General features: G+C 43.5%; 2 protein-coding genes across 2 annotated transcripts; both read left to right on the plus strand.

Annotated features, from left to right (window-relative positions):
• Window positions 1-9,832: 9,832 nt before the first annotated feature.
• ABCG7 (ABC-2 type transporter family protein) lies at window positions 9,833-81,010 on the plus strand. The gene is made up of 11 exons (XM_086523156.1): window positions 9,833-10,142; window positions 58,977-59,167; window positions 59,275-59,425; window positions 59,537-59,669; window positions 59,777-59,978; window positions 79,189-79,471; window positions 79,572-79,703; window positions 79,790-80,010; window positions 80,103-80,315; window positions 80,407-80,491; window positions 80,578-81,010. The coding sequence occupies exons 1-11, from the start codon at window positions 9,918-9,920 to the stop codon at window positions 80,761-80,763; spliced, it is 2,022 nt and encodes a 673-aa protein (XP_086379282.1). The 5' UTR covers window positions 9,833-9,917; the 3' UTR covers window positions 80,764-81,010.
• Window positions 81,011-133,055: 52,045 nt separating this feature from the next.
• Window positions 133,056-134,267, plus strand: LOC147465992 (uncharacterized). Its single transcript, XM_086513237.1, has one exon. It carries the CDS (start codon window positions 133,158-133,160, stop codon window positions 133,977-133,979), a length of 822 nt encoding a protein of 273 aa, XP_086369363.1. The 5' UTR covers window positions 133,056-133,157; the 3' UTR covers window positions 133,980-134,267.
• Window positions 134,268-144,179: the final 9,912 nt, after the last annotated feature.

The following is a 144,179-nucleotide window of genomic DNA, read 5'->3' on the forward strand; positions in this document are numbered from 1 at the left end:
CACTTAACTAGGGGTGTTCCCACAAGCATCTCAAGCAAGCATGTCAAAGCACCTCAAGCAACTTAATCAAGTAGCAAGTCAAGCACCTCAAGCATGTAGCAGGTCAAGCACCTTAATCAAGCACCTCAAGCATGACAAGCACGACAAGCACCTCAAGCAAGACAAGCACCTCGAGCTTGGGCCGGGTTCCCGCCTCAAGCTCAGCCCTAGCTTACCTAAGGTCAAAGGACTTTTACACACATTATTGGAGGTCTTCAATGAAACTAACCCTAAGGTCTTATGCTCCATTGGTTAGCCTTGCTCTTTGATAGACCATCTCTCATTTGGGCCCCTTTACCATTGGCCCCGTGTTGAGATAGATCTATAAGCCCATATCTATTTCTTAACACTTGTTCCCGTTTATTCTCCCACATTAAGTGATCAATTTAATATAAGAAAATCCCTTGAAAGCTGTGTCAGCCGTTACAATATGTCCCATTTCAAAAGCTTGAATGCCCAACTTGGTGGCCAACTCCGTTGATATGAAATTGTGAGTAAAGCCAGGGTCAAACAAGATGAAGGCATCATGCTCCCTTACCTTTCCCCAAGCATAGGAGAGAGATGATCCTGAGCATCCTCATTTGGAGCTTCGATGGTGGAAGCCCTAGGAATTGCGAGCATTTTTCTTAGGGCAAGAACGATAGCCATGTCCTTGCTCCCCACACTTAAAACACTTATGGTCCTTGCAAAAAGCTTCAAGCTCTTCATGAGAGAGTTTTTTTTTACCTTTGTAAACTCCCTTCTCCTTGGACCTATTGTTGTTGTTGTTGTAATGGCCTTGGGAAGAATTTTGGGCATTAATTTTTCCCTTGCATCACTTTTCTCTTTATTTTCCATGGGCTTGACATTCCGTCTAGCCCCGTGTTGGAAATTGATGTGCGAAGCAACCATGGTATGGTGGGTTACTTTGCTGATAGAACTAGGCCATTGCGAGTTGACATACTCGGCCATCTCTTCAGGCAATCTCGCACAGAATTGTTGCTTTTGCTATGCAAAGTCTATCTTTTGAAAGATAGTAGCCTTGAGATGTAAATCCCAAAACTTATCCACATATTTGTGGATAGACTCATGAGAGAGAAGCCTCAAACTCTGCCATTTGGTGAGCACTTTGTCCTTTGCTTCGCTTGCAAGGAATTGCTTCATGATGGAAACTCGTAAAGTTTTCCATGTATTTGGGGCTTCGCCATTGCCACGAAGGCTAGCCCACCATTGACGAGCCGACTTTTGGAAGCGCATAACTACATGGCGTAGCTTGGAGGACTCCGTGAAGTCCTCGTCTCCAAAGGCCGCATCAAATTGTTGGATGAAGGCCAATACTTTGTCGGTAGCACCAAAGGTGAGAAAAGAGATACTCTTTCCTCTCTCTTTGAACTTATTTAGCTTTTGTGACCTTCGCGATGCAGGGTAAGATTTGCGATGTCCTCCCCTCTTGTATTCTCTAGGAGAATAGCCATAGCTTTCATCGGTAGAGGAGGAAGGTGAAGAAGAAGGAGAAGAGGGTGACCTCTTTCTTGCCCTTTTCTTCCTTTGTTTCCCCTCTTCCCTTTTGGAGTGACGAGGAGAAGGACTATGGGTTAACCGTTTCATCTTGGGAGGAGTTGGCGATCGTTTAGTCCGCCTTCTTTGTGGTGCCACATCTGTGGAGGAACTTAGGGATTCATTACTTTTTTGATCTTTGGATTCCTCCTCTCGTATGGGAGAGAGTCTTCTTTTGGGGGTCTCATCAAGAGGCCTCCTAAGCTCTCTCTCCTCTTGGAGAGGAAAGGAAATTTCATAAGCACGAAGTTGTTAACTTCGGCTTGCAAAGCGGGGTTGCCCATAGCTTGTTGCAACCTAGTAACAAGATAATTAACAAACATGGGGGCATCATCATTAGCACCTTCATGTGTAAAATCAAAGTTATCAATGTTCATTCTACTCTCTTGGTTATTGTCAGCCATGTTAATTAAACTTATGTGTTTACTTAGTGTATGCTTTGGCAATTCAAAACCTTAGTTGCTACTTTCTTAGCCTTTGAAAATAGGCACTTAAGTATCTACAGCCATGGCTCGAATTGGTTAATTATAAAGAGTAGTGGAGTGGGTCTAACATAGCGAAGTTGTCGAGGGATAGCTCCTTTCGGACTTCTTATGGCTCAATAATGATAAAGTTGTGGGCAAGTCTAAGACGACTCCATTATTAAGACCAAGCTCCCGAGGTGTGCACCATATCCCACATAGTGAGCTCAACAAACCCGATAATAGATCCCAGTCCCAGTTACCCTAATATATATATTAACAAAATCAACCATTAATAGGCTACTTAAGGACCACTCTTCTTAAGCAAGAAAAGAGAAACCAAATGCTATGTTACTAATGTAATGGGAATGGCCTAGGAACTTTGACAATTGCATAATTAAGAGAATTAGAGTGAGCATTTTTGTGAGATTACTTTGAGAACTTGGAGGGTGAACTTAATTGATGGTAGCAACATAAACATAGTACTTAATTAACTTGGAATGACCAATACTTTTGCAAGAGAGGGAATATTAGAGAACAAGAAAATAGATGAGGACCGGATTTACTTGGAGTCGGTCCCCCCTCCAAAAGGCGTTTGTATTATAGATTCTCCCATCAAGAGAGACTTTGTTACAATACAATCTTTGTGTTCCTTGTGACCTTGGTGATGCTATGTAGATGGAAATCTTCATGCATCACGAGCTTAACATAAACTTTGCAAAAAGCATTAACTATCCCAAGCCTCAGTTCCAAGGGCTCAAACACCTTCCAAGGTGGAGAGAGCTAGCGGGGAATGAGGGTAGGAAAGAGGAAGAAGAAACATTCCATAAGAGAAAGAAATAGTTCCTCACTTATGATCACTCTTCTTGCTTAGCATAGCATATTAACATAGTAATGAAGATGAAGAAGATGGCAAGCTTAAGCATTGAATGACGGCTCTTGGTTGGATTTGCATTCCATAGCCAAGACTGTTGGTGTAGGCTCTCCACTTCTCAACAAACTTGGAGAAGAAGATGGAGCTCTTGTATTTTGCACTTCACACGATGAGAGAATGTGTGTATGTGCGTGGGAGAGTATACCCCCCCTCTCATGCTTGATCCACACCTCTCTCTCTCTCTCTCTCTCTCTCTCTCTCTCTCTCTCTCTCTCTCTCTCTCTCTCTCGTATTATTTTACTATTTCATTTGGACATGTGTCCTCTTTTTTCTCTTTGAGAGAAATAACTTAATTTTTTATTTTTATGTATCTAAATTCTCATTGGACCCCTTTAAAACCTAACCAATAGCATTCAAACACATCATGAGGGCCACATGTGGAAGCATCATTTGAGCATGTGTCTTTTGTGCTTATTAAGTCATTTGGTTGAATGGAATACTTCAAGGATTTAATCAATTAAGCATGGCACGTTCATGTGTTCATGTCTCTTGAAAGTTATCTTTGAATTGAATACTTCAAGAACTTTAAACATTTAAGCATGTGAGAAACACCTCAAGCTTTTGGATAAAATTCCCACTAAAAACTAGCAAGCCAACAAGCACCTCATGCTTGGGTAGGATTTCCATCTCAAGGTAAACCCTAGCTTGCCTAGGTCAAAGGACTTTTGAACACTAACTTTTGGAGGTCTTTAATGAAGCTAACCCTATGATCTTTAAGCTCCATTAGGGAGCACTGCTCTTTGACAGACCATCTCTCATTTGGACCCCTTTACCATTGGCCCCGTGTTGGGATAGATCCGTAAGCACATGTCTATCTTCTAACCCTTGTTCCGATTTATTATCCCACATTAAATGATCATTTTAATATGAGAAAATCATTTGGGTTGGTTAGATACTAGATTTTATGACACGGTAGATGTTCAAGCTGTTAAAAGTTCGTGTTTGCAAATTTCTTTTGATGTTATGAGCTTTCTCTCATTTTGGCCTCCTTAGTGTGAACATTGGGGATTGCCAAGTATTTCAACTTGCGAGGCATATATAGTGCCTTGCAAGTTGAAATACTTCGAAAGCTTTTAGACATCAAGGATTGCCAAGTATTTCAACTTGCAAGGCATACATATTGCAGTCTAAAGGCTAGGTCAGGGTTTCATGTCTAATATTTAGTGTCAATGCCTAGTACATGCCGTCAGAAAATAGGACTAGTGCCTACTTTGATGGCAAGAGTTGCAGAGGCTTAAGGGCCCTCCTCCATAGACCCATAAAAGGGTTGCCTAGTTGACGGGCTACTTATACCGACTGAATAAATTTTGACTGTTGCGCGTTGAGTTCTACCGACACTTGTTGCTCGACGGACTCGCCATATAGTATGGGTACTAATTGCATTCAATAGTGCGGGGGGTAGATGATGCACCCCCAACCAAAAAGGAAGGGTCTAGCTAGTTCAATTGCATGTGTAATTCAGCATTGTTGAGGTTGAAGCTATTGTGCGCTTGCTCTCCACTAATTGAAGGGTCCCTTAACTGCCCTTTTAGCTAGAGTATGGCTAGGGATCAATCTAAGGCAATGGTCACACGAGGCTCAACTATCAATTATTTGGACGGATAATTGAGCCTGCGTTGTGGTCACGCGCATGTAATTGTGCCGGCTCAATTGTACTATTCTTAGAAATTTGCTACTATGCCTATTTCGGCACAGTTACATTTGGTGAGGCTCAATTACAAGTTACGAATAACTGAGCCTCGCATGACCACACCATAAGCTCACAAGGTGATGGTGGCTTGGAGTGAGCGAGCCAACTAGAAAGTACACTAGCTAATTGGACCTAATAGGCAATTGGAAAAAGAGCCGTTTCTTGTTACGAGTAATTTTAGCCCCTAGGCAGATTTGATCACACAAACTAACTACTTTCTTTTGTTAAGTCCACAATGTGACATAAACATTCATAGACGGCTTGTAGCTTGCTCCCTTGCGACCAATAATATCAAGGTAGGCCTTGTGATTTTATCACTTGTTTATATTATTTGGAGAGTGAGGGAATATTTCTCCGTATCCATAGGTTGAGCATGAAGGGTGAAGGGACAACTCACGTTCTCTGCTGTGGGGAGTGAAGAATGATGATGCGCTGTAAATTCGAAGGAATGTTTACCCATTCTGAATGGAGTAATATGCATAACCCAATAGGTTAGGTCTCCGTCGAGGTCCAGGGTTGTGGGGCAAGGGATCGTGGCCATTCATCTAGTGTCCATTATGGATAGTAATTTTTGCCCATCATCATCAGATGTGAGAGAAACCAGCGCACGTAATGTGCATGACAATGATTGGCAATCATTGTGCGACACCTCAGCATGCAAAAAATCGTTGTCTGTACTTGCGTTGCAAGGCTGCACTGTGTCGTGAACAGAGACCAGTGCTTGGCCCCACTCCCGTGGACCTTGACGGTCGGGAAAGGTCATTCAGTGACCTTTCCACTGTAAAACTGCTCCCGGCTCTCTGTCGGTCGCCATGGGGTCGCAAGTTTTACTGGGAAAGGTCACTGAATGACTTTTCCCTACCCCATAATCTCAAAAAAAGATGCTACCTTCGACAACCACTAAACTGCAAAAGTAAAGGGTAATCAAATTAATACTTTGAACAAGGGTGAAAACTCGCATGGACATTATGCATGATAACTCGCATGACCCGTTAGGGTAGGTCTCCATAAGTTTGAGAAAATAAAAAAACCTTTAGCAACATTTAAAATGCAAAAGTGAAGGGGGAAATTATAGAAATATGAAAAGCATCACTAAAGTGGAAAGTTAAAAGACTGGTTATTTTTTTATATATAAAAGGCTTGTCTAAGGTGTGTGCACAGTGCAATGTGAGCATTCTACTTTTCTTTATCTTTAGCTTAGGCGTTTGTGCTCCTTAAAGTTCAAATGGATTGGCATATGTTTTCTATTAGTTTTTGTAGATTGGAAATGACAAGCGACGAAATTACAAGCTTGGAAACATAATAAACCTTGAAAATGGAAAGTCAAAAGATTAGACACTCTTTTTGTATAAGGGTTTAGCTAAGGCGCGTGCATCTATATAAACATAATATGGCCGAAGGAGGAGCACTTTCCGCGTGGCTCGAGCTGTGAGTAGAAGGCTAAAATCCAAGGCTAACTTAACAAAGTGTAAAAGCGGTTTGAGATTTTAAGCTCCAGCTTAGTGTACAACAACAACTCCAGTCCCGACTCCAACCTTGTTCATGCTGCTTTGTGTGTGTGTGTGTGTGTGTGTGTGTTTGAGACGTTGGCCTGCCTGATTCGAATGCTCGCTTGAGTCATCCACCCTTCATGCTAACCTATCTACGCCCGTACTTGCCAGCCTATCCTACGCTATCTTCGCCACTGTGCAAAGCCCACAACTTGCACCAGACCACCTCGCCACTCTGCTCTTCTCCTCACGAGACTCCACCTGCTAGGCTCACAACTTACCCGCCAACCTTGCTAAACTGCGCCTGGCTGCAGTAACATGGATAGCTCTCAGCTTATATTGCCTTGCTCACCAACCGGCCTTGTCGAAAAACCTGCTGCAAGCTGGACGATGGTTGCTTTTGACGATGGACACCATGTGCATGCCATCCCCATATCATTGTGCCTTTGCCTTTGCGCCATGGTGTTCATCTCCTTCATCACCCATTGGAAGCCTCAGGTAAAAGCACCCTCGCTAGCCGACACTATCGCCCTTGATGCCATCATATCCCTTTGGAGAGAGAGAGAGAGAGAGAGAGAGAGTTGAGATATGTTTTATGGTTGCACGTAAACCACGAAGCGAGTTCAAGAAGAAATATTTGAATGCCATAGGAACATTTTCAAGAGACCTGAGAGAGATAGAAAGAGAGAGATCATTGTGCCCGGACACTACAGAGAAGGGGGGAGTTTGAGGGGTAGGGGTAGGGGAGGTAGGATTGTTTACCTCTCAAACATCTTTTACTAATTGCATATGCATTGTATAACCAATTTTTCGTGAGGTTTCATTAAACAATTTTTGTCCTTTTTTTTTTGGAGAAAAAGATTCTTCCAGTAGTTAATAAAGCTGCCCATAGGGATACAAACCACTTCTATTAAAGAGGGCTACATAAAAAACATGGGGAGACTCTCCCAGTGAGTAAACAAAGTATGTACACTGAGGGCTAAATAACAAGATGGAAGGAGGAAAAAGCCACACTGGAGGCTGGTGCACCCTGGACCAAGGTCAAGAAGGGCCCCGGGAGCAAGAGTCACAAAAAAGCCTCTCTGCGCTCCCTCATGCAGTCGGAGTTGCCTTGTAGTCTCTCAAATTGCCCCCTGAGAGTGTGAATCAGCTCAAACCAAAAGTCACAAACAGTCTCTATCAGTGGGACCGGGCGAGCCTCAAAGATGCGAAAGCAACGGGCCCGCCAGATGAACCAGAGTGTCAGGCTACAAACGAGCTCCCAACACACCTCTCTCTCATTGCACCACTCCTGGGGGGTAAGCTTTGTCACAAGCTAGAGTGTAGGTCGATTCCCGTGGATCACTATCATCTTGCTGGTGGAAACCAACTCAAAAATGGAGTGCAAGGCCAACTCAAAAGTGGAGTGCAAGGCCCATGAGAGTGGACTAGGCTACAACATGCCAAGTGTATTGTCGAGCTGTGGGAAGAGCTGGCATTAGCCAAAGAACTGGAAACCAAACCTACTGTGACATGGGGTAGTCCCACAGATAGTGACGCTAACTCTCCAAAGGATGTCCAAAAGTTGCATAGTCTGTCGAGAAGCCAATTGTGTACTAGCTAACTCCCAACTGTGTATTAACCAAATTGGTTAATAGGATCAAGTTTTCCAAGTTAGTTCAACTTCAATAGCCTGAGGTGCGCAGAAAAGGGTTGAACAAAGAGAGATTTGGGGGGTGAACTGATTCAAGTTTTTCATGCTAAAGAAAAGTATGCAACTAACATGGCCTCACTATTGATTGAAATCTTGCAATAACTGTACGATATATAAGTATGGAGTCCTTTACCTTGGTAAAATGGTTGGGAGAGAGAAACAGAAAAGGGGGGGGGGGGGGGTGGTCCCTCATTCATTTGTAGGAATTGATATAATCCCGAGAGATATGAGAGAGAAGAAGAGAAGAAAGGAGAAGTTTGAATGTCGTAGGAACATTCCCTAGAGACCTCATCAATCTATTTGATGGTTACCCACACACACACACACACTTGCACAATGTGTGTGTGTGTGTGTGTGTGTGTGAGAGAGAGAGAGAGAGAGAGAGAGAGAGAGAGAGAGAGAGAGAGAGAGAGAGTGGTGCACTCTGTTCCGTTAAAGGGTATGTGATGGTTGACTACTTTGTTGGTCATGTAAAGTGAGAGAAAGATGACGACAGATAGGGTGGACACATGTAGGGCTAGCATTTGGCGAGGGAAGGAAATGATCAATGCAAATTAAGTAGTCGTACACATGCAAGAAGGTTGGATCTACCATTCCATCTCACTAGCGTAATTGCAGGTACAAAATGTTGGCATGGTAGCACCCATTATCCATTGAGGAGGCCTCCTGCACCCATGAATGATATGGTCAAACACCATGAGTTGTGGAGACAAAATAGGGAGGGCTAGTTGCCCTCTTTATATGCTGGACGCCTTGCTGAATAGGTGCATGCGCAAAGCCAGAGAGAGAGAGAGAGAGAGAGAGAGAGAGAGAGAGAGAGAGAGAAGTTGAGTTATTTCATTAGACTAGGATATGTAATAGTCTAATACACAATTGGTCATGAGCACATGAAGTTGTTTGGTTGATGTTATTGGTCTTTATACTAAGTCACTTTAAATTTTGTAAGTTTTCTCACATATAAAATTAAAGTTTAGAGAAAAAATTCAAATTTGTAGGTGGGATTACATTAAACCTAGTTTTTTTTTTCAAGCACTACCATGTTTGCCACAACGAGACTTGAACCATCTTCATCCACAATAAACCTAGGCTTTTTATGAAGCACTGCCAGGTTTGCCACAACGAGACTTGAACCACCTTGACCCCTCACTTATCGTTAGTATTGTGCTGACACACAATGGGTTTTGTGCGAAGAATAATGATTGAGTATGGCCTGTAGATGTTCCAATTTTACACGAGACACATTTCCAATTGTGTATCAACAGTACACCTCAAGCATTTGAGGTACTTATGAAGGTCTCCTATTGATAACACTATGCTAATGGCAATGATTTTTCTTTTGCATGTTGATTTACACATTTTTCTAGCTTCATCCATCAAAGAAAGTGGTAGGGTTAGATAGAGCACTTTGTAAGTTTGCCAGAAACTAAAAAATTACATCCATGTCAATATTATTTTCTTAGCGAAGCATGAGTTAACCTCTCCCTAAGTGAATACTCTCCCTTTCTTAATCCCAAGGGACCTCAAGATCTATCTAAAGAGAAAATGACAACTTGTATCAAATGTTTGGAGGCATAAGTGAAAACTGCAATTTAATTATATATATTCGACACAAATGAATAATAACAAAAGAGGAAGATGTATATACATTTATCTTCTCTATATATCCCCCCCCCCCCCCCCCCCCCCCCCCCCCCCCCCCCCCCCCCTCTCTCTCTCTCGCACCGAAGACAATGTGGGACAATCAAGCATTTGAGCATGGATAACCAAGTGTCCATTGTATATGTGTCATGGGAAGATGTACACACACACACACCCACACCCACACCCACCGGTGGTAAGAGCGAGCGAGACCTGGCGAGCGAGACCTGCTGGTAGGCGGGTAGCTTTTTGCATCCTCCTCCTCTTTACTTTATTTGTAGCTTTTAGTCCCCTTAAGGCTTAGAGTTCCCGTATTCCATTCGTTTTTGTAGACTGGAAATTCATTGGATTGCATGCCTGTGACAAGTGGCGAAGTTGCATCTTCCTTATTAGTTCACTAATAAGTCAGAAGGCTGGGATTTTGCACAGGGTGAACATGGGAGGAGGTCTGGGCAACGCCGGGCCAGTTCTGGGAGCATTGACGGCCGCACTGCTCCTGGCGTTGAGCAGGAAGAAGAAAAAAGTCAAAGAAGAAGAGGCAGTGGTTGCAGAGGCAGAAGAGGACTATTATGTCTCAGCAGATACGGTGGGCGCTGTAAAGCCAGTGGACCTTCAATGGAGCAACCTTAGCTGTTCCCTCTTGGAAAAGCACGGGAAACATGTGTGTTCTCTTCTAGCTACGTACACATATTTATTCTAGGTGTAGAGAGAGAGAGAGAGAGAGAGAGAGAGAGAGAGAGAGAGAGAGAGAGAGAGAGAGAGAGAGAGAGAGAGAGAGAGAGAGAGAGAGAGAGCATGCACGCGCGCGCACACACACACACACACACACACACACACACACACACACACACACACAAACACAAACACAAACACAAACACAAACAGACACAGAGGCTTCCCTTGCTTATTATTTTAGCCATGAAATCAATCAGCAGCAGATGGACTTCTGTATTGAAACTACATTTTATTGCAGTGCATCTCTTGGATGTGGGAGGGGCGTGCGTATAGTACGTGTACTACAGCCTAGATGTGGGATGGATCACATATGTAGGCTGTATTACACGCATTTGGTGGAGTGACCATTCAGAAGCACAACCATGAGCGAGCACTTAAGCAGGGGTTGGAGCCCCTCTCCATAGGATGGGACTAATTGACCAACCCTCAATCTAGATGGATCGACAGCCACATTCATTTGAACACGAGGGGATGTTTGTTTCTGTTTATGTGTAATCAAGAGATGAATTTTGAGAGCACACCTCCCCCATGAGAGTAAGGCCTTACCATAGGATATTGTGCAATTCATTACATGTATGTGCAAAAATATGATGGTACGGTAAATTCGAGGGGCAGAGGATTTTACACTTCATTCTCTGTTCTAGGTTCACATCGTGCACACAGTTTCTTGTAGTTCACTTTGAGTTCGCTTGGTAGATGCACATTGGAGTTTAGTTTAGTTTGGGATTAGAGGGTGGACATCAAACTCGAGGCTAGGGGACCATTGATCGCTTTTAACGGAGGAGGTATTATCTAGTCACAAAGGCTTCCTCTATTGTTTGAAAAAGCCAATGTTGTGGGCCTATGCAGTTCGAGGATGGCCCCTTAGGGAACCTCAAAGGGTTCTTCATAATCCACAGTTCTCTAAAACACTCCACTCTAGAGGGTGGTCGACTCAAAAGAATGATAGAATTTTGGAGGGGCATCTCCTGGTTTGCCTCTCTACCAGGTAGCGAGGGCTTCTTTGTGGTTTTTTCCAGCCTTGTAATGTTGTTGTCTCTTGTGATTGTAAAGGGCTTTTGAACTATGTCAGTCTGGTCGGGTTGTTATGTCTACTACTGAAGTAGGGCTGATCTTTGGACAGATGAGTCTCAGTATGGCCCTTGCTTTTTATTTATGGGTCATGTGCTATATGTGTGGGAGTCTGAAAGCCCTGGACTTGCTTATTTTTAGGCGCGGTAGAGGTCACTATACTAGGTTATTAGTTCAACATTGTACGTACTACTTTTGCATAGAGGTTGCCCCTTGCAAGGCTTGGCCCATCTCTCTCTCTCTCTCTCTCTCATTCATTCACGTTTCTATCCCTCTCTGTCAGATGCAATGGAATTGAGCAAAAAGGTAGATTCTAAAATTCACTCTTTCACAATCGTCTGTTTTTTCAAATACTTGTGTGTGTGTGTGTGTGAGAGAGAGAGAGAGAGAGAGAGAGAGAGAGAGAGAGAGAGAGAGAGAGAGAGAGAGAGAGAGAGAGAGAGAGAGAGAGAGAGAGAGAGAGAGAGAGAGAGAGAGAGAGAGAGAGAGAGAAATGAAATGTTATATTAACGTCTTCAAAAGGCCATAGTGACCTATGAGACCCGAAAGTTACAAAGTGGTGGATCTGATACAAAGTCAGAGTAACAAAATAACCTTACAACAGCACAAAACAAAGATATATACTATGGGGTCCTAAGTTGGTCGATGTGAGCCAAGCAAAAAACTAAGCAAAAAATGGGCGGCTTGTTGGGATAGCTGAATCACAAGAGATCTAGCATCGGTCGTTGGCGAATCTCATCAATTTCCTCCATGGTTAGTAGTCTGACCGGGCGTTGTGCATGCGTGGCCAGCGTGCTCTGAATTTTCTGTCGTAGCCTCCGTCGATGCTGTGTAGTTCTTCGCAGTCGCGGGCGCCTGGATTTCCCTAGTTCAATCGCTCGGTCAATCAATGTGCGTCTGGTGTGAGACGAGGGGGAGCTTTGCTGTGGGAGTGGCTCTTGCGGCTGTCCCGTGTTTGCTCTGAAGAAGTCTGCGATCTGTCTTTGAGACTGGCTAGCCTCGCCATTCATCAGGCTATCTCTGTGTCTGCGCAGCTCGAGCAAGAACAAACCCAGACATCTTTGATCTTCGTATCCCATTACTCTTGAGAGTGGTCCAAAACCCTCTGAACAGGCAATGGAAGCGGCCTCGTATCTCGTAGTAGACGGGGCAGCGGCATGTATAGTGTAGCTCTGTCTCAGGTTCCATGTTACACAAGGGGCATGTCCTGTCCTCTGCTGGTACTTCGCTGTATCTCCCAGTCTCAATCCGCTACTGGTGAGAAGATGTGCGTAATTGGCCAATAGCACATCGTATCCCGTGAGACAAGTGGGTATCCATGTATCTGGGTCTCGTCACAAAACCATCTTCCGTAAGCTGGAGAAGGTGGTCTCTGTAGAAAGCCATCTTCGTGCCCAATTCCTGTGCTAGTTGTATCCATGTCCTCCTGGTGTCTAGCTGGGTTAGGTCTTGGCGGATGAGTTTGGTGATCTCTGACTGTGTAAGAGTGAGAGATGGTGCATCCAATGAGTAATGGAATGGTGGCAGCCTGTCTATGCTGAACCCATGTGCCTGAAACCATGATGTCATCTCCCCATACCAGCATGTTGTATCTCCTTGTGGGCTAACTGTCGAGAGGATTCAAGTGCTATGCGAGCATATCTGTCTCTAGGAAGTTCCCATGTGCGGTTTATGAAGGAGACTGATCTGGTGAGCGCCTCCACCACTAGTGGGGGGGCCGCTAGCTCTGCTCGGATAATGGCCCGTGGTACTGATGCCTTGGCTCTAATGAGCCGCGAGATCATAGAGACGAGAGGTTTCTCCATGTTCCCCCATCCGTCTGTGCGACCCGGCCTCTCGTGGTGATCAAGTGAAGGTCCCCATATCTCGGTTCCATAGAGCAATGCTGAAGCCACCAAGGTGTCAAAGAGCCAGAGCTTCGTCCGGGGCTCCTGAAATTGAACCTGCGAACACATCCTCTCTAATCTACCCAATGCTGCGTGGGCTCTAGTAAGTTTGGTCTCAGCTGCTCTTCTGAGTGAGAATGCAGGTCCGCTAAAAACCACTCCAAGGTAAGTGTAAGCGTCTGTGTACTCCACAGTCTCCTGGCCGTATGTGAATGTAGGTGCTGACCTCCTGATCCACTGTGGGGTGGTATGAAACACCGTAACCTTGGTTTTACCGAGTTGACAGACAAACCACTTTTGTGGGCAAACGTATGCAAAGCATCCAATTGACGTTGCATTCCCTCTGGGGATTCGGAGATCAACACTATGTCATCAGCATATAACAAAAGTGGAATCCATGTCCCTGCCAATTGAGCACCTTTATCCCCATCGTTGTCAATGTAGTCAGAAACCTCATCCACATACATACCGAAAAGAGTAGGAGAGAGCGGGCAGCCCTGCTTCACCCCAATAGTGGAGTGAACCGGTGTGGAAAGTCCCTCCGGGGTGCGTACATGCCCTACAACTGATCTGTACAATGCCATGGTCCCCCAAATTCGTTTGTTTTTTCAAATACTTGAGAGAGAGAGAGAGAGAGAGAGAGAGAGAGAGAGAGAGATTGATAGATAGATAGATAGATTGATTTATCGTCCACGGAGGTCAGATATGACCTATGGGACCATCACAAAAGCATTACATCAGCTCATTACTTCTAAGTGAAGCCATCAGATACATATAAGTTAAGGATTGAGGGTCCAATCGTTAGGGTAAAGAGAAGGAACAAAATCTAAGGGGGGTTGAGTAGAGCCTTTTTAGGGGCTCGGGACTCTTGGATGATGGCTTTACCTGAAACCGGCCTGTTAACTTCAAAAAGGGCGGTAGACTTTAGACTTAAAACTTATTTGCTTTCACCCATTTAATTTGTCGCCCACTTTACCTGTACTTTCAAGACACAACAAAGGGGAGAGGGATACAAGTTGCTAGATTGCAACTGTATGAGTAGACCGACACGAGATTGGCCCCTAACTAAGGCGTCCCTTTCGGTATTTCTTTATTGTTTACAAGAGGGAATAAAAGCTGTGGTTCCCTACAAGCTGCCCCGCACAAACTTGGCTGAATTTCAAATGTTCCGGCCTATTTTCGGCAGCATAACTGTACTAGGACCCTTCACAGTCAGTATTCCCAGGCATTGACTGACTTTCTCGACGCATACGGGCACTTTGCAAAACCTGGCGAGAATCTTCAGCACACTGAATTCTCTGTTTTCAGCCCCGAAAATGCGCCAGATCACTTGTACAGCGGTCCCCTCGCGTCCCCGAACCTCTTGGGGGTATTAGGGACCGTTTAGGGCCAAAACCCTAAACCTGCAAAAATACACAGCAGGCTGTAATTTACTGTTTCGGGCTCCGTTTCGCGTGCCGGTCGCATCCGTAGCAAGTCCTCGAGCTCCTGCACATGTAGGGCTACTTGCCCTTTGAATCGGACGAGATTTCTGGCGTGAAACCTCTCCGAATTCACCTGTACCTGCGGGGGGATTAGCCGCTAGCTAATCCAGTTCCTGTGCAAGAGGCTCTTGCCTCGGCAATCGCGCATGAACCCACACAATTGTACATTGGTCAAATGAAAAGCCCACTAGTGGGGCATAACATACTGCCATAGGGGAGAGAGAGGGCAGTGCGTAGCGTGCAGGGCATCACTCATGGCACCGCACTGTACATAGGAGGGAAAGCAAGCACTCCATAGCTCTTAACCTGTGACAAAATCTGAAAATGAGCCCTCCTCCTCCTGAATTCAGCGCCACTTCTTGTTGCATGAGGAAAGTGCACCAGAAGGTGCCACTTGGCACATTTACAAGCATTTTCCCGTTTCGGGGTTGCCGCCTAAAAATCTCCCAACCAGTTGCCCAGTTGACTTCACGGCAGAGTAAGAAAATGTTCCCCTTGTCATTCCGGAGGTAATGACGCAAACACATTTCAGGTCTCAAAATAGCAGTTCCCTAAATTTTAGGAGATGCTTCCATTGTATCTTTCTAGGTCATCTGATCCCCTTTGTACACTACAACCACACCCAGAACTGAAATGTAGCCTCTGTAGCAAAGGATTCCACTTTGGCTAGTCAATGACCCCCTTTGGCTAACCATAGTCCTTGTCCAACCTTAGTGCTCTCTTGCCCTTAGGCCTGGACTCCCTCTGGACAGTTCCACACTAGCTATGCAATGTAGGGCAGTTAGATTTCCCGAGGGGTGTTTCCAAAAAGTAAAAGTAAATAAATACTAAGAAAGAAATAAAAAAAAAGGATAGATAGTAGTCACACGCTGGTGACATACCCCCCTCTTGAAATCTCAAACGTCCTCGTTTGCATCTATGTTGTACATGCTCATAATCAACACTGATGTATTCAACACCTGTCGACACATACATGCTCATTGTCAACCCTGGTGTATTCAACACCTCGTCGACACATGTATTGCCTGCGTGTGAACCCTGTCCCAATGGCATAGTGGTAGCTTCGCACTCTGCCATTGCTTTGAGTCACTAACTTTCCAATGACAAAATGGTAGTTGCACATTTTGCCACTGTCTTATAGTACACGTTGGATCCCGTAACACTTTCGAGCATACCCAAACCGACAGTTTAAGAATGCAGTTACACATGTACTCTTTAATAGAAGCAATTACTGTATCCTTGACAAACTGACAAGAAATACTCACTTCTATAGCACTAAGTACACTTTTGGACATTCCATAAGAGCAATTGCCAAACTGACAATCTGTACAGCTCTAACATTCATGTAACATGTATTTCATTTGAGCTCATTTTAAATACCATGTACATCATTTGTTTCAAAAGCCATTGTCACACTGACAATCCATGTAGCTCTGAAACTCAAGGTGTCAAGGTAGGTTGCAAATCGAAGGCTTCCAGGTAAAGTGATAACACAGTTGGTGACTCTGCAAGTTCACCTTCTTCCATCCACTTAGCATCCATTGGTGGATAGTTTCTGAACTTTACCAAGTAACGCCTAGCAACCTTGCCTTTCACTTTTCTTTCTTTATGTGCCAAAATCTGTTCCTGGACCAAGATCTCGTCAAGTTCCTCGACTTCCGGCTGATCTTCAGCTGGCATATCTTCTGGCACATCACCCACATAGGGTCTGAGAAGACTCACATGAAACGCATTGTGAATCTTCCAACTGTCAGGCAATTTCAGCCTATATGCAACATCACTGATTATGTCGCACACTTGAACAGGCCCATAGTAACGCATGCTGAGCTTTGGAAACAGTCTTTCCTTGCCCTTCATCTTCTTTAACCTTGCCTTTTCAAAGCGTAAAAGCACCCTATCACCAAATGAATATACCACTTCACGACGGTGACGATCGGTTGCTTTCTTTTGCTTTGCCTGAGTCTTCTCTAAGGCCACTTTGACCTTCTTGTACATTTCATCCATGTCCTGAACATACTTATTTGCTTCAAATATCTTGTCCTTTGTATGCAGTATGGGAGGAACTTTCTTGCCACCTTCAACTATCTCAAAAGGTGCCTTGCCAGTTGATGAATGCACTGTATTATTGTATGCATACTCCACCAATGGCAAATACTGCTCCCACTTTCCTTTATGCTTTGACACATAACACTTTAGCAGATCTAGGACAATAGAATTTGCCTCTACTGACTGCCCATCTGTTTGAGGATGAAATGACGAAGAGAATTTGAGCGTGGTGCCTATATTCTCAAACAAGCCTCTCCAGAACAAACTTGTCATGCGTGGATCACGGTCGCTAACAATCGACTGTGGCATGCCATGATACTTGAAAATATTGCTCATAAACAAGCGTGCCATCTGATCTGGTTTTATCTTCTTCCTGACAGGAATAAAATGAGCCTGCTTGCTAAATCTGCAAATAATGGTCCAAATACCATCGTTTCCTGTCTGCGTTCTCGGAAGATCAAAGATAAAATCCATAGCAATACTTTCCCATGGTTTATGTGGAATAGGTAGTGGTTGCAATAACCCTGGTGCCTTTTGCCTGTCAAACTTGACCTTCTGGCAAATTAGGCATTCTTGCACAAAGGCATCCACATCTCTTCTCAATGTAGGCCAATAGAAGAATGTCTCAACCGCTTTAACTGTAGCATCGATACCACGATGCCCTGCATACGGTGGGACATGACTCTCTTCCATAACTTTGCGTCGCAATGGGTTTGTGACATACAATCTGCCATGCATCATCATGAACCCATCTTTGAGAAGATAGGGTTCATGACGTTGTCCATCCATTAGCTGCTCGAAGACCCTTGCAAAATCTTCATCATTTGCATACTGTTCTCTCATATCATCAAGTTCATGATGATAAGGAATTGACACAGCTGAAATTTGTGGCTTCCTCGACAAGGCATCAGCCACAACGTTCTTCTTGCCTTCCACATGCACAATCTGAAAATGGAACATGGACAAGATATTTGCCCATTGCATATTCTTCTCAGATAACTTTGTCCGTGTCAAGAAGTATCGCAAGGTCTGATGGTCCATTTGGACAACGAAATCTGCACCTAGCAGGTAGTGTTTCCAACTTAAGAGCGCATGAATCACAGCCAGTAACTCTTTCTCATAGACCTGCATGGTCATCTTTGGACCTTGCAAAATTCTGCTCTCATAGGCTACTACCCTGCCATCTTGCATTAGCACTGCACCAATGCTACTACCGCAGGCATCTCACTGGACCATAAATGACTTCCTAAGATCTTGCAACACAATGACTGGATGTGAAGTCATCTTTTCCTTTAAGAGATTAAAAGCTGAAATCTCTTTTGGTGTCCATCTAAAGGTGACTGCCTTCTTTTGAAGAGCATGTAAAGGTGAAGCAATCTCAGTGAAATTTTGGATAAACCTTCTGTAATAGGAGCATAGTCCCAAGAAGCTTCGGACATCGTGCACCGTCTTCAAATCTGGCCATGACTTGATTGCTTCAACTTTAGCAGGATCCATTGTGACACCATCCTTTGAGACAATGTGTCCGAGAAAATGAATCTCTTCCAGAAAAAATTCACTTTTCTTTGCATTGATGAGCAACCTATGACTGCGTAGCCCTTTGAAACAATGGCCAAGTGATGCCTATGCTCCTCTTCATTCTTTGACTAGACTATCATGTCATCAAAGAATGTACCAACAAACTGTTGGTGTGGACGGAAAATTCTGTCCATCATCCTATTGAACGTAACAGGAGCATTTGTGAGACCAAAGGGCATCACTAAAAATTCGTGAAGGCCAAACGTTGTTCTAAAAGCAGTCTTGTGCACATCCTCTGATCTAATGCGGATCTGATGGGACCCACTCTTTAGATCTATCCTGCTAAACATAGCCGCTCCTTCTAATTTGTCCATAATATCATCAATTCTAGGTATAGGGAACCTATTCTTGATGGTATTCTTGTTCAGTGCACGGTAGTCGATGCACATACACCATGAGCATCCTTTTTCTGCACCAACAACACTGGAGAACAGAATGGGGATGAACTGGGCTGAATCAGCCCCTTTTCTAACAGCTCCTGTACTTGGCCCATTATCTCTTTCTGCTGAGCCGCACTAACCCTGTACGGAGGCTTATTTGGTGGGCTACTGCCTGGCACCAAATCTATCGCATGGTCCTCGAGTCTCTCTGGCGGTAATTGAGACGGTAATGAATCGGAAAAACAGTCACTATAATGTTGTAAAAACATTGACCTTTCTTTATCTAGCACAGATAAATTTGATTCATCACAATCTGACACTTCACGTGCAAAAACCAAGTACGCAAAAAGATGCTTTTTCATTACAGAAGTAATAGCAGAAGCTGATACAGTGGGAATAGACTCCCCTTTAAGCTTTACATCCAGAATGTGAGTCTTTCCCCTGCTCTGTACAGTGATCTTTTTGTTGTAGGCATCCATGATTCCCTGTACACGAAATAACCAAGGAATACCTAACAACACATCACATCCGTCCAGTGGCATGATGTAAAATTCTTCAGCATCTACATAGGACTGGATATGTAGGCGCAACTTTCCAATGATGGGTGTCACAGCCTCTGTATGGCCAGGACATGCCAAACCTGCCTCTGCTGTATACCCCATCTCTTCAGGTCTGATTCCCAACTTTGAAGCCAATTCTGGGGAAATGAAGTTGGCTTTGGCACCTGGATCAAAGAAGATAAGCACTGTTTGATCCCCGACCTTTCCCCATGCTCTGCAAAGCTCACTTGCATCTGAATTTGGCTTGTCGCCCACCATATCTGGCACTAGACCAGCCATGGGCTTCTTTCCTTTCCTGTCCTCCTTGTCTTCAGAATCAGCTGGCCTTTTCTTTGTAGGACAATTGTAAGCAATGTGGCCAGGCTGCTCACAGATGAAGCATTTGTTCTCTGACCTCAGGACCTTCTTTTGCTCTTCTGACTTGCGAGGAAAACGTCTTTTCCATTTCTTCGCCGGTCCCTTTTCTGATTCAGCCGTAGCTTTGTCTTTCCCTGCGTTGGCTGGCTCCTGAGTCCCTCTCGGAGCCTCCTTGGGAACATACTTCTTCGCTGAATTTTTCTTGGCTGGTCCTTCCTTGACGCCAGTATTGAATTCACAGTCTTCTCCCTTGAGCAAACCATTGCCAGTGTTTGCTACCTCGATGAGCTGCGTCAAAGTAGTGACTTTGGTCTTCGTGCAGTGTTTTCTCAATCCTTTGGGTAGGCCACAACAGTATTTTTCAATCTGTTCTGTCAATGGCACAAACCTATAGGAAGTTACTGGAAGTAGAGCTTTCCAAAACTTCCGATTGTAATCATCCAGATTCTTGCAAGTAGCAGCATTAAGCTGGTGCCATTCTGTCATGACATCTGCTTCAAAGTCATTAGATAACCATGCTGCTGCAAAAATCTGCTTGAAGTAAATCCATGTGGACGGAGCTTGCCCTTGCAGCAATAAAGCTGTCCACCATTGTCCCGCATTCCCTGTGAAGAAAGTGGATGCCTTGCGGACCTTTGAAGCCTCTGTAAAGTTTCCCCCTGCATAGGCCTTGTCAAACTGCTGGAGGAATGAGAGAGCCTTCTTCCTGTCATCAAACCCTGTAAAGGTCGTGAAAGTCACACCTTTGCCACCTTCTTTGTACGGAGTTGGCCTCTCCAGTGGCGTTAAATTGTCATATGGAAGTGACTAAAACATGGGAACACTGTTAGGGTTCATTTGTGTTCCCTGACCGCAATTAAGTTGACCTGGAAATGCCATATTTGGCTGCTGATTTATAATTCCAGCCATACCAAAATTTGCCTGTGGCATCCCAAATTGGCCCTGAGTGCTCTGAAACCCTGGTAGCATGCCCGTGACACCATACATGGGGTTAGGCATCATCGTTTGAGCACCCCCGAACACTGTTCCTGGCGTGTAAAACTGATTTCCAGGTGCATGACCAGCCATGCTCTGGAATACCGATCCACCTCTAAAATAGCCAGGGTGTACTGAAGGTGGTGGGAAGACCTGTTGCATAGCCTGTAGGTTGCTTCCCTGCCCATTAGAACCAGCTATAGGCTGCTGAAAAGTGGCGGGCTGAACTGGTACAGCTTGAAAGACTGGCATCTCAGCCACCTGTTCTTGCATCTTAGGCACAGGTTGTGGAGACTGTATGTTCTCCGTCAAGTGTACAGGTGTTTCCATTGACTGTGTGGTATGAATCACCTGTGCTCGAGCCTTAATAGGCTTTTGAATATGATCCAGTGACCCAACTTGTTGAGGAGGAACAAGAGGTTGCAGAAAGGCTAAAAACCTCGGGTTTTGCATTACTTGTGTGAACATAGCCACAGCAGTAGCCAACTGGGTCCTGAATATATCATCATCCGTCTGTGGTGGTCTTGAAGACTCACCCACTTCATGTGTCTGTTGACCCTGTGAAGAGGAAACCTCTTCAGTCACATCATATGGTCTGTCAGCCATAATTGCAATTCCCTGTGTCTGGTCTATGATCCCCTGTGTCTTCAAGCCCAAATTGACCAAGGCTCACTTCTATGGAAAAAAGCGATTTAATCTCGTCGATGGAACCATGAAACCGGCCTGTTAACTTCAAAAAGGGCGGTAGACTTTAGACTTAAAACTTATTTGCTTTCACCCATTTAATTTGTTGCCCACTTTACCCGTACTTTCAAGACACAACAAAGGGGAGACGGATACAGGCTGCTAGATTGCACCTATATGAGTAGACCGACACCAGATTGGCCCCTAACTTAGGCGCCCCTTTCGGTATTTCTTTATTGTTTACAAGAGGGAATAAACGCTGTGGTTCCCTACAAGCTGCCCCGCACAAACTTGGCTGAATTTCAACTGTTCCGGCCCGATTTTGGCAGCATAACTGTACTAGGACCCTTCACAGTCAGTATTCCCACGCATTGACCGACTTTGCCGACGCATACGGGCACTTTGCAAAACCTGGCGAGAATCTGCAGCACGCTGAATTCTCTGTTTTCAGCCCCGAAAATTCGCGAGATCACCTGTACAGCGGTCCCCTCGTGTCCCCGAACTTCCTGGGGGTATTAGGGACCGTTTAGGGCCAAAACCCTAAACCTGCAAAAATACACAGCAGGCTGTAATTTACTGTTTCGGGCTCCGTTTCGCGTGCTGGTCGCATCCGTAGCAAGTCCTCGAGCTCCCGCACATGTAGGGCTACTTGCCCTTTGAATTGGACGAGATTTCTGGCGTGAAACCTCTCCGAATTCACCTGTACCTGCGGGGGGATTAGCCGCTAGCTAATCCAGTACCTGTGCAAGAGGCTCTTGCCTCGGCAATCGCGCATGAACCCACACAATTGTACATTGGTCAAATGAAAAGCCCACTAGTGGGGCATAACATACTGCCATAGGGGAGAGAGAGGGCAGTGCGTAGCGTGCAGGGCATCACTCATGGCACCGCACTGTACATAGGAGGGAAAGCAAGCACTCCATAGCTCTTAACCTGTGACAAAATCTGAAAATGAGCCCTCCTCCTCTTGAATTCAGCGCCACTTCTTGTTGCATGAGGAAAGTGCACCAGAAGGTGCCACTTGGCACATTTAGAAGCATTTTCCCATTTCGGGGTTGTCGCCTAAAAATCTCCCAACCAGTTGCCTAGTTGACTTCACGGCAGAGTAAGAAAATGTTCCCCTTGTCATTCCGGAGGTAATGACGCAAACACATTTTCAGGTCCCAAAATAGCAGTTCCCTAAATTTTAGGAGATGCTGCCATTGTATCTTTCTAGGTCATCTGACCCCCTTTGTACACTGCAGCCACACCCAGAACTGAAATGTAGCCTCTGTAGCAAAGGATTCCACTTTGGCTAGTCAATGACCCCCTTTGGCTAACCATAGTCCTTGTCCAACCTTAGTGCTCTCTTGCCCTTAGGCCTGGACTCCCTTTGGACAGTTCCACACTAGCTATGCAATGTAGGGCAGTTAGATTTCCCGAGGGGTGTTTTCAAAAAGTAAAAGTAAATAAATAATAAGAAAGAAATCAACAAAAAGGATAGATAGTAGTCACACGTTGGTGACATTACCACCCCGATATACTGCCCATTTACCTTGCTTCCGGGCTTCGTGTACCTTTTTAAGCTCATTCTTTTTTATCTTCGGTTGACTTGTTGTCAGCTCCTCCCTTATCCAAACCTTTGTCCCTTTGAGGAGTCGAGATTGTCGTAGCAGCTGCATCTTATCCTCTTTGTCCTTGAAAGTGAGAAGACAATGCTCGGGTGGCATTTGCCTATGTGTGTCGTTGATCCAAGAAACCGTTTCTGGTTTGATGTTGATTGGTTTAAGGACGTCGTTGAGCTTTGTGATCGCTTCTTCAAGAGTGTCCTCAGTGGTGCACCATGGTGAGGGAAGCCCACCAATGCAAACCTTGAGTTCGTTTTCTTCCTGAAGTCTCTGTTCGCGGAACTCCGCTGTCACACAGGTCTATACTTTGGCAAAGGCGTCCGACTCGGCTTGGAGTGACCTTCGCTTCGACTTCTTTTACTTTGTCGGTGGCGAGATGAACGATGGAGTCAAAGGGTGCCTCAAGCTTGCTAAGGCAGGTCGCGGTTTTCCTCCATAACCCGATCAAGGGCCATTTGAAGCTGTTCAATCTGAGTGAACTTGCTCGGGGCTGCTACGATTGCCGCAAAACTTGGTTGGACCCTTGCGGTGAGCTTCGGGGTATGCTTCCTTGACTTGACAGTGTGACCAGGTTCTTAGGGTTTATTAACCTTTTACTAGCCTAAAAGGTTAATAAAGATTAATAAAGATGCTCTGCAGACAGTAAGTCGATTAAGGCGACGTGGTGGTGCGAGCCCATCTGGGCGTGAGAGAGCTGTGTCGTGCAGAGGGTTGAACACTGACCTCAAAAACACAGATTTGCGACTTTGAAAACACAGCGGATCTGAGATGAATGCGACTGAAAATGATGTGGCAATGAATGAGCAGCAAAGGGGGCTAAATTGCTAGTGCAATGGGGCACTAAGACAAGGGAGACAATGGTTGCAGCTGAGTTGCTAAAGGCCAACAGATGCCAGGGCGGCAGGCAGAGAGAGACGCTAGATGTGAGAGCTCTCAAATAACACCAAGGATGTAGGGGTCTTTTTATAGGGGAGGAAGTGGTCATGAGCGCTGGTGTCAACTGGCATCCAGTAAATGAAGAACCATTTAGTAATGCAATGTGCGCACATAGGGATTTCAGCACTGTTCTTGTGTATCTCACAAACCTGTGATGCATTTGACTTGGGACTTGAACTGATGTGTTCTTGTAGACCTAATCTATATGCCTGTTGTGCCATATGTCCACCAAAGTGTAAACATAGTTTTTTTCCATATGCATATGATTGCCCAATCAAATGTTTGCAAACATGGGAGTATGATTGTATTTTATATTTTAGGATTAACACAATTGGGATTCCCAGATTTTTTTGCCTCAAATGTTATAGAAATTTTGTAATGTGCACATGTGCTCTTAGCCTCTTAAGTTTTAACTTCTAGCTTCTAATGTGTAGTCTTTTTATGTTTCGAAGTCTTATCATTCGAAGATAATGGAAATTCATACATTGTGTCGTATTTCCTTCCTATTTTTTTTATGGCATATAAAATCCGACGTATGGTATTTTCTACGGGTTTGAATCATACTCTTTTAGTACTTTCATACATGCGTGCATATGTATTAGCATCGGCCATAACATGTCTACAAACCGTATATCCAAGAGGGTTTCAAAATTGGAAAAGCTAATCTAATGGACTCATCTAGGCACTGCTATGTATGGGATTGGCTTTGGCAATCGATGTAGCATGTCCACGTGGCACACAAAGCCATGTGCATGTGACATCCTGTCACGAGTCTGTGGCAACTTTATTTGTTGATTTCTTTTTGGGGGAAATTTTATTTGACTTGTTTTAAAGCACCCCTCTGGAAATGCCAATGCCCCAGTTGCATGGTGTGAGGCGGACAATGAGAGTCTAGGCCGGACGGCCAGTGAGCACTGAAGTTGGGCAACCGGTCGGGAGATTTTTAGGCGGCAACCCCGAAACGGGAAATGGCTTGTAAACGCGCCAAGCGGCACATTTCTGTGCACTTTCCTCATGCAAGAAGAAGTGGCGCTGAATTTATAGATGGGAGGCTCATTTGTAAGCTCTCTGTCACAGGTTAAGAGCTATGGAGTGCTTCCTTTCCCTCTTATGTACAGTGCGGTGCCAGGAGTGATGCCCTGCACGCTACGCATTGCTCTCTCTCTCTCTCTCTCTCTCGTACGAGCAGTTATGTTATGCCCCTCAAGTGGGCTTCTCATTTGACCAATGTACAGTTGTGTGGGTTCATGCGCGATTGCCGAGGCAACAGCCTCTTGCACAGGTACTGGATAAGCTAGTGGCTAATCCCCCGTAGGTACAGGTGAATTCGGAGAGGTTTCACGTGAAAAATCTCGTCCGATTCAAAGGGCAAGTAGCCCTACAGGTGCGGGAGCTCGAAGACTTGCTACGGATGGGACCGGCACGCGAAACGGAGCTTGAAACAGGGAATTACAGCCTGCTGCGTATTTTTGCAGGTTTAGGGTTTCGGCCCTAAACGGTCCCTAATACCTCCAGGAGGTTCGGGGACGCGAGGGGACCGCTGTAGAGGTGATCTGGCGCATTTTTGGGGCAGAAAACAGAGAATTCAGCGTGCTGCAGATTCTCTCCAGGTTTTGCAAAGTGTCCGTATGCGCCGGGAAAGTCATCTACTGCGTGGGGATACTGATTGTGAAGTGACCTAGTATAGTTATGCTGCCGAAATCGGGCCAGAACAATGGAATTCAGCCTAGATTGTGCGGGGCAGCTTGTAGGAAATCACAGGTTTTATTCCCTCTGTTAAAGAATAAAGAAATACCGAACGGGGCGCAAACCTTTGGGGCCTACACGTGTCGCTGTCTGCTTGGGAGCATTCTAGTTTCCTGGCCGTGCTTTTGTTTGGAAGTGTAATTCCAGTCTCAGTTACAAGTTCCTTTTAAGTCATTGCTTGGTGTCGTATAGTCAAGTGTTAAAGAATCGGGTGAAAGCTAACATCTACCGCCCTACGGGCCGGTTTCATGGTTCCATTGTCGGGATAAGATCACTTTTTTTCTTAAGAAGTGAGCCTTGGTTGGTTTGCGGCGAAGACACAAAGCACATGAACTTGGAATTACATTATGGCTAACATGCCACGTGACACATCCCAACCCTATGTGTCCGTGGACAAGCTACACCATAGGAGGGTTCAGCCAGTTCAATCAAGTCTAGATTAGCAATGATCTGGCACTTTTGTGAGTCTATTCGTAGACCGTGCATGCCCAGTCACTGAGTGTAGATGCATATCCTCCGGTTGCACACAGCATGATCATCGGAATTCCCATAAGAATCCATTAGTATCAGTTAGGGGAATTTTCCAGTACATTTAGCCTATTTTCCTATTTTTGGTTATTTTCACTTATTATTTTTAAGTGACTTCCCAACAAAAGTAGGTAGGGCAATTTTGCTAAGTTAATATATAAGCAAACCCAAGTTAGCACTTTCTGGCAGAAGAGGCAGCAGGAGCTTCCAGCTCAACATGCAACTTCTCAGCAGTACCCCCCCTCAGCATCGCCACCATCTCCCCATACCTGGCGTTTTTCTCCCACAGCAACAGCATCGCCATCAAGTCCATTGGCCTGGCGTTTTCCCGCGACAACCACACTCAACCTTAGCGTTTTGGGATCGTTAAGCATCTGCATGATCAGCATTTTCTTCAGCAATCAGGCAAACTACTAACAGTAGTATCTGCTGCCCATTGCAGCGTTTTCAGCATGGAATAGACCCCCAAAACCAGCGTTTTTCAGCAGGTACAAAACAGTCTAAAAACGCAGCCTGACAGGTCTGGTCTCTCAGCGTTTTTGCCCTCAGCAGGAACTCGACAAGAACCACTCATTTTCAGCCAAGAATTATCGACAAAACAGTCATTTTCAGCCCCAGAATCAGCCATGAAATTCAGCAGTTAGAAGATCTCAGATTTCAGCCACCAAGTCGTCGTCGTCATCACCGTCGTCGTCATCGGCATAGTCCCATTGCATCAGTCCATTGCATACGCATTGTACACCTTTGTGCAATCAAAGTAGACCACTCTCGCCGACGAGAGTGGGGCCTTCGGAGGAGGGTTTTACAAACTCTCGGGTGTCGTATCTCTTCTCTCTCCTTCTCTCAGTCTCATTCACTTGCACGCACAATATCCACTCACTTTGTTCGTAGCACTCTCCATAAGACGGAAAGCTCTCTCTTTCCCTAAGAACTAAAAGGAACCTTGAGCAAATAAAGATCACTAATCTTGAGAAAATACAACATTCATTCCGCTACACCTTACATTGGTATCAAAGCTTTGGAAGTGTTCTGCATTACTCAAGGAAAGAACCACAAGATTTTTTTTTTCTTTTTTTTTTGCTTGTTGCAATCGCACGAACCCAAGTTTACTTGGGCGTGGCGATTCCTAATCGTGTTTTGTTGAAGAGTGACAGGAATCCCAAGAAAGAAGGGCTTGTCAAGCTTCCCCTTGTGTCTCTTTTCACTCATTGAGAGCGGACCGTGCACTTAGCGGCAGGCCAATCGACGTGAGGTGGGAAAAAGCAACCTTGGTGTGAGCGCAAGGCCGCCAAGGGGTGCGCCCGCAGAAAAGGGTAGAACTCGGGTGAAGAGAAGATCCTTCTCCAACGTGGTTTGCAAGCGAAAGAAAATCTCAAGAACCCCAAGAACCCAAGACCCTTAAGACTCAAGAACCTCAAGAACCCAAGATTCTCACGAATCAAGGACCTTAAGAACCTCAAGACCCTCAAGAACCCAAGTTCCTCGCGAGCTTAAGAACCCAAGATCATAGTGCATGGTCGTCACCCGAAGCGGAATGGATACTTCGCATACAGGTGATGAGCATGAGAGAGGCGACGAAGACTCGTCCCCACCCGGAGATGATTTCTTCAACCCTCCCCCTTCGCCATCTACGCCACCAAGTGCTATGGAGGCACTGGTCAAGCAGATGATGGCCATGATGGATAGACAAGAAGCAAGTCGCCTTGCTCAAGAACGTGAGCGCGATGAAAGAAACGCAAAACTTGCCGCACAACAAGAAGAAAATCGACTTGCTCTCGAATGCGAGCGCGATGAACGAAATGAATGAAAAGCAGAAAAGGACGCCGAGCGTGAAGCTTAAAGGGAGATTCGCAATCAAGAATTTATTTCCCAATTGCTAGCCATGAAGACCGAACCACCCAAAGATCGTGGGAGTTCGACAAGTGGCGCAAGCCATGATGCGGATTCCAACCATCCAGTTACAGCAAAGTTTACTTTCAGTAAGTATGACGGTAAGATGGATGCTACAGTTATTCATTCTTGGTTGCATCAATTTAATGCTTATTTTGCGACAACTAAGAAGACAGGAAATAGCAAAGTTTTGACGGCAGCTATGTACCTTGCCGGTGATGCCATCAATTGGTACCACGCATGGGAAGAGGCACAGCTAGCCGCGCACCTAGAGGCAGCAGACGATTTCACGCCTCTCTTTTAGTTGGGCTGATTTCCAAGACAAGCTCAATGCACGGTTTATGCCACCTCAGTACCTCGCACGATTGAAGGACGATTGGCGCGCTCTCAAGCAAAATGGTATGCCGGTTATGTCTTTTTCTAATCGTGTTTTGCAGCTAGGTACCCAATTACGCATGTCGCATGATGAGCGCAAAGAGGCATTTCTCTTGGGATTGGACGAGTATATCAAGTACGATGTCGAGGTATTCGATCCAATCGATCTCAACAAGGCGGTAGCGATTGCTCTCGCACAGGAGACGAAGCACAACAAGGGAAAGCCTAAGGAGAACAAGACTTCCACAAGTACCTCGCAGACTTCTCAGAACCCTCAGAACGGTAAGAATGGTAAGAATGATAACTCTTCTAACCAATCTTCCAACAGTCTCTCATCAAAGAATTCTTCCAATGAATCTATGGGTAAGGCTAACACAACTGCTAAACCTAATGTTACTCCAGATGAAAAGGTAGCACAAGGAATTGTAGGAGGATACATCACGTCGGAAGAACAAAGCACTTATTCTAAGGAAGGTCGTTGTTTTTCATTGTCACATTAAGGGTCACATAAAAAGAACATGTCCTAAGCTTGAATCGAATGAATCTAAAGAACCCATAGCACCCACTACATCTATCAATGCAATGAATGATAACACGATTGTGCCCAAAGTTTCTCAGGACCCTCCCATTGATGATTCTCTCATTAAATGTTATGGTCGTACCTCGGGGCACCGTTTTGTCATATTGTTTGACCCAGGTAGTATGTATGATGTGATCAGTTCCTCTCTTGTTGAGATAGACCGCCTCGAAGTTAGTCCCATATCTCCTATCGAGGTCTCTGGCTTTTGTCCCGGTATGGACGCTCTCATCACAGAGGAATGCCTTGATGCGTTGTTTGCAATTCAACAGACTGCCTTCACTAGAAGATTTGTTGTTTCTCCTCTCTCAAGATGTGATATGATCTTAGGCATGAAATGGTTTCGTGAACTAAACCCTCTCGTTGATTGGGAGGTTAACACTTTAACTCTCAATGCCAAAAGTGATTCTCCTACTGTCTTTCATGCAGTGGACATTGTTCATTCTCCATCTGTCATTGCTAATACGTAGGACAAGGTTGAAAGGATTCGGGATAAGGAGACTCACTCCGTCTCTTTTTCTCCACAGCATGACACACAGGATTTGCATGATTGTGTGAAGCATGAGGATGATTTGATTGACAATGATTTGCATGATCAAGATGTGATTTCTCCCAAGCATGATGAGTTGCATTAAGAAGATGTGATTGTTCACCAGTATGAGGTATTAGTGAATGCTTTTTCTAGCGAAGCTAACCTCGTTGCAGATTCGATCAATCACGAAGGTTCGATCTTGGCTCTCGAGCCTTGGTCCAAAGAACCCTCACAGGAAGTATTATGTGTTCGCATGATTGATATGCACGCATTGTTCGAGTGTTTCATTCATGACGGTTTCCTGTATTTTAGCCAGCATCGTTATGTGATCCCTTTTCCTAGGCATGACATATTGTATGTTGAGCACGTTTCTCTCATGGATGAGCACGAATGTATGCGGATTTTTCGTGAAAAGCTGAAAAGTTTGTATGTCAGGAAGTCACATTCCATGTCTCTTCCTTGGCATGACACAGTTTCCGAAAGAGCACATGACACTATGAGCAGCAAGCATGGGCATTTCTATTGTGATTTGCCACAGTTGATTGATTTTGATCAAACAGAAAAGATTCGATCTCATTGTTTGCATATGTTTGATGAACGGGTTGTCACTCCGTCTATATGTTCATCTACATTGCATGCACAGTCTTTAGAGCAGACAAGATTTTTTTCCTTCACTTTACATGGAATGGGTATGTTCATGGTTTTGTGTTGGAGATGGTTTCATGAATTTTCAACCATGGGGATTCTTGAAGATGAAAGAAGCACGATTCTAGACGAAGTTGAAGCAAGAAAGGAGATTCAAACGACTTTGTGTCGCTTTCGGCGCGGCCCAGAGAAGCAAGCATTGCAGACCTTTATGAAGTTCAAGTACCGCACGACCCACACATCAGAGTGGGCCGGCGAAGAATCCCTTCCAGGATTCCGGATGCTGTTGGCGATCTCCCTCGACGCCATATAGTTTGGTACCAGTACCTCACTTTGAAAAGTAGGGGATGTCACCTGACACATCCCAACCCTACGTGTCCGTGGACAAGCTACACCACAACAGGGTTCAGTCAATTCAGTCAAGTTTAGATTAGCAGTGATTTGTCACTTTTGTGAATCTATTCGTAGACCGTGCATGCCCAGTCACTGAGTGTAGATGTATATCCTCCGGTTGCACACAGCATGATCATCGGAATTTCCATCAGAATCCATTAGCATCAGTTAGGGGAATTTTCCAGTGCATTTAGCCTATTTTCCTATTTTTGGTTATTTTCACTTATTATTTTTAGGTGACTTTCCAACAAAAGTAGGTAGGGCAATTTTGCTAAGTTAATATATAAGCAAACCCAAGTTAGCACTTTCTGGTAGAAGAGGCAGCAGGAGCTTCCCGCTCAACAGGCAACTTCTCAGTAGTACCTCCCCTGAGCACTCCCAGCAGTCAGCATCGCCACCATCTCCCCATACCTGGCGTTTTTTTCCCACAGCAACAGCATCGCCATCAAGTCCATTGGCCTGGCGTTTTCCCGCGACAACTACACTCAACCTTAGCGTTTTGGGATCGTTAAGCATCTGTATGATCAACGTTTTCTTCAGCAATTCAGCAAACTACTAACGCTAGTATCTGCTGCCCATTGCAGCGTTTTCAACATGGAATAGACCCCCACAACCAGCGTTTTTCAGCAGGTACAAAACAATCTAAAAACGCAGTCTGACAGGTCTAGGCTCTCATCGTTTTTTCCCTCAGCAGGAACCCGACAAGAACCATTTATTTTCAGCCAAGAACCATCGACAAAAACAGTCATTTTCAGCCCCAGAATCAGCCATGAAATTCAGCAGTTTGAAGATCTCAGATTTCAGCCAACAAGTCGTCGTCGTCATCACTGTCGTCGTCATCGGCATAGTCCCATTGCATCAGTCCATTGCATACGCATTGTACACCTTTGTGCAATCAAAGTAGACCACTCTCGCTGACGAGAGTGGGGCCTTCGGAGGAGGGTTTTACAAACTCTCGGGTGTCGTATCTCTTCTCTCTCCTTCTCTCAGTCTCATTCACTTGCACACACAATATCCACTCACTTTGTTCGTAGCACTCTCCATAAGACGGAAAGCTCTCTCTTTCCCTAAGAGCTAAAAGGAACCTTGAGCAAATAAAGATCACTAATCTTGAGAAAATACAACATTCATTCCGCTGCACCATACATGATAGGACAGACAATGCTAGAGAAGAGGGTTCCTCTTCCCAGGGTAGACAGGCTATTCCTTTACAGCATGAAGTTGGTGAGAGTTCACGACCTCCACTGTCTATACCTTTTGTTTGTGTGAATGCACAACGAGAACAGGTTCAAGGGTTCTTGACTGGGCACTTTGAAGAGGATTCGTTCAGGACACAATTAGTTGTTGGCAGTTGCTGTGAATGTCTTCACTCAGTTGGTGCAGAATCCCAGGTTTATGGATTATCTGCAAGCACCATTAAAGTCATAGCAGGGAAGGGAATGCCCTCAGCGTACAGAGCTAGTTGAGTTTCAAGCCCAGGTCCCCCGTGCGACTGAGGAGGATAGGGAGTATTCACATGTTGCAGAGTCACGTAAGGCTCCTAGACAGGTCCCTCATGTCCGTGAACAGGTGGCGAGGATCCCTACTCCACAGGTTTTGCCAGTTTAGCCCGCCACCTTTCAGGGTCAAAATGTTGCATTGAATGGAAAGGGAACCAGTCTCCAGGCAATGCGTCAGGTTTTTCCACCACCCACAGTACATCCTGGGTATTTCGGGGGTGGATCCATGTTCCAAAGTATGGCTGGTTATGCGCCTGGAAACCAACAGTACATGCTGGGAACAGTTGTATGCATGGCATGACGCCAAACCCCATGTATGGTAACATTGGCATGCAGCAAGGCTTTCAGAGCAATCAGGGCCAGTTTGGGGTGCCACAGGTCAATTTTGGCATGGCTGGTTTTTCTGGACAGCAGCCAGATATGGCACCTTTGATGCAGAATCTCAATGACCAAGGGGCACAGATGGTCCCTACTACAGTGCCCATGCTGCAGACGCTTCCCTATGACAATTTGGGGCCAATAGAGAAGCCAAAACCATACAAAGAAGGAGGTGCAACTGTGAAGTTCAGCAGCTTTAGTGGCTTCGAGGATAAAGCAAAGGCTCTTACTTTCCTCCAACAGTATGATACAGCTTATGCAGGAGGGAATTTTACAGAGGCTTCTAAAGTAAGAAAAGCTGCCACTTTCTTAAAAGTTAAAGGACAATGCGCTCACATGGTGGACGACATTGTTAATGCAAGGATAGGCACCCGCCATTTCGGTTTACTTCAAGCAAATGTTTGCATCTGCTTTGCTGTCAGATGAATTTGAAGCCGACGTCATGACAGATTGGCACGAGCTTACTTCGGCTACATGCAAGAGCTTGCTGGAGTACAATAGGAGGTTTTGTAAAGCGTTACTCTCAGTGACCTCCTACACATTTTTGCCATTGACAGAGCAGATAGAGAAGTACTGTTGTGGGTTGCCTAAAGGGCTTTGCGATTACTGTACCAAGAACAGAGTGGCTACCCCACTCAGCTTATGGAAGTTGCTAACATTGGTCTTGCCTTGTTGAAAGGAGAAGACAGTGGGTTTCCGAGCAACGAGAAAGGAGGGCAGCAAAAGAAAAATTCAGCAAAGCAGCCCTTTACGAGAGCGGCTCCTAAAGCGTCCCAGGGGCCAGCTAGGGTCAATAAAGGCAAAGGTTCAGCCGAGACTTCTAGAGCGTAGACAAGGAAGCAGAAAAGGAAGCCTTTTATACGTAAGACGCTTGAGGAAAAGAAGGTCTTGATGGCTGAAAACAAGTGCTTTATATGCGAGCAGACTGGTCATTTTGCAACCAACTGTCCACAAAAGAAAAGGCCAGCTGACTCAGATGACAAAGAGGACAGGAAAGGAAGGAAGCCTATGCCCTCGGCAGGTTTAGTGCCAGACATGTTGGACGACAGGCCTCGTACAAATGCTAGTGAGTTATGGAGAGCGTTGGGTAAAACTAGAGACCAGATGGCACTTATCTTCTTTGATCCAGGCGCCGAAGCGAACTTTATCACACCAGAATTAGCTATGAAGCTGGGCATTAGAGCTGAAGAGATGGGGTATACCGCAGAGGCAGGATTGGCATGTCCTGGCCACTCAGAGTGTGTTACTCCCATCATTGGAAAGCTGCGTTTGCATATTCAGTCGTATGTGGACACATAAGAGTTCTACATCATGCCGCTGGAAGGATGTGATGTTTTGTTGGGGATCCCGTGGATGTTATGAGTGCATGGAGTCTTGGATGCCTACAACAAAAAGATCACTGTACAGCATAGGGGCAAAACTCACATCTTGGATGTAAAGCTAAAAGGAGAGTCGGTCCCTATTGCATCTGCTCTTGCTATCACTTCTGTAATAAAGAATCATCTTTCTGCGTACTTGGTTTTTGCACGTGATGTTTCAGATAGTTGTTAGTCAAATTTATCTGTGTTAGATAAAGACAGGTTAGCATTTTTGCAAAAGTTCAATGGCTGTTTTTTGATTCATTATCGTCTCAACTACCGTCGGAGAGGCCCGAGGATCATGCGATTGATTTGGTGCCAGGTTGTAGCCCACCAAATAGGCCACCGTATAGGGTTAGTGAGGCGCAACGGAAAGAGATTATGAGCCAAGTGGAGGAGCTCTTAGAGAAAGGGCTGATTCAGCCTAGCTCGTCACCCTATTGCTCCCCAGTGCTCTTAGTACAGAAAAAGGATGGCTCGTGGCGCATGTGTATTGACTACCGTGCGTTAAATAAGAATACCATCAAGAATAGGTTTCCTATTCTAAGAATTGATGATATTCTTGACCGCCTAGAGGGTGCGGCGATTTTCAACAGGATCGACCTTAAAAGTGGATACCATTAGATTCGAATTAGGCCTGAGGATGTGCATAAGACTGCATTTAGAACGACATTTGGTCTCTATGAGTTCTTAGTGATGCCATTTGGTCTTACGAATGCTCCTGCTACGTTCAATAGGATGATGGATAGGATCTTCCGTCCATATCAGAACTTTGTTGGCACATTCTTTGATGACATGATAGTCTACTCGAAGAATGAAGAGGAGCATAGGCATCACCTGACCATTGTGTTCGAAGAGTCGCGCAGGAACAGATTGCTCATTTATGGCAAGGAAAGCGAGTTCTTCTTGGAAGAGATCCACATCCTCGGTGAGTTCTTAGTGATGCCATTTGGTCTTACGAATGCTCCTGCTACGTTCAATAGGATGATGGATAGGATCTTCCGTCCATATCAGAACTTTGTTGGCACATTCTTTGATGACATGATAGTCTACTCGAAGAATGAAGAGGAGCATAGGCATCACCTGACCATTGTGTTCGAAGAGTCGCGCAGGAACAGATTGCTCATTTATGGCAAGGAAAGCGAGTTCTTCTTGGAAGAGATCCACATCCTCGGACACATTGTGTCAAAGGATGGTGTCCGAATGGATCTTGCGAAGGTAGAAGCAATCAAGACATGGCCAGCTTTAAGGACTGTGCACGATGTCCGTAGCTTCTTAGGGCTATGTTCTTACTACAGAAGATTCATTCGCAACTTTGCAGAGATTGCTTCACCTTTACATGCTTTGCAAAAGAAAGAGGTCACTTTTAGATGGACCTAGAAAGAGATTTCAGCTTTTAATCTCTTAAAGGAAAAGATGACTTCAGATCCAGTCATTGTTTTGCCAGATCTCAGGAAGTCATTTGTGGTTCAGTGTGACGCTTGTGGTAGTAGCATTGGTGCAGTGTTAATGCAAGATGGTAGGGTAGTAGCCGATGAGAGCAGAATCTTGCAAGGGCCAGAGATGACCATGCAGGTCTACGAAAAAGAGTTACTGGCTGTGATTCATGCGCTCTTAAGTTGGAAACACTATCTGCTAGGTGCTGATTTTGTTGTCCAAATGGATCATCAGACCTTGCGATACTTTCTGACACAGTCAAAGGTATCGGAAAAGCATATGCAATGGGCAAACATTCTCTCCATGTTTCACTTCCAGATTGTGAATGTGGAAGGCAAGAAGAATGTTGTGGCTGATGCATTATCAAGAAAGCCACAAATTTCAGCTGTGTCAATTCTTATCATCATGAGCTTGATGACATGAAGGAACAATATTCAAATGACGAAGATTTTGCAAGGATCTTCGAACAGTTACAGGAAGGAGGACGTGTCATGAGCACTACCTCCTCAGAGATGGTTTTATGATGATGCATGGCAGACTCTATGTCACTAGGCCATTGCGACATAAGGTCATGGTAGAGAGTCATGTCCCACCGTATGCAGGGCATCGTGGTATAGATGCTACAATAAAAGCGGTTGAGACATTCTTTTATTGGCCTACCTTGAGGAGAGATGTGGATGCCTTTGTGCGAGTATGCGTGATTTGCCAAAAGGTCAAGTTTGACAGGCAAAAGGCAACGGGACTGTTACAACCATTGCCGATTCCAGATAAACCATGGTATAGCATAGCTATGGATTTTATCTTCGATCTTCCCAGAACACAGACATGAAACGATTTTGAAGATTCACCAAGCAAGCTCATTTCATTCCTGTTAGGAAGAAGATAAAACCAGATCAGATGGCACGTCTCTTTATGTACAATATCTTTAAGTACCATGGTATGCTACAGTCGATTGTCAGTGACCGTCACCCACGGATGACAAGTCTATTCTGGAAAGGCATATTCGAGAATATGGGCACTACGCTTAAGTTCTCATCGTCGTTTCATCCACAACAGATGGGCAGTCAGAAGAGGCAAATTCTATTGTCTTGGATCTGCTTAAGTGCTATGTGTCAGATCACAAGGTGAAGTGGGAGCAGTATTTGCCGTTGGTTGAATATGCGCACAATAACACAATGCATTCTTCAACAGGCAAAGCACCTTTTGAAATTGTCGAAGGTCATGTGAAAGTTCCTCCCATTTTTCATACCAAGGAAAAGATCTTTCAAGTAGATCAATATGTACAGAATATGGATGAAATGTACCAGAAGATAAAGCATGCCCTTGAAAGGACACAGGCAAAGCAAAAGAAAGCTGCTGATCTCCATCGTCGTGAATTGCTGTTTTCACTTGGTGATTGGGTACTGTTGCAGTTTGAAAAGGCACGCTTAAAGAAGCGAAAAGATAAAGAAAGTCTCTTTACAAAGCTTAGTATGCGCTATTATGGGCCTTTTCAAGTAACAGAGAAGATCAGTGACGTTAGTTATAGGCTGAAATTGCTTGAGAACTAGAAGATTCCCAATGCTTTTCACGTAAGTCTTCTCAGACCATTTATTGGTGATGTGCCAGAGGATATGCCAGTTGAAGAGCGGCCAGAAGTTGAAGAGCTTGATAAAATTTTGGTCCCAGAATAGACCATGGCACACAAGGAAAGAAAAGTCAAAGGCAAGGTTATAAAGCGATATTTGGTAAAGTTCAAGAACTATCCACCTATGGATGCAAAGTGGATGGAAGAGAGTCTACTGTTAGAGTCACCAAATGTATTGCAGCTTTACCTTGAAGCCTTTAGTTTACCACCCACGTATTCTCCAACTCAAGAAGAGCAAAGGTCAAAAGGAAAGAGACCTACGCTAGAGGGGGTGATCCAGGAGCTAGCACTTCTCATGTATCTATGGATTTAGTGCAATAGAAGTGTACCGTGCTTGGCAATTGCCCTTGGGGAATAAAAGTTGTCCAAAAGTTTGTTCAGTGCTATAGAAGTAAGCATGCCTTGTTAGTTGTCAAGAGTACAACAATTGCTTCTAATGAGTACATGTTGACTCATTTTTAAACTGTTGGTTTATTATGCTTGAAAAGATTCGAAGTGTACTAAAAGTTATGGACTCTATTAAAGCGAGTGGCACAATGTGAAAGCTATCCACTATGTCAATGGAACAGTCTCACAGGTAGACCATACATGAGTTAACAACTGTTGAATACACAAGAGTGTTAACTATGAACATGTATGTCTCGTACCATGTTAACCAGGTATGTACAACAGCCACATTATCAGCTCCATACTCAAATTGACTTTTTGGTGTGTGTGTGGGACCGACTTTAATATTTTAATGTCCAATCTTCCAAGGATTAGTCACCTCACTCCTCTTTGCGGCCCAAAAACTCCAACCCCTCTTGGTTTAGAGTGTTTCGAAACCTTGGAATCACCAAGGAAAAAATGGGGAGGTTGATGAGGAGAGGGAGGGTGGGTCGGCTCCACTGGCTGTAGAAAACAGCGTTTTCAAACGCTGAGACAGAAGGGAGGCTAGACAATGCAAAAAACAACGTTTTGAAATGCTGTAGGGCTATTTGCGTGTCCTTGTCGCCAAGGAGGGGAGCACCTATCGCTGTCGGTGTTTCAAAATGCACACAGGAACGGGGGGAGGGGTGTTTCCAATGCCAACTGCATGTGCCGCCATCGTTCAGCGTTTTAAAACGCTGGCGCTAGGGGTTCACCGGCGTTGTTGAGCACCAGCGTTTCGAAACACTAGAGGTAAAGTGGGGGCGATAGGTCGCCGGTGACGAGGGAGTCTACACGAGCTCTTCTCACTTGCTACTCCACGGTACAACTCCTCCTCTGCCAAGGCTCTTCAAGGTCACGGCTCTAATACCATGTCAAAGTTGATGATGCGGAAGCGTAGAGAGAGAGAGAGAGAGAGAGAGAGAGAGAGAGAGAGAGAGAGAGAGAGAGAGAGAGAGTCTCCTGAACCAATCAACCTTGGCAATGAGTAACTGAATGTACAATACAATGGGGGCAAGGTGTTGCATATATACCAACCTCAATAAATTGCCCTACCTAGACTTTGACAAATAAGTAAAATAAATACCTAAAAGCCAAAATAAATAATGGGATCACTTTGGGAAGTTCACTTGAGATGCCAAAACTCTTAACAGTTCCGAGGTTTTCAAGCATACAACGAAACGCTCCCCAAATATCCCTTCTGCGTTGTTCCGAGGTTTAGACATTATCACACATCATTTCTTACTACTCCACTCGGGAGTAAATCACCAGGCATTGAAACCAATATTAAAATTAGAGTCAAACAATTTAAATCGGCACCAAGACAGGCTTAAAACAGATACAATCCTTTTCAAACAAGTTTCAAACAATACTTTCTCAAACAAAGTTCTAAAAATATCTAAGTACAAGACAATTTGAAAATTCCTTCGTATTTTTGTTCAGACAACGAAACTTTGAGGACGATTGGCTTGTCCTTCTACATCAAAGTCATTGTACGGTTTCAAATCTGGAGTGTCGCGTCATTCTTGTTTTGCAAGGCATGCCCAAGAGAACGTCGCAATTGCGCAAATTCATAATTTGGATCGGCTTTTTTATGGTATCCGTGGATGGTCAGTAGAAGAGCACCACTAAGGGGAACCACCTTTTGAGTTTGGCCTGTGGCTAGCTCCGCCTCAAGTTCGCCACCCTGCACATTGTTGTCAAAGTCCATCTGCTTCAAGAATTCTAGATGGATGAAATTTTCAGTAGCTCCTGGGTTGAAGAAAATCAAGGCTTTCAAGGGATTGACTATGCCATATGCTCTGCACAATTCATTTGTACTCTCAAGGTTTATGCCATAAATATTAGCTATTAGTCCAATAGCAGGTCTAGCTCTCTTAGTCGGAGGTGGTCTTGGGGATTGGTCTGCTATCGGTGGAGGGAGGTTGCTCTGAAGACGTAGAGGCTCTTTGAGGACATGTATTGAAGGTATGCCCGGTTTGAAAACATTCAAAGCATCGGCCTTCTTGTAGCAAGGTCTCTCGTTGACGCTGTATGAAATGAGGCCTTTGAGGTTGACTTTCATGGGATTCCCGAGGATTTGTTCGTTGTTGCCGAGAGTTTTGAGTGTTTGCTGGAGTTGCTCTTGAGTAAAGTGGAACTTCCCTTTCATAAGTTTGTAGCCAAGGGCTGCATGGTCATTAAGTTCTTGCATGGTTGATACTTGCTTGGACAGACATACTCCTGTAACGGTGATTGCAGTTCAATGGTGTAGTGCTTGCATTGGCCCTCCAATGGAATCAACTTCAAGAAAGACACCGGAAGGTAGACGTTGAGAAACCTTTTGTTATAGCCTTGCATGGTCTCTGTGGCAAGCATTTTCAAGTTGCCCCATTTTCACAAAATCTGGACTTCAAACAAGGAACTCATGTAACTGTGTACAAAAACTGTCTTGAAAGCTTGCCATGTCCTTGGAGCATGCGGTTGTGTCGCCATTGAACTCCACCACTGCTGTCACAAAGTGATGACGTGGCATGACCAACTGGAAGCGAAATGGCCGAGTGGACAAGAGGAACTTACGAGCACCAGCCGTGGGGCCCGGAACCCTAAAAGACAGAAGCTTGGAGAAGTCTATACAAGCACTTGAACCGAACGTATTACCACGTTCGTTCTAGAATAAGACTTGATGGTTCCGGGAAGCCTCGGCTTCCGATTCCTAGGGCAAAATCCTATTCCAAGGAACTTCCGTTCCTTATTCCAAATCCTTGAGAACCAAGGTTCTCGCCTCTGGATCTCACCTTCTAGACTCAGGGCATGACATCCCTGCAACTCTCTTTTCCAACTCTGTTTCCAGAGTCCTCTTCCCGCAGAACAACTCTGCTTTTCCGGACACGAAGTCCTTACTTGGGAATCCAACTTCCGGATCACAACTTGAGAGACTACCTGTAAGGTGCAGCGGAATGAATGTTGTATTTTCTCAAGATTAGTGATCTTTACTTGCTCAAGGTTCCTTTTAGTTCTTAGGGAAAGAGAGAGCTTTCCGTCTTATGGAGAGTGCTACGAACAAAGTGAGTGGATATTGTGCGTGCAAGTGAATGAGATTGAGAGAAGGAGAGAGAAGAGATACGACACACGAGAGTTTGTAAAACCCTCCTCTGAAGGCCCCACTCTCGTCGGCGAGAGTGGTCTACTTTGATTGCACAAAGGTGTACAATGCGTATGCAATGGACTGATGCAATGGGACTATGCCGATGACGACGACCGTGATTACGACGACGACTTGGTGGCTGAAATCTGAGATCTTCAACTGCTGAATTTCATGGCTGATTCTGGGGCTGAAAATGACTGTTTTTGTCGATGGTTCTTGGCTGAAAATGAATGGTTCTTGTCGGGTGCCTGCTGAGGGCAAAAACGCTGAGAGACCGGACCATTCAGGCTGCGTTTTTAGACTGTTTTGTACCTGCTGAAAAACGCTGGTTTTGGGGGTCTATTCCATGCTGAAAATGTGCAATGGGCAGCAGATACTAGCGTTTGTAGTTTGCTGAATTGCTGAAGAAAACGCTGATCATGCAGATGCTTAACGATCCCAAAACGCTAACGTTGAGTGTGGTTGTCGCGGGAAAACGGCAGGCCAATGGACTTGATGGCGATGCTGTTGCTGTGGGAGAAAAACGCTAGGTATGGGGAGATGGTGGCGATGCTGACTACTGGGAGTGCTGATGGGGGTACTGCTGAGAAGTTGCTTGTTGAGCGGGAAGCTCCTGCTGCCTCTTTTGCCAGAAAGTGCTAACTTGAGTTTGCTTATATATTAACTTAGCAAAATTGCCCTACCTACTTTTGTTGGAAAGTCACTTAAAAATAATAAGTGAAAATAACCAAAAATAGGAAAATAGGCTAAATGCACTGGAAAATTCCGCTAACTGATGCTAATGGATTTTGATGGGAATTTCGATGATCATGCTGTGTGTAACCGGAGGATATGCATCTATGCTAAGTACTGGGCATGCACGGTCTACGAATAGACTCACAAAAGTGCCAGATCACTTCTAATCTAGACTTGACTGAAGTGACTGAACCCTGCTGTGGTGTAGCTTGTCCACGGACACATGGGGTTGGGATGTGTCACGTGACATCCCCTCCTTTTCAAAGTGAGGTACTCGTACCGAACTGTATGGCGTCGAGGGAGATCGCCAACAGCATCCGGAATCCTGGAAGAGACTCTTCGCCGGCCCACTCTGCTGTGTGGGTCGTGCGGTACTTGAACTTCATAAAGGTCTGCAACGCTTGCTTCTTTGGGCCGCGCCGAAAGCGACCCAAAGTCTTCTGTGGCTCCTTTGATGCTTCAACTTCGTCGAGTATCCTGCTTCTTTCGTCTTCAAGAATCTCCATGGCTGAAAATTCCTGAAACCATCTCCAACACAAAACCATGAACATACCCATTCCATGTAAAGTAAGGAAAAAAATCTTGTTTTCTCTAAAGACTGTGTATGCAATGTGGATGAACATAGAGACGGAGTGACAACCCGTTCATCAAACACATGCAAACAATGCGCTCGAATCTTTTCTGTTTGATTGATATCAATCAACTGTGGCAAATCACAATGGAAATGCCCATGCTTGGTGCTCATACTTTCATGTGCTCGTTCGGAAACTGTGTCATGCCAAGGAAGAGACATGGAATGTGACTTCCTGACATACAAACTTTTCAACTTTTCCTGAACAATCCGCCTACATGTGTGCTCATCCATGAGAGAAACGTGCTCAACATACAATATGTCATGCCTAGTGAAAGGGATCACATAACGATGCTGACTAAAATACAGGAAACCGTCATGAATGAAACACTTGAACAATGCGTGCATATCAACCATGCGAACACATAATACTTCCTGTGATGGTTCTTTGGACCAAGGCTCGAGAGCCAAGATTGCTTCTTCGGGATCTATCGAATCTTCTTGTGGGGGATTTGTGGACCTCGACTCGAAAGCCAAGATCGATTCTTGGTGATTGATCGATTCTACAACAAGGTTAGCTTCGCTAGGAAAAGCATCCACTAACACATCATCCTTGTGAACAATCACATCATCTTCATGCAATTCATCATGCGTGTCTTTTCCATCCAAATCATCATGCAAATCATCATGCTGCTCATAATCATACAAATCCTGTGTGTCATGCTCTGGAGAAAAAGAGATTGAGAGAATCTCCTTATCTCGAATCCTTCCAACCTTGTCCTGCATATTAGCAATGAGAGATGGAGAAGGAGCAATGTCCTCTCCATGAATGACAATAGGAGAATCACTGTCGGCATTGAGAGTTATAGTGTTAGCCGCAAATTTCATGAGAGCATCATTATCACGAAACCATCGAATGCCCAAAATCATATCACATCCTGAGAGAGAGAAACAACAAATCTTCTAGTGAAGGCAGTCTGTTGAATTGCAAACAACACATCAAGGCATTCCTCTATGATGAGAGCGTCCATACCGGGACGAAAGCCAAAGACCTCGATAGGAAATCTGGGACTAACTTCGAGGCGGGCTCTCTCAACAAGAGAGGAACTGATCACATCATGCATACTACCTGGGTCAAACAATATGACAAAACGGTGCCCCGAGGTACGACCATAACATTTAATGAGAGAATCATCAATGGGAGGGTCCTGAGAAACTTTGGGCACAATCGTGTAATCATTCATTGCATTGACAGATGTAGTGGGTGCTGTGGGTTCTTTAGATTCATTCGATTCAAGCTTAGGACATGTTCTTTTTATGTGACCCTTAATGTGACAATGAAAACAACGACCTTCCTTAGAATAAGTGCTTTGTTCTTCCGACGTGATGTATCCTCCTACAATTCCTTGTGCTACCTTTTCATCTGGAGTAAGCTTAGGTTTAGCAGTTGTGTTAGCCTTACCCTTAGATTCATTGGAAGAATTCTTTGATGAGAGACTGTTGGAAGATTGGTTAGAAGAGTTATCATTCTTCCCGTTCTGAGGGTTCTGAGAAGTCTGCGAGGTACTTGTGGAAGTCTTGTTCTCCTTAGGCTTTCCCTTGTTGTGCTTCATCTCCTGTGCGAGAGCAATCTCAACCGCCTTGTTGAGATCGATTGGATCGAATACCTCGACATCGTACTTGATATACTCGTCCAATCCAAAGAGAAAAGCCTCTTTGCGCTCATCATCCGACATGCGTAATTGGGTACCTAGCTACAAAACACGATTAGAAAAAGACATAACCGGCATACCATTTTGCTTGAGAGCGTGCCAATCATTCTGCAATCGCGCGAGGTACTGAGGTGGCATAAACCGTGGCTTGAGCTTGTCTTGGAAATCAGCCCAACTAAAAGAGAGGGGCGTGAAATCGTCGGCTGCCTCTAGGTGCGCGGCTAGCTGTGCCTCTTCCCATGCGTGGTACCAATTGATGGCATCACCGGCAAGGTACATAGCTACCGTCAAAACATTGCTATTTCCTGTCTTCTTAGTTGTCGCAAAATAAGCATTAAATTGCTGCAACCAAGAATGAATAATTGTAGCATCCATCTTACCGTCATACTTACTGAAAGTCAACTTTGCTGTAATTGGATGGTTGGAATCCACGTCGTGGCTTGCGCCACTTGACGAACTCCCACGATCTTTGGGTGGTTCGATCTTTGAGGCTAGCAATTGGGAAATAAATTCTTGATTGCGAATCTTCTTTTGAGCTTCACGCTCCGCGTTCTTTTTTGCTTTTTGTTCATTTCGTTCATCGCGCTCGCGTTCGAGAGTAAGTCGATTTCTTGTTGTTGTGCGGCAAGTCTTGCGTTTCTTTGATCGCGCTCATGTTCCTGAGCAAGTCGATTTTCTTCTTAAGCTCGCGAGGAACTTGGGTTCTCGAGGGTCTTGAGGTTCTTAAGGTCCTTGATTCGTGAGAATCTTGGGTTCTTGAGGTTCTTGAGTCTTAAGGGTCTTGGGTTCTTGGGGTTCTTGAGATTTTCTTTCGCTTGCAAACCACGTTGGAGAAGGATCTTCTCTTCACCCGAGTTCTACCCTTTTCTGCGGGCGCACCCCTTGGCGGCCTTGCGCTCACACCAAGGTTGCTTTTTCCCACCTCACGTCGATTGGCCTGCCGCTAAGTGCACGGTCCGCTCTCAATGAGTGAAAAGACACACAAGGGGAAGCTGACAAGCCCTTCTTTCTTGGGATTCCTGTCACTCTTCAACAAAACACGATTAGGAATCGCCACGCCCAAGTAAACTTGGGTTCGTGCGATTGCAACAAGCAAAAAAAAAAGAAAAAAAAAATCTTGTGGTTCTTTCCTTGAGTAATGCAGAACACTTCCAAAGCTCCGATACCAATGTAAGGTGCAGCGGAATGAATGTTGTATTTTCTCAAGATTAGTGATCTTTATTTGCCCAAGGTTCCTTTTAGTTCTTAGGGAAAGAGAGCTTTCCGTCTTATGGAGAGTGCTACTACGAACAAAGTGAGTGGATATTGTGCGTGCAAGTGAATGAGACTGAGAGAAGGAGAGAGAAGAGATACGACACCCGAGAGTTTGTAAAACCCTCCTCCGAAGGCCCCACTCTCGTCGGCGAGAGTGGTCTACTTTGATTGCACAAAGGTGTACAATGCGTATGCAATGGACTGATGCAATGGGACTATGCCGATGACGACGACGGTGATGACGACGACGACTTGGTGGCTGAAATCTGAGATCTTCTAACTGCTGAATTTCATGGCTGATTCTGGGGCTGAAAATGACTGTTTTTGTCGATGGTTGTTGGCTGAAAATGAATGGTTCTTGTCGGGTGCCTGCTGAGGGCAAAAACGCTGAGAGACAGAACCATTCAGGCTGCGTTTTTAGACTGTTTTGTACCTGCTGAAAAACGCTGGTTTTGGGGGTCTATTCCATGCTGAAAATGCTGCAATGGGCAGCAGATACTAGCGTTAGTAGTTTGCTGAATTGCTGAAGAAAACGCTGATCATGCAGATGCTTAACGATCCCAAAACGCTAAGGTTGAGTGTGGTTGTCGCGGGAAAACGGCAGGCCAATGGAGTTGATGGCGATGCTGTTGCTGTGGGAGAAAAACGCCAGGTATGGGGAGATGGTGGCGATGCTGACTGTTGGGAGTGCTGAGGGGGGGTACTGCTGAGAAGTTGCCTGTTGAGCGGGAAGCTCCTGCTGCCTCTTCTGCCAGAAAGTGCTAACTTGGGTTTGCTTTTATATTAACTTAGCAAAATTGCCCTACCTACTTTTGTTGGAAAGTCACTTAAAAACAATAAGTGAAAATAACCAAAAATAGGTCCCTTAACTGATGCTAATGGATTCTGATGGGAATTCCCATGATCATGCTGTGTGCAACCGGAGGATATACATCTATGCTAAGTGAGTGGGCATGCACGGTCTACGAATAGACTCACAAAAGTGCTAGATTACTGCTAATCTAGACTTCACTGAACTGACTGAACCCTTGGAATGATCTGGCTCTAGTTCCTCAGAGCGCTTTACTGCTGCAGAGGCTCATGCCTTCCTCTGCTCCTACTCCCTCACGAAGAGGAAGTACACCTGCAATCCAATACTCAGAGATCATAACATGAAAATTGTCACGTTCAAAGTCTCGAGCTCGAAACGCAACTCGGTTCTTGAAAAGCAATTCCCCGGAAGAGATCTCTACACAGAAAATCCTATCTTCCAATCCTACACACAAAAGAGGTGTGTTCTCGGGTTCCTTCTTGTAAATCAGCCCCGTCTACGACGTTTATGGGCTGAAAACAGAGAAAAACAGCAGCTTGTCGCGATGGAAACACGCTCCGTAGGCACTTCTTCGCGAGGGAACTCGCGCACTGGGGCTTGGCGACATCGGGTACAATTGGGACAGTCGTGGGTACCACCAGCAAACGTCTTCTTTGCGTGTGAACTCTGCAGCACCATCTCTTTCGTGCAAAAACTGATCCTCCCCTCTGAGTGAGGGCATGTGATGCCTTCTAGCTCCTGGCCACGGACACAAATAGCTGCTCGCGTAGAGATCGCAACCGTTTTTTTTTTTTTTTTAGATATTTTTTTTCGTTTTTTTTTTTCATTGTTTTGCCAGAAAAAGAGAGAGAAAACGCTGGCTGATCTGTTGCCTTATTTATCAGATGGCTGCCCACTTACTAAGTGGACGGCCGGCATATTTTAAAAATGGTCTGAATCTGTCCAAAAACTCAATAAAATCTTATAAGTTTAAAACAATGCTTTCACAACACTTCCCAGGCGTCCCTGGATGCAATCACATGCAGAGTTGCAATGCAGACATAGACTTCCTCGCGGGAAAGCATCTGCTTTTCCGAAAGGCAATCCCGCTTTCTTAGAAAGCATCCCTTTTTCCTCAAAGTTTCCTCTGAACCCATCTTCATTCAAGTGCTTGATTTCCTTGTGCACAATTCCAACACAGTTCGGAATTTCCTCGTGACTATGGATATTCCCTTTTTGATGTACTCATCACCCACCTTGTGGCGCATCAGGAATACCCATCACGTAGTCCTTTCCTACCGAACTTACGGTACAATCTCCTTCACGATGCTCTATGTCACCCATCCTATGACGCATCAGAGATGTCCGTTCCCGGATGGTCGGATACTTCTTCTTGATGCTCCCTGTCACCCATCCGATGTGACGCATCAGAAGTAGCCGTTTCTAGTGGCCTTACAGATATTCTTTTTCACAATGCTCCCGTCATTACTCTGAATGACACACTAGGAATATTCTTTACTCGGATGTCTCCAGTGAGAAAAACCCTCACTTAAAATTCCAATAATTCATTTAGAATTATTTTTCCTTGGTGTTCCAAGCGAGAAAACCCTCTCACTTGTAAATCCAATAATTCATTTAGAATTATTTTTTTATGTCAGATAAAGCCAATTTAGCAACAGCCCTCTCACTTATAAACAATTGTCCTCAACTGTAGAGGTCCAACTAAACTGCCGGGGAGAAACCGGAAAGAGCCCAAATCTTGCTCAATGGTGAGTTGAGCAAGTCCTTTCTCAAAAGAGAACTTAAAAATTAAATTAAACAAAAATTCAATAATTCAATACTTACCTTACCGCTTCATGTCCTCCTCTAGTACCTTGAGGATATCCTTCACCAATCATCAAACTCACGAGCCATGTAAGAACTCGTCATTCGTGTCTTTTTAACAGATCGGGAGTTTCCTCATTCGAATATCTGTTAACTCAATTCCACTTTCTCAATCCCGAGAAGAATAATCCTCCTAAAAATCAATTTAGGTCTATGTCCTTGCGCATAACCTTGCGCTATTAGTCTTGAGGATATTAAACCTCTTGTGTCCTCCCGCATAGTGCATGTCGAGAGCATTAAGCTCATGTAAATCTTCCTGTGGCAGACAAAGTGTGTCATCTTACCAAATTAAGGTCTTATTCTGGGCCTTTACTTTGGGTAGGCCAATTGTTCTGATCCAAAGTTTCGTTATCCGAGACTGTGTTAACTTGATTCTTTCTTCTCAAATTCGAGAAATCAATCTAGGTATGTGTCCTTGTGCATAATCCTGCGCTGTTAGTCCAGAGGGTATTAAACCTCTTGTGTCCTCCCACATAGGGAATGCCCAAATCATAGAGTATTAATATCAATGTCTTTCTTTCACAAACACAGTCTGCGATCACCTTAAAGAAGGTTCTTGTTCCGGGCCATCGCTCAACGTAGGCGGACGGTTCCAATCCGAAGATTCCTTGTGCACGGCGGCACTACCTTCCAACCTTTTCGTCCTGCGAGTTGTTACCACCAGTAGTGTTTTCCTGACACCCATTAGAGTCTCTTCCTTACAGAATCATCAAAGATGATTCACGTTGCGAGCATCAATGACGCCTTGCAAAATCTCAGGCAGATAGGATTCAAGCCATAGCATTTTCTGAATGTACGTTCAAACCTGGTTCACAATAGAGCGAACCCTCTTTGATTCTCAGGGATATTCTCCCATATGTAATTCTTACCATTTTGAAACGGTTGGCGAACTATATTCTTACGAACATAATAGTTCGAATTTATTCCAGCAGCTTGTAAATGCTACTTGACCTGCTCATGGAGAAACATATACCGCAACCAAAAGTTGCTATTGTAATGGTAAAAGCACATAGCATACTCAATGATCAACGACCATCAGAAAACCTCTTTTCCGTGAAGAAACTCAAATTCCTTCTACCGAACACATCTCAAATAGAGATTCTCGTGTCGGAATATCCTTGTGCGCAAAAAGGCGCTTAAGAGAGTATAACAAACTCTCGTCCAATTCCTGAAAAGGAAGTTGGTTCATCTCATTCCGTTCAGCAGAAAAAAATTCAACTGGTAGATGATTCACCTTGGCATAGATCTGCATCTTCGTGTGTTATCTATGTACTCAAAGGTGTACATAATTCTTAAGTTAGTAAACCTGGGAAATTACCTTCTTTTCGTAAGATCCTTAGAGCGAAGACGCTCAACCTGACGATCCCTTCGCCTCGATCTTAGAGCAAAACCCGCTCATCAAATAAGCTAGGATTTCAATCCTTGGATTCCTCGAGCACAAGCCATAGCAGTCTCTTGCTCCTTTACTCATAAAGAGAGTGTTCATTCACTTGTGTGAAAAGCACTATCATATCTTCCCTTACCGGGTAGGGGGTGTTGGTTCATAAGGTATTCAATCTTAGTAAAAGCTTTTCTTGGTTGAAATCTCGGAATGGTTCCTTCCTTTCTGTTGTCCTATCCGCAATAGCAAGTAATTTGTTGGTGAACTACCGGATACGAGATCAATAGTTGACCTTCCGGATGGTTGAGCAAACCAATTCATCGCATAAAGCAATGTTTCAACTCAATCCTACTCTCATAAACACTCGAGAGTGATTGTCCTGGTTAGACACGTGCATATCTCGTGCATAAAAGCAATATGCAGTTGATGAGTTCCTCAAAGATTTAACTTTGATCAATGACCTGTCCCTCTCACTTAAAGTTCGAGGGTCTTCGTTTCAAAAAACTCAAGAGTTAGATTGAAGTCCCTTACTCCAAACTTTCTCCAGATAGCAACGTATCCTTCGAGGAGAGAGAACAAAAACTCGTTGTTTCTGTGTTCAATAGTTCTCGTCCCACTGCAGGGATTGTATTCTATGTACACTAAGGTGTACAGTTTCAGCTTTTATTGCTTGCTCCACCATCTGTTGCAAAGTATCTTGTAGATGGGTTTAGAAAATTTGGGCATAAGTCCTTCGTTAAATATGTTCACCTTTCCTTCCTCAGAGAGGATCAAGAATGTAGCTACCTTGGCAAGGGTGAACCACTACTTGCTTTGACTTGCTCGTGTTCCTATTGGGCAAACCGATCCCAATCTTCTTGGATGCCTTCCTCAAAGCGTAGAGGAAAAAAATTTGTCGAAAAATTCAGCCTTGAATTGAATCCAAGTCTTATTGTAAGTTCCTTGCAAAGCTTTGGTATACCACCAAGTACTTGCAATCCCCTTGAGGGGTTTGGTCACAATGCCTCACCTTCGACGCTTCTCAGAAATTGCCGTTTGCAAAGGCAACTTCAAACATCGGAACATTTTCCCTTTTGTCAAAAGTATGAAACTTGACCGGAGTGTTCTGAGGTCTAAAGACCTTCTTCATATCCTTCCCGAAATATTTTTTGGCTATGGTTTTGGATTGATGTTCATATATATTTTCTGAGTTCTGAAGTATCTTGAGCATTCTGCTCCTTGGATTCTCTAGGTTCTTGAGCATCATGCTCTTGTCGCCTTTTCACAGAATCCCAAGTCTTGTGTCGACTTCTTGCAGAGAGAAAAAAAATTTCCAACTTTGCGAGCTTTTCCTGCAGGACTTAGGTTTCCGCCTGCTTACTTCTCTCTTGGCTTGTCATGGCTTCTTCCTGTATCTTCCCAGAGTCGTCCTCCTTTACAGAGAAAGAGAGGAGACCATGCTTTGATACCACTGTCACAAACGGGAGCGCATAGCAATATAAAATATACTCGGATAAATAAAATTTATCACTTAATATTGAAGCCAAAGATATAGAGAGAAAGAGAGTGAGAAGATCGACACAATACTGGGGACCAGAAGATGGGATGGTCCCCCCCCCGTAATAGTATCTTTATTATTGAGGAGAAGTCTAAACAAGCACTTGAACCGAATGTATTACCACGTTCGTTCTAGAATAAGACTTGATGGTTCCCGGAAGCCTCGGCTTCCAATTTCTAGGGCAAAACCCTATTCCAAGGAACTTCCGTTCCTTGTTCCAAATCCTTAAGAACCAAGGTTCTCGCCTCTGGATCTCACCTTCCAGACTCAGGGCATGACATCCCTGTAACTCTCTTTTCCAACTCTGTTTCCAGAGTCCTCTTCCCGCAGAACAACTCTGCTTTTCCGGACACGAAGTCCTTGCTTGGGAATCCAACTTCCGGATCACAACTTGAGAGACTACCTCTCTCCGATCCGTGGATCTACTTCCCAAACTCGGGTACGAAACCCTTGGGATGATCTGGCTCTAGTTCCTCAGAGCGCTTTTCTCTTGCAAAGGCTCATGCCTTCCTCTGCTCCTACTCCCTCACGAAGAGGAAGTACACCTGCAATCAAATACTCAGAGATCATAACATGAAAATCGTTACCTTCAAAGTCTCGACGCTCGAAACGCAACTCGGTTCTCAAAAAGCAATTCCCCGGAAGAGATCTCTACGCAGAAAATCCTCTCTTCCAATCCTATACACAAAAGAGGTGTGTTCTCGGGTTCCTTCTCGTAAATCAGCCCCGTCTTTGACGTTTATGGGCTGAAAACAGAGAAAAACAGCAGCTTGTCGCGATGGAAACACGCTCCGTAGGCACTTCTTCGCGAGGGAATTCGCGCACTGGGTCTTGGCGACATCGGGTACACTTGGGACAGTCATGGGCATCACCGGCAAACGTTCTCTTTGCGTGTGAACTCTGCAGCACCATCTCCTTCTTGCAAAAACTGATCCTCCCCTCTGAGTGAGGGCATGTGATGCTTTATAGCTCCTGGCCACGGGCACAAATAGCTGCTCGCGTAGAGATCGCAACCATTTTTTTTATAAATTTTTTTTTTCATTGTTTTGCAGAAAAAGAGAGAGAGAAAACACGGGCTGAACTGTTGCCTTATTTATCAGATGGCTGCCCACTTACTAAGTGGACGGCTGGCATATCTTAAAAATGGTATGAATCTGTTCAAAAACTCAATAAAACCTTATAAGTTAAAAACAATGCTTTCACAACACTTCCCAGGTGTCCCTGGATGCAATCACATGCACAGTTGCAATGTAGACATAGACTTCCTCGCGGGAAAGCATCTGCATTTCCGAAAGGCAATCCCGCTTTTTTAGGAAGCATCCGTTTTTCCTCAAAGTTTCCTCTGAACCCATCTTCATTCAAGTGCTTGATTTCCTTGTGCACAATTCCAACACAGTTCGGGATTTCCTCCTGACTATGGATATTCCCTTTCTGATGTACTCATCACCCACCTTGTGGCGCATAAGGAATACCCATCACGTAGTCCTTTCCTACCGAACTTACGGTACAATCTCCTTCACGATGCTCTATGTCACCCATCCTATGACTCATCAGAGATGTCCGTTCCCGGATGGTCGGATACTTCTTCTTGATGCTCCCTGTCACCCATCCGATGTGACGCATCAGAAGTAGTCGTTCCTGGTGGCCTTACAGATATTCCCTTTCACAGTGCTCTCGTCATTACTCTGAATGACGCACTAGGAATATTTTGTACTCGGATGTCTCCAGTGAGAAAAACCCTCACTTAAAATTCCAATAATTCATTTAGAATTATTTTTCCTTGGTGTTCCAAGCGAGAAAACCCTCTCACTTATAAATCCAATAATTCATTTAGAATTATTTTTTTATGTCAGATAAAGCCAATTTAGCAACACCTTGTAATGTTTATAAGGACCCTTGGAGCCTCACTCTGTAGAGCATGTGGACGCAAAGTTTGAGAGTAGAGTACGCTTGGGAGTTCTCTCAGAGTATCCTTGGGAGTTGTACTTTACTGTGAGCAATTATAAAGAAATACCGAAAGGGGCGCGGGTCTTTGCGGCAAGTGCTTCTGGGCGCAACACTTCACCATGCCGGGTTGTGATTGTAGTGCGGCGCTCCACATGACGGTGCAAGACCCGTGGGAAAAACCTCAAAGTTGCCACGTGGAATTGTAATGGATCTATGCGACTTGATGTGGGCGCCTTTGAGGATAGTTTGAGGGGAATAGACATCGGCTTCTACTTTGAGACACATTAGGCCCATGGGCAGTCTATGCCTCACATCAGTGGATACAGATGGGTGATTGCCTATAGACAGGAGACACGATCAGAGCGCAGAGGGCGGGGATCAGGAGGAGTGGCAGTGTTATTCAGGGAGGAGTTGCAGCCATTGATACATATAGCCCGCAGAGATGAGCAAGCTAGGTACATGTGGGTGAGGTTGAGAGCAAAGACAGACAGATATCTTTACATTGCTATTTGCTACTTTCCCCCGAGCACGTCAGTATATGCACCACCCAAAGGACAGTCCCCTTTCTCTATTTTGGATGATGACATATGGGAGTTCTCTAGAGATGGTGACATCATCATTCTAGGGGATTTCAATGCTAGGACTGCCCATCATCAGACAGTATTTTATGATACTTCAGAGGAGATGCTGAGAGATCTGGATGCTGCAGAGACAGGCCTATCCAGAGTATCACAAGATGGAGAACACATTGAGTATGGACGACACTTGATAAACATGGGGACTGCACATGGATTGGCCATCTTGAATGGCCTAGAGAGATTTCCCGCCTCAGGGGGTTTTACATGCTTTCCACACAGACATGGAGCCAGCACAGTGGACTATGTCATGGCACAGCCGAGCCTCATCTCTAGTATCCAGGATCTCACGATTGGACTCAGACCTGCTGGTGTAGCAGTGGATCATGCTCTTGTGTCAATGACCATCTCCTTTCAGTTTAGTGTAGCACACAGGCTACGGACAGCAGCCCCTACTCGCTACACCTTCACGCGGGAGACAGACTCTGTATACATAGATGGGATCTACAGACGCCTATGCACAGAGGAGCCAGGGCAACCTCTGGAGGAGCTTACTACTATATTGACACAGACACTACATGATGCAGCAGCAGAGGCATACCCACATACCCAGCCTGAGCAGAGACGCCGTTTGGGGAGCATGCCCCAGAACAGTTGGTATGATGAGGAATGCCGGGACACTAGAGCTAGACTTCAGAGGGAGGTGCTTTTGGGGGACATCACTCATAGACAGTCACAGACTGACTTCCGGCGCCTAGTGCGGTGGAAGAAGAGGGCATTTTTGGCTCGGCTAGAGCAGGATCTATATCAGCTGTTCTTGAGTCAGGATTCACGTGAGGCATGGCGGCTCTTTCAGGAGCACTCTCCCCCCCCCGCCATCACTTCTACAGAGGACTGGGGCCAGTATGCATCATCTCTGTACACAGTTCCTGAGCAGCCCCCCCTTCCCGACCCCCCCGATCCATGCCCACACACATGTGCTTTTTTCACCGCAGAGATGGTGAGGAAGGCCATTGACAGGATGAGGACTGGGAGAGCTTATGATCATGATGGTTTAGTGGCTGAGCATTTCACACATGCCAGAGATCTACTAGCAGAGCTTCTAGCAGTGATGTTTAACCGTGCCATGTGTGAGGGCTTGCCTGATACTTGGAGCCTATCTACTATTGTACCTATCTTCAAGTCGGGAGACCCTATGGAACCTGGGAATTATCGCACTATCATGATTGGACACACATTGGCATGGTTGTACGCATCCATTCTTGAGCAGCAGCTGAGTAGATGGGCAGAGAGGGAGGGGATACGCGCAGCCGGGCAGGCAGGGTTCAGGAGGGGTTTTTCTACTCTTGACCATATCTTGACACTCAGAGCCATCATTGAGGAGGGTAGATCGCGTGGGAAACGGATCTATTGTAGCTTTGTGGATTTCCGCAAAGCTTTTGACACAGTGCCTAGAGCTAGATTGATGCGCAGATTACAGCAGATGGGAGTACCCACAGAGCTCATATGGGGGGTCATGGCATTATACAGGTCAGTAGTGGGGCAGGTACGCACCTCAGAGGGTCTATCCACCCCGATTCACTCCACTATTGGGGTGAAGTAGGGCTGTCTGCTCTCTCCTACTCTATTTGGTATGTATGTGGATGAGGTTTCTGACTACATTGAGAGAGATGGTGATAGAGGTGCACAGATGGCAGGGACATGGATTTTATTATTGTTATATGCTGATGATATTGTGTTGATCTCCGACTCTCCGGAGGGGATGCAACGTCACTTGGATGCTTTGAATAGGTTTGCTCAAGAAAGTGGTTTGTCCGTCAACCTTGGTAAAACCAAGGTCATGGTATTTAATACCACCCCACAGTGGATCAGGAGGTTAGCACCAGCATTCACATACGGCCAGGCGACTGTGGAGTATACAGATGCGTACACTTACCTCGGAGTGGTTTTTAGTGGGCCAACATTTTCATTGAGGAGGGCAGCAGAGACTAGACTGACCAGAGCCCATGCAACATTGGGTAGATTGGAAAGGATGTGTTCACAGGTTCAGTTTCAGGAGCCTAGGACGAAGCTCTGGCTCTTTGACACTCTGGTGGCTTCTGCATTACTTTATGGAGCTGAGATCTGGGGACCTTCATTAGATCATCACGGGAGGACGGGCGGCAGTGATGGATGGGGGGACATGGAGAAGCCTTTGGTCTCTATGATCTCGCGGCTCATTAGAGCCAAGGCCTCAGTACCACGTGCTATTGTTCGAGCAGAGCTAGCTGCCCCCCCACTAGTGGTGGAGGCGCTCACCAGATCGGTCTCCTTCATACACCGCATGTGGGAACTTCCCAGAGACAGATATGCTCGCCTTGCACTTGAGTCCTCTCGACAGTTAGCCATGCAGGAGATACAACATGCTGGTATGGGAAGATGACATCATGGTTTCAGGCGCATGGGTTCAGCATAGACAGATTGCCTCCAATCCAGTACTCACTGGATGCACCTTCTCTGACTCTTACACAGTCCGAGATCACCAGGCTCATCCGCCAGGACTTGACTCAGCTAGACACCAGGAGGACATGGATACAGCCAGCATAGGAGCTGGGCAGGAAGATGGCTTTCTACAGAGAGCATCTCCTCCAGCTTACGGTTGATGGCTTTGTGACGAGGCCGAGATACATGGACACCCACTTGTCTTATGGGATACGATGTGCTATCGGCCAGATACGTACATCTTCACACCAGCTGTGGATCGAGACTGGGAGATACAGTAGAGTACCAGCAGAGGCCAGGACATGCCCCCTGTGTGACATCGAGCCAGAGACAGAGTTGCACTACACATGCCATTGCCCCGTCTACTATGAGATATGAGGCCGCTTCCATTGCTTGTTCAGAGAGGGCTTTGGACCATTCTCCAAAGTCATGCAGTACGAGGATCAGAGATGCTTGGGCTTGTTTTTGCTCGAGCTACGCAGACACAGAGAGAGCCTGATGAGAGGAGAGGCTAGCCAGTCCCAGAGACAGATCACAGATTTCTTTAGAGCTGTCACTGGACACCCAGAGGAGTTACTACCACAGCAGAGCTTGTCGTCTCACACTAGAGGCACACTGATCGATCGAGCGACTGAGCTTGGAAGATCCAGACGCCCACGACTGCGGAGGACTACACAGCATCGACGGAGGCTGCATTAGAGGATTCGGATCACTTTGGCTCGACATGCACGATGCCCGGTCAGACTACTGACCATGGAGGAGATTGATGAGATCCGCTAGCGACCGATGCTGGATCTCTTGTGATCTAGATATCCCAGTTAGCTGCTGTTCACACCTAGTAGTTTAGGATTCCATAGTATTTTATTGTGGCATTTGTCATTTTGTCATTTCATTTTTTTCATTGTTGTCATCTTGTTACTTTGACTCTGATTTTGTATCAGATCCACCACATTGTAACTTTCTGGTCTCATAGGTCACTTTGGCCTTTTGAAGACGTTAATATAACATTTCATTTCATTTCATTTCTCTCTCTCTCTCTCTCTCTCTCTCTCTCTCTCTCTCTCTCTCTCTCAGTAAAGTTCAATGATTTTGAGTTTTGTGAAAAGATTAATGAAGTACTCCTAGAACCCGAAATATGTGAAGTACTTGAAGACTTATCCGATGGATGAGATTCATGCGAGATGGCGAGAGACCATTGATAATTTGATTCTCCTCTCAGTGAGGGAGAAAGCTGAAAAGACAGACGAGTGCAAAAAAGAGGAAGTTCTACTCGTAGAAAGAGCTGGACAGAGCTCTTGAAAAGAAGACGAACTAGATAATGAAAGGCTTAAAGCGCTCTCGAAAGAAGAGGAAATTAGTGGATTTCCTCGATTATTTTGGCCGAAAGTCGAGTTTCGAGGTGGCAAGCAGATCCAAGAAGCATGCTCGTTGCAAGGATGGCTAAGATTTTTCTTCGTCTTTAGAGAGTTCCAACAATTCGCTGTCCTCTAGTTCTGGAGAGGATGAGAAAAGGCGGAAGAAGCGGAGAAAGAGTAAGAAAAGCAGATTTTTGAAAAAGTCTAGAGGGCATGGGAGGGCATCTAGCAGTTCGGAGGAGGGGAGATTGTCCTCTTCTGACAGTGAGCAGATGAGCAAGAAGACCAAGGAGTTCAAGGGAGGAGGTCAGGCTGTCAAGTTTGAGACATTTTCAGGCTACCAGGACACCCATCGAGCCCTTGAGTTTGTACGACAGTTTGACGTCGCCTTCTTTGGAGGTTGGTTCACGGAACACTCCAAGGTGCGAAGATTTATTTAAAAGGAAATGAACAGTCTACTCTATTGTTACGTAGAGAAGCACCTGCGACGTGGTTAAAAATTCAAGAAAATTTCCACGTCAACTTGGATATCAGACGAATACGAAAGAGATGTCATCACGGATTGCATCACTTGAGAATGACTAGCTAGTGTTTGTTTTTTTTGCAGGTACTCCATCATGGAGAAGGAGCAAGGAGGCTTTTAACCTGCACTCGGGGGATTCCAAAAACGGAATGCGAGACGGTTTGCGGAATTTTGACACTCCGAGTACGAACGGGAAGGAATTGAGATTTAGTCTCTCGGGATTCTTCCTAACTGGAAGGAAATGACTTTCGAGTCTAAGATCTAGAACGGAGGGGTTTCTATGGTTCGTGTGCTTGTAACAAGATTCTCCTTGAATAAATATTCTCTATAAGAGGGGTTGGTTCTAGTCCCCAATACTGTGTCCATCTTCTCCTTCGTCTCTTTTGGGTAATATTCTTTTTATTTGAAGCTTATTGATTATTCATATGCGCTCCCGTTTGTGACATTTGGTATGACTGACCGCAAGCCTATCTCTACTTTGATGGATCCCAACCAGATATTTTTCATGCGTGACCCCTCAGATGTAGCTGTTGCTATGAAGTATCAGAGATATGTTGTCTTTTTTTAGCATAAACGGCATGAAAATGGAGCAATCCACCAACAATATAATTAAGTATTGATTTTCTGTTAGGTACCCATGAGGACATGTATATAGAGGATATGAAGCTAGAAGAATGCATCATGTAGGAATGTGTATGATCTCCAATTTTTGGGTCTATTTTAAAAATAAGAAAAATAGACTTCAAATGTACATTATTTTATTTTGGTCTAAAATGCTTGCTATGCAATGCTAAGGTGTTTTAAAGTGGAAAGCAAGGTTGTTTTCATGTTCTGTTAGGTCTTACGAACACGAAAAAAAAGCTTTTTTCTTGCTTTTCAATGCCTTTTTGTGAAATGTTGGGCCGGATCCTTAATCTACTAGGTCCATGAAGTCAAGGTTCAATTTTGTAAAAATCTACTTTTTGAGCGCTTTTCGTCCTTTTGACACTTTTCTCTGAAAAATGGGTTCTTTACTAGTAGTCCAAGTGAAGCCATGGTTCAATTTTTTTTTTCTTGTTTGCTTTTTCTTTTTATCGAAATATTCACGGTTCTTTTGGTGTAGCCTACTTTAAACCCTTTATATCGTGATGAGCCTAAATAATTTGTCGACATTGAAAATCATGAAGGCAATTAATTAGCTAGTGGAGATTCCTAGCGTGAACACACAAGGACGAAAACCTAGACCGATCAATCAGATTATATTTGAAATATAACAAGACTTAAAAATGAAGCAGTCAAGGGTGACTTGGCGGCTAGCTTGATTTGCACTTTGAGTCATGCTTTACAAAGGCTCAACAGTTGATTATAAAGCAGGTGTTAATGCTCAAGTAGAGGGTCTGTACCTCCTATGTCAGTAGATGAATGAAACAAAAAAGGAAGGTGGTTGTTAGCTTGCATTCTTCTTGTATCATACTTGACGTACATGTTGATATATTGTGCCTCTGGGACTTTTAAGACATGCAATTTCACTTGATCTTTTGTTTTGTAAGAATGCTTTCCTTATGTGTTGGAAGATTATTTGTTTTTATTGGCTTATTTTAGGTAACTGGGGATCTATCTGGATGTTACATGTTATGAAGACCATAGGAATTGTATATATATCCACTACCATTGAGAATATATTAAGATATGCTGCATAGAGAATAAGGCCCTTTATTGCATGGGACATGAAGTGACTATGTAAATCTGGATGAGGTTGTAGTATGTATTCTGAGTTCCAGCATTTGTTGATATTTCAAGCCAGCTATGCCTGTTTCAGCACTTAGATTTGTTTTTTAAAAGATCTTACATAAGAATTTCAGTATGCACCTGGTACAAAGATTTACTTGCACATGCACATTAGGTTTTGGATGGTTATTTATTACTGACTCGAATATATCAGAGTTTTACAGGTCAAATATCTGTTAAATAATGTTTCTGGCGAGGCAAAAGCTGGCCACTTGCTGGCAATCATGGGACCTTCTGGCTCAGGAAAGACAACGCTTCTGAATGTATTGGCTGGACAGCTAAATGCATCACCTCGCATTACATTGAGTGGTTATCTTTATATAAATGGGAAGCCACTGGTCTCTTCAACACACAAGTATGCCTCGATCCTTGTCTAATCATGACATCATTTACTACTTTGAAATCACTCGGGTTCTTTGTGAGGTTCGAGTTCTTGAGAGATGACTCTTAATCTGGTTTCAGGGTTGCATATGTGAGGCAAGATGACCTATTCTTCTCCCAGCTGACTGTAAGAGAGACCCTTTCACTGGCCTCTGAGCTTCAGCTTTCTAGTTCTTTAAGTCATGAAGAAAGAAAGCAATATGTGGATAACATACTCTATCGCTTGGGGCTGGTAAGAAGCGGAAAATATGAAAAATGTAGAATTTGCAGATAGATATCAAAATTAGTTTCAACTCCTCACATGCCTTCAGGGATCTTCCCATTCTTACTGGGGACTGCACAGGTGAGTTGTGCAGAGAGCCGTGTGGGTGATGCAAAAGTGCGAGGGATAAGTGGCGGAGAAAAGAAAAGGCTTTCAATAGCCTGTGAATTGATTGCAAGTCCCTCAGTGATATTTGCTGATGAGCCAACAACAGGTTTGCATTTGCTATGCTTTTGCCAATGTTCTAGAGAGCATACATTAATGATCAGTTTATTTCATATCACTTGTTTCTGTTACTTCTTAATCTTTTTAGCTGCACAGGTTTAGATGCTTTTCAGGCTGAAAGAGTCATGGAGACACTGCAGAATCTGGCTATAGATGGGCACACTGTTGTTTGCTCCATACATCAACCAAGGGGTTCGATATATGCAAAGTTCGATGATCTGATATTGTTGGCAGAGGGGTCTTTGGTTTATGCAGGGCAGGCCCAAGATCAGGCTCTGTCCTATTTTTCTAAGCTTGGGTAATGCTCTTCTTTTGGTGTGCTAATTTACAGTGATATGCACAGTTCTTTGGTAAATCAATTAAATGATCTTCCTTGTTGTTCATCAGTCTGCTGCTTATTGATCACAACCCATCGTTAGCAATAGAACAATTACTATGAGTTAAATTGTGTCTACCCAAACTAATCTTACGAGATGAGGTAGACAACGCGAGATTATTAGGTTGTATCAAACTGTACAACCGTTGGACTGACCGGAGCAGTGCTTAAAACCTGTGATATGATGAAGAAGAGAGGTGTTTTGTCGAGGTGGCTGATAAAGTTGCATGGACACCTTGAATAGCAAGAGTTTGCAGGTGCTGCAGCCATGGCCACCATCTCAAGTATGCTGGCAAATAAGTGCTTTTGCTTGTGTTCAGGAAAGCCTTTCTTTTTGTCTTTTCTTCTTTCTTCTTTTTGAGCACCTGCTGCAATGTAAGGGATTCTTCAAGTTGAAGTTGACAAAGAAGGAGAGCAGGCTTTTTGTGATTGTGGCGCTCTGGACAGCGGGTCTGGACACACCGGGCGACCCTGGTGCTAGAGTGGCCACTGGCCTTGTGGAGCTTATTCGTTTCTTCCTTCGGCAGCCCGCTTGGCTGCGGCCCGAGAAGAGAAGAAGCGGCTCCGACGGGACATTGCTTTCTACAGCGGATGCAGGAGCGTCACCCAGGTAACCCTTGGATGGAGGTGCAGATGCAACAGGCTCGGCAGGAGCTGATAACCATTGAGGAGCGGCGCCACGAGTTTGCCTTCCATCGTCAGGCATCTCAGTGGATCCGAGTGGGAGACGCAGTCACTCGTGAGTTTTTTGAGATGGTGGGTCCTCGTCATGCGCATGCGAGTCTTAGCCAGTTGAGAAGACCGGATGGGTGTGTTGCTACAGAGCCTGATGATATGCGTGCAGTTGCTACTGACTTTTACCGCGAGTTACTTTCAGCTGAAAGTCACAATCAGAGAGAACCATGATGCATGCAGAGAGGATGTGTAAGCGGAGATGCCTTGCTTAGTCACCGAGGAGATGCGCCAGAGGCTTGAGAGCCCTCTCCAACCAGAAGAACTTCAGGAGGCTCTCAGGGCACTCCTTCGTGGTAGCTGCCCAGGGGAGGATGGTTTGACCTCATGTCTCTTCTTGGAGTATTGGGAGGTTCTTGGTCTTGACTTATGTAGAGCATATCAACACATTCTGCACCTTGGGGAGATGCTAGATAGCATGAGGGTTTGGTTTATCTTATCTTGAAGGAGGGGGGACTCTATGGACGAGATTCGGCAGTGGTGGCCCATCACCATTCTTAACTTAGCGTACAAAATTCTAGCAAAGTCTTTGATAATTCAGCCGCTACTTGAGAGCATCATTCATGAGACAATAGACAGGCTTTGTCAAGGAGTGTAGCATCCTTGACAATATTGGGAGGCGACTGCTCTCGCTCGCCTCCAAAGAGAGGATCTTGTAGTGCTCCTTCTCGACTTTGGGAAGGCTTACAATAGAGTTGACTGGGACTTCCTTGAGGGTACTATGCGTCGATGGGCTTTTCAGATGCATGGATTAGAGGGGTGTCAATTCTCTACAGGTGTGCGCATCTGGCTGTGCTGTTGGTGGTAGGGGGAAGAGGGAAACGTTTCATGCTTACACTGTCAGTATGTCAGGGCTGCCCTCTTGCCCCCTTCCTGTTCCTTTTCTATGCTGAGGGGATGAGTAGATTTTCGACTTCACAGGAGGTTGGTTTGCGCGGACTATAGCTACCAATTGGGGGAGATGAGCTCTTGGACACCGAGTTTGCTGATGACTTGGTCATGTTTCTAGAGGGTCGAGAGGCCAATTTTCACAGGTGTGAGTAGTCTCTTGAGGTGTTCTGCTATGCGTCGGGTGCATTGATTAACTGGCGGAAGACAGTGACTTTGTGGGTTGGTAGTGCTCCCGCGCCCGATTGGTCTCCTGGAGAGGGTTTTAGGTGGATCCCCCTAGGGACACCAGCTCGTTACTTGGGTTGTCAGGTTGGTCTGGATCTATCACCAAAGCAGCAAATTGTCCCTCTTCTCCTCTCTATCAAGAGGAAATGGAGTTGGACACAGCTTTCTCTTGCTGGTAGGGCTGTAGTGGCCAACCAATCATAGTCACAAGGGACGCGTCCCGAGGAGTGGGAACGGGGCTCAAAGGGATTTTTAGTGTAAATAAGAGGGCGGGATAAGTGGGGATGGGAAGCCAAAAAATGGGCGTCCCCTGTGACTATGCAACCAGTGCTTCTGGCTACCATGTGGTACATGTCACAAACTGCTAACCTGTCAACCATTGAAGACCCAGTGTAACAGGTTGGCACCACATGTCAACTGAAAAGAAGAGACTGAAACAAACATTAAGCACTTCAAACAACTGAACATAAAGAAAGAGACAAAGAATCCATGTGAGAGACATGGAGTGGCGGAGTTCCACTCCCAGACGGCATTGGCCCCAAACCTTGGGGCCCCTTTCAGTATTCTTTATATTGCTTCAACAAGGTACAACTTCTGTGGCTTTGCTTTGCATTTCCCGCGGGCGGGTAGAATGCTACAGTGAGAGCCTACAACACATTCAAAAGCAGTTACATGAAAGCAAGATGTTCTAAAAATCGATGGTCCAAAATCACGGGCTGCCCGTATAGTGTTGCCACGTCATTAGCTGTCAACGCAAAACGCGGAGATGTCTGTATAGCCTACCTTGTCATCATCTTTTGCTCTAGTTGTGTATGATCTGCTTTATTTTAGGGTTTAGGCCCCTCGACCGGATCCTGTTAGTTGTGGAGGGTTAAGATTTTTAATCCTAACCCATTTTAATTTTGGGTCACTCGGCTAGGATCTGTAAGTTGCTTTACCTTATGTGCTAGGGTTAGGCTCAAGGAGTCATAACCCTATGGGTCTTTAATGGCTTAGACGCACACATCAGCAGTTTGTGACATCTCCCCTTCTTGAAAGAAGAGTGTAATCGTCTGCGATTATATATGCAAAACAACTTAAGTTAGATAAAAAATATCCAAGGGTCATTCCGAGGGTCAATCTGTAACCACGTGCCAACGGAAAAGAATAGACGATACAAACTTTTAGCACTGCACTAACAACTGAACTGAAAGAGATGCACAACACACCAGACGCGGGGTGGTGGAGTTCCACCTCGAAAGAGCACTGGCTCCAAACCCTGGCGCCCTTTTGGGTATTTGTTTATATTGCTTCAACTCAGTACAACGCCGCAACCCTTTGCTCTACAATTCCACGCGGAAACGTGCTAGAGAATTCGGCACATATTTAAAGGCCCTAGGCCATGTAAAGCAGTTTATAGTGAAAAGCTTCAAACTCAAAAGCATCTTGTCCAACAGCTCCTGGCCTAAAAGCTGCCAGCGTAAAAACAGGGAATTCAGTCCACATGCCACGTCAAGCATGCTGCAGTGCAAAACGCGAAAATCTGTTCTGCTGCCATGTGGCATTCTCAACGCGATTTGCAAAACTTGCCGTACAGGCTTGCTACGTCATCAGTTGGGTGCACAATCATTTATGGGGGGGTGTGGGTCGTAATTTATTTATTTATTGTCCCTAGGCACTTGGGCCCCATCGGACGAGGTCCCATAAGTTGGTCAAAACATTTTTTAAGACTTTGCCCCACTCGGGGAGGATTTGTAAGTTGGTGTTCTAGTGCTTTTATTTTTAGGCCCCTCGGCTGGGATCTGCAAGTCGGCTCAGATCTTCAGTGGCTTGACACGCTAGCAGTTTGTGACATCCCCCCCTCTTGAAAGAAGGGTAATTGTCCGCAATTACAGTATATCTACAGAACAACTTAAGTTAGCTTAAAAAAGATCCGAGGGTCATTCCGAGGGACAGTCAGTTTTCTCATTCCATATCGGCATTGATATTCTAGCGTAGCAAAACTAGCCATCACACTCAGACTGCGGTGATCTTTAAAGGGCGTCTCGATGCACTAAAGTTACATACCTAGGCAATCTCACCCAGTTAGGAATATTTAGTGGTTGACAGATCACAATGCAACACAGATGCTTACATATGCATGTTACAGAACATAGAAACATACAATTGTCGATGAACACTTTTCCCACAATTAACTAAGAAGTTTCGGGCCGTAAGATATTCAACGACTCCCTCGTCACTCCTCGCATAAATAACCTAAAAGGTCCGGGCTATGAGATATAGAGGCCTTTTACACCAAATGCTCCCTTGGATGTTCCAAGAGTAAATGTTTCTCAAACTGCAACCAATTTTTTTTTTTCATAACTCCTCCGGGGAAAGCCTAAGTCGTGAGGGAAGCACCACTTTTCAATCATTAGCTCCTATTGAATCCTCCTCCCAAGAAAGCTCGGGCCATGAGTATCCAAGGGTTTTCCAAAAGGATTGAAACCAACATAAAAACCAGAATCAAGCAATCTCAAATTGGCACCAAAACAAGTTCAAAAACAAATAAAACTCATTTCAAACAAATTCTACACAGTATTCTCAAACAATTTTTCAAGAGAAATTTCAAGCAACTGCTCTCCTCGTTGCAAAAGAATGGATGTGTCTAGCTCCGTGCTCGCTCCCAAACGCATTTAGTATTATGTGTTGTCTGCAAAAAGCACCCAAAACATATTTTTAACCCATGCTGCAGAAACCCTAATTTGTTGTTGAAAACCGTAATTTTTCAAAGTTGTCAGAATCAAAATCCGCCTCTATTAATGCGTAGGGCTCGTCGAGAGGATCAACTTTGACTTCTGTTGCATATCCAAATTCTTAATCGTTGAAGAGATTTCTAGAGGCGTCTACAACACAAAAAAGCATGTTTTCTATGCTTTTTAGGGCAAAAACAAACTCTTTCTCCTTCATCTCCTCCTCTTGTTGTTTTTTCTTCATTCAATCCCATAGCTTCCATCTGTAGGTTCATGTAGGTCCCATTTTCTCTTGAGAAAAGGAATTTTTTTTTTCAGTGGATTCTGGAAGCACCATCTTGCTCTGTCTGCTCTTGGGAGAACTTGTATGCTTTCAAAAAAGCACACTAGTGAAGCTCTCATACCATTGTAACAGGACGGCACCACGTTCCAATTGGAAAGAACAAACTAAGACAGTTGTATAGCACTTCAAACAACTGAACAAAAAGAAAGAGAGAAAGAATCCACGCGAGAGACACAGAGTGGCGGAGTTTCACTCCTAGACGGAACTAGCCCCAAACTCTGGCGCCCCTTTCGGTATTTCTTTATATTGCTTCAACAAGGTACTTCTTCTGTGGCTCTACTCTGCATCTCCCGCGGGGTGGATGCCAGAGCGAGAGCCCACAACACAATAGAAGGCCCTTGGCCCATCCAAAAGCAGTCACATGAAAAGCAGGATGTTCTGAAAGCTGGTGGTCCAAAATCAAGTGCCCTATGGGCTGTCCGTACAATGTTGCCACGTCATCAGCTGTCAGTGCAAAACGCAAAGATGTCTGTACAACTTGCCTCGTCATCTTTTATGCTATTTGTGTATGATCTACTCGGCGGGATTTTGTAAGTTGTTGAGGGTTAGGATTTTTAAGTCTAAGCCATTTTAATTTGGGCCACTCGGTGAGGATCTGTAAGTTGGCAAACCTTTTGTGCTTCTCCTTTTTCTACCCTCGGCCATGACCTGTAGGTTGGCTAGGGTTAGGCTCAAAGAGTCCTAACCCTCTGGGTTTTTCAGCGGCTTGACATGCCAGTTGTTTGTGACACCGAGACGGTTAGGACTTCCTGATCCTAACCTCGGCCAACTTGCAGATCCTGGCCGAGGGGCATAAACCCTAGTAGAAGCAGGAGAAGAAGAAGTTTTACCAACTTATTGAAGCCAGCCAAGTGGCCCAAAAATTTATTGGGTTATATTAAAAATCCCAACCCCCAACAACTTGCAGTACCCCGTGCGATGGGGCCTCGATAAATATAGCGCACACATAGATAAATTGCGTGGATTGCAGATGACGTGCCAGCTCTACGGATGACCCGCGATTTGCGGGAATCATGCCACGTGGCAACATTGTACGGACTAGCCCTTTGGGCGATAGCTTTTGGACCCAAATGCTTTTATAGTGGCAGCTTTTCATGCCAGAGCTTTTGATATTGGCCAAGGGCCTTTAAATACGTGTTGCGGGCTCTCTTGCCGGTAGTCTACTGGTGGGAGATGCAAAGCACAGCCACAAAGTTGTATCTTTTTGAAGCAATATAAAGAAATACCAAAAGGGACACCATCGTTTGAGGCCATTGTAATTTTGGGAATGGAACTCCGCCACCGTGTCTCGTGTGGATTCTCTCTTTCTTTCTGTTCAATTGTTTTGAAGTGCTAATTGTCTGTTCCAGTCTGTTCTTTCAGTTGACACTTGGTGCTTCCCGTTGCAGTGGTATCAGAACTTCAGTTCTGTGCTTTTTTGAAAACATATCGGTCCTCCCAAGAATAGATAGGGCAAGCTGGCCTTTGTGGATTCCATAGAATATCTGCAATTTCTTCTTGACGAGCTTCGCGACATTCTCTTGAAGCATCCTCAACAGAAACTCCCGGTTTTGTAGAGTTTTCAACAGTATTTGAATTACATGTTGCCTCTTCTGTTGCCTCAGGTTGTCCCTCCTCCTTTGGCACGATAAAGCACGAGGGCTTCTAATTGACAACCTACTCTGTCTTCGATTTCGTACGGGGGAGTTTTCAGGAATATGGTTCAATCTCCTGATGTGTACCCAATGCAACCGCCTCTTCCACCGCCGTCACCACCACCTTTCCCACCTCCACCCAGATACAATGGTTGAAGTCCTTATGGTTTCCCCTATTATTATCCACATCCTGGAATTGCATCGAATCAACCAAAGGATTTCAAGGATGGTGGATCTACAGTAAATTTTTTTACCTTTACTGGCATGAAAGATAGGAAGAAAGCCTTGTAGTTCCTGCAACAATTTGACAAAATCTATGCCTTGGGAAACTACATAGAAGAATCAAAGATCTCTCGAGCCGCGGGATTTTTCAAAGGTAACACTATGTAGTGGTGGGGTTCCATAGCTACCCAGCTGCATGCTCCAAGGACTTGGTAGGCTTTGAAGAATTTTTTTTCTCGAAGCCACATGACATCCATATTTGAAGTACAGCTTTTGGCAGAATGGGGTAATCTAAAAATGCTACAATCAAAGGCTTCTTGATGTTTACATTCCGGTGTCTTTCTTCAAGCTGATTACCTTGGAGGACCAATGCGAGCGCTCTATCATCAGACTGCCATCACCCCTACTATCTAAACAAGTATCTACTCTGCAAGAAGTGATGGACCATGCTGCGGTTGGTTACACACTTGTGGAAGGAAAATTGGAATTTGTTAACAGAAGAGTAAACAGCCAACACTTAGAATTCTCGGCCACAACAAATAAATTCTGGGGATTCTTGTGACAACTCGACTCAATTGGCAAGACCTCGTTTGACTCAATGCCAGCAAGACACCCTACTACAAGAAGACGGATGCTTTGAATGTTTCTAGACGGGACACACTAACAATAGTTGTCCTATTAAAGGGGATACGCCTCTAGAACCACCTGCAAAGAGAGCCAAAACTGCGATGGGACTTGTCCCTGACATTTACGACATCGCTCTTGAAGGTTCCAATGAGCTTATGGAAAGATAAACGGCTTCAAGGCACATATCTTCTTCGACCTTGGAGTCACTAAGAATTTCATTCATCCAAAATTCCTGAAATAGATGGACTTTTGAGTACGATCAACTTGTTGGATAACTTGAAGCCGAGCTAGCTATAAAGCAAACTCAAAAGGTTGTACCCCTCATTGGTGCTCTTCCGGTCACCATCCAAGGGTGCCATGGCAAAGCTGATTTTCACACGCAATTGGGCCATTGTGATGCTCTTTTAGGCATGCCTTGGCACGAGAAGAACGATGCGATTATCAAGCATCACTTTGTAGCAGACTGACAAGCCAATCGTCCTTAAAGTTCGACTGATAGAATGGAGCCAACTTACAGATGCCGGTCGAGGGGCCTAACCGTAAGAAGAACAAGTAACAGAAGAAGAAGTCATACCAACTTATGGGGACCCCGTCCGATGGGGCCCCAAGTGACATAAAGGATTAAAATAAAGCAGGACCCACACACACAGAGAATTACGTAGTAGCTGATGATGTGGCAGTTGTACGAAAATTCCGAAAATTGCGCTGACATGATGACATGGCAGACTGTACGGATTTTCGCGTTTTGTGCTGACTGTTGTACGGAATTCTGTGATTTGTGCTGGCAGCTTTTTGGCATTGCTTTTGGACCAGAAGCTTTTGAGTTTGAAGGCTTTTCACGTAAACTTCTTTTCATAGGCCAGGGGCCTTTATATATGTGCTAAGGGCTCATTCTCTAGCATGCTTCCTGGAGAAGGTGCAGAGTGTGGAGTACCGGCTTGTACTGTGTTGATGCAATATAAAGAAATACTGAAAGGAGCGCCAAGGTTTGGGGCCAATACTCTCTGGGGTGGAATTCCGCCACTCCGTGTCACATGTCGTCTCTCTCTTTCAATTCAGTTGATATTGAAGTGCTAAAAGTCTGTTCAGTTTGTTCTTTTCTATTGGCGCGTGGAGCGCGTCTTGTGACAGTGGTATGAGAGCATCTGGCGTGTGCTTTTCTGAAAGCATACCGGTCCTACCAAAGAGCAGACAGAGGAAGATCCCACTTCCAAAGTTCATTGAAATTTTGGCTTCGTGCTCCGACCCCGGACTTACTAGCCACTCTACCCTTACCACACCGCGCATCGGGCGCGCTCTCGTCTTCACCGCTCATGTCTTACAGGGCTTAAGCCAAAAAGGTCACTTGCAAGAGAAGGATCCAAGATTTGTTTTGAGTCACTGTTTTTTTCTCAAAAGCAGTGCCATGCAGATGTTGATGTCTATAGCTACCAAGCCTCACACTTCCAAGGACTTGGCAAGCTTTCAAGAAAATTTTTGCCCGAAGTTATATGGTTTCTGACATCTTCTTTTGGAGTGCACTTTCTGGCAGAGTGGGGTATCCCGAAATGCTTGCCATGGAAACCCTAGCAGATTATAACTTGAAATTTCTCGACATCTCTCAGTAGATGTCTCTTCACGAGTTGATGACCTTGGAGGTCGAGTGCGATTGCTATCCTGGGACTACCATCGCCACCAAAGAAAACACAGTCTGTCCAAGAGCTGATGGACCATGCTGTGCTCGGCTACGACCTTATGGAATGAACTTAACCCTAATTTTTGGTGCAGGTTTTAGGATGGAAAGTCAGTCGAATTTTCAAGCTCGACTGATGTCGAGATTGCTTTTTAAGTTTGAGTTTTGTTTGAACTTGTTTGGTGATCCTGTTTGGAATTTGTTTGAAATGGATGGTATCTGTTTTGAACTTGTTTTGGTGCCGATTTGAAATGTTTGACTGTGGTTTTAATACTGGTTTCAATGATTGGTGATTTTACTCCCGGGTGGAGGGTGAGAAATGATGTTTGAGAATGCTTGTTCATACTCATGGCCCGAACCCTTGTGGTTATTTGCGGGGGGAGTATTGAATGATTGAAAAGTGTTGTTTTTACTCATGGCCCGGACCCTTGTGGTTATTTACGTGGGGAGTATTGTTGTTGTTACTGATGGCCCGGACCTGCATGGTTATCTACGGGGGGAGTATTAAGAAGTCTGAGCAGTGGTTACTCTCAACACCTCCAAACGACGCAGGCTGCGGTCTGGGGGGCGTTTGGTTGCAAAAGGCCTCTATATCTCATGGCCCGGACCTTTTTAGGTTATTTGCGGGAGGAGTGATGAAGGAGTCTTTGAACACAACTCATGGCCCGAACCTGGATGGTTATTTGCGGGGGGAGTGTTCATCGACGGCTTTATGTTTCTATGTCTTGTAACATGCATATGTGAGCATTTGTGTTGCATTGTGATGTGCCAGCGAGTGAATATTCCTAATTGGATGAGATTGCCTGGGTATGTAATTTTAGTGCATCAAGACACCCGTGGAAGATCAGTGCAGTCTGGGTTTGATGGCTAATTTTACTACGCCGGAATATCAAGAGTTCCGATCTGGACGAAAGGAGAAGCCAACTACTTGATCAAAAGAGCCGAAAGGAGAAGCTAACTCCTTAACAAAAAGAGCAAAGTGATTGTCCCTCGGAATGACCCTCGGAAATTTTTGAGCTAACTTGAGTTGTTTTTGCACATTGGCACAATTGTACGCATCCATTCTTGAGCAGCGGCTGAGTAGATGGGCAGAGAGGGAGAGGATATGCGTAGCCGGGTAGGCAAGGTTCAGGAGAGGTTTTTTTACTCTTGACCATATCTTGACACTCAGAGCCATCATTGAGGAGGGCATTTCACATGGGAGATGGATCTATTGTAGCTTTGTGGACTTCCGCAAAAGCGTTTGACATAGTACCCAGAGCTAGATTGATGCGCAGATTACAAGAGATGGGAGTACCCATAGAGCTCATTTGGGGGGTCATGGCACAATACATGTCAGTAGTGGTGCATGTACGCACCTCAGAGGGCCTATCTACAACGGTTCACTCCACTATTGGGGTGAAGTAGGGTTGCCCGCTCTCTCCTACTCTATTTGGTATGTATGTGGATGAGGTTTCTGACTACATTGAGAGAGATGGTGATAGAGGTGCACAACTCCACTATTGTTATATGCTGATGATATTGTGTTGATCTCCGACTCTCCGGAGGGGATTCAACGTCACTTGGATGCTTTGCATAGGTTTGCCCATGAAAGTGGTTTGTCTGTCAACCTTGGTAAAACCAAGGTCATGGTATTTAATACCACCCCACAGTGGATCAGGGGTCAACGCCCGCATTCACATACGGCCAGGAGACAGTGGAGTATACAGATGCTTACGCTTACCTTGGAGTGGTTTTTAGTGGACCAGCATTTTCATTGAGGAGAGCAGTAGAGACTAGATTGACCAGAGCCCATGCAACATTGGGTAGATTGGAGAGGATGTGTTCACATGTTCGTTTCAGGAGCCTCGGACGAGGCTCTGGCTCTTTGACACTTTGGTGGCTTCTGCATTGCTCTATGGAGCTGAGATTTGGGGACCTTCATTGGACCATCACGGGAGGACAGGTCGCACTGATGGATGGGGGGACATGGAGAAGCCACTAGTCTCTATGATCTCGCGGCTCATTAGAGCCAAGGCTTCAGTACCACGTGCCATTATCCGAGCAGAGCTAGCTGCCCCCCCACTAGTGGTTGAGGTGCTCACCAGATGTGTCTCCTTCATACACCGCATGTGGGAACTTCCCAGAGACGGATATGCCCGCCTTGCACTTGAGTCCTCTCGACAGTTTGTCATGCAGGGAGATACAACATGCTGGTATGGGGAGATGACATCATGGTTTCAGGCGCATGGGTTCAGCATAAACAGACTGCCCCCCTTCCAGTACTCACTAGGTGCACCCTCTCTGATTCTTACACAATCCGAGATCACCAGGCTCATCCGCCAAGACCTGACTCAGCTAAACACCAGGAGGACATGGATACAGCCAGCACAGAAGCTGGGCACGAAGATGGATTTCTACAGAGAGCATCTTCTCCAGCTTACGGAGGAGGTTTTGTGACGAGGCCCAGATACATGGACACCCACTTGTCTCATGGGATACGATGTGCTATTGGCCAGATACGCACATCTTCACACCAACTGCAGATCGAGATTGGGAGATACAGCAGAGTACCAACAGAGGCCAGGAGATGCCTCCAGTGTGACATGGAGCCTGAGACAGAGTTGCACTACACATGCCATTGCCCTGTCTACTACGAGATACGTGGCCGCTTCCACTGCTTGTTCAAAGAGGGCTTCAGACCACTCTCCAGAGTCATGCGGTACGAGGATCAGGATGCTTGGGTCTATTTTTGCTTGAGCTGCGCAGACACAGAGAGAGCCTGATGAGGGGAGAGGCTAGCCAGTCTCAGAGACGGATCACAGACTTCTTTAGAGCAGACACTGGACACCCGGAGCTACTACCACAGGAGAGCTCGTCGCCTCACACCAGAGGCACACTGATCGACCGAGCGACCGAGCTAGGGAGATCCAGACGCCCACGACTGTGGAGGACTACACAACATCGACAGAGGCTGCATCAGAGAATTCGGATCACTTTGGCCCAACATGCACGACGCCTGGTCAGGCTATTGACCATGGAGGAGATTGATGAGATCTGCCAGCGACCGATGCTAGATCTTTTGTGATTTGTGATTTAGCTATCCCACCTAGCTGCTTAGCTCACAGCTAGCAGTTTAGGATTCCATAGTATTTTATTTTGTCATTTTTGTTACTCTGACTTTGTATCAGATCCACCACATTGTAACTTTCTGGTCTCATAGGTCACTTTGGCCGTTTGAAGACGTAAATATAACATTTCAATTCATTTCTCTCTCTCTCTCTCTCTCTCTCTCTATATATATATATATATATATATATATATATATATATATATATATATATATATATATATATATATATATATCTTGCAAAAGTGGAGCTTTTACCCTTAGCATTACAAGAAATATGGGAAAAACCTTGAAAGATATACAATGACATCATTTGGAAAAATGCCCATACAACCACAGGATACATCAATGATCGGATACAATTAGTCATGAGGATGGTATAAAAGCTCAAACCGTCGTTGGGAAGCTCACACAAATTTACCAGAAGCTTTGTCCACCTCTGGCATTGTAGTGAAAGTGTCTAGTCTAGTGCTAGTAAGATATAAAATATATGTTGTAAGAATCCTCTTGTAGCAGTTCGTAAAAGCCATGGGACTAGAAAGCCCCTATGCTATGCTTTCACAATCATTTGCATCCACTCCAACATCTCTTTATGTGGTACCCCAAGATAGGATGCAGATTTTTTGCACAATCAAACTGTAAGAGAGGTGGGAGGAATCCACTCGTTGTCCACTACAACATCCAATATCGAGTTCTACACCCACTATTGGGCACTAACGACAAGTGGGTTCGCACTACAACATCCAATACCTAGTTCTACACCCACTATGTGGTACCCCAAGATAGGATGCAGATTTTCTGCACAACCAAACTGTAAGAGAGGTGGGAGGAATCCATTCGTGTCCACTACAACATCCAATACCTAGTTCTACACCCACTATTGGGCACTGACGACATTTGTGGGGATGTCGTGGTATTTAGTCGACTATGCATGATGGAGCTGATGGTTATATTGTCTTGTGGGTGACTACCATGGGTCTATACCTTGCACTTTCCTCTAAAGGTGAATCTGGGCTTATCCTGGATTCATCTAGGTTTATCCAAGGGAAGGCACCATGATGAAGATCACTTTGACCAAACCAACTTTTCCCAAGGCATCACTAATCTGACTCTCATACAAGTCTGAGAATTGTCAAAATCAACAAAGTTGTTGGCCTCCATCAGCGTCTGCTCCCGAAAGGTATCATATACAATCTCCTCCGGCCAAGAGACGTGTGCAATCATAAGAGCTCTCTTTGGAACAAGAAAGGTCGGGCCTCATCTCACTAAAAGCTGTAAAATAGAAATATCAGCAAATAGTGGCCCCTCCTTAAAAAGGGTGCACTAGGAAATCTCCACAAACCACGAGCATAGAAATGGGCTGGCAACCTCATGGATAATGGAACATCTTATGGTGAAGCAAAGCATGCTGAATAAACTCGTCATCTAAACAAGGAGACTCTACTGTGAGAGACACCTGTGATTGGATCTCCAAAGAATCAACTGATTGCTAAACTGGCTCCTCCTGAGGCACCTAAGCTTTTTTTTTTTTTCCGAGAAAAAGATCCTTCTATTAGTTAATGAAAACTGCCCATAGGGCTACATCCACCTCTGCAAGAGAGGGCTACAACAAGCATGATGGGGAGACTCTCCCAATGAAAAAACAGCATATATACAATGGGGCTAAATCAAGAGATGGGAGGAGGGAAAAGCCACACAGGTGGACAGTAGTACCATGTGAGCACCCCTTGGACCATGGTGTAGAAAGGCCCAGGGCGCCAGAGTCGAAGGAAAGCCTCGCGGCGCTCCCGCATGGGGTCGGAGCTGCTCTGTAGTTCCTCAAGCTCTCCTCTGAGAGTATGGATCAGCTCTAGCCAAAAGTCACGAACAGTCTGCTGGTGGCACAAGGCGAGCCTCAAAGATGCGGAAACAACGGGCCCGCCAGATGAACCAGAGAGCTAGGCCGCTGATGATCTCCCAACACTCCTCTCTCTCACTGCACCACTCCTGTGGAGTAAGGTCTGTAGCAGGCTGGAGTGTAGGTCGCCCCCCTTGTATCACCATCATCCTGCTGGTGGAAGATAGCTCAAACTGAAGTGCCGGGCCCGTGAGGGTGGACCAAGCCGCTGCCCTCCAAGTGTACTGTCGAGCCGTGGAGAGGGCAAGCATCAGCCGAAGAACTCGTAGCCACACCTGCCGGGCCGAGGGACACTCCCAAAGACAGTGTCGCTGACTCTCCACCAACTGGTCACAGGCTGTACATGCGGCCGAGAGACCACTATGCACAAGCCAGCTCCCTACTGCTGTGGCTCTGTGTGCAACCAACCACTGGAACAAAGTGACGCGCCTCAGCTGTCTGGAGTCCCACAGCCTCTGCCAAAAAGCTGCCAAGAACTCAACTGTGAGGCCCTCCTCCTGCCAATGGCGTGCTGCAGCGGGGCGGGCCTCTCTCTGTGCTGCAAGTATATGACGTCCAAGCCGAACAGTGTACTGAAAGAAAGGGACTCCTAGGCGGTCTGCAGAAGAGAGGGGGTCCCTCCATAGCCACTCACCAGGATCCCACTGTACTCGTGCCAGTGGACAACACTCCCAAGCCCATAGCCTCCAGTGTCCTGTCTCAAGAGCTGCTGGGTCAGGGTCTATGACGCAAGTCCTCCCACAGATGCCCACAACTCGGATCCTTTGGAAACAACACTCTGCTACCTGTGGGGCCTCGACTGCAACTCGCTGTAATCGTCCCCCACCCTGAAGCTCGAAGAACAGGGCTGGGACAGTCTTTGAGCAAGCCCTGACTGAAATGAGAACCTCCAGCCGTGTGAAGGCTCCCATCCACCGGGGTGCTACTGGTTCGAGAGGCGTGAGCCACTCAGCTGGAACTGACTCTGAGATGTCCTGACACATGCTCTGAACCCCTCTCATGCCCTGTAGCTGGACAGCCTGCACCTCCTCTGACAAACCTGTGAACACCTAGAGAGCGCGCTGGACCTGCTGCCATGGGACCCCAAGAAACATGAGGCCTACTCCCAACCAAGTGGCCTCTCTGAGTGCTAACCATGGGGTTCCAGACGAGGGGCTGCCGTAGGCGCTCCTCCGTGCACGTCGGTTGTCTCTGCTCTAGGCCACGCCGTAATAGCTCTCAAGAACGAAGCAAACTCACAGCGAATCGGTTCTCCAGTCTCCTTCTCAAACCAACTCGGCGCAACTTTGTAAAGATCCATCTGGTCGAAGGTTGCCAAGGGCCTCCTGACTGAGGCACCCTGGCACGAAGCCTTTGCAGTAAGAACTCCTTCCAGGGCTCCTCGCGTGGAAGAAGTCCTATGACGACGAACTTCCCAAGAAGGGCTCTGCTCTGCTGTGCTGGATCAATGATCCCAAGCCCTCCCTGAGAACAAGGAAGTGTGATGACCGACCAAGCCACCTTGGCTCGGGCAATCTGAGTGTCGCGACCTGACCAAAGGAAGTTCCTGATCAGCCTCTCTACCTGGCTGATGCAAGAACTCGAGAAGATCGAGCAAGAAGTGATGTACCACATAGTCGCCAACAACACCTGGTTGGCAACTACTACTCTACCGGCCAACGAAAGTCGTGCTGAGCTCCAATGTAATAGCTTTCTCCTGATGGACAGGAGGAGAGGAGCAATCTGCTGCTCGGGGGACAAATCCAAACCAACGTGACAACCCAAGTACCGAACTGCAGTCCCTGGAGGAATCCACCTGAAACCCGCTCCTGGCATCCAATCTGGCACAGGAGCACTACCAACCGAGAAAGCCACTGTCTTTCTCTAGTTGATCAATGCGCCCGATGCACAGCAGAAGGTCTCCAAAGCCTGCCCACATCTGTGTAAAATTGGCCTCCTGGCCCTCTAAGCACAAGGCTGAGTCGTCGGTAAACTCAGCGTCCAGAAGCTCATCTCCCCGTATAGGGAGTGCTAAGCCCCTCAAACCTACCTACTGTGACACCAAAAATCTGCTCATCGCCTCCGCATAGAACAGAAAGAGAAAGGGGGCAAGAGGACAACCCTGTCTGACCGATCATGTGAGCATGAAGCGCTCACCTCTACCTGCTGCCAAAAGCACCTGACTGTGAGCCTGCCTGTACAAAGCTGACACCCCTCTGATCCAAGCATCTGAGAAGCCCATCCTGTGAAGCGTGCCCTCTAGAAAGTCCCAGTCAACTCTGTCGTATGCCTTCTCAAAATCGAGAAGAAGAATCACAAGGTCCTCCCCACGGAGACGTGCCAGGGCAGAAGCCTCCCAGAAAGTGAAGATGTTGTCAAGGATACTGCGTTCCTTGACAAAACCTGTCTGAGTCCCATGTATAAGGCTCTCTAAAAGTGGCTGAATCCTCAAACTCAGAGCCTTAGCAAGAATTTTGTAGGCTGAGTTGAGGATGGTGATGGGGCGCCACTGTCGAATCTCATCCAAGGAGCCACCCTCCTTCGGAATGAGGTAAATCAGGCCCTCACTCATGCTATCCGGCATCACTCCTGTGTGCAGAATGTACTGAAAGGCACTACAAAGATCTGGGCCAAGCAGGTCCCAGTACTCCAAGAAGAAGCTAGGAGTCAACCCATCCTCACCTGGACAGCTACCACGAGGGAGGGCCCGAAGAGCCGTGTACAGCTCCTCAAGCTGAAGAGGTAGCTCTAGCTGAGGCACCTAAGCTTGAAGTCTCAAACTGCTGATCCTCGTGATCTACCTGTGTGTCCAGCTGCTCTGGATCACCCTCTCGATCCTGGTTTGGTAACCTCACTTCTGGGGGCTGCTTTGCCTCATCGATCCTGTGTCTCACTACCCGTCATATGTAAACAAGGACAAGCTACCACCGTCCTTTAGGGCAGTCCCTCACCAAATGACCCATCACATGACACCTAAGGTCGTAACCACAATCCTCTACGAGTGTAGCACCCCTTTCGACCCAAAAGTAATAGTATCTCGAAACTGTAGAAGGGGTGAGATCCACTCTCAGTCTGCACTGAACACATGAAAGGTATGCCAAAGATAGCTCCCATCTGCCTCAACATATTAGGCAACGAAAACTGTGCAGGTCAGCTTTGGATGCAGGATATTTTGGGACCTGATATCTGTCCTCCAAAGTAGCTAATGTAAAATCTTCATACCACATACCACAAAAATCATCTGTTCACAATAGTGAGAGGAGAGCGGGCGACCAATGTAAAGGCAAGCTCTTGTGATGATAGAATGGCAATGAAAGTACCTCTACCCAGCAAAATGATGTCCTCACTCCGCAGCGTCTAATGACACTCTTAGCGTGCATTCTCAACTTTTCACTGGAGTATAGGAGCATCTCACAAGTCGCCTGACGACACCTCTGTGAGAGATAACTTCAATATGGTCCCTAATCTTCAGCTGTAGGTCATCGGATAAAACGAAGGATGGTGGAGATAAGTGAAAACGCCTATCTTACACTCCCCTCAACCAACCTTGCCCCTCAACCAAACTCAAGTTCTCTTCTTCTTCTTCTTCTCCTCTCTCTCTCTCTCTCTCTCTCTCTCTCTCTCTCTCTCTCTCTCTCTCTCTCTGGGGGGTGTCTGTGTGTGTGCTCATAAAAAGAGGAAAATGGTATAACCTTTCTATCACCCAAGTGTGGTAGATTGGTTATGCATTTCCCTCTTGAATAACAGGTCTTGAGTTCAACTCTCCTCGTCGGCTAGATCTTTGAGGTCTCTTGGGATAGTTTCCCACGACGTTAAAACTCTCTTCTTCTTCTTCTTCTCTCAGAGCAAGGAGAGGAGGGCCGAACCTGCAACAATGGCTGATCCGAGAACTTTGATTCAGAAGGTACAATTATTTCAACTCATTACAACAGACACATAGGCAGCAGTGTGTACAATACAACACACACAGGCCAGCAGTGCGGACCCAGTTTGTGCGCTAATGGCAAAGCGCAATGCAAAGTTTAATTTAAGCGATTAAGGATAATTAATAATGGAAAAGCGTAATGCAAAGTTTAATTTAAGCAATTAAGGATAAATTAAAAGGCATGAACTGTGAACAGCATCATGTAAGCGATCTGCAGGTGAGTTAACAGTATCGCAGGCCACCAGATAAATCGTGGGAAATTGGTGCGAAGGTGAATGTAGCAACGATAGGTAAGTTGTAGGTCGGCCCCTATAGAGCTCCACCCACCCCCATAGATCTCATCACCCACCAGACGTCCTTCTCTCTTTTATTTTGTACCAGTCTGAACTATTTTGTCTTTTCCAATAGACAGAAGACATACACACATGTATACTTGATTTGTCTCATAGGCAGACTTCGGCCTCACATAGACGTTAAAAAGCTCTCTCTCTCTCTCTCTCTCTCTCTCTCTCTCTCTCTCTCTCTCCCCCCCCCCCCCCCCCCCCCCCTTTATTTCCTTTCTCCTTAGTGCCTTAGTGTTTTAGTGTTAGTCCTCTGTAACTGGGTAACTTTGTAACTTGGTAATTTCTGTACTCAGACATGGTATCAGATTCACCAATTGTAACTTTTTGGTCTCATAGGTCATTTTGGCCTTTTGAAGACGTTAATATAACATTTCATTTCATTTCATTTCTCCACCTGGAGTGAAGGGCAGTGCCAGCGTTTGTCTGCAGATGCCTTATTCAGATAATTTCTAGTTCATTGAGGCTAGATAGTGATTCGACTTACATGTCTGTTTCCTTCGTAAGCATTATTAAAACTAAAGTTTCCAGTACACAACTGAAGTCTATGTAGCTGAACATATATAGCTGTGCATTTTTGAAAGGTTGTATTTATATTTCTTTTTGATGCCCATCGTTGTAGGATCAGCTGACTCGCTCTTTCTTTTGCTTCTTGTCATCACTTATCAAGAAATTTTAATATCCTACTGGTAAAGTATATGTTCAGTAATATGTACAAAACATACAAACAAATTACTTGACAGTCAATTCTCTGCACTCTCTTTTATCCCTTGAAAGCACTTTTGTAGAAATCTAAATATTCATTATTGCTACATGCAAAACAGGCACCCCTGTCCACAGCATGTTAATCCTGCAGAATTTTTTGCTGACATCATATCAGTGGATTATAGTTCACCTGACAATGAAAGCAAAACACGCAAGCGTTTAGATAGTCTGGTTGAGGCCTTCAGAAAGCAAAGCTCTGAAGTGTTAAGTGATGTTAGCATACAAAAGCAGGATGCTATAGGTGTTTTTAAGCCTTCTGGAAGAAGAGCCATTGCAACAGGATCTAAGAAGATTGGATGGTGGAAGCAGTTCAGGTTGTTGCTGAAACGTGCATGGCTGCAGGTCTGTCCTTTCTAGGGTGTATGGATAGAGGTAGACAGGCTGTAAATTACCTAAGCAGATTCTACAGTCGCTGACATTATTTTTCTTAATTTTCATCTAGACTACTCGTGATGGACCAACAAATAAAGTCCGTGCAAACATGTCAATCTCGTCCGCAATTATTTTCGGGTCAATTTTCTGGAGAATGGGGTTTTTACAGACTGCAATACAAGACAGAATGGGCCTTTTGCAGGTTTGATAAAAGGCAAATCACAGTTTTTGTTCAACTTTTGTATAATGCACTGACACCATCTTTATTTTTTGTACCATCTTCAACAGGTGGCAGCCATCAATACAGCAATGGCAGCTCTTACAAAGACAGTAAATGTCTTTCCAAAAGAGCGGCAAGTCGTTGACAGAGAGCGTGCCAAAAACAGCTATGCCCTGGGACCGTATCTACTTTCTAAGTTGATTGCAGAAATTCCAGTGGGTGCCTCCTTCCCTTTGATGTTTGGTACAATTTTGTATCCCATGGCTGGGCTGAACACAGCATTGACCAGGTGCGCTTGAACTGACCTCTATATCCTTATCCCCTAGTCACATGGGAGTGCTATACAATTCTTCCATTGTTCATAAATTTTGAATGGAGCAGATTTGGCCAGTTTTGTGGTGTCATAACGATGGAGGCATTTGCTGCCTCTGCCATGGGGTTGACTGTTGGTGCCATGGCTCCTACTACGGAGGCAGCCATGGCGCTGGGGCCTTCACTCATGACAGTTTTTATAGTCTTTGGTGGTTACTATGTCAATTCAGAAAATACCCCTGCTTTCTTTCGGTGGATCCCCCGTGTTTCATTGATTAGATGGTTAGTAGCTCTCCCAAGCTGTTTTAGTGAATGCTCATTAAGACCTTCCAAGGGAAAAAAGACATGAGCTTTATGGTTGGATTTGTGGCAGGGCATTTCAAGCTTTGTGCCTGAATGAGTTTAGGGGACTCAAGTTTGAGCATCAAAATTCATATGATCTCCAAACAGGCGAGCAGGTAGTTGTCCAAGCTCTCATATCTATTCTTTCCTCTCGCATTGGTGCCTCTTAACAGCTAAGGATGTTGGAAACTTGATAATCCAGGCTTTGGAGAGGATGTCATTTGGGAAAAGCACCATCAAAGAGGCAATTATACAAGAAGGGCGAATACTTCTTTTCTGGTATTGGATGTCTTATGTACTTCTCAAAAGAAACAAACCCAAGTTTCAGAAGCTGGAACTGCCTAGTCCCAACGAAAGCTCTGTAAAAATAGAGGAGTTGAATGAGTGAGGATTTGGGTTATAATCAAATCATCAAGGCGTTACACGTCCTCATGTATCCGATTATTTGCAAGTGGATGTAATATTGAGCTGGAAAATAGTCGCTAGAATGGTAAAGTAGGCGACACTCTTGCCATGGTCCCTACTTGAAGGCATAATGAGTCTCCACATAATGTTTGCACAAAGGGATTTCTGAAAGAATCTGCTGATACACACCGCCTTCTTGAAATGATTACAACAAGGTTTGCTGTTTGCCATTTTGTGTATTCAATAATGTCTTGCCTGCTTATGAACTTTTCCGAATTAATTTGTGAAATTATGTATGTATTGTGTTCTCGTCATTGGTATGGTTGGTGTATGATTACTGTTCTTTTAGAAAGTTTTAACATATTTCATTAAAATTATGATTGACCTCGTCGTGTTCTTCTATAAGATAATATCAAAAGCATGATCTTAGAGAATCATGCATACCAAGGCTTCATCGTGTTTTTAAGTAGATTTTGATATACGCAAGTGGGTGACTACTAGTTTGAAAAACAATTCACAATCTTCCAAAATATTAAAGAGATAGAGTGTAGAATGAAAAGTCCCAAAAGTATGGAACTTCAAAGGTCAACACCCTCATTATGTAATATACTCGGACTTTCTATTCGACCTTTCCTCGTTCTTTTAACTCGAGTCTTAAAAATTGGAGAATGATGTAGATTTTGTTGCTGAAAAGTCTTTTTTCTAATTGGGATTATGTTTCAATTTAAAAGCATGACTTGTTTCTCTTATTCAAGAGACAAAAGAAAGAGAACCAATCTTATCTAACTTACTTGATACAAAGGTTATTCCTCTCTCTCTCTCTCTCTCTCTCTCTCTCTCTCTCTCTCTCCCCACCCCAACCAGATTGGTTATGCCATTTCCCTCTTGAATAACAAGTCTTGAGTTCAACTTTCCTCATCGAATAGATCTTCAAGGCATCTTGGGATAGATTCCTACGACATCTCTCTCTCTCAATGTCTTCCTTTGGTACTTTGGCCCGAAGGTCAAGATTGGGAGGCTTCAGTCACCATCATGTACCGATGAGTCAAAGAATCAATGACTAAGCTTAATGAATTTCCTTAACCAGTTAATATTAAGCCCGAACTTAGATCAACATGTGCCACTCGAGCATTGATCCTCACTTTCAAGGACAAAAAAGATCGAATGAAGTTGCTAGGCCAATCCCACCTCCTGGGGGGGAAAAAGCTTTGGATCGTCGAGGAATTGATCATGAATCAACTCAAGAGTAAAGCAAGCTAGCTCACGAAGATGCATGAAGCTCGCAAACAAGGTGAATGGGTAGTCTATCAAGCGGTAAAGTATCATCCAAGAGTTTTGAACTCCAAACTAGCTTCCCATCTTCTTGACCTTCCTTAAGTTTTGTTTTTTCCTTTTACCCTCTTGATAGACCCTCAATCCTTATTTGATGTGTGTCTAACCTCTTCACTTAGAAGGAAATGGTTTTTTTGGGTCCCATGGGTCATATCCGACCTTCGTGGACAATAATTCTCTCTCTCTCTCTCTCTCTCTCTCTATCTCTCTCTCTCTCTCTCTCACACACACACACACACACACACACACAGGCTAGTACTATCTACTGGTTTTGAGCTATCACAGGATAGGACTATCTACATCGCCCTTTGCTACTTCGCCCCCTCAGCCTCCAGATTTGCTACCACAAAGGTAACAGAGGAGAGGGAGGAGAGATCATCCCCATACACATGCCTATCAGATGAGATTATGGAGTACTCTACATTAGGGGAAGTCTTCCTTATGGGAGACTTAAAACGCCAGGAATCAGTGTGAGACATACAACATAGAGGACCATTGGCACTATTCACCATTGGCACTATTCGCCATACAAGACGAGGTCACCATGAGAGAGTCAGCACATAGAGCTCACACCACAGAGTATGACCAACATTACTATTTGCCATACAAGAGGAGGTCACCATGAGAGAGTCAGCACACATAGCTCGCACCACAGAGTACAACCTGCATTTGCTAAGATTAGGCTCTCAGCACCGCCTGGTTATTTCTAATGGGATGACATAATGGCCTACTTCAGGAGGATTGACATGCATACCACATGGAGTTGCACCCGGGGGGGGGGGGAGCATCGTGGATTACATCATGGGACCCAGAGAGGCCACCCACCTACTTAGCTCTTTCACCATCCCACCCATACCGATTGGAGCCGACCACACCTATCTTGCACTCTCCCTCACTGTCAATGTCACACCCCACACAACCATGACGAGCACCCCACACCCCACGATCTATTTTACACATGAGCTAGCCCCCTTATACTTAACAGAGGTCGAGAAGGGACTCCTCTTGCTCCATCCCTCTACACCATTACCTATGCTTGCCTCCCAAATCACATCTGCTCTTCAGACATTAGCCATCAGCTCTTTCCCTCACACCACCCATACATGCCGCACTCTCTCCCCCCAGGGGACCATTCCACTAAACCGCTGGTACGATGATGAGTGCAAAGACCTCTACCGCTGGTTGCATGCACAACAGACCACTGATCCAGAGACAAGATGCCAAATGAAGACTCTTACACGTCGAAAGAGGCGAGCTTTTGAGGAGGAACAAGAGCTAGAGCTATATCACCTGTTCATGAGCATGGACAATGCTACAACATGGTGCGGCCTCCAGAAGCCATGACCGACTATCCCCAATGAGGATCCACATGTATGGCATGACTACGCAGAAAAACTCTATGAGGTGCCGAACCAGCCGCCAATTCCACAACCTCCCAGGCCTCGACCCAGGAGCTCCTCCTTCATGGCAGAGAAGATGGTCAAGAAGGCCATCCACCGACTACATCATTGTTGATCATTAGACCATACATGTTTATAGAGTCAACACCTCATTTATGCAGCCACCACGATAGCGTGTTGATTGCACATGCATTCAATCGGGCTATACGGGAGGGCTTCCCAGAAGAGTGGACCAAGCACACCATTGTGCGATCAACAAGTTTGGAGACACTTTGGACCCAAGGCATTACAGGACTATCATGATTGGCCATACAATGGCCAAACTATATGGTGCAGTTCTTGAGGCTGAGCTTAGTTCTTATGGGGAGGGAGAGGGCCTACGGGCTCATGGCCAGGCAGGGTTTAGGTGGACCTTCTTTACTATTGACCACATCTTCGTTTTACGTTGCATCATTGATGGGGCAAAGGTGTCAAAGAAGAGGCTTTATTGTTGCTTTGTGGATTTCTACAAAGCTTTTGACACCGTCCCACGGGAGAGTCTCTTTTGACGACTCTAGAGCTTAGGGATACCTTCGAAGATGATAGAGTTTGTTGCCTAGGCGATATGTCAGAGTCTATTTAGCACCATTAGTGTTAAGCAAGGATGCCCCCTCTCCCCAACCCTCTTTGGACTCTACATCGACGAGTTCTCTGACTACATCCTATGAGCAGAAGGGGCAGGAGCGGACCTAGCAAGTACCACATCCCACATTATGCTATATGCTGATGACATTGTACTGATTTCAAAGTCAGCAGAGGGCCTACAGAGCCATTTGAGATCTTTGGATGAGTTTTGTACAGACAGGTGACACATAGTGAATCTTGGGAAAACCAAGATCATGATCTTCCACATCTTCAGATCAGTTCGACGAGCAGCCACATTTACATCAGCAGGAGGACCTTAAGACCTCCTATATCTACCACCATCAGACAGGGACCCTTCTCCATGGCACAGGCTGTCACCGAGCCAGACTCACCAAAGGATATGCGGCACTCGCCATGCTAGAGAGGAGATGCCATCGAGCACTTTCAAGAGCCCCGCACAAAGGGGTGGCAATTCGAACATTAGTCACTCTAGCTCTTATGTATGCAACAACAGTGTGGGCACTCAAATTGACAGATAGCCAATGGGCACGGATTGAGAGACCACCTGTTTCGAGGCGAACACAGCGCCGTCGGACATCATCAGGGTAGAGCTTGTCACCCCCCCCCCCCCCCCCCCCCCCCCAATGGTAATGGAGGCACTCGTCCAGACGGTCTGATTCATCCAGAGAGTGAGAGAGCTCTCGATCGACATACTCACATGACGAGCATTTGAGTCAGCTATATAGATATGAGAGATTGGATATGATAGAGCATGGTACACACATATTGCAGCATGGTTCGGAGCACATGACTTTGACCTGGAGAGTTTTCCACCTTTTCAGTACAACCCCGACTCCCCCAACTTCATTTCTCACGTAGTGGGAGAAATATAGTGATTCGACAGGATCTCTGGTAGCTCTATATCAAATAGACTTGGATCTTGTTTCTTGAGAAGATGTCACACTACAGAGACCATTTTCTTACCATACTAGAGGACGGGTTCATACAATGACCACGCTATATGGACACCTACATGCCACACAAATCATAGGTGGCGATTGGTCAGCTCAGAGTGTCATCACATAGACTAGAGATCGAGGTGGGGCAAGCTCATGACATTCCCATGGAGGAGAGAGTGTGTAGAGTATTCAGAGAGGAAGTGGAGAGCAAGGAGCAGTTTGTTGCACATGCAGAGCTTATGTGGATATTAGACGCCGATACAAGCCCCTATTCAAAGGGCAGCCTACCTTCTGAGAGACCATGCACTCTCAAGATCAGAGACAACTGGGTGCTACTTGCTAGAGATATAGAGGCACATCCAGTTGCTACTTGCTAGAGATACAGAGGCACATGGAGACACTTTTGCAGCCACCTACAGAGACACAAGGAGGGGGGAACATAGTCACAGCTTTTAGATTTTTTCAGAGAGCTACACCCCTTCCACTCCCACACCCACTGAGGGGAGTGACCCTTCAGTAGGTTGAGGCGAGCCCGGGCCCCGACGACGTCCGCACGCTACTAGAGGCCAAGCCCCACGACTCCACCACAGAGAGATCAAGGAGATGTGGACTTGAGCACATCAAGCTACTCATGAGAGACGAGCCCAGGTGATGGTACACATAAAGGCATTCATCAAGGAAACCCTTGCTCCAGACCCTCCCATGTACTATATATACATCCCCCCATTAGCATAGGATGGAGCTAGCTAGATTGGTGCATTTGTATGGTTGTACTACCCTCTGCATATAGAAATTCACATATCCCTAGTACTAGAGCTCCACCCACCCACCAAACGTCCTTCTCTCTTTTATTTTGTACCAATCTGAACTATTTTGTCTTTTTCAAGACATAAGAAATACACACATGTATACTTGATTTGTCTCATGGGCCGACATTCGCCTCACATAGATGTTAAAAATCTTTCTTTCGTTCTCTTCCCTCCCCCCACCCCTATTGGAATTAGGGTTGCAGGGAAACGCACACAGCTTGGAGAAGACGAAGGAATCTCAAGGCACACAACAGAGAGTATATTACTTAGTGTGCAATGGAAAGATAGATAGCCCTAGAGTGATGGGCATATATACAATGCACCGGGGAAAAACCTCCAAAAGAGGGAAAAAAGGCCCGGCGGTTCTAGTGTGTTTTCACACATGACTACTACATGTATATGGTAACAAATTCCCCCTAGGAGTGATATGGTGAATGAGGGCTTGCACGAAGAGTGAAGAGAAGTGCCAGGCCCTGAGGACAGGATCAACCCACTAAGGGAAGCAAGCCCAAAGCTTTGCAGAAGCTTTGAACTTCTTACGAGACAATGCATTTGTGAAAAGATTTGCAAGGTTGTCCCATGTTGGCACATAAGCTAAGTTGATCCCTCCTGTTGACAGCCTCTCCCTGACATAGTGGTGATGCACCTCAATGTGCTTTGTGCGAGCATAACAAACTGGGTTCCTCACAACTGCCAATGCGCTTTGACTGTTAGTGCAGATGATGTTGGCAATGTCTTGTCCAACACCCAAATAAGCCATAAGGCGTCTTAGCCATACACACTCCACCATAGCTGTGAAGACTGCCTTGTACTCAGCCTCACAAATGGAAGTGGCCATAGTAGGTTGCTTCTTGCTCAACCATGAAATACATGAACTTCCAAGCATGAAACAAAAACCACTTGTGGACACTCGCATGTCATAACATTCAACCCAATCTGAGTCCGAAAAAGCATGTAAATATGGCGGCAATGATCCCCCCTTGGGACAAAACGAGCCAAGATGCAAAGTGCCACTCAAGTAGCAAAAAATCCTCTTGACTACATGCCAATGCTTAGACCCTATGCTATGCATAAATCTGTTGACCTGTAAGACTGCAAACTGAATATCCGGCCTCGTGCTGCATACATAAATGAGGCAACCAGCAATAGTTTGATAAAGAGTGACATCAGCAGGATCACCAGAATCATGTAGACTCAACTTCAAACCTGTTTCTTTAGGAGTGGCAATATGTTTGCAATCCTCAAGTCCAAACTTACATAGCAATGTCTCTATGTAACTTTTTTGACACAAGGCAATACCACCATCACACTGCTTAAACTGTATGCCCAAGTAATGATGCAACAACCCCAAATCTTTCATCTTGAAAGTAGCATTCAATTTATCCTTAAATTTAGCAATATGTGCCTCATTGGGACGACTAATAGCAAATCATCCACATAAAGAAAAACAATGAGAAGTACGTCGCCCTCACGCTTGAAATACAATGTGCTTTCCGTTGGACTGTTACAAAAGCCTCATTTGACCAAATGAGTGAAGCACGAAGAGATTGCTTCAATCCATACAAAGCCTTCTTACATCTACATGCTTTGTCCTCTTGTCCTTTCTTGACAAAACCGCAAGGCTACATTACATAAACTTCCACAAAAATGTCACCATACAAGAAAGCAGTAACAATATCTGATTGATGTACATTCCAATAAAAAATGAGCTACCAATGCACATAGAAAACGAACAGTAGTCATACGACAAGTGGGAGCAAAAGTTTCTTCATAATCTATGCCTTTCTGTTGTGCATGGCCTTTTGCAACAAGTCGAGCCTTATGGCAATCAACCTCACCATCCGGCTTGCATTTTGTTGGAATTAGGGTTGCATAGAACCACACACAGCTTGGAGAAGACGAAGGAAGCTCAAGGCACACAATAGAGAGTGTGTTACTTAGTGTGCAATAGAAAGATGGATAGCCCTAGAGTGATGGGCGTATATACAATGCACGGGGGAAAAAACATCCTAAAGAGGGAAAAAATGCCCCAGCGGTCCTAGTGTGTTCACACACATCACTACCACATGTATATGGTAACAAATCCCCACTGGAGTGATGCGGTGAACGAGAGCTGGCACATGAGTAAAGGGAAGTGCCATGCCCTGAGGACAGGATCAGTCCACAAAGGGGAGTAAGCCCAAAGCTTTGCGGAAAGCTTCAAGCTTCTCACGAGACAATGCCTTTGTGAAAAGATCTGCAAGGTTGTCTTGTGTTGGCACATAAGCCAAGCTGATCTCTCCTGCTGAGAGCCTCTCCCTGACATAGTGGTAATGCACCTCAATGTGCTTTGTGCGAGCATGAAAGACCGGGTTCCTCGCAACTGCCAATGAGCTCTGACTGTCAGTGTAGATAGTGTTGGCAGTGTCCTGTCCAACACCCAAATCAGCCGTAAGGCGTCTGAGCCATACACACTCAACCGTAGCTGTGAAGACTGCCCTGTACTCAGCCTCACAACTCGAAGTGGCCACAGTAGGTTGCTTCTTGCTCAACCATGATATACATGAACTGCCAAGCATGAAACAAAAACCACTTGTGGACACTCTCGTGTCAAAACAACCAGCCCAATCTGAGTCCGAAAAAGCATGTAAGTCTGGCGGCAATGATCCCCCCTTGGGATAAAACAAGACAAGATGTAAAGTGCCACTAAGGTAGCGGAAAATCCTCTTGACATCCTGCCAATGCTTAGACCCTGGGCTATGCATAAATCTGCTGACCTGTGAGACTGCAAACTGAATATCCGGCCTCGTGTTGTATACATAAATGATGCAGCCAACAGAAGTTTGGTAAAGAGTGACATCAGGAGGATCACCAGCATCATGTAGACTCAACTTCAAACCTGTTTCCATGGGAGTGGCAATAGGTTTGCAATCCTCAAGTCCAAACTTACATAGCAATGTCTCTATGTAACTTTTTTGACACAAGGCAATACCACCATCACACTGCTTAAACTGTATACCCAAGTAATGATGCAACAACCCCAAATCTTTCATCTTTAAAGTAGCATTCAAATCAGCCTTAAATTCAACAATATGTCTCTCATTTGGTCCAATGATCATCAAATCATCAACATAAAGAACCACAATGAGAAGTACATCACCCTCACGCTCTACATACAAGCCTTGTTTGACCAAATGAGTGTCAGCTTTCTCATACCAAGAACGAGGAGATTGCTTCAACCCATACAAAGCCTTCTTACATCTGCACACTTTGTCCTCTTCTCCTTTTATGACAAAACCGCGAGGCTGCGTTACATAAACTTCCTAAAATATGTCACCATTCAAGAAAGCAGTAACAATGTCTGATTGATGTACATCCCAACCAAAATGAGCTACCAATGCACATAGAAAACGCACAGTAGTCATACGACAAGTGGGAGCAAAAGTCTCTTCATAATCTATGCCTTTTTGGTTTGCATAACCCTTTGCAACAAGTCGAGCCTTATGGCGATCGATCTCACCATCTGGTTTGCGTTTCAACTTGTAAACCCACTTCGTACCAATGGCCTTTTTGCCAGGAGGCAAATCACATAAAGTCCATGTGTCATTTTCTATAAGTGCAGCATATTCTGATTGCATGGCAGCCATCCAATTTTATGAATTCTGTGCTTCATCAAAAGACAGAGGCTCCTCAACATCATGTAAACTAGACACAACCAAAGCATAACAATCTGATGCATAAGATGCATGGCGAGAGCCTGAACGAGTACAACTAGACAAAGGTGCATCCAATTTACTGTCACGCAAAGTGTGCACCAGCCATTTTGGCATACCTCTAGCCTGCTCATTTTCAGCCCTTTCCTCATCAAGTACATCATGTACATCTGCATCAGTAATAGGCTGTTCTAAAACATTTTCAGAAACCCGCATAGGCTGTACATTTGCCTCATTGGAACTTACATTCCTATTTCCACCACTGAAAAGAGGCAACAAAGTGTCATAAATGTCTTGTGAGCTTACATTACTTTCTCTAGTACATGACAACAAGGGCTGAACAGAATCTTCCACAAATACTACATCCCGAGAAACCAGAATACGTTTTGTTTGCGGATGATACAACCTGTAACCTTTGCTTTCAGCACTATAACCAACAAAAATACATTTGACAGCCTTATCATCCAATTTTCTACGCTGCACTTGGGGCACCAAAGCATATGCCAAACAGCCAAAAACACGCATGTGCTCAATAGAAGGCTTTCTATCATGCCATGCTTCATATGGAGTAATAGACTGCAAAGCTTTCGTAGGACACCTGTTAAGTACATAAGTGGCACACATGATGGCCTCAAGCCAAAAAGAATGCGGTAAAGCTTGACTTTTGACCATACATCGTGCCATTTCCATCAGTGACCTGTTTTTCCTCTCAGCAACACCATTTTGCTGAGGCGTATAAGGCACTGTACATTGGTATTTTATCCCACAACTAGCCAGAAATGCATTAAATTCATGAGACATATGCTCCCTCCCTCGATAGGAACGGAGGGTGCCCATAGTACATTTCGAGACATTTTCATCCATAGCCAGAAATTGTTTGAAGCACATAAAAACTTCGGACTTCGCTTTAAGCGGAAATACCCATGCATGCCTGGAGTAATCATCAATGAAAGTCATGAAGTACATGTAATTGCCCAAGGACGGAGTTTTCATGGGCCCACAAACATCACTATGCACAAGCTGCAACCTGCATGTGGCCCGAACTGAACCATCCTTTGGAAATTTAGAACGCTGCATCTTACCCAAAATACAGCCTTCACAAACATGTTTGACATGTGCTTCAAGAGGCGGCAAAGAAGCAACCATTTCAGATTTCTGCAAACGCAGCAAACTGGCAAAATTCAGATGACCAAAACGTGCATGCCAAAGTTTTGCATCTGAAAAAGCCCTTGAATCTGCAACAGCATTTGAAAAATTTTGTCCACACTTGTCATACAAAGTGAGCTTATATAGCCCATGGCACAAAAGGCTAGATGCAACAATTTCATCACCAAAAATGAGATCATGAACTGTACATCTGTCATCCACAAATTTGACTACAAGTCCAAGTCTAGCAAGTGCGGATACAGACAAGAGATTCTTCTTGATCCCAGGTACATAAAGTGCATCAACAAGTATGAAGGAACTGCCATTAGCAGCAGTGAGCACAATCTTTCCAACTCCCTGAACTGGATAAGAGGCGTTGTTGGCACAAGTGACTGAATTCCCATGAGGGACAGACTCAAGAGAGGTAAACAATTCACGATGTGAGGTAATGTTCTTTGTAGCACCACTGTCAAAATACCACACATGTGAATCTGCAGCAAACTGACAAGCATGCATCATGGACAGCCCGATTGTAAGTGCACTCTGAAGGAGTACGAGCGGAAGTGCGACGCGAGAGAGAGTGCGAGAAGAAGAGCACGACGATATGGTGAACTCGCTCTATTGTAATGTGTAGAGCATAGTGAGTTCTTATTAGGTTTTTACAAAAGAATATGTGTACATACCTGGCGGCCCGCCCACTTACTTGGGCGACCACATTGGGCTTTATACCCCAACAACCTCCCACTTAAAGTCCAATGTGGTACTTTAAGTGTGAGAGAAGCTACTATACAAGCTAATATACAAGAGATGTAGAGAAGTGATGTACTACCCTACACCTAACTGCTTGCGAAAATGCGCAAAGCTCTCTGAGGGAAGTCCTTTTGTAAGTAGATCAGCAGGATTTTCTGTGGTGTGAACTTTGACAAGCTGAAGTTGCTTATCCTCGAGCATTTCCCTGATGAAATGATACTTTACATCCACATGCTTTGTCTTTGAGTGATAAACTGGATTGCGAGCCAATTGTATAGCACTTTGACTATCACAATATAACACAGGTATCTCTTCTTTGATTCCCAAATCTGTTACTAGTCGATTAAGCCAAATTGATTCTTTGCATGCCTCTGATGCTGCAACATATTCAGCCTCTGTAGTAGACTGAGTAACACAATCTTGTAATCTAGAACGCCATGATACCTCTCCACCAGCCAATGTAAATACATACCCTGACGTAGACCTTCGGTTGTCTAAGTCACCTGCATAATCTGAGTCTGTAAAACCCTTTACACTTAGCTCCTGACTCCCATAGCATATACGCATACGCTTTGTAGCTTTCAGGTATCTCAATATTCCTTTCACTGCCTCCCAATGTTTCTTGCCTGGGTTTGACATGTATCGACTTACTACTCCCACTGCAAATGCAATGTCTGGGTGAGTAGCAATCATTGCATACATCAAACTACCCACTGCAGACGCATATGGAATCTTATCCATTTTAGCCTGTTCTTCCTCAGACACAGGACAATCTTGTTTGCTAAGTTTCACATATGGTGGCAATGGAACACTCAATGCCTTTCCCTTCTCCATATTGAAACGTTGCAAAACCTTGTCAATATACTCTATTTGAGATAACCAAATCAACTTCTTTGATCTGTCTCTCTCAATGCACATACCAAGTATATGACTTGCCTCACCCATGTCTTTCATGTCAAACAATTTTGCCATCTTTGACTTCAAAGCTGAAATTTCTTCCAAGTGCTTGCCAGCAATCAACATGTCATCCACATACAAAATAAGGATCAGCCAACTGCCATCCTTAGCCTTCTTTGTATATAGACAGTGATCGAACTCACTACGTTTGTAGCCTTGAGAAAGCATAAACTTGTGGAATTTATGGTACCATGCCCTCGGTGATTGTTTTAAGCCATAAAGACTCTTTAACAACTGGCATACCCAATCTTCCTTGCCTTTCTCAACAAACCCTTCTGGCTGCTGCATGTAAATTTCCACATCTAAATCACCATGCAAGAACGCTGTCTTGACATCCATTTGGTGCAACACCAAATCTAATATGGCAACCAATGCAAGAAAGCATCTCAATGTAGTCATCTTGACCACCGGAGAGAAGACTTCATCAAAGTCAATGCCTTGTTATTGCTTAAAGCCCTTGGCAACAAGCCTTGCTTTGTACTTTGGCTGACTATCATGAGCGGTGATCTTATACCTGTAAACCCATTTACAGGGTAGAGCCTTTTTGCCCCGTGGTAATTTAACTAGCTTCCATGTCTGGTTTTTATGCAGAGCTGTCATCTCTGACTGCATGGCCAATTGCCAATTCCCGGAGTCCTTCATTTGCACTGCTTCCTTGTAACATGAAGGCTCATTGCAATCAGTCAACATAACATAATTCATAGATGGAACAAACCTATCAAGAGGTCACGTGATACGTCCAGATCTACGCCCAATAGGTGGCTCAGGCTCAGCCACAACCTGTGGTTCCACTCTATCCTGTCCTTGCTCCTCTTGAGCCCTGACATTTTGTCTTGCACGTGCAGGTCCATCTTCTTGGAAGACAACTCTTCTAATCTCCTCAACCCTCTCTGGTTTAGAATGATATTTGGATTCATTAAAGTGAACATCATTGCTGCGGACAACCTTTCTGGATTCGGGATCCCAAAGTCTGTACCCCATCTCACCAGAATTACCATAGCCTAGAAAGATGCACTTTCTACTCATTGGCTCAAGTTTGTTCCTAAATTCCTTTGGAACCTGAGTATATGCCTCACAGCCAAAGACTCTGAGATGCTTGTATGAGGGCATTTTGCCTGACCATACCATCTCTGGCACTGAATCCTTCTGCAAAACCTTGCTAGGAGATCTATTTACAAGATGAACAGCTGTTGATACAGCTTTAGCCCAAAACCCATTTGGCAGCTGTGCATGGTTAGACCCTCAACAAAGGCTGCAGTAAATCTGACAGTACATAGACTTCCCACGAAGTCATACATCCACAAATTTCCCACTGTATTCTATAACCACTGCGGCGGTTGTTTGCTGCGTGACTCACAGCCAACAAACCCTCAACAAACATACATCATCTCTGACAATACATCCCATGTGGAAGTACATGCAATGTCAGGATGAAATCTGGAATATCAAGCAGCAAACACAAGCTACCTGATGAACTAGTGGATGTCGCCTACAGTCTGTGTGTAGATGCGCCCGTGTCGTATGTGACACGCCTCCAAGAACTGTGAGCCGTCCTTCGATGTGTAGACAGCCACAAATCAACACTCTGGGAGTGTCAATATCCTCAGCACCTACAGTCGTAGGTCGAAAAACCCCAAATTTGCAGAGTCGGATCTGCACCCGCTGAGACCACGTAGTCGAAAATGGCCTGCGCAGACCTTTGTCGAAGCCGAACGGTGGCTGAGATGACCTCAGAATGAAATTCTAACAACACCAAGGCCTTCGGGCTCTCCCACGAGATTTGGGGCCATGTCTTCGTCTGTCGAATTTCACTCCAATCTGAGCTGGTGACTCTAGCCTCCTGCAGTGCTTCCCCGAGCCTCGATCTGAGCTCTGATATGAGTTGAAGGAGTACGAGCGGAAGTGCGATGCGAGAGAGAGTGCGAGAAGAAGAGCACGATGATATGGTGAACTCGCTCTATTGTAATGTGTAGAGCATAGTGAGTTCTTATTAGGTTTTTACAAAAGAATATGTGTACATACCTGGCGGCCCACCGCCCACTTACCTGGGCGACCACATAGGGCTTTATACCCCAACACACTCTGCGCTAAACGCCCATTCTGCATCAACATCAACATTACAGTCTCCTTGCACAGAAGACTCAACAATGGCTGCATTTGTAGTGGAACCACCCTCTTTCTTCTTAGCCTCTTTGGCCTTCAACTTAGGACACGACTTGATCAAGTGATCGTTGGCTTTACAATAATGGCAGCGCATCTTCTTTTTGCCCTTATCACCAGAATTGCCAGACGAAGTACTGCCAGCAGAAGCATTAGGAATAGAATTTTTGCCACTCGCAGCAGAACCATAAGAAGTGGCTGCATTACTGTTACCACCCTTTCTTTGAGAAGCAATAAAAGCCTATTCAATTGCACGCTGCCTAGTCCTATTTTTTCTAGAAAGTGACTCTTGCAACAGCAATGTGCATAATGCATCAAACTTGACAACTTCACGATTTCCTTGGGTCATCAGTCTCCAAGTACTAGCAAAAGTCTGGTAGGAATCTGGTAAGGCATCAAGAACAATCTGCACAAGGGAACTGTCTGAAATGACTTCACCTGCAGAAATAAGCTACTCATTGATATCCTTGACACTAGCAAGGAAAGTGTCCATATCATCTTCCTCATGCATAATCTTCGACTCCAGCTCTTTACGCAACAAAGAAATTTTAGCTTCATTGCGGCTTGCATAAAGACCTGCTAGAATATCCCAAGCCTGTTTTGCAGATTTTGCTGAACGGATGTGAGGAACAATGGTGCGCTTCACAGACAAGGCAATCAATGCATGAGCCTGTGCATCCTTAACATCCCAACGAGCTTGTTCTCCCGTAGGCAAAACAACTCTAACAGCTGCAATCCTTGCAGCAAGACCTGCAACATCCTCAGCATCGCCTACATCCTCAGAACCAGGACGTACATCAATGCCCTGCACAATGTTCCAGACACCCTTTGACACAAGAACATGTTGCATCATATAAGCCCACATAGGGTAGTTGTCCCCATCCAACCTGTCCTTAGCAGCAAACATCTTGAACACATCTGTGTTGTTGTTGTTAGCCATGGTAAATGTTGCACCTGATGTGAAAACTACCCGAAAATAGAAGAAACGGAGCGGGAACAACCTGTGCTATATAGCACAAACCGTTGAAGACTATAAGGCACCTGTTATGCAGAAAACGGCATTGATAGAGATTCTGCACAAAATGACGAAATAGCTTGTGCAGTACTGCCTGTAGTGGAAACGGAGGCCGAAATGAGCCCAAATCAAAATTCTGAGCAGACCAAGCTCTTCGGGCAATCCCAAAATATTTTTCGACCTGCGAACGCTTGCCAAAGCTCACTGAAATCGGAGAAAGTGAGCAGGCGTGTGCTGGAGCAGCTGGCGACTAAGCCCGGGAGGACGTGACCTGCTCTGATACCAATTGTTGGAATTAGGGTTGCAGAGAAACACACACACCTTGGAGAAGACGAAGGAAGCTCAAGGCACACAATAGAGAGTGTGCTACTTAGTGTGCAATAGAAAGATGGATAGCCCTGGAGTGATGGGCGTATATACAATGCACGGGGGAAAAAACCTCCTAAAGAGGGAAAAAATGCCCCGGCGGTCCTAGTGTGTTCACACACATCACTACCACATGTATATGGTAATACGTTTCAACTTGTACATCCACTTTGTACGGGTGGCCTTTTTGCCAGGAGGCAAATCACATAAAGTCCATGTGTCATTTTCTATAAGTGCATCATATTTTGATTCCATGGCAGCTATCCAATTTTTTGAATGCTGTGCTTCATCAAAAGATAGAGGTTGCTCAACATCATGTAAGATAGACACAGCCAAAGCATAACAATCTGATGCATAAGAGGCATGGCAAGAACCTGAACGAGGACGACTAGACAAAGTTGCATCCAATTTATTGTCACGCAAAGTGTACACCAACCATTTTGGAATACCTCTAGCTTGCTCATTTTCAACCCTTTCCTCATCAAGTACATCATGTACATTTGCATCAGTAATAGGCTGATCTGTAACATTTTTTGAAACCCCCATAGGATGTACATTTGCCTCATTTGAATTTACATTCAAACTTCCACCACTGAAAGGAGGCAATAAACTGTCATAAATGTCGTGTGAGCTTACATTACTATCTCTAGCACATGACAGCAAAGACTGAACAAAATCTTCCACAAACACAACATCACGTGAGACCAAAATACGCTTTGTTTGCGGATGGTACAACCTGTAACCTTTGCTTTTAGCACTATAACCAACAAAAACACATTTGACAGCCTTATCATCTAATTTTTTGCGTTGCGCTTGTGGCACCAAAGCATATGCCAAAAAGCCAAAAACATGCATGTGCTCATTAGAAGGCTTTCTATCATGCCATGCTTCATATGGAGCAATAGACTGCAAAGCTTTCGTAGGACACCTGTTAGGTACATAAGTGGTACACATGATGGCCTCAAGCCAAAACAAATGTGGTAAATCTTGGCTCTTGACCATACATCATGCCATTTCTCTAAGAGACATGTTTTTTCTCTCAGCAACACCATTTTGCTAAGGCGTATACGGCACTTTACATTCGTGCTTTATCCCACAACTAGCCAGAAATGCAAAAAAATTCATAAGACATATACTCCCCCCCTCAATCGGAATGGAGGGTGCCCATAGTACATTTCGAGACATTTTCAGTCATAGCAAGAAATTGCTTAAAGCACATAAACACTTTGGACTTAGCTTTCAACGGATATACCCATGCATGCCTGAAGTAGTCATCAATGAAAGTCACGAAGTACAAGTAATTTCCCAAGGATGGAGTTTGCATAGGCCCACAAACATCACTATGCACAAGCTGCAATCTGCATGTAGCACGAACTGACCCATCCTTTGAAAACTTAGCACGCTGCACTTTACCCAAAAATATAGCCTTCACAAACATGTTTGACATGTGCTTCAAGAGGTGGCAAAGAAGCAACCATATCAGATTTCTGCAAAGAGCATGCCACCCTAGATGTTGAGGAGGATGAGGATACTGATGCACCCGTGCTAGACACACATTGGTGCTACTATAGAGTAAAGTATGGAGGGAAAGTGGATTTTTGAAACAACATAGGACAGGGTGTTTTGACGCTATCTTCAAATTCTTATACACTTGACCTATAAGAGATCTTTTGTAAATTTCAAAGATCAGCAGCCCGATCATGCATACTACATCGAGGATGTGTTGCATGCTCGATTCCCAAATGCCCCCAATGAGTAATTTTCATCACAATGGTTGGAGGGCTACATTAAAACATTTTTTAAAAACAAGCAGACGAGTGTACGACGCATGGCAGCCAACCAGTTTAGAGATCCTAACAGGAGGTATCACGAAGGCAACATGGTAGATGTAGAGTGGGAGTGGGCCATGCAAGAAAAAGGCAAACAACTTGCAACGGGCTCATCCTATAGACAACATCGCCAAGCTTGGGCCAGACAAACTCCCACACACTATGGTTTGGGAGGCAATGCATCTTGGAAGGACAAAATATGTAATTTTGGTTAGAATGGAACCTAAACCGGGTCAAAAAAAGTTTTAGTTAATGAATTTCTTTTGTTATTGCTAACTTAGGAAAATATCACTTTGAGTTGACCAACCAGAGAGATGGTCAAGTTTCAAGAGTGGCACATAGAATTCAAAACCTTGCAATGGTTGTTGGAGAACCATCAAAACTCTCTCGAGCAATTCGACTTAGCGGTTGGATCTCTACAGGCGATAAGTCTAAACAAATCATATTGTATTAATTGTTTTGAGTTGTTAATTTGTTTAATTTGGTTTTGGTTATGTAGAGTCAGGGTTATCAAACGTACGTGCCTAAGGACAAGGAGGAGGAGGGCTTACACAAATAGAAAATTATTTTGTAGTCCTCTCTTAAAATCCCAATGTGGCACAAGAAAAACTCTATGAGCATATGTATACACAACTAAACTAAAATTTCAATCTTGTTTGTAAGTTTTTTAAATAGTTGGTCTTTTGTACTTTAAATTTTCAAGGTAAGTTACATTCAAGTTATATTGTTTATTTTTTTCTTTACACTTTTCCAAAAAATAATTGATGTTTGATATGTTTTATGCAGGTAAAAAGTAAAGGTGCTCATTTGGGCCACCCAATTTATGAGCACCTTTTTTTTTAATAGCCATGTAGCAGTAATATCTGCGATAATAAGCACAGCAATATACATGGTAATAAGCGCGGGTATGTGCACGGACTGTTGCCGCGCATATTGCTGACAAACCATTGCCGCATCTATTACCACCCACACAATTTTTCATCTCTCCTTTTCCATTTGTTATTTCTTGGTAGTAAAAGCGGTTCTCAATTTCTCCTCTTATAGTGATCCTCTCACAAATTTGCAGCCTATTTAAACGGTGAGAGATCCTTGTCTCCCTCACTTAGCCTTCCATTACTAGTTTTTTTTAATAAAAAGTGTGTGAGTGAGGGTCCGTGTGCCGTCAAGTTGTTGGTCTACGCTGATGAACAACTCTGTCACCATGGACATTGTAAAAAAATCTATTGCTTCTCAGGTCCTTTTTTCACTAACTATCACCTTTCTTGATAACTGGAATAACTTGTTGTTTGTTTTAGTAGCTTTCTCACCATTTTGGAAATTGCTGCATCTCTAGTGCTTAAACTATTTATATTTGCAATTTTAAAACTTAAGATAGTTGAATATTATAAAAATCATGGTTTATTATCGATTTGTCGACCACTATTTTATCAATACTTGTGTATTTTAAAACTCACAAGCAAAAGTCTACTATGGTTACTACTTGGCCTTATTGGTACGAAATAATTGTAACTTATTGATAGCCAGTATAGTGCAACTTGCAATAATTGTAGCTTATTGATAGCTGACGTAGTGCGACTTGTAATAATTGTAACTTATTGATAGCTGGTGTAGTGTGACTTGCAATAATTGTAACATTTTCTACTAAGGCATTGATGGAGTATTTGATCTAAAATGGTATGCATATAGTAATGATCTTTTGAGATGATTTAGTTGTGATTGGCATGTTTCATCTTGATCTTCTACATACATTATATTTTGTGCTTCTTTAGCTATGGTCTATACTTAACTTTATGAATTGTTAACAAAAACACATTGTCTAATGCCTAGCTAGTTATGGATTCTCTATTGCCTCCTTGTGACTTTGGACATAGGATGCTTCTGATGAAGAGTCTATTAAATTTTGGCACTGGCTTTTGTCATAATATATTTTTAATGGTACTTTCTTAGATGAGGTTTGGTTTCCCTCTTGATATTGATATTTACCTGATATTATTTGCTTGCTGGGTATTTGTGGAGCTTTCTGAGGATCAATTTCACTTTTGACTCTTTGATCTTAACGTCTCTATCACTAGTATAGTATGTATAAAAGTATAGCATCTTGGATCCTACCACTGCCTTGCCTGGAAATGACCAGTTCTTATATAAATTAAACTATAATATTGAGCTATCTTGGCTCTCATTTTGTTTTGGAAATGGCATCTAAGAACTGACTAGGTGATTCTTTGAATTTTGTTGGCTCCTTTTAGTATAAAATGCTCATTTGATCGGTCTTTCTTTTCATGATAACTGGATATTTTTTACTACTGGCAAGCACTTGCACCTTCACTTTCTATAACTTGTGCGTTGGGATACTTATATTACCCGATCTTTTTGGCTTAACATGGAGAGTAGCTTTTGGCTCTGGTTATAAGTTCAAAAGATGGAAAGGTTACTAAACCTAATGGTTAGATTTTAATTTTTTCTATTGCTGATAGTAGTGAGGACCTGTCTAGTTTGATAAAGATGTCATCCTCCTGGAGAACCAAAGTTGTAGTATAAGCATTGGTTTTCAAATTTGTTAAAAAAGATTATCTTAACGTAATTTACATTTAGATGTAAAATTTAGAGTTGACTATAATTATCAGATGGACATTGCTCTAAGAGTGTAGTTGTAGCTTGGTACTTCAAAAACTGTCAATACATTTTGATGACAATTGTGTCACATTTTGAAGAAAGGAAAGGATAGTTTTGAGCAGCTTTCACATGGTTAGGACTAGATCTGTTTCACTGAGATTCTTGTTGGGTTTGGAATAATTAGCTAGCTTCGATTTTGATAACTGGTAGCTTCTACCTACCCTACCTAACATGATCATTATTACACACTCATAGCGGTGCTTGGCTTTGCTTTATTTTTTAGAAGTGGAAATTAAGAAAATATAAAATGTATTATGCCGGCTCTTGGCTTAGTGCTGGATCGTGACTTTTCCTTGCTCATGCGGCTTTAGTATAACTGACTACTATTTCTCAATTTTTACAATAAATATGGCTGGTTGTTGACTCTTCAATTCTCAAGATGCTTTGACTTCACTTTTCAAAAGTAGAAATTAAGGAAACAGGAATTTTATGAAGTTCTTTTAAAATTTCAGAATTTTGTGGCATTAGTGGAGAATCAGTCTGGCAAGAAAGTAAAGTGCTTGAGGTCAAACAATGGTGGTGAGTATGTCACTAAAGCCTTTCAGAATTTTTTTGATTCCAAAGGCATAAAAAGAGAGCTGACTGCTCCATATAACCCTCCACAAAATGGTGTTGCTGAGAGGATGAACCGTACCATACAAGAGAAGTTATGTAGCATGTTGTCTAATGCAGAGTTACCTAATGGATTTTGGGTGGAAGCGTTAGCAACTGCTGTCCATCTTATTAATAGATCTCCTAACAAGGCTTTAGATGAGAAGGTACCTGAAGAGCTTTGGTCTGGGAAGCCCCCTTCTTACAAGCATCTTAGAGTCTTTGGCTGTGAAGCGTATTGCCATGTTCCAAAGGAGTTTTGAAGCAAGTTGGCTCCTAAGTCAAAGAAATGCATATTTCTTGGCTATGGCAATCCTCGCGAGATGGGATTTCGCTTATGCGATCCTGAAGCTAAACAAATAGTTCACAGCAATGATGTATACTTCAATGAAGAAAATATGCATAAGAAGCTTGTGCATACAGTGGAGGTCAGGAGAGTTATCTTCCAAGAAGATGGAATTGTCCACAATAGGGCTGAAGTGCCTAATGTTAGACAACAAGTGCAAAATCCTCTTGTAGTACAAGATGTTGCTGAGGGACAACTGGCTCAAGCAGTTATTAGAAGGTCTACAAGAGTTTCAAGGCCTCCTGATAGATTTACTCCCTCATTGGACTACATTATGTTGACAGATTGTGGAGATCCTTCATGCTATAAGGAAGCCATGTCAATGGATGACAAGGCGAAGTGGGAGAAAGCTATGCAATCAAAAATGGACTCGTTGCATAAGAATCAAACTTGGAAGTTGATTCGGTTGCCTAAAGGTAAAAAGGCATTACCATGCAAATGGGTGTACAAGAAGAAAATTACACCTCATGATAATAAACCCAAGTACAAGGCATGGCTTGTTGCTAAAGGATTTAAGCAGCCAGCAGGGTATTGACTTTGATGAGATCTTTTCTCCGGTTGTCAAGATGACTACTCCGCGGTGTGTACTTGCGTTGGTTGCTAAAGACGACATGAAACTTGACCAGATGGATTTCAAGACGATGTTCTTGCATGGTGATCTTCAAGAAGAAGTTTATATGCAGCAACCAGAAGGTTTTGTTGACAAGGGCAATGAAGACTTGGTGTGTCAGTTAGAAAAGACTCTTTATGGTCTAAACAAGTCATCAAGGGAGTGGTATCATAAATTCTACTCGTTCATGCTCTCTCAAGGCTACAAACGTAGCAATATGGATCATTGCCTCTACACTAAGCGAGCTAAAGATGGTAGTTTGCTGATTTTGGTCCTTTATGTGGATGATATGTTAATTGCCGGGAAATGCAGGGATGAGATTTCAGCTTTGAAATCAGAGTTACATGCAAACTTTGAAATGAAAGACATGGGTGAAGCAATCCATATCCTTGGCATGTGCATTAAGCGAGACAGATGCAAGAAATTGGTCTATTTTTCTCAATCTGAGTACATTACTAAAGTGCTCAAGCATTTCAATATGGAGAAGGGGAAGGCATTGAGTACTCCATTGCCTCCATATGTGAAACTTTCTAAAAATGATTGCCCTAAGTCTGAAGAGGAAAAGGTTGAAATGGCAAAAGTGCCTTATTCATCTGTAGTTGGAAGTTTGATGTATGTTATGATTGCTACACGTCCTGATATTGCTTTTGTAGTGGGAGTTGTTAGCAGATATATGTCAAATCCAGGCAAGAAACATTGAGAGGCAGTGAAAGGGGTTATGCGATATTTGAATGGTACAAAAGACATGTGCATTTGCTTTGAAAGAAAGGAAGCATGTGTCATTGGTTACACGGATGCAGATTATGCAGGAGACTTAGACAAGAGAAGGTCCACTTCAGGCTATGTTTTTGAATTCACTGGAGGTGCAGTTTCATGGCGATTTCGTTTGCAAGATTGTGTTACCTTGTCTACTACAGAGGCTAAATATGTTGCAGCTTCAGAAGCTTGCAAGGAAGCTTTATGGCTTGGTCAGCTAGTGGGAGACTTGGGAATCAATGTTGAGATGCCCGTACTACATTGCGATAGCCAAAGTGCTATACAATTGGCAAAGAATCCAGTGTTCCATGCAAAGACAAAGCATGTGGATGTGAAGTATCACTTCATTCGTGAGGTGCTTGAGGACAAGCGATTGTAGCTTGCCAAAATTCACACCAATGAGAATCCTGATGATCTTCTAACAAAGGGCTTACCTTCAGAGCAGTTGACACATTGTCGGGCACTCATGGGCATTGTCTACCTGTATTGTATGTATATATACATTATCACCCCAGCTTAAAGGCACATTGTCCTTTAAGTGGGAGGTTGTTGGGGTGGTAAAGCCCAATGTGCCGCGCCTGAGTGTTGGGTGGCCGGACACTAACCTGGAACTAACACTGACCATTCATTCTATACAAAAGAATAAGGACTCATAACCCTAACACTATTGTGTTTGGAGTCCACCCAAGCCTGTGTCTCCTCTCTTCTCCATTGCCACACACACACACACGCTCTCGCACGCACTCTTCATGTTGCGCCTGAGTGTTGGGCGGCCGAACACTAACCGGGAACTAACACTGACCATTCATTCTATACAAAAGAATAAGGACTCATAACCCTAACACTATTGTGTTTGGAGTCCACCCAAACCTGTGTCTCCTCTCTTCTCCATTGCCACACACACACACACACACACACGCTCTCGCATGCACATTGGGCTTTACCACCCCAACATTTTAATATGGTATGACTACATGGATTGCTCATGGAATTTGTGGGAAGATGGATTCCTTGTGGTTCAATGAAAGTCACATAAAGGGGTTCCTTGCCTCTCTGGAAAACTAGTAGAAAATAAAAGGAAATTGGAATATAATTTGGCTGTGACTACTTGGATTTCTCATGAAGTTTTGCAGAATGGCCTCCTCTCAATTAAATGAAAGTCACATCAAGGGGTTCCTTGCATTTTTTAAATTAAGGTTCTCAATAAAGGATTACTTTTGGTTGGCAAAGGTCTTGAAGATACCTCTTGGAGAATATGGTGTAACTTGGATACTTCTTAGTTGATAATAAAGAAAAGTACTTAAGATTGATTCATACTTTATAAACAAAATCACCACTTGCATCAGAAAGGGTCATGGCCTTCTAATGCTTTACATTATTATATACTCTAAATCTATTTACAAATACAACTTTCTTTTTTATAGTATTTTAAGTTAAAAATTTCAAGTAGAACAAGGATAACATTTGATAGGTCCTTTGACACTTGTAATATGTAATCAAGGCTAACATTCCTATTGTCTTATTCATATGGATGCAGGCGAGATGATATCTTTACTTAAAATGGTTAGCTTAACTATTGTCCAACTTTGAAGATCCCTTTTGATTTGAACTTGGATGACCTCCAGAGCTCTATTACTTTTGTATAGGATCATTGGAATGATGCCTCATTCTTATTATATTGTACAAAAATGGTTGATATTTATTCAAGGCTAACAATCCTGTTGTCTTGTTTATATGGATACAAGTGAGAATGTTATCTTTACTTAAAATGGTTTAGCCCGACTTTGAAGATCCCTGGTTATCTCAACTTGGATGACCTCTAGAGCTCTATTAATTTTGTATAGGATCATTGGAATGATGCCTTGTTCTTATTTATATTGTACAAAAATGAATCTAAGACCGAGTGATTTTTGTACAAATCATTATCCTTACCTAAATCTAATTGTCTTTCAAGAACGTTATGTACTTTTGTGTATATGTATTATGTTTAATACATCAACACACACATCCTAAACACAAGGCCTTCCCAGGTAACTAGGTGGATCAAGACGCTGGCTTTAGATTATTTTTTGTCTATAGGCTTTGATTAACCCACTATCCATAATTCCTTGTTAGGTTGACAATTGTTATGGTCTATCTGTGACTATAGATTGGGTTCTTGCTCATAGCTATTATAGTCATTTGGCTGTGTTGGTTTAATCCAAATTTACGCACCCTTGTTTGATTGATTTAATACTTGTGTTTTTAGGAACATACTACCTTTAAATAGAGTGCTCGTATGAGGATTATTTATGACCTTGAGAAACATGCAAAAATCATGGAAAACATCCACAAAAGACTACAAAAGACATCCACACTATTTTTTGATGGGGTTGACAAAGCCATAAAACTCCTGCTAGAGTACAATCTTCTCTAAAGACATTATTGGTTATTATTTTGATGAGACTTGCTTCACTTTCTTTATGATTTTGGATGTGGTACATCTCTTTTAAGCCTCAAACTTGATTTTTTAAAACTCTCATCAACTTGAGGAGGCAGTAGGCCCATACTCAATGAGCCTACAGCCTTAACATTGAGTATGGTGCTTGGGTAAGGGTGGCCACACACACACGCACACGCACACGCACACACACACACACACACACACACACACACACACACACACACACACTTTTTCACTCTAACATGGCTTTGATTGCTACATCTGACTACAATTGTCTAGTTTCCTTTACTCATAATATCATTGTTGTTAAAGTAACTACTATTACCCGCTATCCTGTAGGTTTTTCAATTAGTTTTCAATATGCTTGATAGAGCTGAAAGTTATATTATCTTGTGGATAATTACCATGGGTATTTACCTTGCTATTGGTTCAATGGGAGAATCCAGCTCTATTATGGAGCTGATGGTTATACTGTTGTCTATGATTACCATAACATTATAAGGGTTTGCCATGCATTTTTCCATGCATTTTATACTGCCTGATAACTTTTAGTTCTTTATAGTGGTTGGCTTATATTGAGTGGATGATTAGTACATTGGCTCATGGATGAATCTTTCCCTTTCATTCCCTTAATGGGAAAATTTGACTTATACTAGGCATAATGGACTTGATGGTTTTACTGTCTTGTGGATGTTCACACACACACACACACACACACACACACACACAAATAGACCTTATGGCTTCCTAGGAATTTATAATTTTTAAGGCAATGACTATCTTTGGAGTCATCTTTGATTGTTTTCAACCTTTGGATCTAAAAATATGTATTTAAGTACCCTCCCCACCTTCCTCCCACCGATTTGTTGAAGAAGTCTTCTGGTAATTGTTGGCCTACTTGCTTCTTGTTTCACCAGGACTTTATTTTTTTTAAACATTAGTTGTATGGTTAAGATGTCTTCTCCATATATTGCCCTCAATATGTGCATATGGGACTTTCCTCTTCTGTTTGTCGCCATGATATGGTGGAGTTGATGGTTATATCGTCTAGAGGGTAATTGAAACATATGGGACCCTCCCTCTTGGATGGGTTAAGTGGGTGCTTGGATAATTATTAATGTATCTAGCTCCCCCCAATGGCAAGTCCTTCCCTGGTTTCTTTACATGAGATATGCTATGATTATGCACTTTCTCTTGATCCCTTCCTTTCTAACTAAGCTTCGAGACATCTCCTCTCTCATGATCTGTCAATGAGCTTGATCAAGTCTTCCTCTCCCTATGTTATGATGATGCTATTCCCTCCCACCCATGCTTGGTATACTGGGATGGAAACGATCACTGAAGGGTGTCCCCCTTGTCGCTATGCTAAACTATGGCTTCATCTCTTGCCTCTTTCACAGCCAATGGGCTCTCATTTCAATGAGTTGTGGCATGGATTCTATAGTTGGCTAGTTGGTTCTCTTTGCATTACTGGTTTATTTTTTAAAGTGTGTGAGCGAGGGTTGGTGTGCCGTCTCTGCTTGCATTACTGGTTTTTTTTTTTTAAGTGTGTGAGCGAGGGTTGGTGTGCCGTCTCTGCTACTGATGAATAACTCTGTCACCATGGACATTGTAGAAAAACCTATTGCTTCTCAAGTCTTTTTACACTAACTATCACCTTTGCTGATAATGAGAATAACTTGTTGTTGTGTTTTAGTAACTTTCATAGCTTGTTGATTGTGGTCGTTTTGGAAATTGTTGCATCACTACTTAAACTATTTATACTTGCAATTTTTAACATTTAGTTGAGCAATATACAGATCATGGTTTATTACTGGTTGCATACTGCTATTTTATCAATAGTGGTGTATTTGCGCGTTTGGTAGTTAACTCGCCGTTTGGTATTGCACTGCGTACATAGAACCTGTTCGTATTTACAACATAAGCAAAATCCTACTATGGTTACTACTTGGCCTTGTTGGTTTGAAATAATTGTGACTTATTGGTAATTGGCATAGTGCAACCTACAATAACTGTAAATTATTGATAGCTAGCATAGTGCAATTGATAGCTAGCATAGTGCAACCTGCAAAAATTGTAACATTATATTTTTCTATGCAGGCATTGGTGGAGTATCCAATCTAAAATGACTTGCATATAGTAATGCTCTTTTAAGATGATTTAGTTGTGATTGGAATGTTGCATGCTGATTTGCTATATACTTGTTTGTTTTTGTTTTTCTTTAGTGTGGTGTATACTTAAATTTATGAATTGTTAACAAAAACACATTGTCTGATGCATGGCTATTTATGGTTTTTCTATTGCCTCCTTGTGACTTTGGACATAGGATGCTTCTGATGATGAAGAATCTTATGGATTTTGGCACTGGCTTTTGTCGTAATAAATTTTTTATGGTACTTTTTGAGATGGAGCTTGGTTTCCCCATGGATATTGATATTTCCTTGATAATATTTCCTTCCTGGGCATTTTTGGATCTTTTTAACGATCGATTTCACTTTTGGTTCTTTGATCTTAACATCTCTATCACTAGTATAGTATATATAAAGTATAGCATCTTGGATCCTACCACTCATATAGTTTTAGCTAGACTTTGTAGTTATTGCCTTGCTTGGAAATGATCAGTTCTTAACTAAATTAAACTATGATATTGAGCTATCCTAGCTCTCATTTTGTTTTGGGATTGGCATTTGAGAACTGACTAGGTGATTCTTTGAATTTGGCTGGCTCCATTTAGTATAAAATGCTCATCTGACTGGTCTTTCTTGCTATAATAATTGAATATTTTTTCCTACTCGCAAGCACCTACACCTTGACTTTTTGTAACTTGTGCATTGGGATACTTATATTACCCGGCCTTTTGGCTTAACATGGAGAGTAGCTTCTAGCTTTGGTTATAAGTTCAAAAGATTGAAAGCTTACTGAACTTGATGGTTAGATTTTAATTTTTTATGTTGGAAAGCTAAAAATTTATGTTGATAGTAGTGAGGACATGGCCTGCTATTAACTTGATTTGAAAGATAGTTGGTAATGATTTGTTGATTCATTCATATCATAAATTGAATGCTTTAGATTATACCTATTGTCTCTATGAGAAGAATGATGTGGCTGACATTTGGAAATATTTTGCTGATATGAATTGATCTTTAAAAAACCCAAAGTTTGGCTAGCTAAAGATCTCATCTTACTAGAAAACCAAAGTTGTAGTATAAGAATTGGTTTTCAAATTTGTTCAAAAAGATTATTTAAAAGTAATTTACATTAAGTTGTAGAGTTTAGAGTTAAGACTATAATGATCAGATGGATATTACTCAGAGAGTGTAGTTTTAGCTTGGTACTTTCGAAACTATCAATACATTTTGATGACAATTGTGTCAGATTTTGAAGAAAGAAAAGGATGGTCTTGACTAGTTTTCACATGGTCAGGACTTGAATCTATTTCACTAAGATTCTTGTTGGGTTTGGAAAACTTAGCTAGCTTGGATTTGGATAACTGGTAGCTTCTGCCTACCCTACTTGACATGGTCTTTATTACACACTCATGGTGGTGCTTAGCTTTGCTTTACTTTTTTGAAGTAAAAATTAAGAAAAATTAAAATGTTTCTCAATTTTGACATTGAATATGGCTACTTGTTGACCCTAACACTACAAGAGGTATCCTTTTACAAGATACATAGAATGCACACAGGAGACAAATTCACAAGAACTTCACAGGAATGTCTCTACATAGGAATCCGTTCCCCTTTATGAGTCCTCTCTCTCTCTCTCTCTCTCTCTCTCTCTCTCTCTCTCTCTCTCTCTCTCTCTCTCTCTCTCTGTGCACAAGAATCCCTCTCCCTATTATCTATAATATAGATTATAACTTGTCCATGTTTTCTTCTCACTCTCTCTTAAGATTAAATGTTCGTGTGTTTAATGCAGGTATGGATGATGATGAGTTTCTTTCTTCTTTGTCACCCCAGCAGAGGAAGTGGTACGAGGATCGTCATCACTCTGGAGCACCATCACATCGTTCTACTCCTTCAATGTCTTCCTCTGTTTAGGAGCATTTAGCACGCTCCGAAGCTTCGGTGTCGACTCTTCACACTCGTCTAGGCACCGACACTCTAGTGGTGGCAGTGGCGGTTGTTGTGGGGATGCCGGCACTGATGCCTCAACAGTGCTTTGTGTTCGACAAGGCTCCTTACCTTCCCCTTCTTTGCCCACCCCCACACCATCCACAGCATCGCCATCTACACCAGGTTTTGCGCGGCTATTGGTCGTTCTTGGCTACACACCACTACCTACTCCTCCGGGAGTCACCCCAGTTGACACTCCTCGCTTCGGGGCCCAGACTCCAGTGGAGACACCTGACGTCCGTATCCCCATTGAGACGCCGCTAGAGACCCCTACCGAGACACTCAGATTCACGCATGACAGGCGAGAGAGCTTGCTGTACTCCATCGACATTAGCGGTGGTATCATCTTGGATGATGAAGGCAAGAAGGTGATCTCGTGCATGCGCAGTCTTTGCTCTCAGATGTTTAGACGCTACATACTAAACACCTAAAGTGAAGTGCCAAGTGAATTAAAAGACAGAGTCATCAGCATGCTGCATGATGAGTTTCCCATGTCAAGTTGGGATGAGAGCTTCAATGAAGACCTGGTGAAGGTCCGAATGCGCGAATATTGTAAGCACAAGCATTTTGAAGTACAAAATCAATAAAGCATGGGTGGAGCAGACCAGATTGGTTGGCCAAAGAAGATTGGAAGAATGCAAAGCGAGCAGCGTGCGAGAATCCTGACAAGTGGAAGCAACAAAAGGAAGCAGCCAAAGCGCGAGTAGAGGCAGGGAGCAGCAGGTGGACATCATTTCAGATAGATTTTGTAAGTGTTTTTGCATTGCTCTTTAGGTTTGGTAGTTACGTCTATTTGTACTTTTAAATTCTAACATAATGGATTCTTTGTATGTTTTGAATAGTGTTCAATGACAGGACGTGACCCCACACCGTACGAGCGTGAGTACGCAGGCAAAAAGGGCTTAAACACCCTGATGGACCTTTGAGTTTTCACGGCGGCATGGTTAGTATTAGGGTTTACTCTTTTCCATTTGTTGTATTGTTTTGTTAATTATATGTTTATACTTACAGAAAGTCTTATTGTTTTTTTCTGCAGAATCCGACAGATACGCCGCTTGGACGCGATGAGACGTTTGATTAGATGATGTCAGTCTAGCCGTAGCTAAATAGCATTAGTTTCCTTTTGTCATAGCATGTATAATGAGATGACGTGTATATGTCTTTTTGTAACTATTGGAAAACCATGTATATTTTCTCAATAATGACAATGGTGTTGTAACTATTACATTTGCAAAGCTTACCAATCAAGTGATTTTGCCTATGATGTGTACAATTGTCATTGATTTACTTTCATCAATCTAATTTTTTTAGTTTTGTATCTTTATTCAAAACAATAATATGCATGATGGAGTTAATGGTTATATTGTCTTGTGGGTGACTACTTTGGGTCTATACCTTGCACTTTCTTTCAAAGGTGAATCTGGGCTTCTCTCGGATTCATTTAGGTTTACTCTATTATGGAAACATTCAATATGGTTGATGGTCATAGGCGTCGCTATAAAGTGTTGCTATGTAAGGCTCTGCAACGTTGCTATGAGCGTCGCTATAGAAAGCGTGCAACCTTCGCTATCTACATTGCTATATAGCGATGCTGATAGCGACGCAGATAGTGACGCGTATAGCGATGTTCTCGTAGCGACGATCTTAGCGACGCTGGGGAGTATAAAAACCCAATGTATATTCATCGCTAAAAACTTCACAAGTGCACACAACCTCTTGTAGTGTAAAATGATCAGGATATTTTGAATTGTAATACGGTTATGACTACCTCAATTTCTCATGGATTTTTTGGGAAGATGGATTCCTTATGATTAAATGAAAGTCACATAAAGGGTTTCTTGCCTCTTTGGAAAAGTAGAAGTAGAAAATAATAGGAAATTGGAAATATAGTATCGTTGTGACTACTTGGATTTCTCACGAAGTTTTGCAGAATGGCCTCCTCTCAGTTAAATGAAAGTTACATAAAGGGATTCCTTGCCTTTTTTGATAAAGGATTACTTTTGGTTGGCAAAGATCATGAAAATACCTATTCGAAAATATAATGTAACTTTGGATACTTCTTAATTGAAATAAAGAAAATTACTTAACATTGATTCATACTTTATTTAAAAAAATAGCCACTTACATTCAAAGCTAATGAATTTGTTGTCTTATTTATATGGATGCAGGTGAGAATGCTATCTTTACTTAAAATGGGTTAGCTTAGTTGCTATCTAACTTTGAAAGATCTCTATTGATTTCAATGTGGATGACCTCCACAACTCTATTACTATTGTATAGGATCATTGGAATGATGCCTCATTCTTATTATATTGTACAAAAATGAATCTAAAACTGAGTAATCTTTTTACAAATTATTGTCCAGTTATCTAAAGCGAGTTGTTTTTTGAACGCTATGCTCTTATGTGTATATGTATTATGTTTAATACAACAACACACACACACACACACACACACACACAAACTCATATAAATACACCCAAGCATTCATGCATAAATAGGTTCACAATCTTACACGATAAGATACACACACATGCATGTATAATGTCATTGCACACAAAGGCTATATCACATACATACACACAAAAAAATGAATGAAAAACACATATGCATACACACAATAAAACACATATGATCAAACCTACGCTCATTCAAAAAGAAAACCATACATACACAAAGGCATACACATATTTTTACACTCATCTTGAGGTGGATTGAGAGATAGGTAGAAGAGAAGTATAGAGTAGAGAAAGAGATAGAAATTGCTGCATCATTGGTGCTTCAACTGTTTATACTTGCAATTTTTAAACTTAAGATAGTTGAGCAATATACACATCATGGTTTATTACTGGTTGTAAACTGCTATTTTATCAATAGTGGTGTATTTTAAAACACACAAGCAAAAGCCTACTATGGTTACTACTTGGCCTTATTGGTATGAAATAATTGTAACTTAACGATAACTAGCGTAGTGAGACCTACAATAACTGTAACTTATTGATAGCTTGCTAGCATAGTGCAATCTGCAATAATTGTAACATTATATTTTTCTATTGAGATATTGGTGGAGTATTTAATCTAAAATGATGTGCATATAGTAATTCTCTTTTAAGATGATTTAGTTGTGATTGGGTATGTTGCATCCTGATTTGCTATATACTTTATATTTTTTTCTTCTTTACCTGTGGTGTATACTTAAATTTATAAATTGTTAACAAAAACACATTGTCTGGTGCCTGGCTATTTATGGTTTCTTTGTTGCCCCCTTGTGACTTTGAACATAGGATGCTTTTGATGATGAAGAATCTTACAGATTTTTGCACTGGCTTTCGTTGTAATACAGTTTTGATGGTACTTTTTCAGATGGAGCTTGGTTTCCCTCTTGATATTGATATTTCCTTGCTAGGTATTTGTGGATCTTTTTAACGATCGGTTTCACTTCTAGCTCTTTGATCTTAACATCTCTATCACTAGTATAGTATGTATAAAAATATAGCATCTTGGATCCTACCACTCATATAGCTTTGGCCAGACTTTGTAGTTGTTGCCTTGCTTGGAAATGATCAATTCTTAACTAAATTAAACTATTATATTTAGCTATCCTAGCTCTCGTTTTGTTTAGAAATTGGCATATGAGAACTGACAAGGTGACTCTATGAATTTGGCTGGCTCCTTTTAGTATAAAATGCTCATCTCGCAGCTGGTCTTTCTTGCTATAATAATTGAATATTTGTTACTACTAGCAAGCACCTACACCTTGACTTTTTGTAACTTGTGCATTGGGATACTTATATATTACCCAATCTTTTTGTCTTAACATGGAGAGCAGCTTCTAGCTCTGGTTATAAGTTCAAAAGAAGGAAAGGTTACAAAACCTGATGGTTAGATTTTAATTTTTTATGTTGGAAAATTCAACATTTATGTTGATAGCACTGAGGACCTGGTCTGCTATTAGCTTTATTTGGGAAGATAATTGGTAATGATATGTTGATTCAAACCTTTGATATCTAAATTAAATGCTTTAGAATATACCTAATGTCTCTATGAGAAGAATGATGTGTGTGACATTTGGAAATATTTTGCGAATATGACTTGATCTTTAAAAAATCCAAAGTCTAGCTAGATCAAGATCTCATCCTAGTGGAGAACCAAATAAGAATTGGTTTTCAAATTTGCTCAAATAGATTATTTAAAATTAAGTTGCATTAAGCTGTAGAATTTAGAATTAAGACTATGATTATCAGACAGATATTACTCAGAGAGTGTAGTTGTAGCTTGGTACTTTAGAAACTGCCAAGACATTTTGATGACAATTGTGTCAGATTTTGAAGAAAGGAAAAGATGGTCTTGACTAGTTTTCAGATGGTCAGGACTAGATCTCTTTCACTAAGATTCTTGTTGGGTTTGGAATACTTAGCTAGCTTGGATTTTGATAACTGGTATCTTCTACCTACCCTACCTGACATGGTCTTTATTACACGCTCATGGCGGTGCTTAGCTTTGCTTTACTTTTTTGAATTAAAAATTATGAAAAATTAAAGTATATTATGTCAGCTCTTGTCTTACTGTTGGATCATGACTTCTCCTTGCTCATTGCTTTAGTATACCTAACTATTGTTTCACAATTTTGACAATGAATATGGCTAGTTGTTGACCCTTAAATGCTAAGGATTCTTTGACTTCACTTTTTAGAAGTAGAAATTAAGGAAATTAGAATTGTAACACGGTTATGACTACCTCAATTTTGTTGGAATTAGGGTTGCAAAGAAACACGCACAGCTTGGAGAAGACGAAGGAAGCTTAAGGCACACAATAGAGAGTGTGTTACTTAGTGTGCAATGGAAAGATAGATAGCCCTAGAGTGATGGGCATATATACAATGCACGGGGGGGAAAACATCCTAAAGAGGGAAAAAATGCCCCGGAGGTCCTAGTGTGTTCACACACATCACTACCACATGTATATGGTAACAAATCCCCCCTGGAGTGATGCGGTGAACAAGAGCTGGCACATGAGTAAAGGGAAGTGCCATGCCCTGAGCACAGGATCAGTCCACAAAGGAGAGTAAGCCCAAAGCTTTGCGGAAAGCTTCAAGCTTCTCACGAGACAATGCCTTTGTGAAAAGATCGGCAAGGTTGTCCTGTGTTGGCACATAAGCCAAGCTGATCTCTCCTGTTGAGAGCCTCTCCCTGACATAGTGGTAATGCACCTCAATGTGCTTTGTGCAAGCGTGAAAAACTGGGTTCCTCGCAACTGCCAATGCACTCTGACTGTCAGTGTAGATAGTGTTGGCAGTGTCCTGTCCAACACCCAAATCAGCCATAAGGCGTCTAAGCCATACACACTCAACTGTAGCTGTGAAGACTGCCATGTACTCAACCTCACAACTCGAAGTGGCCACAGTAGGTTGCTTCTTTCTTGACCATGATATACATGAACTGCCAAGCATGAAACAAAAACCACTTGTGGACACTCACGTGTCAAAACAACCAGCCCAATCTGAGTCCGAAAAAGCATGTAAGTCTGGCGGCAATGATCCCCCCTTGGGATAAAACAAGCCAAGATGTAAAGTGCCACTAAGGTAGCGGAAAATCCTCTTGACAGCTTGCCAATGCTTAGACCCTGGGCTATGCATAATTCTGCTGACCTGTGAGACTACAAACTGAATATCTGGCCTCGTGTTGCATACATAAATGAGGCAGCCAACAACAGTTTGGTAAAGAGTGACATCAGCAAGATCGCCAGCATCATGTAGACTCAATTTCAAACCTGTTTCCATGGGAGTGGCAATAGGTTTGCAATCCTCAAGTCCAAACTTACATAGCAATGTCTCTATGTAACTTTTTTGACACAAGGCAATACCACCATCACACTGCTTAAACTGTATACCCAAGTAATGATGCAACAGCCCCAAATCTTTCATTTTGAAAGTAGCATTCAAATCAGCCTTAAATTCAGCAATATGTCTCTCATTTGGTCCAGTGATCAGCAAATCATCAACATAAAGAACCACAATGAGAAGTACATCACCCTCACGCTTTACATACAATGAGCTTTCTGTTGGACTGTTACGAAAGCCTCGTTTAACCAAATGAGTGTCAGCTTTCTCATACCAAGCACGAGGAGATTTCTTCAACCCATACAAAGCCTTCTTACATCTGCACACTTTGTCCTCTTGTCCTTTTATGACAAAACCGCGAGGCTGCGTTACATAAACTTCCTCAAATATGTCAACATTCAAGAAAGCAGTAACAATGTCTGATTGATGTACATCCCAACCAAAATGAGCTGCCAATGCACATAGAAAACGTACAGTAGTCATACGACAAGTGGGAGCAAAAGTCTCTTCATAATCTATGCCTTTTTGTTGTGCATAACCTTTTGCAACAAGTCGAGCCTTATGGCGATCGATCTCACCATCCGGCTTGCGTTTCAACTTGTAAACCCACTTCGTACCAATGGCCTTTTTGCCATGAGGCAAATAACATAAAGTCCATGTGTCCTGTGAGCTTACATTACTGTCTCTAGTACATGACAGCAAGGGCTGAACAGAATCTTCCACAAACACTACATCCTGAGAAACCTAATACGTTTTCTTTGCGGATGATACAACGTGTAACCTTTGCTTTCAACACTATAACCAACAAAAATACATTTGACAGCCTTATCATCCAATTTTCTGCGCTGCACTTGTGGCACCAAAGCATATGCCAAACATCCAAAAACACGTATGTGCTCAATAGAAGGCTTTCTATCATGCCATGATTCATATGGACTAATAGAGTGCAAAGATTTTGTAGGACACCTATTAAGTACATAAGTGGCACACATGATGGCCTCAAGCCAAAAAGAATGCGGCAAAGCTTGACTTTTGACCATACATCATGCCATTTCCATCAGTGACCTGTTTTTCCTCTCAGCAACACCATTTTGCTGAGGTGTATAAGGCACTAAACATTGATGTTTTATCCCACGACTAGCCAGAAATGCATTAAATTCATGAGATATATACTCCCCGCCCTCGATCGGAACGGAGGGTGCCCATAGTACATTTCGAGACATTTTTAGCCATAGCCAGAAATTGTTTGAAGCACATAAAAACTTCGGACTTCGCTTTAAGAAAAAATACCCATGCATGCCTGGAGTAATCATCAATGAACGTCACGATGTACAGGTAATTGCCCAAGGACGGAGTTTGCATGGGCCCACAAACATCACTATGCACAAGCTGCAACCTGCATGTGGCCCGAACTGAACCATCCTTTGGAAATTTAAAACACTGCATCTTACCCAAAATACAGCCTTCAGAAACATGTTTGATAGGTGCTTCAAGAGGCGGCAAAGAAGCAACCATATGAGATTTCTGCAAACGCAACAAACTGGCAAAATTCAGATGACCAAAACGTGCATGCCAAAGTTTTGCATTTGAAATAGCCCTTGAATCTGCAACAGCATTTGCAAAATTTTGTCCATACTTGTCATACAAAGTGAGCTTACATGGCACAAAAGCCCAGATGCAACAATTTCATCACCAAAACTGAGATCATGAACTGTACATCTATCATCCACAAATTTGACTACAAGTCCAAGTCTAGCAAGTGCGGATACAGACAAGAGATTCTTCTTGATCCCAAGTACATAAAGTGCATCAACAAGTGCGAAGGAACTGCCATTAGCAACAGTGAGCACAATCTTTCCAACTCCCTGAACTGGATAAGAGGCGTTGTTGGCACAAGTGACTGAATTCCCATGAGGGACAGACTCGAGAGAGGTAAACAGTTCACGATGTGAGGTAATGTGCTTTGTAGCACCACTGTCAAAATACCACACATGTGAATCTGCAGCAACTGACAAGCACGCATCATGGACAACAGGATTGTAAGTGCACTCTACACTAAAAGCCCATTCTGCATCAACATCAGCAACACAGTCTCCTTTCACAGAAGACTCAACAATGGCTGCATTTGTAGTGGAACCAGCATTTGCAGTGGAACCACCCTCTTTCTTCTTAGCCTCTTTGGCCTTCAACTTAGGACACGACTTGATCAAGTGATCATTGGCTTTACTATAATGGCAACGCATCTTCTTTTTGCCCATATCACCAGAATTTCCACACGAATTGCTGCCAGCAGAAGCATTAGGAACAGAATTTTTGCCACTCGCAGCAGAACCATAAGAAGTGGCTGCATTGCTGTTACCGCCCTTTCTTTGAGAAGCAATAAAAGCCTGTTCAATTGCACGCTATCTAGTCCTGTTTTTTCTAGAAAGTGACTCTTACAACAGCAATGTGCATAATGCATCAAACTTGACAACTTCTGGATTTCCTTGGGTCATAAGTCTCCAAGTACTAGCAAAAGTCTTGTAAGAATCTAGTAATGCATCAAGAACAGTCTGCACAAGGGAACTGTCTGAAATAACTTCACCTGCAGAAATAAGTTGCTCATTGATATCCTTGACACTATCAAGGAAAGTGTCCATATCATCTTCCTCATGCATAATCTTCGACTCCAGCTCTTTATGCAGCAAAGCAATTATAGCCTCATTGCGGCTTGCATAAAGACCTGCTAGAATATCCCAAGCCTGTTTTGCAGATTTTACTGAACGGATGTGAGGAACAATGGTGCGCTTCACAGACAACACAATCAATGCATGAGCCTGCGCATCCTTAACATCCCAACGAGCTTGTTCTGCCATAGGCAAAACAACTCTAACAGCCGCAATCCTTGCAGCAAGACCTGCAACATCCTCAACATCGCCTACATCCTCAAAACCAGGACGTACATCAATGCCCTGCACAATGTTCCAGACACCCTTTGACACAAGAACATGTTGCATCATATAAGCCCACATAGGGTAGTTGTCCCCATCCAACCTGTCCTCAGCAGCAAACATCTTGAACACATCTGTGTTGTTGTTGTCAGCCATGGTAAATGCTACACCTAATGTGAAAACTGCCCGAAAATAGGAGAAACGGAGCAGGAACAACCTGTGCTATATAGCACAAACCGTAGAAGACTATAAGGCACCAAAATGCCAAGGAAGTCCTACAATTGACAAGGTGGCTACCAGGATTGCATTGGTAGCTGCCATTCTGCCATGAGCTGCGATTTTGCCAAGGAAGTCCTAAAAGTGACAAGGTGGCTACCAGGATTGCATTGGTAGCTGCCATTCTGCCATGAGCTGCCATTCTGCCAAGGAAGTCCCGCAAGTGACAAGGTAGCTACCAGGATAACATTGGTAGCTACCATGATAGCATCTGTAGCTACCATGATGGCAGGGGGCAAGGTAGCTACTAGGATAGCATTTGGTAGTACTGGTAGCTTATTAGTGCTTTCCTGGTAGCTTCTATTGTCATGCTGACCCTGCATGTAACTTGAAAACTTGCTCTTAATTTCTTATTGTGAAGAACAGAATTCAAGGTGTTGGTACATGCTGAGAAGGAAGATGTTTTAGATAAAGGTTGTTGCCAGGCTTTTATTCTATTAACCACCACTGTTAGATTGCTTACTACTAGGATAGCATTGGTGGCCCCTATGTCATCTTGGTAGCTCTCAGTCAACCAGCAACCATAGTGGCATTGGTAGCTACCAGGATACTGCTAGTAGCTATCAGTGCTTGCTTGGTAGCTTCCACTGTCATGTTGTAGCTACATGTAACTTGAAACAGCAAATTCTTAATTCCTTAATACTTTTCATGATTGCAGAGGCTGAGCCAGAGACTGCAGAGGCAGAGCCAGAGACTACAATTGAGAAGGAAGGCGTGTTAGAGAAGTATAGTCCTGAGAAATCATCAATGAAGGACAATCAAGTGTCAGCCAGAGACACCAATCCCTCCAATGGAGATCAAGCAGAAAATGCTCCTTCATCAATGAAGGACAATGAAGTGTCACCCAGAGACACCAGTCCCTCCATCCTGCAAACCATACAAATGATGCAAAGGGAAAGAAAGAGAAAGATGACAGGTGTTATTTCTGGTTTTGTTTTTTCCTAAAGGTAGATAATATTGTTTAAGGTTCTTTCTTGTTGATTGTTTCTTCTCTCTTGCAGATGGATCTGCCAAAAAGCCTACAAAGGATGCAGAAGGGCAAACAAAGACATCAAAGGACCAATTAGCCATAGAGACTGGAGAAAACAGTAACATGGAATCTGGAAGAGAAGGTGCTACAACAACCAAAGTCAGAAAAAGACTCCAAACATAGTCTCGATATTTTTGCTTTGTAGCCTATCCCCATTTTTGGCTCTTTTCCTAAATCCTGTCGCCGTTTTTGGCTTTGTAACAATTCTCCATTTCCTATGAATTAAGAAAGCCAAAATCAATTTTTTTTTTTCATGTCCATCATTGTTGTTTATCTCATTATTGCTTTTATGTTCAGATGCTGCCACTAGCAACATTGACAATCTTGATCACATAATAAGTATGATAGCACAGTCTACTATAGAAGACCCTCCTGATGTAGATGGTTCATTTAGAGTTGAGGGCCAAGTCCTATGTGCTAGCAGCATTGATGACCAAGAGGATAAAAACACTAAGTTTTTTGTCCTCAGTACAGATGAGGACACGGAGATTATCATGAAAAAGTCTGAACCAGGAAGGAAAAATGGTGATGCAGCTGTGGATGCAGGTGGCGATGCAAGTTGTGCAGTTGGTGCAGGTGGTGCAGGTGATGACACGAAAAAATTTCAATTGATAAGTCTGAACCACCTCGGGAAGATGGTGACGCATCTGTGGATGCAGGTGGTGCAGTTGGTGTAGGCAGTGCAGGTGAAGACACAGACATTATCACTGAAAAGTCTGAATCACCTTGGGAAGATGGTGATGCATCTGTGGATGCAGGTGCATCTATGGATGCAGGTGGTGAAGCAAGTTGTGCAGGTGGGGCGGTTGGTGCAGGTGAGGACACGGAGATTACCAATGATAAGTCTCAACCACCTCATGAAGATGGTGATGCATCTGTGGATGCAGGTGGTGATGCAGGTTGTGCAGCTGGTGCAGTTGATGCAGGTGGTACAGAATATGTAAGGCACGATGATGGGACGGTGTCTCAACAAAGGGAGGATGGAGGAGGTGCAGGTGGTGTTGCAGATTATGTTAGGAACGATGATGGGACGGCATATTGTTTGAGAGTAAGCCAGCTCTAATCCTTGATATTAATGGTGTCCTGCTGACTTCATTAGACAAGAGGCACCGTTCACGGAAGCCTGCCTACTGGAATGATCTAGAAATTGTAGACATAGGAGGGGTGTCTGTTGGGTATAAAAGGGATGCACCTGCATTCTTGGACTGGTGCCTTGTGCACTTTTATATATTTGTGTGGACCTGCTGCATGAAGACTAAAGCAGAAAACCTGTTGAGTGCCTGCTTTCCTGATCAGTTTTTCCCAATTCAAGGAAATTCTTGCACAGCAGGATTGTGTAAGAGATGCTAGAATCAAGATAACTGGTGGAAAGCCTTTATTTTACAAGAAGCTAAGTGACTTCTGGGAGAAAAGAGGTTAGTATACTGCTATGTCCACAATTCTAGTGGATGACACACAGTACAAGCAACTGTGGAATACTCCAGGCACTTTCTGCATTGTGAAGAATATGGAAAATCAGACTTCCACTGAGATTCAAGGACATCTTACAACAACTGTAAGATCTTGGCTCACGGCTTGGCTTTGTGCGGAAGATCGCCTCAAGTATACCGAGGACTGTGCACTGCCGAGACCGATCGATAACCTGAGTGTTAGGATCTCAAAGCAGTGGCGTCTAGAGTATTACGACTAGATATATTATCCTGACATGTAACCATGATAAGCGATGTAAACAGTCAACCATTTACTAACTTATGGAGTATTTTGCTCACTTGTAATGATGACACAATGTAGTAAAGCAGCTTCCAATGCTCAATGTAGTAAAGAAGCTCTTTGTTAACTTGTACACTTGTTTACGTTTTCACATTGTTCATCACTGCACCTCCACAGTTGCACAATTACAAGTACTGTTTTACCATGGAACTCCTGCTGGTGACAAGGAAGTTCTCACTGTCAACCCTGGTAGCTACCAATATAACAGTAGTAGCTACCATTTTGCCATGAGCTGCCATTCTGCCAAGGAAGTCCTGCAAGTGACAAGGTGGCTACCAGGATTGCATTGGTAGCTGCCATTCTGCCATGAGCTGCCATTCTGCCAAGGAAGTCCTGCAAGTGACAAGGTAGCTACCAGGATAACATTGGTAGCTACCATGATAGCATCTGTAGCTACCATGATGGCAGGGGGCAAGGTAGCTACTAGGATAGCATTTGGTAGTACTAGTAGCTTATTAGTGCTTTCCTGGTAGCTTCTATTGTCATGCTGACCCTGCATGTAACTTGAAAACTTGTTCTTAATTTCTTATTGTGAAGAACAAAATTCAAGGTGTTGGATAGATATATTATCCTGACATGTAACCATGATAAGCGATGTAAACAGTCAACCATTTACTAACTTATGGAGTATTTTGCTCACTTGTAATGATGACACAATGTAGTAAAGCAGCTTCCAATGCTCAATGTAGTAAAGCAGCTTTTTGTTAACTTGTACACTTGTTTACATTTTCACATTGTTCATCACTGCACCTCCACAGTTGCACAATTACAAGTACTTAACACAGCTTCCGATACCAGGAAATGTTAAGGGCAGCTACCAGTCTGCATAGTAGCTACCCTTGCAGCTACTTAGCTACACTTGTTTAATTTTTCTATGTCTGTTCATGCTATCTGCCTCAGGATATCACATAGGCATTTTAGACACGATTCGAGCAATTGCAAAACAGGGTGATGCTCAGCACAGAGATTACAGAGATACACCTAAGAAAAAAAAATATGTTGAAGGGCCATCAAAAGCAGCTTAGATTATAACTAGGAATGCTATACATCAAAAGGAGTGCTATTGTAAATAGCCTCATATGTTTCTGAGGAAAGTAAGAATTTTCTTGTACATCCCACTTTCTACATTGGGAACTTAATAGCTCGTACAAGGTGGGATTGCAAGGTGGCTTCAGGCTCAGAATTTAATAGCTTGAACTCATAGGGATTTTCTTTTGCTTGTTCGTACCAAACTCCTTTGACAACAAATGAGCCGGCATTGCAAACATTCCCCCATGCATCTCTTAGCAAAGCTTTAGTTTGAGTCTTTCTGTTGTACATTTCAAGACATAGAAATCCACAAGCTCCTTATTGTCATGAGGAGCTATAACAACAAAATTGTCACCAAAATGAAGTGCATCACTCAACGCATCATGGTGTCCTTCATATGCAAACTCTTCAATCTCATCATCATCTTTGACATCATCTGTAGGTTCAAGGGTAACATAATTCCATGCAGAAACGTGTGATTTGTTCGAACACCTCCTCCAGCTGCCTTGCAAACAAGCACTACAAAAGCATGAGAATTGCCGATACCTATGAAGTTTTCCATTTGTTAAGGAGTAGCCGCTGACACAATGTAACCCACGTGCATTAGGCATAGATTTACAATCCCGACATTGTCTTCTATCCACATCACCTACTTTGACCTCCCAGAACAGTCGAGTAACTGGTCGTACCTATGAAGAATACGTGGCTGTAGCACCATTGGACATGGTTTCTCTCAAAATGGCACCACATCTGCTGCACATTGTAATTTAACATAGTCTGGCTTTAGCTGCTCTTGAATGAGATGCCTCTTAATAACAGCACCTGCACCATCATGTTCGCCCTTCCCATGACCTGAACCTGAAAAGTGATGTGTCATTTTCAAACTTGTCAGAGTTCCATATCGAGCAACAAAATAAAAAGGCCTCTTTGCTTTGAACTGCGAGGCTGCTCCATCTGACCAGACCCAATGTTCTTTGAGCGATATGCCTAGCTCTTTCAATCAACCATAATGGAGCATAAAGCAATGCTGGACAAAAAGAGTATCATGGCTTTTATCATCAGATATATAGAAATGATAGTATTTTTGGACACTACTTGCAATCCTCACATATGTAATGTGAACGAAGATTGTCACCTGGCTAGAAAACTAATGCATCGATTAGATCTCGTTCTGTTCTTTGAAAGTGTAATTTTCAGCGAAATCCACCACTGACACTACACATCTTCAGGGGAGATACGTAGACAATCTTTAAACTGCTCAGCCTGTCATCTGTAAAAAAATTTGTGCTTTATAAACTTACTCAGATGATCCTTGAGCAGTATGAAAAGCTGCCCGCACTGCATCTCCTTGTGAGAAAGACTTTTCTTTTCTTCTTTTTCCATGAATCTGTTTTGCCAACTTCAAGGACTTCAAAAATCTTAACTGTTACCATGTGTGCACCATTTAACTCTTCAATCGGGCAAATTGGTAGCTTCTTTGAAGGGCCACACGAAGAGCATTCGCCAATCAAACACTTCATTGCAAAAAAATTTGACCCGCTAGCCTTCGAGCATAAAACTGACTCCCAAAGCTTTGTAAGGCTAGGGCACTGATTTGTCTGAGCACTACATTTTAAATTTGCACCACAAATATCACATTGACAACTACACTCTTTCCCATGCACACCATAAGAAATCTGCCTTATATGGTTTACAGCATCCCTCAAGAATGACATTTGAATATGAGTGATGCAACAGCAGCTATAGCGATCTCGAAGCTTGCGTACAAAATAAGGTTTCAGCTTTTTAGATGTCCTTTGGTGAATTTGTACCTTTGGGTGACTCTGTTTGAAGGCAAGAAATAATTCTACCTGCATTAAATAATGATATTCAGTACACTTATTGGAAAAATCATAACTTATTGTTGACATGCAAAACTAGATCAATCTGGTGGGAGCTAGTATAAGAATGGTAACTAATACTTTTGTGATCAATGGAAGGAGAAAAGTTACAAGAGCCTGAGTCTAATAGTAGAAAGCACTCTAAGACCTGGTTGTTATCAGACTACCTAAGGGTAGCTGCCAGGTTAACAGTGGTAGCTACCAGGTTGATAGTGACAGCTACCAGGTTGACAAAGATAGCTACCAATCCACCAGGATTGCCATGGAAAACTGGTAGCTTCCACCAAGATTGTCATGGCAGACTGGTAGCTTCCACCAGGATTGCATGGCAGAGTGGAAGCTATTACTCTCAGAATGGTAACTAATATTTTGTGATGAGTGGAAGGAGAAAAGTTACAAGAGCCTGAGTCTAATAGTAGGAAGCACTCTAAGACTTGTGGCTACCTTTACCATGAGTAGCACTGTAAGGCTGGTTGTTATCAGACTACCTAAGGGTAGCTACCAGGTTGACATTGATAGCTACCATGTTGACAGTGATAGCTACCAATCCACCAGGATTGCCATGGCAAACTGGTAGCTTCCACCAATATTGCCATGGCAGACTGGTAGCTTCCACCAGGATTGCATGGCAGACTGGAAGCTATTACTCTCAGAGTGATAGCTCCAGCTAGCACTAGGATACTAATAGCTACCAAGTTGACAATAATAGCTACCAGTACACCAATACTACCATGGCAATCTGGTAGAAATCCATTAGGAGAAATATGAACTTTGCATGGGCCTTGTAAGGAATCCTAATTTTTAGGGATTAAGGCTAATGTTGTGTAGGGTTAAGGGGACAAGGGCATTCAAGAAGCTAGTTTTGAGTAGACTTTTCTAGCCTTTTTTTAAACACATGTAGGATGTGGACCTAAGAGGTCACTTTCTCTCTCTAGCTTTTGGAAAGTGAAGGGAGTAAAGGGGTGTGGCCACATTAGCAAAAACGTGGGTCACTAAGAGCCAAAATTTGACTTTTTTTCAAAAAAGTTATTTTTACTTATTTTTGACTTAAAATTCCCTCCCAACATATATACACATCAAAAAATCATTTTTTGACATTTTTTTAAACCTACAAACACTAAAAGTCCACTTTTTCAAAAAAAAAACCTTTGTTCTCTCCTCCTCCTTCCTCCTCTCTCCCTCTCCTCTCCCTCCCAACCCCCTTCTCTCCTCCTCCTCCCCTCTCTCTCCCTCTCCCCCCTCTGCCCCCTTCTCTCCTCCCATGTTCCTCTCCTCTCCTCTCCCTCCCTACCCCCTTCTCTCCTCCTCCTCCCCTCTCTCTCCCTCTCCCCCTCTGCCCCCTTCTCTCCTCCCATGTTCCTCCCTCTCCCTCCCCCCTCTTTCTTTTCATTCTTTGCTTCCTCACTCAACAACTGCCATGGTGCTCACGGACATCACAAATAGTATCCCTCCACCACCATGTACTCCGCACAACAAAAGTGTACATATTGCTTGTCCACAGTGTTTGCACCGAAGGCCGCACGTGAGGGTGAGCAGAGGTCATCCCAAGATCGTCATATTGTCGGTGAGACGAATGTGTATGGTTCTTCAATATCTTGGGAGGGGAGAAGTAGGCTTGTTAGGCTATTGCAATTGGTTGTGTATGGGTGCAGGTGCTTCTTTGCATTCGTGGATGCACGAATGTCAAGCTCTTCAGCTCAAAACAGTGGCATTACAAGAAATAGTGGGTGCAGGTTAGAGAGGTCAAGTGTCACCACTTTTCCTCTAAAACAGCCTTCTTTGTTACATCTTGCAGGTAGGTGCTTCAAATCCATCCTTATTAGAGGTGGGTAATCTCATCCTAATGCAAGAATGGCTCAAGGAACTAGCATAACATGAAGCTTTTACGGTGGCACAAAGCTCTCCTTAAGCAATGTGGCTCCCACTACACCAAAAATCACTATGCTAACATGGAGAGATCCCTAGTAGGACAATACAACAACTTTTCATCAGCAGCACACCCTTTCCTAACATGAGGGCACCCCCACCATAGATATTTTTATATGATAGGTCACCCCATGAGCATACCATGTCATGGAATGGATGTAAGAACTATGACTGCACTACCCCTTGGAAGTTGTTCACGAATGTATGTTTATCAAATTTAATGAGAAGAAGTTTGGACTTTTTTGTTTGTTGATGTGCAAGAGCACTGTTGGTTTACCATATTTTAGATTGTTTGATAAGTTAAATAAGATTTGTAGTCATTTAAAGTATCTTTTTTTTTTGTAAGATTGTACATGAGAAGACATGATAAAGTACAAGAGATCTTGACAGAATAAACCTCGATGAGATTCCCACCATGCACTTGTGACACTATACCTCTCTTTGAACCCTTTGACTTCTATCATTGTGGGGAGTCCAATGGGGGGCTATTTTCAAATTTTTAGCATAACTTTTTTTTGAAGGAAATTTTGGTTATTCTAAAATTTATACACAGTCTAGGAGTTCATTCTGATTGGTTTTTTCCAGTTTCAAATTTTGACTGAGTACACTCCTTGGAAGCCACTTTTGAAGGTGTTAGGGCGAGATTTTGGGAAAGTTTTGTATGTAGGAAATACAGTCCTTAACACAATAAAAAACAATGGTTCTTTGAGTATTTTCAGATTCCATGGTTTTAATGCTCGTTGGAGCCCGTAGATTAAGAAAAAAGTAAAAAATGTATGTTTTACATCATTTTTAAATAAATTGTCAACTTGCACATTGATTTTTGGAGAATGCAAGCAAGATATGATTTTTTCTCATCACATGATGGTCGAAGAACGCGATGAGATGAACAAATTCATGTGAGACAAGCCCAGACAGATTCGGAGTCGATTGAAATCTAGAAGCTGTTGAAAACAACCGAAAAGTTCAACACTTATTATTAAAAAAAAAAAAAAACCTAACACTTGAATCATGGCCATGCATCAAAAATATGCTCACACGGTGAAGGAGGTGCTTCAAAGCTATGGAAATCAGTATAAAATGCAAGCAATAGCGTTGGAGGCTATTCAAGAAGTTGTAGAGGCTCACATCATTTCAGATGACTTTGCAATGACAAAATGATTAAGAGTTGTGTCTTCTGTCTCCATAGTGATTTGGCTTTTCTGTTTATCTATGTGTTTTAAGTTAAGTGGTTTTGGCCATGAAGAGTTAAATTTAAATCAAATATTAATATTTTTGCCATCCTAAGGGGCAAACAAAGCTAGAAAATGCAAAAAAAAAGGGTGGCCACAAGGGGGCGCAGATGGCCCATCCAACAGTTTTGGATGGCTCATCTGCGCGCCCTTGTGGCCACCCTTTTTTTTGCATTTTCTAGCTTTGTTTGCCCCTTAGGATAGCAAAAATGTTAATAGCTGATGAAACCAGATGTTTATGTAGCATGAGACTAGATTTTTATATTGTCCAATGTGATTTGGCCTTTTGGTGTAGGGAACTAGTAAGTTGAGTTGAAGGAAGGCATAATGTGCTTGAAAAGTTAAATTTTACATTCATCTCACCTTTTCCAAGGTCCTGGAGTGCAACAATAGCCTAATTATGCAAAAAAAAGGGTGGCCACAAGGGCGCGCAGATGGCCCATCCAACAGTTTTGGATGGCTCACCTGCGCGCCCTTGTGGCCACCCTTTTTTTTGCATTATATGGCCTTGTTTGCCCCTGATAATAGCAAGAATGTTAATATTTGATGAAACCAGATGTTTATGCAGCATGAGACTAGATTTTTATACTGTCCAATGTGATTTGCCCTTTTGGTGCAGGGAACTAGTAAGTTGAGTTGAAGGAAGACATAATGTGCTTGAAAAGTTCAATTTTAGGTTCATCTCATCTTTTCCAGGGTTTTGGAGTGCAGCAATAGCCTAATTATGCAAAAAAAGGGTGGCCACAAGGGCCCACATATGGCCCATCCAGCAGTTTTGGATGGCTCACTACGCGCGCTTGTGGCCACCCCTTTTTTTGCATTATATGGCCTTGTCTGCACCCCAAGATACCAAATTTTTTTTAGATTAAGTGAAAGCAAATCTTTATGCAACATGATAGTACAAATTCCACTTCTTTTCACTCAGATGTAATTAGAGCTCCCCCCCCCCCCCTCCCCCCCCTTTCTTTGTGTTCAAAGGTCCGGAGCATTCACTATGTAAAATTTTCCTATATCACGTGCGTTCACTAGAATGGATTAAAAGTACCCCTTATAGGCCTTATCTACACATGTTTCTGCAACTTTACAAGAATATAAAATCCCTTCTGTTGAACACATGTGCTATGTTACATATACTTTAGTGAACTCCCCATGTCAACGGCCTCACAAATCCTGTGCACTAAACATTAAACACTAGAAATCGACCAAACAAGGAGCCAATTTTTACTTCCTTGTGTCCACCTAGTGTTCTTGTGAAACATTGCTAATGATATATATTCAACATCCCCAAATGAGGACATCTTGACAAAGTTTATGATCCACTTTAATAAGAATAACCATTAATGATTAAACTGAAATCAAAATATTGCTTGAATTTCTTCAAGGTGGAGTGATTAAGACTTGCGACTTGAATCATCGTACAGGCAAATCAAAATATCCATAAAAGTAAACAATATTTCTCAGATCTGTATGAAACTTCAGTAATCTAAATTAAATACTCTCACTCAATGCGACACCATTTAACAAAAAAACATATTTATATTGCATTTATAGAGGAATCCAGCCTCATGAAAAATAATTACAAATGGAGACAATGTTGTTGCTGTTAGGCTTATCTTACAAGTATTTGTCTTCCTCATCTAGAGATTCATATACACTTGAGTATTTGTGTGTCTATGACACTAGGGAAGATAGTAGTACTATATGGATGGCTTCTATGAGAGCTCCTAGAGAGTCCCTATTGGTTCAAGATTCTAAAAAACACCTACTATTCTTATCAAAATCTTTTAACATGGTAGTGAAAGGTTCCTCAAGGAACAAAAATAGAGTGATTTCCATCTCTGCACATGGTTGCTTGCTCATGTCCTCTTAAAACAAGTTGAATCTGTAAGTAAACAAAAGATTATGTGAGCACAAAGTTATAAAGTACAAAATGATATCATTCCAATTATCTAATGACAATTATACGAAGAATAAATTACAAGAAAAATCTTTGACGACTCTCCATAGATAACACAACTTACTAACATTTTGAGACTCAAATCACATGCTACACAACTATAGATGGCACACCAAAGTCATCAACAAAATAGCATCACCCAGTGTTATGAGGTGTGAAGCCTAAACACTGAAATCCATAAAGAGGTTAATTCTCTCCAGCATGATAAACTTAAAGATGGAGATGATGTTAAGCTCTGAATGTAAGCTACAAGGGTAGTTTTCTTACCATTCTATCTTTATGTTCGAGATGAACCCTTGCAATGCCCACGCGATATTCACACCTCCTATTGTTGTGGTATGCAACTCATGTGAGCTCATACTTTTGCCACCTTCGGGAGTAGAGGTTTCCATGTAGTGTGAGTGAATGAAAGTAGAAGGAGTAGAATCTTGTTTCATGTTGTAATGGAGATGAGAGAAGGGAGAGGAGCTAGCTTGGTGTGAAACTATGTGGTGGGTAAGGGGAAGAGATGGAGGAGGAGCTTGCTTGGTGCTACAATGGAGGTGGGAGAAAGCTAGCAGAGAGATAATGATAGACTATAGGGGGTGCATGTGGTTGTTGCAGCAATGGAGAGCTTGGAAAAAGGTTTGTAGAGAGAGAAAAACACTTTTTAGCTATAGAATAGGTTTGGAAAGACTTTGGAGGGTGAAAATGATGTTTTGATTTGTTTTTTAAAAAAATCAATTTTTTGGATTTTTTAGTGCACGTTTTTAACTTTTGAAGGTCAAAAATACTTTTTTGACCATGAAATAGGTTTGGGGACCTTTTAAGGAGGGAAAACTTGAAATTTGAAATTTTTTGTGTATTTTTAAATCCGGGCCAAAAAGTGGGGGAAAAGAGGTCAAAGTGGTCCCCCCCCCCCCCCCCCCCCCCCTCTTTCCCCTAGCCACCTCCCTTACCTTCTCATTAGGTAAGAGACAATTAAGAGGTGTAAGGCTACCTTGTCCCCCTACTTTTTTGAGGGTATAGAGTGTGTCCACCACCCTCTTCCTATTGGCTGACCTCTAATTAACCTTAATCCCAAAGGGCCCCTAGAGGGTTCATATTTTTCCTAATGCACTATCAGACTGGTGGCTACCTTATCATGACTATGAGACTGTAAACTAGCAAGTTGAACATGGTAGCGAGCAAATTTACCAAGAACACCATGGCAGATTGGTAGCAACCCCTATCAGACCAGTAGCTACCTTTATCGAGGACAACATGGACGCTACCAAAGTCTGACAGTGGTAATTATAAGGATCACAGTGGTAGCTACCAATCATGTATAGTGAGCTACCTATTTGGCAGTGGTAGTTACTAGGTCTAAAGCAATGTGCAACAATAAGAAAACTGTACAACAGTCAACTGAAGTACAACCAAACCAGTGCCATAATGTCAATGAAAATAAGCTTGTAGTTACTCAAGAAGTCAAAACAACCTGGGGTTGCTCAAGAAGATGCACTGGGTGTTTATCGAATACTTTGCGTGCAATACGCTTTTGACACACATCCTTTTTGTTGGGCGATACGAGAGTATTGAGAGTCCAGAAGCTCACCATTGTGGCCTTCACTTCCTCTGTAATTACATTATGTGTGTGTGGTTGTCGCCCACACAAATGCAATGGCAGTTCTGTATGATTATGTTTCAATCGAGATCTAGCTGCACAGAAGTTCCTTCGATGGATTTCAAGAAGCCTTGATGCAGTTGCTATTTGGTTTTATGCTTGTGGAATTCATACCCAGGTCTCTCAATGCTCGATGCTTGAGAATGCTCCTGATGATTTCCTCCTTTGCCTTGTTTTCAAGACCCTCTGTGCACTGCTTGAAAAACTTGATCACCTGTGCAGTAATTTTGCGGTGCTGAAATTCATTAATATCGACCTGTTTAATTCTAGCTTCCCTTTCTTTTATTCTCTCGCGATATGCGCGCTTTCGGTTTGCTTCATAATCCTTGATTACACTCTGTTTGCATGAGCTGCACTTGACTGAGTCACAACAAAGGCATGTGCTACTTGTTAAACTCACAACATCCTCAACTGGAATGATTTCCACCATCTTGTGAGTCTTTGAGAGGTGGAAAGAGGATGCCAAAGTGGGTACCCTGTCCAAAGCTAAGCCCTAAACACCAGCTAGGGATTCGCATGCAATGTGTGTGTGTGTGTGTGTGTGTGTGTGAGAGAGAGAGAGAGAGAGAGAGAGCAGTAATCGAGGAAGGCAAGCTACACTAAGAGAGAGTGCATGCTCAGCTATGGAGATGGGAACTGTAGCGAGAGAGAGAGAGAGAGAGAGAGAGAGAGAGAGAGAGAGAGAGAGAGAGAGAGAGTAACCAAAAGGCGTAACAACCTTCGATCGTGGTCTCTGTCACGTTTTTTAAAATATCATTATTAAATTCACTCAAGTTTCCCTCCACCTTTAGATTTGGGAGGTAGCTACTAGCGTGCTAGTGTGTCCGGGACACAGATAGTAAGTCCACCTATTCATGCATCCACCCCCCTACCCTTTAAACTCACCTTTGGAGGGCCCTCCTAATTTTGTGAATGCACTTCATACTTGGTTTTCGACCGTACAAAAGAAGTATCCATTATAGGAGTAGGAAATTCTTAGGCCCCTAGCACATTGGGGCACTCGTCCCCCTAGCTTTTTGAGCATGGCCATGTAGTAGCTGTCACACACATTTTCAAAACTAAAAGCGCCCCGTCATGGACATCAAATCGTGCATATCCAGGTGGTAGAGTGTCCACATTCGGTGCTGGTTGTCAGAGCTCAAATCCACTCCTCCTCGTTTGCACGTCGCTTTTTGTAGTTGGCCACGCATTTTGGAAAGTTGACCGATGGGGTGAGGCCGACCCTCTTACGTGGGTTGAAGGCCATCTTCCGCTTTTTGTTTTGCCAATGGTTGCCGACCACCTCAACTTGGCCGCTCATTCTCTGCCCCAGTGTGATAGGGACCTTACATAAACATAAAAGTGGAAGTGAATTGGCTTTAATTAGCATGCATACTCCTAAAAATTCTACAAAGCAATAATGAGTGTTGCAACTTCACCACCCAGTGAAGGTTCTGGGGAACCCTCCAAACAACCTTTCAATGATCACTCGTCCTTTTCAAGCTCATGTGCCTTAGGCTTAGGCTGGGTTCAAACAACGATGGTGAAAACTCTTCATGCTGCTCTTTATCTGCTCTACCACCGCTCTACCATGTTCACACAAAGGTGCGGTAGACGATGACATAACCATCAATTCCATTGGCATGGTGAAAAGGGTCTAGCTGTTCAAGCCAATCAAATCTCACAGCGAAGGCTGTTCGCGGCCCGAGAGAGGTGGCTTGAATTTTTTTTTCAACTAGCTTGCTTGCATGGCAGGGTAGCTGAAGCCGATCGCCGGTGATCAAATGAAACCGGTTGGGAGAAGTAGATCAAAAGGTCGGGATCTCTCCGTCCGCAGGTAGGAGCTTTACCACTACTATAAATAAGTCAAAAAAAAATTCTCCCCTCCAAAAGCGCCGTGACTGGCTCCCCCGGTCAGCTCCACCTACACGTACCTATGCTGGTTGATATTTAACATTGGCCCCTCGAAAGATGGAAGGTGGGTCTCGGAGCTATTGAACCTACTTAGCCAACGCTCTCCCGGCACCTGGATTAGCAAGTTTCGCGTAGGAAATTGAATAATGTGACAGCCGTAGAAAAGTCGAGAACTACGAGTCTGGGGCCCGGCTCTTACAGCCATTGTTTGGCAACTTGTTTGCGGCGTGCGCGACGTTTGGACGTTGTCTGCACGAGCGGATCAGAGAGAGAGAGAGAGGGGGGGGGGGGGGGGTTGGCTGGTGGGAAGGAATGCAATGAGAACATAGAGACATAGAGGTGTACGTGTGTGTGTGTGCGCGCGCCCGACCGTGTGGGTGGTGGAAAGCAGGGCAGGATGTCGTTCCCACGCGCCGTCCTAAGCCCTGAAGAGCGCTATCGTTGCAGTCAACTTTTGATCAGCCTGGCCAACATGGGCTCGCCTCCACAACGTCAGCCTTCACCGCCCACCTCCGCAAGGCAGAGAGCCTCACCCCGCTCACACCGCGTGAGCAGACCCCCTTCCCCCTCCAGCCCTAACCCACCCACTCAACCAAGTGTATTCTCACACAACCCTAATCCAAGGAGTAAAGGCAAGAGAAAAGTTGAAGATAATATTACCCTTAGGCCAAGAAAGGTAAATATTGTTGGCGCAGAGCCTTCTAATAATATGCCTCTAATTGGCGGCTCTCAAGAAATTAGTGCACATCATCAAGCACGTGCAGTACGTCAAATGAGTGTGGATGCAGCAGATAATGAGCAACGTCCTGCAGCCGAGAAGAAGAAGAGGCCAAGTAGAGGAACACCTATCAAGAATGAGACTCGCATTGACGGCCATGTCTTCTTAACTAGCAAAGTGGTGAATCAAAGTGACCTACAACGTGTGCGATTGCACTTGCCCCAGCCAGCGATTACAGCTCTCGGGGAAGTGGTTGGAGTAGACCTAGAAAATGGCTCCACTCACAAAGTTTTGGATGCGAATCGTCGAGAGTATACGTTTTTATACAGTAAATGGGAAAAATCTCAAGTCTTTCGTGGCAATGGGGTAGCTCAATTCTACACAGACAACAACATTCACGCAACTAACACCTTACACATATTCATCGATAGTAATACTCACACTTTTCTAATTCTTAAGGATGTGTCCCAAGAAGAAGGAGCAGCCAATCAAGATCCCTAGATAAATTCATGACACAAAATCCTCCGTTTTTGTAGCCTTTTTAGGTCTTATACGTGTAGGTAATATCTTGTGCATTACACATATTGATGATGCACATGGATTATAGTTATTAGACCTATAGTCCTACTTCATAGATTTTTTACTTCCTTGCAACGTCCGGGAGGTCAGACTTTGAATGATTTACTGGGCTTCACTAAAACTTCCGAATGTTTTATTGAAACAAGACATACACACCGTGGGGGGGAGGGTGCTAGCTTTTGAGAGGTGTTGAAAGATTCACTTCCTTCAATATATATATATATATATATATATATATATATCCACAACTATATCAAAATTGAGAAACGAAGGAATAATATGAAATTTACTTTTCTTTGTTCAAATTGTGCCTTTTTTCTCTTCAAATCAACATCATCTTCTCCTTTTCTTCTGCTTCCATCTCTCTCTCTCTCTCTCTCTCTCTCTCTCTCTCTCTCTCTCTCTCTCTCTCTCTCTCTCTCTCTCTCATACACACACACACACACACACATTAATAACAAGGCTTGAGTTCAAGTCTCCTTGGATAGATCCTCAGATAGTTCCTTGAGGTTCTTGGGATTGTTCCTACTATGACATTAAAAACTTCTCTTCTCTCTCTCTCTTCTCTCTCTCTCTCTTCATGACTCATTACATAGATCTGGAGGTCTCTTGGCATTATTCCTATGTTGTTAAAACTTCTCTTCACATTGGTGTGTGTGCGCACGTGCACCCATGTCTCTGGGTGAAATAAGAAGATGAAATGGGAATAACATGTCCATCACCCAAGTGTGGTGGATTGGTTATCCTAGTTTCCCAAAGGTCTTGAGATTCGTCGGTTAGCTCTTTGAGGTCTCTTGCCATTATTTGTACGATGTTCAAACTTCTCTTCTTCTTCTTCTTCTTCTTCTTCTTCTTCTTCTTCTTCTTCTCTCTCTCTCTCTCTCTCTCTCTCTCTCTCTCTCTCTCTCTCTCTCTCTCTCTCTCTCTCTCTCTCCATATTAATAAATCTACTTGTATTAAAATTGCACGAAAAGTGTTCTTTATCTTTCTCTCTTCAAAGTCTGTTAACAATTGCAAAATGCCAATGGTTTCCATAGCACCTAATCAAAAAGTATAAAAACTCCTACTACAAGGAATTTTAAAAAGTAGACTATGGACCAAGATGTGGACCTGTTAACACAATGCCTTATTTCCTCATAGCATCATACTATGAGCGAAGAAACTACTAGACCGTCCATATCAACGTCACAATGGTCTTCGTTTTAAAGCATTGGTATTACAATATGTATATATCAATTTTGATATTGGCACATGCTCCAAAATAAGTTTTTGGATGGCAGATCAGCCTTATAGACTTTGCCCGCTTCCATCAGATGTAGCAAACTATGCTATCTCTCACATATACTTTGTCACATACACTTCAAGAATTATATAATAATTATCAACATGAAAAAAAGAGCAGGCTACACAATTGCTAAAACAAACCATTGTACTATTTCAACGTATTACTGTTTTTTAGAAATGTTGTATACCACAACCCAAAGTTCATAACCAGAAAATTACATAAACATGAAGTAAAATTTGTATACAAAGCGGGTAATATGATTTGAAATTATCCCAATAGATATAATGCCATGTACATACAGACTTTCCTTTTTTGAGAGCACAATGTAAATTGTAATCGATGATCAAGGGAAAAGAAAAAGCGCTATCAAATAGCTTGTCCTACGTCATTCCAACAATGAATGGCCACTACAAAACAATGATGACAAAAAGGAAACAATGAATGGCCACTACAAAACAACGATGACAAAAAGGAATCAAGGAAGTTTTTATTTTTTTGCAAACCTAAATTGACCAAAGTGTGAAAAGTTTGTGGAAAAGAAGTCACCTACATCCCATGGGCATCCCACATAGATAGTTTTCACTAACCACATAAAGAACATGCTTTGTGCCATATGATTGCTCAAGCATTGTGGAATGCATCTTAGTAGCGAACTATTGTTACAAGAAAAGATCAAATAAGCAATTAAGTTCAATTAGAAAAGAGTTGCTATAATTTGGATTCTAAAAAAAATTCAACGGATATTGAAGATCACTCTCAAAATTCTCATGAATCTTGTCCAACTTCTACCTTCTAGGTGATACAAAGAACTCACCTCCACTCACACCCTTACTACATCTCTCCTGTTCAGGATATTACAGGTTTTGTCTTTGATGTTTGTCCACTACTCTCTATCAAGCTAATCTTACTTTCCAAGTATCTATGTATTAGCCCTAGTTTTTGTTTTATATGGTCTAAACTATGATGTATCATCCATTCACTAAGCAATAATATGTTGAGAAAGCCATGGGGAGGTTGTGATGAGTGGGCGTGAGTAATCTTTTCTTTCTTTTCCTTATTGTGAATTTTTCAATCTTCAACAATATTGAATTACTAAAATTTTGATTGTACAACTCATGTACGCTAAGATATTATTTGTTTTTTGTTCTCATCCATCTAAATCTCACTAATATGATGCCAAAAGTTTGTGCAAATCTCTTTACAAGTGTGATGTTGCATGCGCGTATATACAGGTAGAGAATACTTATACACATAGAATGCACACAGAACTAGAGAGGGGGTGAAGAAGATCAAAATATGCATAGATTAGGTCCAATTCACTCCCCAATCTCAAAAAATTAAAAAGTCTTTCAAAACATATTAAGCACGTGAGTGAAGGGTGAGTTTAGGAAATGAAAAGACAGATGAAGATGAAAAGTCAAAAGACATATGAAGGTGAAAAGTCAAAAGACATATAAAGGTGGACAGTCAAAAGACCTCTTGTGTCCATATAAAGAGGTGTTCGATTTCACATTGTATATTTGTGTTTCTCTTCTCATTTGTTTTCCCTTTAGCGTGTTTTTTCCTTTAAAGTGTCCCCTCTCTCTCTCTCTCTCTCTCTCTCTCTCTCTCTCTCTCTCGCACATGCGTATAAAGTTGCATTCATCCTTCTCATGTCCAACTTACAATGTTGCAAATCTACATGCTTTGTCATTGCTCGTTGTTGCATGCTATGGACTAACACATTGATTTTTTTGTTATTGAGGGAATCTTTGAATTAGGAATACTGTTTGATTTTTTTGAAGCCATTAGGAAATACCTTTGTATGTTTTTGAATTAGGAATACCATAATCCGTAGCATTTTATAACTCTCAAAAAATAAGGCTTTGTTGAGTTATGTCGTATTGTTGACCCGTGGGTCAATAGTTACACCATGTATGATTGATTGAATCATCAATTTCACCATCTTCATTGATTCAAGGAATCTCTATAAGAGCACAAGCTTGTATTGTAATCAAAGCTGTCATTGAGAGAATTATAATGCAAAAGTTCTTATGGAGGGGGGACCGCTCCAAGCAAATCCAGTCCTACAAGTTGTCAATCTTAATGAGTTTTTCTCTTCAAGTTATGTTTCAGGATGTGATGTTTTAATGTGTAAATGATGCAATGAAATCAGACCTACAACTACATATGATTATCCTCTAAATAATACTCTTGATGAAAAATGCTATTCCCATTCTATTGTGATTGCATGAAAAATACTAGATACTCTAACATTACTAGTGCTAGAATTTCCAAAACATATCCTCGAGTAGGAATGCTCCATGTCCCAATTTTTACTTAATTTTAAATGATTTCACATATCGTAGTTTAGATTCCTTGGTCTTGGATCTAGCTTGGAATTGTACAATAGGACAAGATTCAAAAAACTTGAATGTGACATTCCTATTATCCACCTCAAAAACAAGTATCACTATTGGGTTACTTCTTAAACATTACTCTTTCTCATCTTTCAACGATTCCCAAATCATATTAACAAATTTTTAAACTACATAAGGAAATATATGGACCTTAGAAAGGTTTTTTTGGATTAAGATAAGGGTTAGGACCTATCCAATGAGAGAAGGATGGTGATATCACCTATTACTTTAGGAAATGGTAGGGGGAACTCTACTTTGCTCCCTTATTTATGTATTTGTCTCCCTAGAGAGAATGGGGGGAGGGGTTACCATGACAAATAGGGAATTTTTGAGGGAAAAGGACCACCTACCTCTCTTTCAAAAAGAAAATCCATGTACAAAAAAGGTTAAAAATTGAGATCTTTAGAAATTCTCAGATTTGAATTTTTTCCCTCTCAAACCCAACCCCCCCCCCCCCCCCCCCCCCCCCCCCCCCCCCCCTCCCTCTCCTAGCTTTAAAAAAGATATTTTACCTCTAGGAATACCTTACCTCTCTCCCTTACACTACTTTCCATCCTCTCACTCTCTCTCTCTACTATTCTCTCTCTAGAAACACAAGCTCCCCATAGCTGCACAAAAAAGATTTCTAGTTCCACCACTCATAGAAGACCTAAATATGAAATAGAAAACCTTCTGTTACACAATACAAAGAATGATAAGATTTTTTGGGTTCCAATAGCTTTAATAAGGTTGCTTGAGTGTTTATGCAGCAATATGCATTGGGACCACATCAAGTGCAACGTTATGTATTCTTGGATCGCCATCATGGAAAAAGAAAGTTTCTCAATTTCAAGAAAAACAAGGAGGATATGGTGGTCATTGTGTAGTATGTATAAACCCTTGCTAACATTTGTGTATGTCTCCCTTCTAAGCTACACAAGGTGTTTGTTCAAAATTGTGAGTATGTATTTTATAATCTCAAAGGTACACTTTATTTATCTCCCATGTTTTTCCTAATGCTTGTTTTTGTAGACATCTTTCCTTTTACCCTAGTGGAAGAACAACCACTTGAATGTCGTTACCTGTGCTCGGCCTCACAACTAGAGGTGGCCATGATATGTGCCGTTACCTGTGCTCGGCCTCACCACTAGAGGTGCCGTTACCTGTGCTCGGCCTCACAACTAGAGGTGGCCATAGTAGGTTGCTTCTTGATCAACCATGATATGTGTGTACTATCAAGCATGAAACAAAACCCCCTCATGGAAAATTGTACGTTGTAGTAACTAGCCCACTAGTCATAGTAAGAAAAAGTAGCTAAGTTTGGTGGCAATGATCCCCCTTGGGATAAAAACAACCCAAGATGTATAATGCCACTCAAGTAGCAAAAGGTCATCTTAACTACTTGCTAATGCTTAGACCATGGGCTATGCATAAATTTGCTCGCTTGTGAGACTGCAAACTACATATCTAACCTTGTAATGCATACATGAATGAGGCAACCAATAGCCGTCTAGTACAGGGTAACATCTACAGGATCTCTAGAATCATGTAGACTTAACTTCCAACCTGTTTCCATAGGAGTGGCAATCAATCTCCAATCATCAAAATCTGCTTAGAAAAGTTTGCACATATTTTGTCTTACATAATGAAATACCCTCATCACAATGATTAAACCAAAATCCCAAATAATGATGCAAAAGCCCCAAATTTGATGTCTCAAATGTGGCATTTAACTCAACCTTAAATTTAGTAATATGTGTCTCATGTGGACTATGTTGGGGTATAAAGCCCAATGTGGTCGCCCAGGTAAGTGGGCGGGCCGCCAGGTATATACACATATTCTTTTGTAAAAACCTAATAAGAACTCACTATGCTCTACACATTACAGTAGAGCGAGTTCACCATATCGTCGTGCTCTTCTTATCGCACTCTCTCTCGCGTCGCACTTTCGCTTGTACTCCTTCAACTGGTATCAAAGCTCAGATCGAGGCTCGGGGCAGCACTGCAGGGGGCTAGAGTCACCAGCTCAGATTGGAGTGAAATTCGACAGGCAAAGACACGGCCCCAAATCTTGTGGGACAGCCCGTAGGGCTGGGTGTGCTCAGAATTTCATTCTGAGGTCATCTTAGCCACCGTTCGGCTTCGACAAAGGTCCGCGCAGGCCATTTTCGACTACATGGTCTCGACGGGTGCAGATCCGACTCTGCAAATTTGGGGTTTTCGGCCTACGACTGCAGGTGCTGAGGATATCGACACTCCCAGAGTGTTGATTTGTGGCTGTCTACACATCGAAGGACGGCTCACAGTTCTTGGAGGCGTGTCACATACGACAAGGGCACATCTACACACAGACTGTAGGCGACATCCACTAGTTCATCAGGTAGCTTGTGTTTGCTGCTTGATATTCCAGATTTCATCCTGACATTGCAGGTACTTCCACACGGGATGTATTGTCAGAGATGATGTATGTCTGTTGAGGGTTTGCTGGCTGTGAGTCACGCAGCAAACAACTGCCACAGTGGTTACAGCATACAGTGGGAAATTTGTGGATGTATGACTTTGTGGGAAGTCTATGTACTGTCTGTTAACCCTCACGGCACACGGACACCCTATGATCTATAAACGTTGTATTATTTAGAGTCAGGTACCGGGCTTGTCGGTCCAATAGGGAAAGGTAGAGTGATCGCCGATGAGAGGCGCACTTTAACTGGGACATTCAAGGGATTAGTTGGTTAAGCATGGGCGCCCAAGTGTGAATGGGGTGAGCTCCTATAAAAGCCAACTAAACCTAATTTTTACTCATTCTCTCATTTGTGCAATTGAAGAGTGCTCTTGCTCCATCTCCATCTTCTTCTTCTTCACCTCCTTGTGTGTGTGTGTTTAGGCTTGTTGTGTGCTTGGAGCCGTTTGTGGCTCGCATACGGTGTATTGGCTGCAAGTCCCTTGCTTCGACAGTGCGGCAAGGAGCGCACATTTTTGGCGCCGCTGCCGGGGATATGCCCTACACTAAGCTCGGTTAGCACTTTACGCTTCCTTGTGGTGCAATTTCTATCATAGGAAAGCCAGGGAAGGAGTGTGTGGAGATTTCTGTTTTTTGCGTTTTCTGCATTTGCTGTCAAGTTTCAATTTCTGCTATTGTCTGCGTTTTTTCAATTTCTGCAATTTCTGCATTTTCAAGTTCGGCGTTTTCAATTTCTGCAATTTTCTGCATTTCTGCGCTTTTTTAATTTTCTGCAATTTCTGCATTTTCTGCAATTCTTGCGTTTTTTCTGCAATTTCTGCAATTTTTTGCAATTTCTGCATTTCTGCGTTTTTCAATTTTCTGCATATCTGCGTTTTTTCAATTTCTGCGTTTTCAATTTCTGTATTTTCTGCACCAAAAAGAAAAAAAATATTCAGGGAAAAAAATATTTAAAAAAATAATTCGGAAATTAAAAACGCGAGTGAGCGGGCGGCGAAATTTTTCGAAAATAAAAAACGTGACTCTTAAAACGGACGGGTTGGTTTGTATAAAAGATAGATCGGGATCATTTTCCCAAGCCCAAGCCCAAGCCCAGGCCCAGGCCTCAATCCTCAGTCTTATGATATATACTAGACTCACTCTTATATATATACCCTACTCCCTCAAGAGAGAATGAGAGCATGTGGGACAAGTCCTCCACTCTCCTCCTTTCTCTTCCCACTTGCACCCTTAGACTTTCTAGTTTGAGCTTAGTTCCCTACTGGAAATTGACAGTTTTAGGGATTCCGAGGGCATAGAGTGACCAAACGGAGGGCTGTAAAGCACGGCACGATCCTCTGACCGATACGCTCGTTTCGAGCTATCACACGGCCCATTCCACAACACGCTCTAAAAAATCTAGCAAAAAAACAAACAAAAAACACGCTAAAAACTAGTCACAAGGCCTCCTAGAGCAGCTTTTTGACACTTTAGGGTATCAAAAGCACATGCACTTACGCTCTGGGCGGGTGCTAGAACACGAGCATATTGAGGGTGCCTCTGTTCATACGGACACCCATTACCCATCCACGATAAGCTCTAGACCCTCAGCGGGGACACAAGGTAGCACCACCCAAGACCCTAAAATAGCCGCTAGTGATTCCTCCTCCGACTCAGAAATCATGGAAGCATACCCGACCCAAAACACTGAGAGAGAAGGCCATGCACCTCCCGAAGCTCCACAGCCTAGTACTAGTATGTTTAGCCGTTTTATGGAAACATTAGGTAGAGCTACTCGCTCGGAACCTGATGCAAATGAAGCACACGAAGGGGGTGGGGAAGTGGACTCTCCTTTCACATCGCACGTGGACCCCACACCCCCAAAGAGTGTCCATGTGGATATCCTACCAACTTCTTACCAAGAAGGCCCTGTTGAGCTGTCTCCTTCAGAAGTTCCCTCTAGAGTACCGTTGGTGACAAGTAAAACCACGGGGAGCAATATTGCTTCTACCTCACAAGAAACCGTTAACACGTCGACTCTAGAAGGATGGTTCATTAATGATCATTGGACATACGACCTCCACACTGAGGTGTTGACGGATCTACACTCTGGCCACGCCTACCATGTAGGATGGATAGAGATTGTACAATCCACCTCTAGTGCCACGAGCATCGAAGATCAACAGAAAATGATCTGTAATGTTATCCATGGCATTATTCAATCAGAAAGGCAAAACCGAGGGGTAAATATACTCTCAACTGGCCCCATGAGATTTCTGGATACGAGCAAGGCTCAACAGCCTACTCTATCTCAAATGGAGACTCCTCTAATGAGCCCCATGGACCCATCTTACGTCATTTCACCTGGGGTCTCTATGCAATCTGAGCCTCCGAGCGAAAACTTTAGCTTCCCTAACTTGGCTCAACCCTCTATCAAGGAAAACACAGTGCTCACTCCAGGGATAAGCCTGACAGAGAATGTACCGATGACATCTACGGTTAGCGCAGTGCCACTACCTAGTGTCGTAGTACCTAATATGGGGCCTCGACCGTATGTGCCTCTAGCCCCTTATGCACACATGGCCCTCACGCCTCCAATTGTACCACTTGCTTATGCTCCTCGAGTGCCGCTCCCTAGCTCTTATCCGAGTGGACCTATGCCCGGTTATGTTCCATATCCTGCATCATCTACACATATGCCAAGACCGGTACCCGTTCCTCTCCCACATATGATTCCAAGAGTACCTCCACTGGCCCTACCTCCTCACATAGGTGACTTGGCAGCGTTTGCTCAAACCATAGGTCGATCTATCGCGGAAAATATGCGTCATGGATCTGATAGAGAGCCTAGAAGTAAGGCAGTGCAAATTGCCAAACTCACGCAAAAATTCAATGGGGACGAAGATGCTAGGAAACACATTGAAGTGTTTGAACAAGTATGTGATTCCTTAGGGGAACGCAACGAACTACATAAGTGCAATGCCTTAAGCTTGACATTAAGTGGGAAGGCTGGAGATTGGTATAGAACCCTAAGGGTGGACGAGAAAACAATCTACCCTACCCTTCGAAGGTTGTTTCTAAAGGAGTACATACGAGAAGGTGTGCTTTGGGGTGTAGCATCTCAGCTACAGAAGGCCGAACGTAAGGAAGGAGAGTCAGTAAGGGACTTCATTAGTCGTCTAAAGCACTTAAACTCTCGCTGCCCTGTAAATGAGCGCTTCAACAATAACCAACTGCTTGATCGATTCATTCGAGGGTTGAGGAATGAAGGAATCTATAATGGACTAGTGATTAGAGGTATCACAACCTGGGAAGATGTCACTGCCAATGCAATCCAATTAGAGGACAACTTGATGATAGCAGGCATGAGGGTGTCTACTGACACGAGATCCACTAGCTCACAAGCCATTGAGTATGAACCCATGACTGCAAAGCCCATTGCCAATGAGCCAAAGGTATTTGAGACATTCTTGACAGACCTCACCAAGGCAATCCAAGAGTCTCTTAAGGATAATCGACCCCCTCAAAATAGTCACATGTATCCAAGAAGGGAGCAACAATGGTGTTCCATTTGCTTAGGTCCACATAGCACTAGTAGTGCCCTACGTTTAGAGTAAAATTTAATGGAACTTGCAACGCATGTGGTAGGTATGGTCACCAAGCTAAGGATTGTTTAATGATCAAACGTATGATGGCAAATAGACCACCTGTAGCCTGGACGGATGCACCTCGAGCTCCTGTATTGATGCCTGCTCCACCTGTTGAGCAACTACCGCAACACATGGTCCCTAGATCTCAAAATGTTGTACAAGCTACACCGCTACCACCTCCTGTGCTAGGACCGCAGCCCCCGCATCCAAGAGTCGCCCCTATGAACCAAGTGGGTTGCGAGCCATCTAATGCTTATGCAGATGGTTGTGAGGAGGAAATAGACACTAGTATTGCCTACGGACTTGATACATTGGAAGAGTACTGTCCTATATACTACATGGAAGATTGTTGGGGACAAGTCAAGCCGG

The sequence above is a fragment of the Adiantum capillus-veneris genome, chromosome 1 (assembly GCF_014529385.1).
Source record: "Adiantum capillus-veneris isolate H3 chromosome 1, ASM1452938v2, whole genome shotgun sequence".
NCBI lineage: Eukaryota > Viridiplantae > Streptophyta > Polypodiopsida > Polypodiales > Pteridaceae > Adiantum > Adiantum capillus-veneris.

Excerpts from the sequence above, each read along its gene's own strand:
- LOC147465992 (XM_086513237.1), top strand. The coding sequence starts at position 133,158 with ATGTCGTTCCCACGCGCCGTCCTAAGCCCTGAAGAGCGCTATCGTTGC.
- ABCG7 (XM_086523156.1), top strand. The coding sequence starts at position 9,918 with ATGGGAGGAGGTCTGGGCAACGCCGGGCCAGTTCTGGGAGCATTGACG. Across the intron at positions 59,168-59,274 it reads CTGGTCTCTTCAACACACAA|GGTTGCATATGTGAGGCAAG; the intron begins GTATGCCTCGAT and ends ATCTGGTTTCAG. Across the intron at positions 79,472-79,571 it reads TGAAACGTGCATGGCTGCAG|ACTACTCGTGATGGACCAAC; the intron begins GTCTGTCCTTTC and ends ATTTTCATCTAG.